Source organism: Plecotus auritus (assembly GCF_963455305.1).
Source record: "Plecotus auritus genome assembly, chromosome: X".
Taxonomy (NCBI): Eukaryota; Metazoa; Chordata; class Mammalia; order Chiroptera; family Vespertilionidae; genus Plecotus; species Plecotus auritus.
In genome coordinates, this window is record NC_137784.1 from 83,435,063 (window position 1) to 83,579,241 (window position 144,179).

The window sequence follows — 144,179 nt, forward strand, 5'->3', positions numbered from 1 at the left end:
GAAGCAAAGAGAGAGGACCCAAATAAACAAAATCAGAAATGAAAGAGGAGAAATAACAACAGACCCCACCGAAATACAAAGGATTGTTAAAAAATACTATGAACAGCTCTATTCCAACAAACTGGACAACCTGGAGGAAATGGACATATTCCTAGAAAAATATAACCTTCCAAAACTCAATCAAGAAGAATCTAAGCATCTCAATAGGCCGATAACTATGGAAGAAATTGAAGCAGTCATCAAAAAGCTTCCAGGAAACAAAAGCCCGGGGCCAGATGGCTTCACAGGGGAGTTTTACCAAACATTCAAGGAAGAACTAAAACCTGTCCTCCTCAGACTATTCCAGAAAATTCAAGAGGAAGGAACACTTCCAAGCTCCTTCTATGAAGCCAGCATCACCCTAATACCAAAACCAGATAAAGATAACACAATGAAAGAGAATTTTAGGCCAATATCCCTCATGAATATAGATGCCAAAATCCTCAACAAAATTCTAGCAAATCGAATCCAGCAGTACATCAGAAAGATCATACACCACGACCAAGTAGGATTTATCCCGGGGATGCAAGGATGGTACAATATTCGCAAATCAATAAACGTGATACATCACATAAACAAATTGAGAGATAAAAACCACATAGTCATATCAATTGATGCAGAAAAAGCATTTGACAAAATCCAACACCCTTTCTTGATAAAAACTCTCAGCAAGGTGGGAATAGAAGGATCATACCTGAACATAATAAAAGCCATATATGACAAACCAACAGCCAACATCATACTCAATGGGCAAAAACTAAAACCATTTCCCCTAAGAACAGGAACAAGACAGGGATGCCCACTCTCACCACTCCTGTTCAATATAGTGCTGGAAGTATTAGCCATTGCGATCAGACAAGAAGAAGAAATAAAAGGCATCCAAATTGGAAAAGAAGAAGTAAAACTGTCCTTATTCGCAGATGACATGATATTGTACATAGAAAACCCTAAAGACTCCATCAAAAAATTACTAGACTTAATAAATGAATTCGGCAATGTAGCAGGATACAAAATTAATGCCAAGAAATCTATGGCATTCCTATACACTAATAGTGAACTTACAGAAAAAGAGACTAAAAAAGCAATTCCATTTACCATCGCACCAAAAAAATTAAGATACCTAGGAATAAACTTAACTAAGGAGGTAAAAGACCTATACGTGGAAAACTACACGACATTGAAAAAAGAGATAGAGGAAGACATAAACAGATGGAAGAACATACCATGTTCATGGATTGGTAGAATCAACATCATTAAAATGTCCATACTACCCAAAGCAATCTATAAATTCAATGCACTTCCCATTAAAATACCAACGACATATTTCACAGACCTAGAACGAACTTTCCAAAAATTTATCTGGAATAAAAAAAGACCCCGAATAGCTGCAGCAATCCTGAGAAAGAAGAACAAAGTAGGTGGGATCTCAATACCGGATATCAAGCTATATTACAAAGCCACTGTTCTTAAAACAGCCTGGTACTGGCACAAGAACAGACATATTGATCAATGGAATAGAATAGAGAACCCAGAAATTGACCCAAATAACTATGCTCAATTAATATTTGACAAAGGAGGCACGAACATACAATGGAGTCAAGACAGTCTCTTCAACAAATGGTGTTGGGAAAATTGGACAGATACATGCAAAAAAATGAAGCTAGATCACCAACTTACACCATACACAAAAATAAACTCAAAATGGATAAAGGACTTAAACATAAGACGGGAAACCATAAAAATACTAGAGGAATCCACAGGCAGAAAAATCTCAGACATATGCCGAAGGAACTTCTTCACTGATACTGCTCCTAGGGCAATGGAAACTAAAGAGAAAATAAACAAATGGGACTACATCAAATTAAAAAGCTTTTGCACAGCAAAGGAAACCATTAATAAAACAACAAGAAAGCCCACTGCATGGGAGAACATATTTGCCAATGATATCAACGATAAGGGTTTAATCTCCAACATTTACAGGGAACTCATGCAGCTTAACAAAAAGAAGATAAACAACCCAATCAAAAAATGGGCATCTGATCTAAATAGACACTTTTCGAAAGAAGACAGAAAGAAGGCCAAGAGACATATGAAAACCTGCTCAAAGTCACTCATCATCAGAGAGATGCAAATCAAAACAACAATGCGGTACCATCTCACACCTGTCAGAATGGCTTTTATCAACAAATCAACAAATGACCAGTGCTGGCGAGGATGTGGAGAAAAAGGAACCCTCGTGCACTGCTGGTGGGAATGCAGACTGGTGCAGCCACTGTGGAGAACAGTATGGAGTTTCCTCAAAAAACTAAAAATGGAACTCCCATTTGACCCAGTGATCCCACTTCTAGGAATATATCCCAAGAAACTAGAATCACGAATCAGAAAGGATATATGCACCCCTATGTTCATAGCAGCACAATTCACCATAGCTAAGATTTGGAAACAGCCTAAATGCCCATCAGCAGATGAGTGGATTAAAAAACTGTGGTATATCTACACAATGGAATACTACGCGGCGGTAAAAAAGAAGGAGTTCCTAGCATTTGCAACAACATGGATGGATATGGAGAGTATTATGTTAAGTGAAATAAGCTAGGCAGAGAAAGATAAATATCACATGATCTCACTCATTTGTGGAATATAATGAATGGCATAGTCTGATGAACAAGAACAGATCCAGAGACTAAAAAGTCTCCTATTTTTACCAGGGATTGTCAATTTCTCTTTATAATCCAATTGCTTTTGGCTTTATATATTTCAAGGCTATGTTGTTAGGACATGAATTCATGTTTGATAGTCTCTTGGCAGATTTTCTTCCTTTCATCAGTGTGAAATGTCACTTTTTTACTAAATTTCCTTAAATCACATTTTGTTTGACATTAATATTGCTTCAGCATTTTTCTTTTAGTTGATATGTGCCTTGTGTATTGTTTTCCATCCCTTTGTTTTCAACCTTTCTGTGTCATTTTATGTATGGTTTTGGTAAATAGCAAAGCTGAAAATTTTTAAATGCAATCTAAGATTCTTTTAATGAGTGAGTTTAATTTATTCACATTTATAGTGACTACTTGGTACAATAAGACTTATTTCTTTCATTTTATTGTTTTTAATTTGCCGTGTTGCATGTATATCTTTTATCTTTTTCCGCATATTTGGATTGCTGGAATTTATTCTCCTTAGTTTTTCAACGCTTTAAAACTACATATTCTAATTATATTAATTGATATGAGTTTCTCTTGAACTCTTTCTTTTAAAATAGGAACAAATTCGGAGGAGAAAAATGGCGGCGGAATAGACAGCCCTGTTCCGAGCCTTGTCCCGGAGCAGAAAGAAAGAACAGCTGAGGGTCGCACTAGGAGTGTTTGTTGGCAAGTTGGGGGACAGCTGAACTCCAGAAGAAGGTGGGAGACCGCTAGACGGGGTTCCCCTGACCTAGCAGCTCCCACTGCGGCTGGGTCCCCTCCCAGAGCTGCGGGCTTGGACGCTGAGTCTCCGCCATCTGGAACCGGAAAGTGGAGCTTATGGGAAGCATGAGAATCCACAACTGCGGCACCCACGGAACAGATGCGAGCCCCAGAACAACGCTCCCCAATTGGCGCAAACACATGGGTTCAGAGGAGCTCTACACTCCACCACAGAAAGGTCAGATTTCGCCTAGGATAAGGTGAGGTCTCTGGTCCCAGCGCGAGAGAAGAACGCGCTTTTTGCGGGAGCTGGAGGACCAGGGAAGTCTGTGCCTAGAAAAATCCGTGGCTGTTGGGGCTGGCGTGATCTGTGAATGTGGAAGGGGGTCCTCAGAGCTGCTAACAGAAGGGCTCTCTAAAAAGCAACCCATTTTGATCTGACGTGCAGGGACACCCTAAGAATTTCAGGGGTGTGCTAGACTTACGCGCAGCCACGGAGTGCGCACACTTGGGCTTTTTCCTCTTGAAATTCTTGCTTCTGATTACTAAGCCCAATACATAGGATCACCCAGTTGGGGACACCCTGGGAGACTGCATGGGAAAGTTGTTTTTCTTGAACCTGGGGATCAGAGCAGGGAGTGACCATCGGAGAGCCAGCTCTGAGGCAGCCCACTCCCACAAACCAGTAGTGAGTGCCACAGGGAAAGAAGGCTCTAACACTCCCTAGAGAGGCCTTATATAGACCCAGAAGTCAATCCAGAAACACTGCCACCCAGGGGCTGAATCACAAATTGACTCTTGTATAATCAAAAATAAAGGAATACGAATTAAGACACACTGCCTGCTTAAAATCAGGACTGGCTTACATCACTGAAGAGCAGTGGAACGCAGGGAACTGCAATACTGTCCGGACTGAAAAACAGGCATGCCAAACAGAACAACAGAGGAAGTGAATGACCTTCACTACTCCACATTTTATTTTTATTTTTTATTTTTTTATTTTTTTATTTTCATTTTTTGCATCTTTTACTCAAGAAACTAATTCTTTTTTCCTCACTTGATTTTACCTTTTTAATTGTTACATTTTTATTTTCAATCCGTATTATTACTACTGCTATTTTATCTTTTTTTTTTTAAGTGTCATTTTATTTTCTCTTCATTTTGTTTTGGGATTAATGTTCTACATTCTATTTTTATCTTTCCTTTAGCATCATTTTACTCTATCTCAAATCTACCTTTATTCCATCACTCTCTTCCTCACTTTTCCCTTTTCGGTGTCCTGTTTATCTTACCCCTTTCCTGCTTTAGATTTTCCCTATTCTTTCTGTTTACCCCCTGTTAAAATTTCACCCTACTTATATATCTAATCTCCAATCCCCTGCTCCAAGTCGATACACACCTCTCTCTTTGCTGTCTTAAATATCCAAAAAATTGTTTTTCTCTCTGTCCTTTTGTTGTTGTTCGCTTGAATGTAGATTATATCGAATTTTTATGCTTTTTTGTGAGATTGTTTTGCTTATTCTTCTTTTGTTTATTTTTTTGTTTGTTTAGTGGTTCTGTTTTCCCTTGCCTCACTCAATATTAGTTGGTGTTGTAGTTTGTATTAATCCCCAGGTACTTGTTGCTGGCATTTGCTGGGATAAGTGATTGTTCTATTGGAGTTTTATCCCCAATATATATAGGCTGTTTCCCTTTCTCTCTTAGTCTCTTTCTTGTCTCTCTTAATTTTTTTTCTTCTTTTTTTCCCTTTTCCCAATTTCATTTTGACACCCCCTTTTTTTTCTTCTTTCTTTCTTTTTCCTCTTCTTCTTTCTCTCCTATCCCCTAATTTGCCTTTCTCTGGTGGTCACCTTTATTGGAGGTTATTAATATCGTGAATACATTTCTGTTCAGTGCCTTGTGTGTTGTACCTGGTAGTGCTGTATTTTGTGCCTTTAAATCGATGCAGGAGAGAGAGAATTACATAACCAGACACCCAGAGAAGAGAGACCATGGGGAGACAAATACACAGCCCGCATATGAAAGAAAAGCAGGCATCACCAGAAAAGGAAGTAAACGAAATGGAAGCAAGCAACCTTCCAGAAAAAGAATTCAGAGAAATGGTCATAAGGTGGCTGAAAAGCATGGAAGACAAATTCGACAATATGAGCAAGAACCAAGAGGAAATGAAGAAGAACCAAGAAGAAATGAAAAATGACATCGCTGCTGTAAAGAACTCAATAGAAAGCATCAAGAGTAGACTAGAAGAAGAAGCAGAGGACCGCATCAGTGAGCTAGAAGACAAAATGGGAAAAAATAGCCAAGTAGAGCAACTTCTAGAAAAAAAAATTAAAAGGCAGGAGGAGAGCCTAAGGGAAATTTGGGACAACACAAAACAAAACAACATCCGCATAATAGGGGTTCCAGAAGGAAAGAAAGCTGAGCAAGGAATAGAAAACCTCTTTGAAGAAATAATGACAGAAAATTTCCCTGATATAGAGAAGAAAAAACCCACACAAATCCAAGAAGCTCACAGAGTCCCAAGCAAAATGAACCCCAAAACACCGACGCCAAGGCACATTATAATTAAATTGGCAAACACCAACGACAAAGTAAGAATCTTAAAAGCGGCCAGAGAGAGACAGAAAGTTACATACAAAGGAACCCCCATCAGACTAGCAACTGATTTCTCAACAGAAACTCATCAGGCCAGAAGGGAATGGAATGAAATATACAAAGTCATGCAAAGGAAGGGTCTGAATCCAAGAATACTGTACCCAGCAAGGCTGTCAATCAAAATTGAAGGTGAAATCAGGAGCTTCACAGACAAAAAAGGACTAAGGGAATTTATTACCACCAAACCAGCAATGCAAGAAATGCTAAAGGGTCTGCTGTAAAAAAAAAAAAAAAAAAAGGAAGCGAAGAAGGAACACAGGTGTAAAGAATAGGAATGGCGACAAATAAGTACCTATCAATAATAACTTTAAATGTAAACGGATTAAATGCCCCAATCAAAAGACATAGGGTAATGGATTGGATAAGAAAACATGACCCATATATCTGCTGTCTACAAGAAACCCACCTCAGAAAAAAAGACGCACACAGACTGAGGGTGAAGGGATGGAAAAAGGTTTTACAGGCAAATGGAACTGAAAAAAAAGCTGGGGTAGCAATACTTATATCTGACAAATTAGATCTCAAACTGAAGGACATAACAAGAGATAAGGAAGGCCACTTCATAATACTAAAGGGAGCAATCCAACAAGAAGAAATAACTCTGGTAAACATATATGCACCCAATACAGGAGCACCCAAATACATAAAAAACTCCTGGAGGATATCAAGGGAGAGATTGACAGCAATACAATCATAGTAGGAGACTTTAATACCCCACTATCACCATTGGACAAATCCTCTAAACAAAACATCAGCAAAGAAACATCAATCCTAAATGACTCACTAGACCAGATGGAATTAATTGACATCTTCAGAACATTTCACCCCAAAGCCACAGAATATACATTATTCTCAAGTGCACATGGGTCATTTTCAAAGATAGACCATATGTTGGGACATAGGCAAAGTCTCTTCAAATTCAAGAAGATAGAAATCATATCAAGCATCTTCTCAGACCACAGTGGCATAAAACTGGAAATCAACTACAATAAAAACAACCCAAAGAAATCAAACACATGGAGGCTAAACAGCATGCTATTAAACCATGACTGGGTTTCCAGAGAGATCAAAGAAGAAATAAAAAACATCATGGCAACAAATGACAATGAAAACACTACAATCCAAAATCTATGGGACACAGCAAAAGCAGTCTTGAGAGGGAAGTTCATAGCTCTACAAGCCTACTGCAAAAAACAAGAAACAATGGTAATAAATTACCTAACCCAACAACTCAAAGAGTTAGAAAAAGAGCAACAAGAAAAGCCCAGTGTAAGCAGAAGAAAGGAAATAATAAAGATCAGAGCAGAGATAAATGACATAGAGACCAAAGAAACAATACAAAAGATCAACAAAACCAAGAGCTGGTTCTTTGAAAGGATAAACAAGATTGATGAAACTCTAGCCAGGCTCACCAAGAAGCAAAGAGAGAGGACCCAAATAAACACAATCAGAAATGAAAGAGGTGAAATAACAACAGATCACGCCGAAATACAAAGGATGGTTAAAAAATACTACGAACAACTCTATTCCAACAAACAGGACAACCTGGAGGAAATGGACATATTCCTAGAAAAATATAACCTTCCAAAACTCAATCAGGAAGAATCGAAACAGCTCAATATGCCAGTAACTATGGAAGAAATTGAAGCAGTCATCAAAGAGCTTCCGGCAAACAAAAGCCTGGGGCCAGACGGCTTCACCGGAGAGTTTCACCAAACATTCAAGGAAGAACTAAAACCTATCCTCCTCAGACTATTCCAAAAAATTCAAGAGGAAGGAACACTTCCAAGCTCCTTCTATGAAGCCAGCATCACCCTAATACCAAAACCAGATAAAGACAACACAATGAAGGAGAATTACAGGCCAATATCCCTCATGAATGTAGATGCCAAAATCCTCAACAAAATTCTAGCAAATCGGATCCAGCAGTACATCAGAAAGATCATACACCATGAACAAGTAGGGTTTATCCCAGGAATGCAAGGATGGTACAATATCCGCAAATCAATAAATGTGATACATCACATAAACAAATTGAAAGATAAAAATCACATAGTCATATCAATTGATGCAGAAAAAGCATTTGACAAAATCCAACACCCTTTCTTGATAAAAACTCTCAACAAGGTGGGAATAGAAGGATCATACCTCAACATAATAAAAGCTATATATGATAAATCCACAGCTTACATCATACTCAATGGGCAAAAACCCATTTCCCCTAAGAACAGGAACAAGACAAGGATGCCCACTCTCACCACTCCTGTTTGACATAATACTGGAAGTATTAGCCATTGCAATTAGACAAGAAGAAGAAATAAAAGGCATCCAAATTGGAAAAGAAGAAGTAAAGCTGTCCTTATTTGCAGATGACGATATTGTACATAAAAAACCCAAAAGACTCCATCAAAAAACTAACAGACTTAATAAATGAATTCAGCAATGTAGCAGGATACAAAATTAACGCCAAGAAATCTATGGCATTTCTATACACCAACAGTGAACTTACAGAAAGAGAGACTAAAAAAGCAATCCCATTTTCCATCGCACCAAAAAAATTAAGATACTTAGGAATAAACCTAACCAAGGAGGTAAAAGACCTATATGCGGAAAACTACAGGACACTGAAAAAAGAGATAGAGGAAGATGTAAACAGATGGAAGAACATACCATGTTCATGGATTGGTAGAATGAACATCATCAAAATGTCCATACTACCCAAAGCAATCTATAGATTCAATGCACTCCCCATTAAAATACCAACAGCATATTTCACAGACCTAGAAAGAACTCTCCAAAACTTCATCTGGAATAAAAAAAGACCCCGAATAACCACAGCAATCCTGAGAAAGAAGAATAAAGTAGGAGGGATCTCAATACCAGATTTCAAGCTGTATTACAAAGCCACTGTTCTCAAAACAGCCTGGTACTGGCACAAGAACAGACATATAGATCAATGGAATAGAATAGAGAATCCAGATATCGACCCAAACCAATATGCGCAATTAATATTTGACAAAGGAGGCATGAGCATACAATGGAGTCAAGACAGTCTCTTCAATAAATGGTGATGGGAAAATTGGACAGATACATGCAAAAAAATGAAACTAGATCACCAACTTACACCATACACAAAAATAAACTCAAAATGGATACAGGACTTAAATATAAGACGGGAAACCATAAAAATACTAGAGGAATCCACAGGCAGCAAAATCTCAGACATATGCCAAAAGAACTTTTTCACTGATACTGCCCCTAGGGCAATGGAAGCCAAAGAGAAAATAAACAAATGGGACTACATCAAAATAAAAAGCTTTTGCACAGCAAAAGAAACCAACAACAAGAAACCCCACTGTATGGGAGAACATATTTGCAAATGGTATCACTGATAAAGGTTTAATCTCCAACATCTACAGGCAGCTTATACAACTTAATAAAATGAAGATAAATGAACCAATAAAAAAATGGGCAACGGTCCTAAATAGAATCTTTTCGAAAGAAGACAGAAGGAAGGCCAAGAGACACATGAAAACATGCTCAAAGTCACTAATTATCCGAGAGATGCAAATCAAAACGACAATGCGATACCATCTCACTCCTGTCAGAATGGCTATCATCAACAAATCAACAAACGACAAGTGTTGGCGAGGATGCGGAGAAAAAGGAACCCTCGTGCACTGCTGGTGGGAATGCAGACTGGTGCAGCCACTGTGGAGAACAGTATGGAGTTTCCTCAAAAAACTGAAAATGGAACTCCCATTTGACCCAGTTATCCCACTCCTAGGAATATATCCTAAGAAACCAGAAACACCAATCAGAAAGGATATATGCACCCCTATGTTCATAGCAGCACAATTTACAATAGCTAAGATTTGGAAACAGCCTAGGTGCCCGTCAGCAGATGACTGGATCAGAAAACTATGGTACATCTACACAATGGAATACTATGCTGCCATAAAAAAGAAGGAATTACTACCATTTGTAGGCACCTGGATGGAATTAGAGAACATTATGCTAAGTGAAATAAGCCAGTCAATGAAAGAAAAATACCACATGATCTCACTCATTGGGGGATAATGAAAAACATTATATACTGATAAACAAAAAGATAGTTACAGAGGCAGTAAAGCATCAAACAGACTGTCTAATTACAGCGGTAAGGTTAGGGAGAGGTGGGGGAAATAAGAGATCAACTGAAGGACTTGTATGCATGCATATAAGAGTAACCAACGGATGCAAAACATTGGGGGGTGAGGGCATGTATGGGAGTGGGGTGGGGAGGGGCAATGGTAAGATATGTACACATATAATACCTTAATAAAAATTTGAAAAAAAAAATAGGAACAAATTCATGTTTTTCTAACAAAGCCTAAAATTAATCAGCATTCCCCTTCTTTTTTTAATAAATCTTTATGTTCAGATTATTACAGGTGTTCCTCTTTTGTTTCCCCCATAGCTCCCCTCCACCTGATTCCCCACTCCACACCATGCCCTTACCCCCCAACACTGTCTTCATCCACAGGTGTAAGATTTTTGTCCAATCTCTTTCTGCACCCCTCACACCCCCTTCCCCCTGAGAATTGTCAGTCCACTCCCTTTCTATGTCCCTGATTCTATTATATTTACCAGTCCATTTTGTTTTTCAGATTTTTTATTCACTTGATTTTTAGCTTCACTTGTTGGTAGGTATCTATTTGATGTCATTTTGTTGTTCATAACTTTTATCTTTACCTTTTTCTTCTTCTTCCTCTTCTTAAAGAATACCCTTCAGCATTTCATGTAATCCTGGTTTGGTGGTGATGAACTCCTTTAACTTTTTCTTGTCTGTGAAGCTCTTTATCTGACCTTCAACTCTGAATGATAGCTTTGCTGGGTAGAATAATCTTGGTTGTAGGTTCTTGCTGTTCATCACTTTGAATATTTCTTGCCACTCCCTTCTGGCCTGCATAGTTTCTGCTGAGAAGTCAGCTGACAGTTGTATGGGTACTCCCTTGTAGGTAACTAACCATTTTTCTCTTGCTGCTTTCAAGGTTCTCTCTTTGTCTTTTGCCCTTGGCATTTTAATTATGATGTGTCTGGGTGTGGTCCTCTTTGGATTCCTCTTGTATGGGGTTCTGTGCGCTTCCTGAACTTGTAAGTCTATTTCTTTCACCAGGTAGGGAAAGTTTTCTGTCATTATTTCTTCTAATAGGTTTTCAATATTTTGCTCTCTCTTTTCTTCTGGCACCCCAAAAATTCGGATGTTGGTACACTTAAAGTTGTCCCAGAGGCTCCTTACACTATCTTCATATTTTTGGATTCTTTTTTCTTTTTGTTTTTCTGGTTGGGTGTTTTTTGTTTCCTCATATTTCAGATCTTTGGTTTGATTCTTGGGGTACGTTGATCTATAGTTGAGTTTCTGTATATTCTTTATTTTAGACAGTGTATGCTTAATTTCTGACTGGTCCTTTTCCATTTTTTTTGGCATTCTCATTAAGATCCTTAAAGGTCTCACTAAGTTCCTCAGCAGTTTTTAGAAGATTCTTGAGTAACCTTATAAATGTGGTTCTGAACTCTATGTCGTCCAGTAGTTTGCTTTCCTCCATTTCATTCATTCCTGACATGTTTCTTTGTATCTGCATTTTGCTGCTTCCCCGTGTTGATGGAGTGGCTTTGTGTGGTAGGTGACCTATAGGGGCCAGTAGCTCAGCCGCCCCAATCACCTGAGTGGACGCCTTTGGTACACCCCTTTGTGGGCTGAGTGCAAAGTCTTGGTGTAGTTAAGCCTTGATTGCTGTTGGTACACTGGGAGGAATTGACCTCCAGGCCAATTGGCTGTGAGGACCCGCTGTGTCTATAATGGAAGAACTGTTGCGCTGGAGACACGCTTATGGTGCAGTACCTGTTTCAAGAGGGGCTTTGGTGCTCACTGAGTCTGCCTCTTGAATGTGTCACTTATGGATGTGAGGAGTCGAAATCTGGTGTCTCACACTGACTACTAGGTACACTGGCTTCTCGATCTTCAATGGGGTGCAGGTCAGCTACTGTCTGAGGCCACCCAGCAGGAGCTACAGCGAGAACTACAGTTTTCTCCTCTTTGCTTGGGGTTTGGAGGTTTTGGAGCTGTCTGACACCGGCTGCAAGTTTGCTAGGTTAAGCTTCAATACGGCAGGCCATTCATCTCCTAAAGCCACTGTGTGGAGCTTGGGTGGGTTTGTAGGTTGTGAAGGGCGGGGTCTCAGGGTGTCACTAGGCTCGGTCGTGGCAAACAGCGATGGCTGCCAGTTAGCTGGCTCTGAGTCTCCGACCGCATCCCTGCATCCCGCGCCCCAGCGCAGTAAACAATTATTCCTGCACGCAGCTCTTCAAACAAGCCTCCCTCACTTTCTGACCCGATGGCAGACAGTCCAGTTTCTCCCTGTAGGAGTTTGGGTCCCCTGCGTCTCCCCAGAAACTGGATTTCAGAGTAATCGGGGGCTTGTCTCCCTTCAGGTTGAAAAAAGCAACACCTGCCACCAGCCCGGATCGCGCGCCTCCGTACCTCAGCTTTTCAGCGCTTGTGCACATCTCAATGCTCTTTTCTCTTTCCTTCTAGTTGTAGAACTTCCACTCAGCCAGGTTTTCCGTGGTTCTGGGTGATAGACGTTTTGTCTTTTACTTGTAGTTTTGAAATTGTTGTGTGAGGCAGCAGTTTAGGTGTTTACCTACCCCGCCATCTTGGATCCCTCCCCTTCTTTTTTAACAAACAGGACCTTAGCACACTCTAACTCCCTATGCAGACATAGCATTACTTTATTAAAAATGGAAAACAAACCTATAAACAAATAAAATAAATTTATACTCCCTTTACGTGGCTATGAATAGGAATAACTGTCTCTATGTTTGTTGAGTTCCTCCAGGTAATCTCTATTTCTTTTCAAAGTGATCTTTCCTTATCCAAGCTGTCTGACTATAGGAGCTTAAAGTTGACAAAACTACAGATTTTTAAGTTGATCCCAGCATACAGTTCTATCTTGGATGCCTTAATGCAAGCATGTTGGAAGCCGCCCATTGTCTTCACTAGCAGAGAGGTGTTGACAAGGAACCCAGAAGGCTGGAGACCTTGAGCTCTGAAAGGTCAGAGCTTGGCACTCACTGTTTAGTTGAGACAATGGTAGCTGAAGCAACTTCCACCTTTTAGTTTTATGTAAATCCTTGCTGATTGGTATCATTGGAATTGCCTGCCTAAGGGCTATGGGTGTATCCCAAAACCTGAATTAAAGGGATAGCAAGGCCAGAGCAAAGCGGTGTCCTTCCTCTCGAGCTGGGCTCCCGCCTGGCCCCCAATTCCAAAATTTATATTTTCTTGTCTAGTCTCTTTCATTTGTGTGTGGCCTCCTCCAGAACCCGAACCCTGAACCTGAATGCTGAACCACGAGGGACATGGGGGGTCACTCACACAAGCACACATGTTCAAAGAAAGAAATACTAGATGGTAAAAAGCTTCTGCAGAAAACCCACTACATCCAAAGAAATCATCAGAGCTCACTGAAAAGGCTCCTGGGAACGGGCAGATAGTTGTTCCCTGCCTGCTTATCCAATCTAAATGTGCCTTATTGAATTAGCTAAACAACTGTATAGAAAGAAAATAATCTTTTTAAGAAAGAAAACAATTGAATGAGTACCACTGCCATTAATGCTGCTTCACCATTTTTCTTTTGGTGATCAGACTGTGCTAGTCACTTAAATAAATTGGAGTTTCGGTTTCCTCACCTCTAAAATTGTTGCAGTTCAATTAAATAACTAAAATATTTTTTAAATAAGTTTACAAAGGGCTCTTCACATATATTACTTTGTCTAATTTAATTTAATGTAAAACAGTGTATGAAAACTTTCCAAAATATAAAGTCGGCATTCTTCTTGCTGTCAATGGAAGATCAACAAATCAGGGATAGATATTTATGTAGCACTCTCTTAGCTGGCCCAGAGAGTGAACATAAAATGGATTTCAAATTACAATTTAAAAAAATTACTACATATCTCATCAGCATGCAAATTATCTTATCTGTGTACTACCTATCGTAATTTATTATTCCAAGGAGTATTCTGAGTAGTAGGAAATCTGACCTAAATTCAATAAATGATGGCAGGTCATTTCAGTACATACCACTTTACCACTTAAATTCTTGAATCTCTTACATAATATAAAGAAAGATAAAATGTAACACTTACTAAATCAGAATTTCCTTATTTACCTTCAACAAATCAAAACTGCTTTTTGATCTTCATTCTATAGTTGAGGAAACTATAGAATGCTCTGAAACACTAAATAACTTTCCTAAGGACAAGCAAGTAGTTAAGTGAAGGAACATGACACAATACTTCCATTTTAATATTTGCTTAAGCAACACATTATGAGGAAGATAAATCTGCATCTCAAAAAGCAGAAACAAGGTAACTTCAAGACAGGATCCTTATTCTAAACCATTTCAACATAAATGTTTAGGGGCTTCTGTCTCACACAATATAAATGATTTGGGGGAATCACTTTGTTACTATTCCTCTACAGATGCAAGCAGTGACTAGCATAGAAGCTCAGCTATATAATTTATTAAATTTTTTCCCTATCTTCTTGGAATCAAGTAGATTTTCCTTAGAGGTAACATTCTCCCTAACCTGCCCAGTTACTTGACAACCATCAAGTTCCATGAATTAACTTCAACTCCTCAAGAACATAATTACTAACTGATTTGGCCTAAAAATTCATGCAATCTGATTAGTCGTGTTATAGAACCATTCTGATAAATAACAACTTCTGATAACACATATAATTCTTTGATATATTATTAATTATCCAAACTAAGGAGAGAGAAGAGAAGCAAAGGAAAAGTATAAATTCATTGAACAAAAACCCTTGTTCCATCAAGAAAGCCTTCTAGAATGTAACTCAAGAAGAAAGTATTAACCTCAAAATACAGTAGGATCCTTATTTGCCCTGATAGTTACAAATGCCAGCTCTGGAATTGAAACTGAATTACTAATGTTTTATTCTAAATGTTTGAGCCCCTAGAGACATATTGACAGAGAGAGGTGAAATTAGCATAGCCATTTTTAAGGAAATTGAAAGGGATCAAACTTAACCATTTTATTTTATGCCAAAATAAAATATAAGGTTACTGAAAATGGTGCATCAGTTTGAGTTCATATTAAATATCTTAAGCAGTATAACTTACTGATTACCTTTCACATTAAGTGCCTTTATCCCCCTTTGTATTATAACATGTCAAAGCCATAAGGTCAGAATCTTATTTTAAGGGCTAGAAAAAAAATTTAAGATCCAAAATTAAGACCGACTTTCTAAATATTAGAAGTGTGACATTGCAGAAGACTGTAAATTGCCATGAAACAGGTCTCATTCTCAGTGAATGCCTTTAGCAGTTACAAAATTGGAAATACCAAGGGTGGGACCAAAGGAGAGGGTGGGTAGAAGTACTCAAGAGAGGAGAATTTCATAGATAGAGAGAACAAACTGTTGGTTGCCAAATGGGAGGGGGTTGGGAACTGGTTGAAAAAAGTGAAATGATTAAGAAATACAAATTGGCAGTTACAAAATAGTCATGAAGATGTAAAGTATACCATAGGGAATCAATCTATATAAAAGCCTAAGTGACCATCACAACTGAACGGACGACCAAACAGGCTGCATAGGGCAACCAGGCCGGCAGGGGGGTTAGTGAGGGGCAACCAGGCCAGCAGGGGGGGCAGTGAGGGGCAACCAGGCTGGCAGGGAGCAGGGGGGTTAGTGAGGGGCAACCAGGCCAGCAGGGGGGGCAGTGAGGGGCAACCAGGCCGGCAGAGGGAGGCAGTGAGGGGTGACCAGGGCCGCGGGGGGGGGGGGGGAAGTTGGGGGAGACCAGGCTGGCAGGGGTGGCAGTAAGGGGTGACCAGGCCAGTGGGGGGGGGGCAGTTAGGGGCAACCAGGCTGGCAGGGGGGGGCAGTTGGGGGCAACTAGGCCAGCAGGGGGAGCAATTGGGGGTGACCAGGCTGGTGGGGGGCAGTTGGGGGTGATCAGGCAGGAAGGCAGGTGAGCAGTTAGTCCCAGATTGTGAGAGGGATGTCTGACTGCTGATTTAGGCCTGATCCCCAGGATCGGGCTTAAACCGGCAGTGAGACATCCCCTGAGGGGTCCCAGATTAGAGAAGGTGCAGGCTGGGCTGAGGGGACCTCCCCCTCTCCCGTGCATGAATTTCATGCACCGGGCCTCTAGTATAATCAATAATATTGTAATAATTATGCATGGTGAAGGTGGTTACTAGATTTATGGGGGGATTGTTTTGAAAGTTATATAAATGTCTATACCAGTATGCTGTATATCTGAATATAATATAATATTTAATGTCAACTGTAATTGAAAAATAAAATAATTTTTAAATCTAAATTTAAAAAAACAACAAAAAAAAATAACAAGTGTAAGCAAGGATATGGAGAAATAGGAATCCTCATACATTTCTGGTGAAAATATGAAATGGAAAAAAAGGAGGGAGAATCTTGGAGGAGCAGAGATGGTGTGTGAGAGAAAAGGAGACTCAAGAGAGAATGGGTGTGGAGGACAGAGAGGCCCAAAGAGAAAGCATGGCTATGTGGAAAGCGGGTAGAGGGACCCAAGACAGCAGAGGGGTAGAGAACAGTTAAGTTGAGGGGCAAGTAGAAAGAGAAGAGAGGAAAACTCTAGAGCAGGGGTGGGCAAACTTTTTGACTCGAGGGCCACAATGGGTTCTTAAACTGGACTGGAGGGCCGGAACAAAAGCATGGATGGAGTGTTTGTGTGAACTAATATAAATTCAAAGTAAAGGAGCGGAGGGGAGAGCAAGAGAACCGGATAGAACAGCCGGATCCGGCCAGTGGGCAGTAGTTTGCCCACGGCTGCTCTAGAGAGAACTAGTCAAAGAAACAACAAACAAAAAGAATAGCATTCAAATGCAAATGACAGCCTCAAAGACAAATCCACCTTTAGAAGAATCTTTACCAAAATGTTGGAGAAGTAGAGCAAACAAACAAAACTCTGGGAATTATGAAGTATAGTATTCATAAAAGCTTTATACAAGCATACATTGCTTGTAATACATTGGTCTGGGCAACAATTTTTAGGATATAACACCAAAAGCAAATGCAACAAAATAAAACAAGGGGGACTATATCAAACCCAAACTCCTTTGCATAGCAAAGGAAACCACCAACAAAATAAAAAGGCAACCTACAAAATTGGAGAAAATATTTGCAAACCAAATATCTGATAAGGAGTTAATATCCAAAAATATAAGGAACTCAATAGCAAAAAAGCAAATAATCAAATTAAAAAATGGACAGAAGATCTGAATGGACATTTTTTTCAAAGAAGATATACAAAAGGCCAACAGATACATATAGAAAGATGCTCAGCATCACTAATCACCAGGGAAATGCAAATCAAAACCATAAGGATATATCACCTCAGGCCTGATAAAATTGCTATTATCCAAAAGAAAGAAATGATAAGTGTTGGCAAGGATGTGGAGAAAAGGGAGCCCTTGTGCACTGTTTGGTAAAAATGAAAATCAGTAAAGCCACTATAGAAAATAGTATGGAGATTCCTAAAAAAAATTAAAAATATAACTACCTTTGACCCAGCAGTCCCACATTGGATATTTATCTGAAATGAAATCACTATCCCAAAGAAATAGCTGTAACCCATATTCATTGCAGCATTATTCACAATTGTCAGGACGTGGAAACAACCTGAGTGTAAAAATGTGGCATATATAGTAGAGACATTATTCAGGCATCAAAATACAGGAAATCTTGTCATTTGCAACAACATGAATGGACTTTGAAGACATTATGTGAATGTACTTTGAGGGCATTATGGGTGAAAGAAGTCAGAGGAAGACAACTATGTTCTTGCTTTATTATTTTTGTTAACAAGACCCCTTTATTTTCATTTATTTATTTTTTAATCCTCACCCAAGTATATTTTCCCATTGATTTTGAGAGAGTGGAAGAGAGAGGGAAAGACAGAGAGAAATATCAATGTAAGAGAAACACATCAATTGGTTGCTTCCTGCAGGAGCCCGACCAGGGCCCAGGCTGGAGAGGAGCCTGCAACCGAGGTACGCGCCCTTGACCAGAATCGAACCCGGGACCCTTTGGTCTGCAGGCTGACGCTCTATCCACTGAGCCAAACTGGCTAGGGCTATATTCTTGCTTTCATGTGGAACCTAAAATACCTAAATCACAGAAACAAAGAGTAGAATGGTGGCTTCCAGGGGCTGGAGGAATGGAAAAATGTTGATCAAAGAGTGCAAACATCTCTTTGAGGTGAGAATTAAATGAGATAAATTTGCCATGGTATCTGGCACATAATAAACCTTTATTAAACAATAACTATTATTTATAAATAATAGATAATAAATAGCTAATTTTATAATAATATAATTACATAATATTAAAATAATACAATTCGCTAAATAAGACAAGTTCTGGGGATCTAATGTACAGTAGGTGATTATAGTTAACAATACTGTATTATATACTTGAAAGTTGCTAAGAGATTCAATCTTAAATGTTATCACCACACACAAAAAATGTGATGAATGTGTTAGAGTGGTACTTGAATCTGCTATGACTCATATTTTTAAAAGAAATCATTTTGAAAATGTTTATACTTATTAGTTAAAAACATACATTCAACCTAAGTCTCATATGTATAATGAATATTGTGGTTGATCACTGTTGCTCTAGCATATACGAACCTACATGGGCAAATTCATATATTCAAGGGTGGCAAAAACTCATAGCTCATGTCAACATCCTTGGCTTTCCTGTTAGGATTCCTCTTGAGTTTTATGGAAGGCAAAAGTTATATAAATGATTTTAAATAGCCAAGACTTCACAGTGTTAATGATAGCATGGAATAACTGGAAATAAATCTTCTATTGTTGGTTTAGTTAGGCCAAGTAAATTATGGTCATCCCACTCTATGAAATATTAGGCTGCTATTAATAAAAAATATGAAGACTATCAACATAGAAAAATTCCTGGAATAGAATCAAATAAAAGGAATAAAATTGTATAAACAAAAAGGAAGATTACGTAAAAATAGGGTACATATAGATAAAATCAGAGAACAGAAATATCAGTTACTAGAGTCCTGGTGCATGACATTTGTGCACTGGGGGGTTGTCCCTCAGCCTGGCCTGCACTGGGCCTAAGCTGTGTCAGTCAGACATCCCCTGAGGGCTCCTGGACTGCGAGAGGGACAAGGCCGGGCTGAGGGACCCGCCCCCCCCCCCAGCACACAAATTTCATGCACCGGGCTTCTAGTATATTATAAAATAACTAGTAGCCCTGAACACGAATCTGTGCACCAGTAGCTCGCCAGTAGCTCACTGCCACCCTCCAGTAGCTCTCCGCCCGCTGCCCCGCCCTCCTGTAGCTCCCCTGCCCCCCCTCATAGTTTGCTGCCCAGCCCCCTCCTGTAGCTCTCTGCCGCCCACTTGTAGCTCGCTGCCCCACACTCCTGCTGATTCGTGATCTGGTCGTTAATGTATATCTGAATATAATATAATATTTAATGTCAACTGTAATTGCTTCATGGCATAACGACCATTTGCATATTACATCTTTATTATATAGGATTAGCTAAACTATATTCCTTTTTCATAACTATATCCCATGGAAACTTTTAGGTGTATTTTACCTTTTAAATCTTTCAAGTTTCATTACTCTAAAGCCAACCTAGCCGTCAAAAGCCAGAAAATCTTTAGCCTCTGCTTCTGGGATAGGCAAAACAGGAAAGCCCTTTTCCTGTTTCAACTCCTGCCCCTAGATCTGACCTGCTAGTCAGAATGGACAAGAATATTAGACTCAATCAAGTGAGATCTATCTTACTGAACCTCTCTAATCTTTGTGTTCCTCAAGCTGTAAGTTTCTGTATTTATGAAATTCTCCAAGGAGGTAAAATGCTTGAAGATTTCTCAGATCCAGGACTCATCCCCTACCTTCCTACCTCCTCAACCCTGGAGAATACAGTGCTTAACAATGGTCTCTACCTTGCCAGGGGCAGGCCAAACCTTGAAGAGGTGATTATATCCCTAAAGATAAAAAGCATGTGTTCCCTAAGAAGAAAACTACTATGTATTGAATACTTGTGCACCTGACACTGTACCAAGCACTTTATATATGCTATATGAAAACACCGCAGACCCACCAAACCAGTTGCTGGAGTTAGTCAAGGAAATCTGCATTTATAACATATGTACTAAGTGATTGAGAAAACACACACAAGTTTGAAAACCAATGGTCTAAGGTCAGTGTTTTTTCAAACTGTGAATGACAATTTATTAGTGGAAAGAGAGTACATTGCATGTAGTTACGTACTTACTCTGCAAAACAGTTATCAGTTATATATCTGTATTATGTACTGGGTCATAATAAAATTTATTTCTTAACTGTGAGTCACAGCCAAAAGGTCTGAAAAGCACTATCTAGACATTATGGACTTAGAATTATGCAAATTGGGGTAGAATAGAAACCAAAAAAAAAAAAGCAAGCAAGAAGGAAACAGCATAACATACATAATTTAAGCTCCATAAATATCATGTAAAACAAAACTGAAGAAACTTAAATTCTGATCATCTCGCAAGGGTTCTCAAACTACGGCCCGCGGGCCACATGCACCTGCCACAGGACAATTATCCGACCCTGCCTGTCCTGCTTAGCAGCCGACTCGTCCAGGGCCCACAGTGAGCATAGGAATTTGTTCATAGTTTTTTTTTTTAAACTATAGTCCGGCCCTCCAATGGTCTGAGGGACAGTGAACTGACCCCCTGTTTAAAAAGTTTGAGGACCCCTGTAGGAATAAGGGACAAGAAACAAAAAAAAAAAAAAAAAAAGGAGGAAAGCATAAGGGGTATTAAGGAAAAGCCAATAACTTAACTTTAGCGAATAACAAATATTCTACCTCTGTTTGTTGTTTGCTGCTGCTGTTGTTGTTTACCGTAGTAATAACAAGTAGAATAGGCAAATTACGTAAATGTCACTATCCCCTTCGCCAGATAGTGTAAATTAGAAAAGCAATAGCAGAAAGGAGAGCACTTTATTTAATTCATTATCTAATTCCAAACCCTGGATAACCAAAAGTAGCCATCTGTCAAAACCTTTCTATCTCTCCCTGTTTACAAAACTCAAATGAATGCATGGTCCCTCCAAGGAACACAGCTAATCAGTTCCGATTAATGCTAACATTTACTGAGCCATCTCTTTTTTTCTCTTTGTTTAAAACCAAACCACGGAATCTGTGGGAACCTAGGGTCACAACCTGTACCTCTAAGTGAAGTGAAGACTCAAATTGTCAAGCCGGCGAGGCATGTGCGTTATTTCAACTGCAAGGCGGGGAAAGCTGGGCACCAGGTCCTGCGATGTCCCCGGGAGTGGGAGCCACCGGGAGCTCCAGCTGGTGCCTAAAAGGACTCACGTGGCGGCCGATGGGGTGCTCCCCCTTCGGCTGCAGACAGAACTCATCTCTGTTGTCGGGCAGTGAGGGGGCGTGGGAAGCGCGTATAGGCCGCAGCAAAACCTCCAACCCCCGCACCACTGAACCCACACTTCCGCTCCCACTGCTCCGGAGTTGTCAGATCTGGAATTCATGTAAGGGGAAAGCTTAATGAAGAGCGAGCCTGCAGCAGGATGACCAGGACAAACGAAAACCCCGCAAACAAAGTTAATGGCTAGAGCGGCTGCCGATCACTATCAGGGCCCCACAGTAACTAGGTAACGGACAGAGAGGCGGGCTGGGACCTACTTGGGCAGGAAAGAGCCGGACCGCACAGTGGACAAACTCCCGCTGGCGTGAAGCTGACAGGGCTGGAGCTAACTCCTGGACCTAGTTAGTGAAAAGGGCAGCCATTGAACCTGACTGGTTCGCGCTCGGATTGGTTGATTTTGGTATTGTTTCTAAGAAGATGTTTCTATGATTGGTCAGGAAAGTCAAGCGGGAACCCGGAGGTGAGAGGTGGAAAGGGGGGTGGGAACAAAGTTGTTACCCAGGCAACAGAGGTACACAGAGCTCTGAGCGATTTTCGGAGCCTAGCCAGCGACCCGAAAACTGACCCAGGTGAGGAACCCATACATTACGTGGGGGAAATAAGGGATCCTCAGATTCCGTAGCTACCAGAGAAAGTAGGGAGGACTCTAGATACTTACAACGCTGAGAAATAATAACAAAAAAACACCCACAAGTCGCAGATAGAAAAGAACCTAAATTCCCCTGCCCAAGACACTCTAAGCAAGAAGCTTTAACAAAACTCAGTTGATCAGGGTGTGAGTTAGAGTTTTATCATACAGAGGATGGGTGCTGATCGAATATCAGAAAGCCAAAATGAACAAGTGTAGGTTGCCCAACGGCTTTTACTCCACTCCAACACTCCGATGATTGTTAACACGAATTTGAGAGTGAAAACTACCTTTCCTTATGGATAGATTTGGGTGCTCCAAGTGAAAGTAGCCGTTGTACCTTGTTTTACACGGATAAACATGATTTATCCTGGACCAGCACGCTTTGGTTGGGATATATTTTTAGGGGGTATAACGCTGTTCAGACTGAAAAAATATTGGCCTGTACCACTTGTTACTTGGACAATGTCCTGTGCGCTAGAACGTGAACGCTGTGGGCCTGAGGGTTCCAACGGACCTTGGTCAGATAAGATCCCTTGAAGAATGAGAAACAGTCAGTCCACACTTAGTGGACTGGAGCGTAGCGTATAAAGACAATTTGTACCTACCAAACCTGCTACTCAACAAGGGGTAATTGGGAAAGTACGTCGCTGTCATCAGGTGAGAAAACTTATCAAAAAATGAAATTTGAGTGAGGGGAGAGAACGGAATTTGACCAGAGGTAAGGGTCATTTCTCCTAAGAGTTTTCTGTTGTGAAAAGGATTCAGGACAGAGACTTTTTCCTAAACAAACGAAGAAAACAGGCCTCTTGACTTGAGGGAAAATTTTCCAAGTACTGAAGGTAAACTTTCTGTCTCAGTTCTTTTTTTAGGTAGAGGTAGAGTATGAGAATGAGACAGAAAGACAGGAAAAAGTTACTGACAAGTGTGTTAAGTTTAGCTAAAATAAAGAATAAATAGGGGAAATATTAAATTAAAAGAGGCTCATTAGTTTACTTTTAGGTTTATGAAAAATTCCATATACTTTCAAAAATCATCTCCCATTAAATATATTTTAAATTTGTAATGAAACTATGTTAAGCTCCCACAGTTCTTCATGACTTGGTACATCATTGGATGGCAATGAAAGTTAGAGACCTAAAAAAAAAATCATTCTTGGTTTTGTAAAAATAAAGTAAAAATGAATTATTTTTAATGAGCATGGAATTATTGATGTGTATAGTTGTCAAAAATGTAAAAAAGGGGGAAACAATTAGCCCATACATTATAATTTAATTTAGACATAGGCAGAGATTGTTTACTTTTGAGTTTTCAGAAGAATTTTAATACAGGTATTGCTAAATAAGGCAGTATGGAAATAAAGTTGCAAAAGGAATGCCAAATTTATTTAGGAGACTAAATGGATTTTGACTACTTTGAAATCATTCAGCTATAAATAGTATTTTATTAAGGGGTATGGGTTTACCTATTAAACAAGTTCCCAAAGAATACTATTTGGTGATTCTTTATTATTCTGATTTTATTTACTATATATAGTTAAATTAATAAAATACCATTACTTTCTGAATAGTCTAAAAATCACAGTTTTCACTAATTTTATCTAGACTTCTCTCCAATTAGTTCAAGTAAAAAAGCCACCCCTATTGACAATTTGAATGGAGGCAAATAAAATAGAAAACAAGACCCCAGCCCTCACAAGCAGGTTATTGATATTGCTTCAATACCATGGGTCTGGAGCTATCCTGGTTGATCTTGTTTAGTCCCTAGGTTTTGGTAATGTCCTGGTTTTCTCTTTAGTTCATTGTGACTAGTACAAAGAGAGGTCCCCCAATCATATCTCTATCTATGAAGGCCATAAGGGCTCAGGTTGGCGTGGGAAAATCAAAGATTTTGTCTAGAATATGCTGCCATGGAATTGGCCTAGCAAAGGAAAGTGAGAGAAATAAAAATAAAGGGCTTAGAAATGTATTTTATCAATAACCAAATCTCAAATAAAAGATTTAACAATATATTTTGTTTTCAATGAAACTCCTACTTAAGTTTTTCTTAAATTTATTCTTAGACTATTTCAATGGCAATGCCAGATTCCCAAACATAAGCATTGTGGCTCTAGAATACATTTTTATCCCTACACTATAGTACCTGAGTAGTCTAGGAAAAAGGAAGAATGTATTTCAAGGTACAAGAGCAGAAGATTATAGGGTATATTTAATGAGAAGTTCAGTTTTTAACAGAATACAAATTACATGTAGGAGAATTATAGGAGGGAAGGGCAGAAAATTAGGTTGGGGTTATATCCTGAAGGACTTTGATTTCCAGGCTCAAGATGAACTTAATGTGTATCAAATTTACAAATAACAGATAGCCCTACAAATAACACTGCATAGTTAATAAAAAGACATCTTGCTTTAGTTTTTTCCAATGTTATCTGTTTGTGTCAAATGAACTTTAACATATTTTTAATAACTGTTAGTAAATTATTCATAATTTGTTAGACTTCTACAAAAGCTGGTACAATCTTTATTTACTTCTTTATTCTTTATTGTTTAAAGTATTACATATAGTATTACATATGTATCCTTTTTCCCCATTGGCCACCCTACCCCCCAGCACATGCCCCCAACCCCCTAGTGTCTGAGTACATTGGTTATACTTATACTAGTATGCATGCATACAAGTCCTTTGGTTGATCTCTTACTCCCCACCCCACCCTCTTCTACCTTCCCTCTGAAGTTTGAAGGTCTGTTGGATACTTCTCTGTCTCTGGATCTATTTTTGTTCATCAGTTTATGTAGTTCATTATATTCCACAAATGAGTGAGATCATGTGATATTTATATTTCTCTGACTGACTTATTTTGCTTAGCATAATGCTCTCCAGGTCCATCCATGCTGTTTCAAATGATAGGAGTTCTTCCTTTTTACAGCAGCATGGTATTCCATTGTGTAGATATACCACTGTTTTTTTAATCTACTCATCTGCTGATGGGCACTTAGGTTGTTTCCAAATCTTGGCTATTGTAAATTGTGCTGCTATGAACATAGGGGTGCTTATGTCCTTTCTGACTGGTGTTTCTGATTTCTTGGGATATATTCCTATTAGAGGGATCACTGGGTCAAATGGGAGTTCCATTTTTAATATTTTGAGGAGACTCCATACTGTTTTTCACAGTGGCTGCATCAGTCTGCATTTCCACCAGCAGTGCACGAAAGTTCCTTTTTCTCCAAATCCTTGGCATTTGTTGATTTGTTGATGATAGCCATTCTGACAGGTGTGATATGGTATCTCATTGTCGTTTTGATTTGCATCTCTCGGATGATTAGTGACTTTGAGCATGTTTTCATATGTCTCTTGGCTTTCTGAATGTCCACTTTCAAAAAGTGTCTATTTAGGTCCTTTGCCCATTTTTTTATTGGATTGTTTATCTTCCTTTTGTTAAGATGTATGAGTTCCCTATAAATTTTGGAGATTAGACCCTTGTTGGATATAACATTAGCAAATACGTTCTCCCATGCAGTGGGCTTTCTTGTTGTTTTGTTCATGGTTTCTTTTGCTGTGCAGAAGCTTTTTATTTTGATGTAGTACCATTTGTTTATTTTCTCCTTAGTTACCATTGCCCTAGGAGCTGTATTAGTAAAGATATTAGTACGACATATGTCTGATATTTTGCTGCCTATGGATTCTTCTAAGATTTTTATGGTTTCCCACCTTATGTTTAAGTCCTTTACCCACTTTGAGTTTATTTTTGTGTATGGTGTAAGTTGGTGGTCCAGTTTCATTTTTTTGCATGTAACTGTCCAATTTTCCCTCCACCAGTTATTGAAGAGACTGTCTTGACTCCATTGTATGCTCTTGTCTCCTTTGTCAAATATTAATTGAGCATAATGGCTTGGGTTGATTTCTGGGTTCTCTGTTCTGTTCCATTGGTCTATATGTCTGTTCTTGTGCCAGTCCCAGGCAGTTTTGAGAACAGTGGCTTTGTAATATAGCTTGATATCTAGTATTTTGATCCCTCCAACTTTGTTCTTCTTTCTTAAGGTTGCTGTGGCTATTTGACGTCTTTTTTTATTCCATATGAATTTTTGGAGAGTTTTTTTCTAGGTCTGTGAAATATGCTGTTGGTATTTTAATGGGGATTCCATTAAATCTATAGATTGCTTTGGGTAGTATGGATATTTTAATGATGTTGATTCTACCAATCCATGAACACGTATATTCTTCCATTTGTTTGTCTTCCTCCATCTCATTTTTCAACGTCCTGTAGTTTTCCGGGTCCAGATCTTTTACCTCCTTACTTAAGTTTATTCCTAGGTATCTTAAGTTTTTTTTTTTGTACAATGGAAAATGGGAGTGTTTCTGTTTTTTCTCTTCCTGTAACTTCATTATTGGTGTATAAAAAGGCCATAGATTTATGGGTGTTAATTTTGTATCTTGCTACATTGTTGAATTCATTTATTAAATCTATTGGTTTTTTGATTGAGTGTTTAGGTTTCCAATGTATATAATCATGTCATCTACGAATAGTGACAGTTTTACTTCTTCTTTTCCAATTTGGATGCTTTTTATTTCTTCTTGTTGTCTGATCGCTATGGCTAGCACTTCCAGTACTATGTCGAAGAGGAGTGGTGAAAGTGGCCATGCCTGTCTTGTTCCTGTCTTAGGGGAAATGATTCTAGTTTTTGCACATTGAGAATGATGTTGGCTGTAGGTTTGTCATACAATCTTTATTTCCATTTAATTTAGAATATTTTTTCAAAAATTCACATTATTTTTCTCTTTTAATGTTTAGAAGTATTTAGTTATTGACAAAATATTGGTGATTCTTTTGTTTCTCAAAATACAATATCAACAAACTTGTCATGATTTATTATTTTGTGTTTACAGATTATTATTACAGTTGATTTAATACAATTTTTTTTGCTAAAGTGCCAATTATACTTTTACTCCAATTTAGCTTAGTATGAATCTATACTATTTTATGCCAGCATAACTTGGATTTGAAGAAGTCCAATTTATAATATGCTTCAGATGTATAGTGTGTTACTATAAAATTATTGTGATTTGTTTAACAAATACACTCAAACATATACATCCCAAGGAGTGGCATCACTTTTGAAGCAGTCACTTTGGAAAGCTATCCACTTATTCCAATGCTCTTGTTATTGCTCAAATTACTTTGGAAACTACTCTTTTAGAATTGCCTTGGGGCCTGTAGCACATTCTTTTGAATATCCTCATAGTAAAAATTTTCATATTTTGAAAGTAGATGTGATATATAGATGTATCTAGAAATTACTTGGAGACAAATCTGATTTGTAATCAGGCTGAGTGAAACCATAATGATACCCATTTTTTTTTGGTGGTACATCCAAAGGCAATTCCAAGATATTTTGAGCATTGATAGCATAATTTACATCAATGTATATAACCTTCCAAGGTGACTACTTTTTAATATAACATTTGTATGAATTAAATCATGCTTCATTTAGTATTCATTGACTCTTGACTACATGCCAGCTCCAGTTATTGAAGATATTTAGCCTACAGGTATAGCTTCCCCCTGCCCATGCTGCCCTGCCTCTCACAAATGAGAGGCCAGAGCTCCTTTCAGCATGGGGATTTAGAATTAATCTGCTTTCCCTAAATCCAGTATCCAGTGTGTCCACTGAAGCACAGGCTTTTTTTTTTATTACCTGTACTGTGACTGTCCAGGTGACATGAGAAAGCCTCTGATACAGTGCCTGGTTCATTTTCTCTTTTCCAGCTGTGACTTTGAGCCCTATCGTATTCTAAACCCTCATCTAGCTGCCAACTCCCCCACAGTCCTCAAGAACTGGACCCTGCCTCCTATATCCCCACCTATGGGCTAGGGTCCTAATACACCCTAAGTGGGTCTCCCTTTCACCTCTAGTATTCAATCTTCCTACTGTGAAACACTGCTCACATCCCATAACTCTCCCTGACCATGTTCCTGCCTAACGGATGAGGATGCATGAATAGCAGTTCTGATTGCTATCTCAGACACTATGTTTGGGAATTCTGAATACCCTTCTTCCAGGTTAGCTCTACTGGTTTCAGTTTATTCCCCTCTCACCAGCCCACTATTGAGCTCTCACAAGCCTCATCATCAAGTATCTGTGGGTGCTGGCACCATGTGCCACACAATAATATTTTTACATAACTTTTCATAATTTAGCAAACTCACATATGTTGCAGAAAATGGCATCACAACAATTTTATAAGGTAAGTAATACTGAAATAATGAAACAATTTCTGCTATATTTGTTTTTTAAAGTCTCACTGTACAATCTCAACTCAAAATACTAATTATATTATTGCATCTGATATTGGATCCATTTTCCCCTTTCATTGTCAAAGGTAGAAAATATTTCAAACTTTTTGCTTGTAATGTTAAGTAAATATTTAATGAACAAATCATCAACTAGGACTTTTATTTTATTTTATTTTTTTAATAAATTTTTATTGTTCAGATTATTACAGGTGTTCCTCTTTTTTTTCCCCCATAGCTCCCCTCCACCTGATTCCCCACCCCACCCCATGCCCTTACCCCCCGCCACTGTCTTCATCCATAGGTGTAAGATTTTTGTCCATTCTCTTTCCACACCCCTCACACTCCCTCCCCCCTGAGAATTGTCAGTCCACTCCCTTTCTATGTCCCTGATTCTATTATATTCACCAGTCCATTCTGTTCTTCAGATTTTTTATTCACTTGATTTTTAGATTCACTTGTTGGTAGGTATGTATTTGATGTCATTTTGTTGTTCATAATTTTTATCTTTACCTTTTTCTTCTTCTTCCTCTTCTTAAAGAAAACCCTTCAGCATTTCATGTAATCCTGGTTTGGTGGTGATGAACTCCTTTAGCTTTTTCTTGTCTGTGAAGCTCTTTATCTGACCTTCAACTCTGAATGATAGCTTTGCTGGGTAGAATAATCTTGGTTGTAGGTTCTTGCTGTTCATCACTTTGAATATTTCTTGCCACTCCCTTCTGGCCTGCATAGTTTCTGCCGAGAAATCAGCTGACAGTCGTATGGGTGCTCCCTTGTAGGTAACTAACCATTTTTCTCTTGCTGCTTTCAAGATTCTCTCTTTGTCTTTTGCCCTTGGCATTTTAATTATGATGTGTCTTGGTGTGGTCCTCTTTAGATTCCTCTTGTATGGGGTTCTGTGTGCTTCCTGAACTTGTAAGTCTATTTCTTTCACCAGGTTGGGAAAGTTTTCTGTCATTATTTCTTCTAATAGGTTTTCAATATTTTGCTCTCTCTCTTCTTCTGGCACCCCAAAAATTCGGATGTTGGTACGCTTAAAGTTGTCCCAGAGGCTCCTTACACTATCTTCATATTTTTGGATTTTTTCTTTTTGTTTTTCTGGTTGGGTGTTTTTTGTTTCCTCATATTTCAGATCTTTGGTTTGATTCTTGGGGTACGTTGATCTACAGTTGAGTTTCTGTATATTCTTTATTTCAGACAGTGTATGCTTAATTTCTGACTGGTCCTTTTCCATTTTTTTGGCATTCTCATTAAGGTCCTTGAAGGTCTCACTAAGCTCCTCGGAGGTCTCATCAAGTTTCTCAGCGGTTTTTAGAAGATTCTTGAGTAACCTTATAAATGTGGTTCTGAGCTCTATGTCGTCCATTAGTTTGCTTTCCTCCATTTCTCTCATTCATGACATGTTTCTTTGTCTCTGCATTTTGTTGCTTCCTTGTGTTGATGGAGTGGCTTAGTGTGGTAGGTGACCTATAGGGGCCAGTAGCTCAGCCTCCCCAATCACCTGAGGTGGACGCCTTTGGTACACCCCTTTGTGGGCTGAGTGCAAAGTCTTGGTGTAGTTAAGCCTTGATTGCTGTTGGTACACTGGGAGGAATTGACCTCCAGGCCAATTGGCTGTGAGGACCTGCTGTGTCTATAATGGAAGAACTGCTGCACTGGAGACACGCTTATGGTGTAGGACTTGTTTCAGTGGGGCTTTGGTGCTCACTGAGTCTGCCTCTTGAATGTGTCACTTATGGATGTGAGTAGTTGAAATCTGGTGTCTCACACTGACCACTAGGTACACTGGCTTCTGGATCTCCAATGGGGTGCAGGTCAGCTACTGTATGAGGCCACCCAGCAGGAGCTACAGCAAGAACTACAGTTTTCTCCTCTTTGCTTGGGGTTTGGAGGTTTTGGAGCTGTCTGACCTGGGCTGCAAGTTTGCTAGGTTAAACTGCGATAGGGCAGGCCATTCATATGCTAAAGCCGCTGCTTGGAGCTTGGGTGGGTTCGTAGATTGTGCAGGGCAGGGTCTCAGGGCGTGACTAGGCTAGGGCGTGGCAAACAGCGATGGCTGCCAGTAAGCGGGCTCTGTGTCTCCGACCCTGTCCCCGTGTCCGGTGCCCCAGCACAATAAACAATTGTTCCTGGGCGCAGCCCTGCAAGCAAGCCTCCCTCACTTTCCAACCCCACGGCAGACAGTCCAGCTTCTCCCTGTAGGAGTTTGGGTCCCCCGCGTCTCCCAGAAACTGGAGTTCGGAGTAATCGGGAGCTTATCTCCCTTCAGGTTGAAATCAGCAGTGCTCCTAGTCACCCGTCGCCAGCCCTATTCCTGCGTCTCCGTACCTCAGCTTTTCAGCACTTGCGCACCCCTCAATGCTGTTTGCTCTTTCCTTCTAGTTGTAGAACTTCCATTCAGCCAGCTTTCCCGTGGTTCTGGGTGATAGACGTTTTGTCTTTTAGTTGTAGTTTTGAAATTGTTGTGCGAGGCAGCAGTTTAGGTGTTTACCTACACCGCCATCTTGGATCTCTCTCTCAACTAGGACTTTTAAAATATAAACAGGAGCCTCTTCGTTCAATTTGTGTCAATTATTCATTTCTATAGCAGACTACCAGACCATACTGTGAGAGAAGATAGTTTTATCACCACTTATTCCACCTTTTCCAAATTAATTAGTTTCCAATGTAGTAAGTTTTATTAGTAACTTATTCAACATTGTTATTAGAAGTGATATTCATGCCTAGAAAAATTAAAATTTTAAAGGACCAATAATAACTAACATATGTTGAGTGCTTAATAAGTGCCAGGCACTGTTCCAAGCTCTTTTACATGTATTAAGCTACTTAATCCTTGTAACAACCTAATGAGGTAGCATTATTATTACTCTCATTTTAAAGATAAGGAAAATGAGGTATTGAGAGTTTAAATGATATGCCAGAAGCCACAGAGTTAGAAAGTAAATGATAGATAACAAGTCTAGGCAGCGTAACTGCAGAGCCCTTACTCTTTTTATTTTTTATTTTTTTATTTTTATTTTTATTTATTTTTTTTATTAAGGTATTATATGTGTACATATCTTACCATTGCCCCCCCACCCCACTTCCATACATGCCCTCACCCCCCAATGTTTTGCATCCGTTGGTTACTCTTATATGCATGCATATAAGTCCTTCAGTTGATCTCTTATTTTCCCCTCCTCTCCCTAACCTTACCGCTGTAATTTGACAGTCTGTTTGATGCTTTACTGCCTCTGTATCTATCTTTTTGTTCATCAGTTTATAATGTTTTTCATTATCCCCAAATGAGTGAGATCATGTGGTATTTTTCTTTCATTGACTGGCTTATTTCACTTAGCATAATGTTCTCTAATTCCATCCAGGTGCCTTCAAATGGTAGTAATTCCTTCTTTTTTATGGCAGCATAGTATTCCATTGTGTAGATGTACCATAGTTTTCTGATCCAGTCATCTGCTGATGGGCACCTAGGTTGTTTCCAAATCTTAGCTATTGTAAATTGTGCTGCTATGAACATAGGGGTGCATATATCCTTTCTGATTGGTGTTTCTAGTTTCTTGGGATATATTCCTAGGAGTGGGATTACTGGGTCAAATGGGAGTTCCATTTTCAGTTTTTTGAGGAAACTCCATACTGTTCTCCACAGTGGCTGCACCAGTCTGCATTCCCACCAGTAGTGCACGAGGGTTCCTTTTTCTCTGCATCCTCGCCAACACTTGTCGTTTGTTGATTTGTTGATGATAGCCATTCTGACAGGAGTGAGATGGTATCGCATTGTCCTTTTGATTTGCATCTCTCGGATAATTAGTGACTTTGAGCATGTTTTCATGTGTCTCTTGGCCTTCCTTCTGTCTTCTTTCGAAAAGATTCTATTTACGTCCGTTGCCCATATTTTTTATTGGATCATTTATCTTCCTTTTATTAAGTTGTATAAGCTGCCTGTAGATGTTGGAGATTAAACCTTTATCAGTGATACCATTTGCAAATATGTTCTCCCATACAGTGGAGTTTCTTGTTGTTTTGTTGATGGTTTCTTTTACTGTGCAAAAGCTTTTTATTTTGATGTAGTCCCATTTGTTTATTTTCTCTTTGGCTTCCATTGCCCTAGGGGCAGTATCAGTGAAAAAGTTCTTTTGGCATACGTCTGAGATTTTGCTGCCTGTGGATTCCTCTAGTATTTTTATGGTTTCCCGTCTTATATTTAAGTCCTGTATCCATTTTGAGTTTATTTTTGTGTATGGTGTAAGTTGGTGATCTAGTTTCATTTTTTTGCATGTATCTGTCCAATTTTCCCAACACCATTTATTGAAGAGACTGTCTTGACTCCATTGTATGCTCATGCCTCCTTTGTCAAATATTAATTGCGCATATTGGGTTGGGTCGATACCTGGATTCTCTATTCTATTCCATTGATCTATATGTCTGTTCTTGTGCCAGTACCAGGCTGTTTTGAGGACAGTGGCTTTGTAATACAGCTTGAAATCTGGTATTGAGATCCCTCCTACTTTATTCTTCTTTCTCAGGATTGCTGTGGCTATTCGGGGTCTTTTAACAGAGCCCTTACTCTTTTTTTTTTTTTAATATATTTTATTGATTTTTTACAGAGAGGAAGGGAGAGGGATAGAGAGTTAGAAACATCGATGAGAGAGAAACATCGATCGGCTGCCTCTTGCATACCCCCTACTGGGGACATGCCCGCAACCAAGGTACATGCCCTTGACCGGAATCGAACCCGGGACCTTTCAGTCCGCAGGCCGACGCTCTATCCACTGAGCCAAACCGGTTTCGGCCAGAGCCCTTACTCTTAACCACTATGATATACTGTCTCTATGCTGGATCTACAGGGCAATTTAACATTTGTTTCATATCCTTGACATCTCCTATAATCATTAAAATCAGTTTTCTATTTAAAAAATAAAATTAAAATAATGTTAAAAATAATAAGACAGAAGGTTTGAAAACACCATCTGCATGCACATTGATTTTGACAGGTACACATTTGTGAATCCCTTTTGTATTCCTATTCTAGGCACAATGCAAATATTTTAGTTGGTAATTTAGTAAAAGCACTAAAGTAATGTTTTCTGTGAATTAATTTTAATAAAATAATGTTTAAAAATATCAGCAGAAGTATAGAAAAGATTACTATTATATTTATGCCTAAGTCACTAACAATAGGACTAATTCTACAGTCTTTATTCATTAAAGTCTGACACTTCCAAGATTTTTAAAGATCCTAACATCCTACTCCAAACATAACTATAGAGATTATTTAAGAGACTGATGTCTGGTTGGTAGGATTATAGGTATTTGTGATTTACTTATTTATACTTTTAATGTATTATTTCCTAAATTTTTCACAATAGACAGTATCATTATTATAATCAGAAAAACTATTTTGTGTGAACTTTTACTAAAGTCACTGAACCAAGCCATTTGAGTTCTCCAATGGCAATATAATGCTAGGTATCATATACGGTTAATTAAAAATTAAAGCAGAAAGTAAAGAAATATCTGAGTTAAAAGTTTGAAATAAGTTCCTTAAGTCATACCCTGTGGAAAACATTGTTTTCAGTTCCCTAAGTGGAATATACAGCCTAGACAGCATACGTGAGACAGATAAAAAGGTAGCTTACACAACTATATTTCTAAATAATGACATACATTCTATATGACACTGACTTCACTTTGTCTGGAGGTAGGACTAAAAAATTCTGTTTTTTTTTTTTTTAACCAACTCCACAAGTAATTCTTTTTTAAAAAATTTTATTGGGGTGACATTAGTCTACATGAACATATAGGTTTCATGTGTGGATTACTAATTTACAAAATCTGTATATAGAACCATGTGCCCACCACCCAAAGTCAAATCTCCTGTCACCTCATATTAAGACCCTTTTCTTCCCCCACCCCCCTCCCTCTGGCAACCACCACACTGCTGTTTGGGTACATAAATTTCCATTTTATATCCCACATATGAGTGAAATCATATAGTTCTTGGCTTTTTCTGTCTTATTTCACTTCACATAATGTTCTCAAGGTCCATCCATGTTGTTGTAAATGACGCTCTTACATCCTTTCTTATGGCTGTGTAGTATTCCATTGTGTATATATACCACATCTTCTTTATCCAGTCCTCTATTGCAGGGCACTTTGGCTGTTTCCAACTCTTGGCCACCATGAATAATGCTGCATTGAGCATAGGGGTGCATATATCTTTGCGTATAAATGATTTCGAGTTTTTTGGGTATATACCCAGGAGTGGGGTTGTTGGGTCGTATGGTAGCTCTATTTTTAATTTTTTGAGGAATCACAAGATTGCTTTCCATAGTGGTTGTACCAGTCTACATTCCCACCATCAGTGAATGAGGGTTCCCTTTTTTCCACAACCTCTCCAACACTTGTTGCTTGTCTTGTTGATAATGGCCACTCTAACTGGTCTAAGGTGGTATCTCATTGTAGTTTTAATTTGCATTTCCCTGATTGCCGGTGAGGTTGAACATCTTTTTCATATATTTCTTGGCTGTTTGTATGTCTTCTTGGGAGAGGTGTATTTTCAGGTCCTCTGCCCACTTTTTGATTGGATTGTTTATTTGTTTGGTGTTGAGTTTTATGAGTTCTTTATATAGTTTGGAAGTTAAACCTTTGTCGTAGCTACTGTTTGCAAATATCATCTCCCATCTGGTTGGCTGCCTGTTTGTTTTGTTGTCCGTTTCTTTTGCTGTGCAGAAGCTCTTCAGTTTGATATAGTCCCATTCATTTATTTTTGCCTTTACATCCCTTGCCTTTGGGGTCAAGTCCATAAAATGTTCTCTACCACCCAGGTCCATAAGTTTGGTACCTATATTTTTTTCTATGTGACTTATAGTTTCAGGTCTTATGTCTAAGTCTTTGATACATTTTGAATTAATTTTTGTACCTGGGGACAAACTGCAATCCAGTTTTATTTGTTTGCATGTGGCTTTCCAGTTTTCCCAGCACCATTTATTGAAGAGACTATCTTTACTCCAATGTTCATTTCTGGCTCCTCTGTGGAAAATTATCTGTCCATATATGTGTGGTTTTATAGCTGGGCTCTTTATTCTGTTCCGTTGATCTGTGTGTCTGTTTCTCTGCCAATACCATGCTGTTTTGATTATTGTAGCTCTGTAGTATATTTTGAAGTCAGGTAGTGTGATACCTCCAGCCTTGTTCTTTTTTTTTCAGGATTGCTTTGGCTATTCTGGGTCTTTTGTGGTTCCATACGAATCTGATGATTTCTTGTTCTATTTATTTAAAAACTGACATTGGAATTTTGATGGGGATTGCATTAAATCTGTATATTGTTTTGGGTAAAATGGCCATTTTGACTATGTTGATTCTTCCAATCCATTAACATGGGATATTTTTCCATTTTGTTCCATCTTTTTTCAATCTCTTTTAATAATGTTTGTAATTTTCAGTATATAGGTCTTCCACATTCTTTGTTAAGTTTAGTCCTAGGTATTTTATTCTTTTGGTTGCAATTGCAAAAGGAATTGTTTTCTCCATTTCTTTTTCTGAAGTTTTGTTGGTATATAGGAAGGCAATGGATTTTTGTACATTTATTTTGTATCCTGCAACTTGACCGTATTTGTTTATTGTTTCCAGTAGTTTTTTTGTAGAGTCTTTAGGGTTTTCTATATACAGCATCATGTCATCCACAAAAAGTGACAGTTTGACTTCTTCCTTCCCTATTTGGATTCCTTTTATTTCTTTCTCTTGCTTTATTGCTCTGGCTAGTACTTCCAGTACTATCTATATATATAAAAAGCCAGTGACTGAAGAGATCAACCGAAGGACTTGTATGCATGCATATAAGCATAAGCAATGGACGCAAGACACTGGAGGATGAGGGAAAGTATGGGAGTGGGGTGGGGGGGCAATGGGGGATATGGACACATATGTAATACCTTATTCAATAAAAAAATTGAAAAAATAAATAAATAAAAGGAGTTTGTAGCCCTTGGGCGGGGTGGGGAAGGGGGAGAGAAAGCCAGTGACCATAATGGCCATAATGACCATAACGACTGGTTGCTATGATGCCCACTGTGGCCAACAAACCAGCCAATCAGGGGGTGGGGCCAGCCGGCCATTTTCACGGCCCCTCCCGCCTGCTGGCCTGCCCCTGATCAGACTCTCCCACTCTGATTAAGAGCTGGCTGTCAGCCAAATGTCCCCTCCCTTCCCTCCAGCCAGCCTTGCCCCCGATCAGCCTGCCCCACCACAATAGGCCCACAGCCCCTCCCCCAGGCCTGCCTGCCCCTGATTGCACCCCCTACATCCCAATAGGGGGCGGACTGGGCAGCCAACCTCCTGCAGCCCCTCCCCCTGGCCTCTCCACCCCTGATCATACCCCTCCACCCCAATAGGGGGTGGGACTGGCCAGCCAACCTCTTGCAGCCCCTCCCCCCACCTGGTCCCACCCCAGATTGGCCCCCCACCCCATCAGGGGCAGGGCTGGCCAGCCAACCAACCACAGCCCCTCCCCCAGGCCGCTGGCCCCCGATCAGCACCCCTCACCCCATTCGGGGGTGGAGCCGGCCAGCTCACCACCCACAGCCCCTCCCCATGGCCAGCCCCACTCCCAATTGGCCCCTCAACCCCAATCGGGGGTGGGGCCTGCCAGTCAATCACCTGCGGCCCCTTCCCCCAGCTGGCCTGGCTCTGATCGGACTGTTTGGGGTGGGACAGCTGGCCAACCTCCACCATCTCCTCCTCCCGACTGGGGCCAGGCTGGTTGGACCTCACCCATGCGTGAATTCGTGCACTGGGCCTCTAGTGTTGAATAAAAGTGGTGAGAGTGGATATCCTTGTCTTGTTCCTGATCTTAGGGGAAAGGAAAAGCTTTCAGTTTTTCACCATTGAGTATGATATTGGCTGAGGGTTTATCATATATGGCCTTTACTAAGTTGAGGTACTTTCCTTCTATTCCTATTTGACAAGATCATATGATTTTTATCCTTTCTTTTGTTAATGTGATGTATTACTTGATTGATTTGCTAATGTTGAACTATCCTTGTGCCCCTGGAATGAATCCCACTTGATCGTGATGTATTATTTTTTGGACGTACTGTTGTATTCGATTAGCTAGTATTTTCATTAGGATTTTTGCGTCTGTATTTATCAGGGATATTGGTTTGTAGTTTTCTTTTTTTGTGTTACCTTTGCCAGGTTTTGGTATTAGGGTTATATTGGCCTCGTAGAATGTGTTAGGAATTATTGCCTCTTCAATTTTTTGGAAGAGTTTGCAAAGAATAGGCTTTAATTCTTCCTCAAACATTTGGTAGAATTCACTTGTGAAGCCATCTGGTCCTGGACTTTTGTTTTTTGGGAGGTTTTTGATGATTGTTTCAATTTACTCACTGCTGATCTGTCTATTTAAATTTTCCAATTCTTCATGACTTAGTCTAGGAAGGTTATATATTTCTAGGAACTTATCCATTTCTTCTAGATTATTGAATTTGATGGCATAAAGGTTTTCATAATATTCTAGTATGATCCTTTGTATATACGTGATGTCTGTGGTGATTTCTCCTCTCTTATTTCTGATTTTGTTTATATGGGTCTTTTTGCTTTTTTCGTTAGTGAGTCTAGCCAGGGGTTTGTCAATTGTAGTAATCTTTTCAAAGAAACAGCTCTTTGTTTTATTAATTTTTTCTACAGTCTTTTTGCTATTTCATTTAATTCTGCTCTGATTTTTGTTATTTCCTTTCTTCTGCTAACTTTGGGTTGCTTTTGTTCTTCTTTCTCTAGTCTTTTTAGGTGTGATGATAGGTTGTTTACTTGGAATTTCTCATTTCTTGAGATAGGCCTGTAGTGATATAAACTTCCCTCTTATTACAGCTTTACACTGCATCCCAGAGGTTTTTATATGTTATCATTCTCATTTGTCTCTATATATCTTTTGATCTCATCTTTTATTTCTTCTTTGACCCAATAATTTTTAGTAGCAGGTTGTTTAATCTCCATGTATTTGTAGTTTTAAATTTTTTTTACCTCCTTTTTTACAGTTGATTTATAATTTCATGGCATCATGGTCAGAAAATATACTTGGAATAATTTCAATCTTTTTTAATTTGTTGATGCTTGTTCTGTGACCCAACATATGGTCTATCCTTGAGAATGTTCCATGTGCACTGGAGAAGAATGTACAGTCTGATATTCTGGGATGAAATGTTCTGTAAATGTCGATTATATCCATTGGTTTAGTGTATCATTTAAGGTTGCTAGTTCTTTATTGACTTTTTGTTTGGTTGATCTGTCTAGAGCTGTCAATAGAGTATTAAGGTCTCCAACTATAATTGTGTTTTGATCTGTTTCTCCCTTTAGTTCTGTGAGTAGCTGTTTAATATATTTCGGTGCTCCCTGGTTGGGCACATATATATTAAGAAGTGTTATGTTTTCTTGATGTAGTGTTCCCTTTATCATTATAAAGTGTCCATCTTTGGCTCTTGTTATCTTGAGATTTATTTTATCAGATATAAGTATGGCTACACCTGCTTTTTTGGGGATGTTATTTGCTTGGAGAATCATTTTCCACCATTTTACTTTGAATCTACCTTTGTCTCTGCTGTTTAGATGTGTCTCTTGTAGGCAGCATATGGTTGGGTTTTGTTTTTTTATCCAATCTGCTACTCTGTGCCTCTTTATTGGTGAATTTAGACCATTTACATTTAGGGTAATTATTGATGTATGAGGATTTCCTATAGCCAATTTAACTTTTGTTTTCTGGTAACTCTATGCCTCCATTGGTTCTCTTCCTTTATGCTTCTACCTGTTGTTTTTGTTTGGTGGTATTCCATACATCTTTCCTCTTTTTTTAAAACTATATATCTTATTTGGGGAATTTCTGTGCGTGGTTGCCATTAGTTTTATAAAAAGTGAAGTTGCACATATAACATAGTTTTTTTTCCCTTTTGAGTACATCTGAGCTTCTTCTTCCTTTGCCTGTCCATACCTGTCCCTCTTCCCCTTGTATGTTTTTATTGTCACAAATTATTCCTGTTTATGCTGCAAGTTTTTGGCAATCCCACTGGTAGTGTTATGATCTTATGTTCTTTGTTTCAGGTAAGTAACTCCCTTGAGTATTTCCTGCAATGGAGGTTTTCTAGTGATAAAATCCCTCAGTTTCTGTATGTCTGGGTATGTTCTTATTTCTCCTTCATATTTAAAGGATAATTTTGCTGGATATAATATGAGCGGTGGTAATTTCTCTCTTTCGGGCATTTGAATATTTGGTTCCACTCTTTTTTTGCTTGTAGAGTTTCTGCTGAGAAGTTGGGTGAAATTATGATGAGTTTTCCTTTGTAGGTCACTTTCTTCTTTTCCCTGGATGCTTTGAGGATTTTTTCTTTGTCACTAATTTTTGACAGCTTCATTACCAAGTGCCTTGGAGAGGGCCTCTTTGAATTGAGGTAACTAGGTGTTCTGTTTGTTTCTTGGATTCAAGGATCTAGTTCTATACATAGATTTGGGAAGTTCTCATCCACTATTTGTTTTAATAGACTCTCCATTCCATACTCTTTCTCTTCCTCCTCTGTTATACCTATGATTCTGATGTTATTTTTTGTAAATTGAATCAGAGGGGTCTCATAGGGCTATTTCGTATTTCTTTATTCTCAGGTCTTTCTCTTCTTCCCTCTGCATCATTTCTTGACTCCTATCTTCTATATCACTAGTTCTTTCCTCTAACTGGTTGGTTCTGTTTTCTATGTTCATCAGTTCACTCTTAATTTCTTTAATTGCCTGCTTCATTTCCAGGATTTCTGCTTGATTTTGTTAAAATTTCAATTTCTTTGGAGAAATACTCATTTTGTTCATTAATTTGTTTTCTGAGTGCGCTGAATTGCCTGTCAGTATTTTCTTGCATCTCATTGAGTATTTTCGGAACTGCAATCTTGAAATCTCTGTCATTCAACTCACATAATTCCATGTGTTCCAGCCTGTTTTCTGGGGGTTTTTCATTTTCTTTCTGGTCATTATTGTTGTTGTGGTTGTTCATGGCTTTTGTTGTTCATTGTTTTCCCATTTATCTCTGAGGAGGTCTTTCTACTCTGTTCCAGTAGATGGCGCTGAATTGCAAGATTTTTTTTTTTTTTTCCTTCCCTCTGTGGTCTCACAGTTTTGAGCCTCTGCGGCTTCTGTAGGGTTGTACTGCCTCTGCTGTTTGAGGGTGAGGTTTGTTTTTCCCTCACAGTAAGGGCAGTCCCTGACCTCTAAGGGTCTCTAGCCTAAGCACCCCTCCTGGGGTTCAGTCACAGAGGGAAACTGTGTTTCTACTGCAACAGCTCTTGGCCTACAGACAATGCACTCCTGGAAACAATCCAAGGGCAGCAGGAGGCGAGACCTGGAAGTCTAATCTGTGGCAGGGCTCTGCTATCTACTTTCTTTGCCTGAAAGCCGCAGCCAGGCCCTGCCGTGGGGAGCGACTCTGTAGGGAGGGAGTCTGCTGACTCTCATAGCTTAAGCATGCAACTCAGATCCCATTCACAACGTGCCCCCAAGGTTCAGACATTCTCTCTTACTGTTTGTGTGCGCGACCACACAATGCCACCAGTCCAGTGGCTATTCCAACAGTCAGCCACTTGTTGGGTTAGCTCTGTTGGTCCAGACCAGCTGAGGAAAATGCCTGCGACTGCTGCCTCCAGTTCCCAGCTGTGCTGCAGATATGCTGCTGTGCTGTAGCGTGGTGTTTGGCTTCCCCCCCTTCTCTTGCCTCCCCACTTATTCCAAGGAGCCCACCTTAGTTGTTCCAGTGTACAGGCCTCTCAGGTGTGCATCTGTGTTGAGCAGGGACTTATTTGTTGAATTATAGGTGGTTGTTTTGTTGAAATGTTAGGGGGAGAGGATAGACGCGCCCTTACATCGCCATTCCTCTGACATCACTTCTGCAAGTAATTCTTAAGCACACTAAAACCAGAGAACCACTCTACTGGTGCTCAATAAATGCTTGTTAAATTGAGCATGAAGTTTTAGTAAAGTTTTACTTGCCACCCCCGGTCTGAAGGAGTTTACAAGGATTTTCAAGGAAGAATAAGAAGTAATGGAGTGATCCAGGGAAAGAAGGAAGATGTGACAGTAAAAAAAAACTTCATCTATAATAATCCTATCTAATAAAGAGGGAATATGCTAATTGACCCTCACGCCATCACAAAGATGGTGGTGCCCACAGCCAATAAGGAGGGAATATGCTAATTGACTGCCCCGTCCTCAAAGATGGTAGTGTCCAGTCTCCCCATCCACCCAGGGCCGGCCCAAGGCACAGGCAAGCCTTGGGTGGCGGCTGCCCAGCCGCCCAGGGCTGGCCCGAGGTGCAGGCAAGCCTCGGATAGTGGCTGTCCAGATGCCCAGGGCCGCAGGTAACAAGGGCCAGCCAAGGCTTGCACTGCCGGCAGTGGCAGCAGCAGAGGTGTGATGGGGGCGTCGCCTTCCCCTGATCACTGGGTCACCTCCCACCCCTGAGGTCTCCTGGACTGTGAGAGGGGGCAGACCGGGCTGAGGGACCCTCCCTTCAGTGCATGAATTTTCATGCACCGGGCCTCTAGTAAAAGCATAATATGCAAATTGACCGAATGACCAAACAGCAGAATGACTGTCCTGACAACCTTCCAGATGACCATGCTATGACACACACTGGCTCCAGGCCAGCCATGGTGGGTGAGATGCAATTGGTTGGGTGGCCCTGCCTTCACCCCATGATTGCCCCGCAGAAGGAGGCCCAGGCAACCCTCTGTGGGGTGAATGATGGGGGGACTTTGCGATTGATCGCCCCATAGAGGGAGGCACAGACCACTGGCCAGCAGGGAGATCAATGGGGGTGGGGGGCTTCCTTGATCACCCCAAAGAGGGAGGCCAGGCCACCCTCTGTGTGGCCCCGGCAGGGTGGACAGGGCCTCCCTCTGCTGGGTGATCCATCATGGAGCCCTGCGGATGGATCACCCAAAAGAGGGAGGCCCAGGCTACCCGGCTGGTGGTGCTGTGGTGGGTGGGCGGGGCTTCTGATCTATCCACCCACAAAGGGAGGCCCAGGCCACTGGCCATTGATGCTGTTGCAGGTGTGCAGGGCCAGCCAACAGAGGGAGGCCCAGGCCAGCCAAGGGATCGCACCCCAGGCCTGTTGCCCACAGAGGGAGGCGACTGGTGGTGGGGAAGGGGAGGGGCAGCATAGCACAGATGGCAAGCAGTGGCGGGGGCAGGGCCAGAGGAGTGGCAGTGGCAGAGGCAGGGCCAGCTGCTGGCAGCCGGGGGAAGGAGAGCCCCGATAGGCCCTGATCACTGGCCAGGCCTAGGGACCCTACTTGAGGGGTTCCAGATTCTGAGAGGGCACAGGTTGGGCTGAGGAACACCCCCGCCCCTGCAAGAATTTTGTGCACCAGGCCTCTAGTTTCTTAAATAAAATAGAAAACTAAAATACCTCTTTCTGATTATTTTCTTCTTCAGAATATGGAATTGGACAATATGGAACCTGAATATGTAGAAACTGAAAATATGGAAACGGAAACTATGGAATCAGAAAATATGGAAACTGAAACTATTTCTTCAGTTTCAACTCTGCAAGCCCTCTCTAAACTACTTTATCCTGAAGAAGAGGATGATTTTGAGTCTGAACAGGTGGTTGTATACTTACAGATGAATTCGTTTTGTTCACAATATGCTGTGAAACTGTATTTGAACAACTTGTTCTAACCTTGCTGTGGGAGTAAGGCTAAGTCATCTGATACATTTGCAGGAAGTTGCAGGGTTGATTATGTATGAGAGTAAAACCTCTAGTACATTTCTAGCAAACATAATTACATTTTTTCTAAGCTACCTGAATGCTAAATAGGAAAATTGTTCAGTAACTATGGTAGCAATAGCTACATTTCAAAATGTTTGTCATTTATATTTATGGCCAAAGAATGCTTGACAACCATTATACAGTGTGATAGTTAGGATTTTTAAGCCTAGACAGTATTTCTATAAAATAAATAATTTCAACTATACAGTATTAATTATTCCACCCAAATCCAATCCACTTATTCTTTTCAATTTGTCTATAGATGAAAGGAGAACAGAAAATATTTTGAGCCAAATAAGGGGACGAACTAGCTGCAGCCTACTAAAATTGGCTTCTGGGTACATGCTCATATAAAGCAGTGGAATGTAATTAGGTAGTTGAATAGAATTTGGGGTCAGGACAGGTGACCCCAGGGAAGCTTGCAGCAACAAAATGGGCTTTATTTTGGATAGGAAATTTCCATGAGCTGACCTTTAGCCATACCACAGTCAATGCCAATATTCCCAGTATAATAAAAATAGTTTGTGTATTCCCCCTTTTCCTACTCCTTAGATATCAGCAAACCTTGGCAATCAGACTGCCTAAGCCAAACAACATTTTGGGCAGAAACCTCATACTATAGCAGAATATATCACTTTGCTTTCACTTATTTTAATAAAGTTTTTCATTATTATAACCAGTTTACCATGAGCAACCCATCTCCCATAAAAATGCATATCAATTTGCTCCTCCAAAAATTATTTTTTGCCATAGTGTAGAGAAACAAGTATAACCTGAAGAGACAGCAAATTTAGTGGATTTAGCTTCCACTCTTCAGAAAGAGCTTAGGTGGAACACAGCAGAATAATATAAGGCATGCAAAGGAACCAAGATATTTGAGTAAGGGAAAAGTCTTAGTTGAGGCCAAAAATAAAGAAAAATAGGGATGTTAATAACACCTTGAATATATGCAATAAATAATACATAGGAGAAAAAGTTAGGAGCATGTGTCAATTAAGTTGGGAAGGCAAGCTCATTTTTGCTACCTTAATTGAAATAGAATAATACATGCTGGGAAAGGTGGGGTTATGTCAGATACAAAAGTATACTAAGTATTTTAGAAAGAGTACTCTTACATAAAAGGAAGTGGGACTTGTATTTGGAACAGATTCAGAGATGAGGAATTACCCTGGTAGCAAAGCCCCCTTTGACGTTTAAGTATGGACATGTTTATCTAGAGGTGTTTCTCAAGTAAAGATGAGAGCTTATGAGAATAGAGAAATTAAGACCATTTTACCAAATTGTACAATTTATAGGAGAAAATTACTATAATAATGTATGAGTCTGTATATCTGGGTTATAAGCAATTCTGAGATAATTGGTCATTCAGACACTTCTGTACAGATATCAGAGGATATAGATTGGATTATCAGAACAATGGGAGAATAATGAATGTTTTTAATGAACTATTAAATTTTGCAGGAGAGAAATGGTTTTTTATTTTTCACATGTATTAATCTCAGGAACTGTGGAATGATGACAAGAGTGATGTGTTTTTGAAAATACACTCTCTGAAAACAGCATTAAAACTGTTGCATACACATTGTTTCATTTATACTACCCCCCACTAGAAGAATCTGGGAGATTGGAAAGAGACTACGACTGTTGTTTGTTTTTAAACTTACAAGGGGACCATAAAACCTGTGGGAAATACTGTTCACTATTCTTAACAAACATTATAACAAAAATGTTCTAACTCTCTAACATATTGCAAAGTGGAATTAATTGCAATGATAAAATTGCTCAGATAATTGGATATGGATTTACAGTGAAGGCTGAAATGATATTCTTATAGAAAAGAGTTGCCAGATGGTTTTTAATGTTTTTATTACCCTGATATATCTTTTCACTTGAAATTTTTATTTTTAATCATTTATTTTCATTAAGTTAATAAACTGAAACTCCCCCTATGTTCTAGTATACTGACCCGATCATCACTCTCCATGGACAGCATACCAATTTTTGTCAGAAATGTTCAAGTTTTTATTTCTACAGATTTTAATTTTTCATGGAAGGAGGCACTCAACAAAACAAGAGGTCCTCATGTTCCAAGAAATGCTTTAACCTGATTGACTATTAGTATTCCAGTGATTAATAATTTATGAAAAGCACTACAAGTCTATATGACCTTAGTGCTTAAAAAGAAAAAAAAAGTACAGAATATTGTCTTGGGATTTTCATATTAAAATGCCTGTAACACTTAACCACATACTTAGCACTAATTTAGCATAAAAAGACCCAGGTGAGCTTTTCCACCGGCTTTCAAGGACAGACTTTATTTATCTTGTCCAAACAGCACATTTTAACTTTCATACATGCCTTAAATCTTGGGATATTAGTATGGCGACCTGAGAAAGAAGAGCTAGAGATGCTTGTTTGCCAAGATCCAAGAAGATAAGAATTTTTTTACTGGAGTGAATTGGAACGCGGAATCTGACATCAACAAGAATAATTAGTGAGAAAAAAAAGTGTGTGTGTGTGTGGGGGGGTAGTTTCTTGAAATATCAGAGAACCCCTGAGAGGGACAAATGAAGTGGTTGCCACTATAATGATGGCATAGTATGTGTTATACTTATTTAAAAAAGGAAAGCTGTTCTTATACTGGTGCATCAGAGGCAGTCCTATTGGAGTATGTATACTTGGGTAGAATATGGCAAAATAAACTTGAACTTGTATGAAGACTGTAATGGTTCAGCATATAATTGACCCTATTAATTTGGGATTGCTATTTAAATCCACTAGTTCCGCATCATGAAGTGGTGGGATGAAGTAGTGTTTCATACCCACAGTGGAGAGAAGAAAAAGCTGAAATCAGGACTTTTGAATGAGTCATTTGATGTCTATATACTTAGACTCTATTTAGTGGTTTGTTTTTATTTCTATAAAACTTTCCCAGCCCTGGTCAGGTTGTTCAGTTGGTTTGAACATCGTTCCATGCAACAAAAGGTTGCGGGTGCGATTCCTGGTCAGGACATATGTATACCTAGGTTTTAGGTTCCATCCCTGTTCAGGGCCTGTACGGGAGACAGCCAATTGATGCTTCTCTCTCACATCGATGTCTCTCTCTCTCTCTCTCTCTCTCTTTCTCTCTCTCCCCTTCCTCCCTCCCTCCCTCCTTCTTTCCTTCCCTCCCTTCCTCCCTCCCTTCTTCCATCCCTCTCTTTCTAAAATCAATAAACATACCCTGCGGTGAGTATTAAAAAAAACATTTTCCCATACTTCTATCCCCCATCTAACTGTGATCAGACACTGTCAAAATCCAAAAGTGTCGATGCTCTTATACTAACACTTGGTTCTAACCTTCAAAGAGATGACTGTGGCTCATTCCGCTGTCCCCAGGAATCCATAATTCACTGGGCTGGAACTAGGGATTTAGTCTAATCAAAGATCAATTCTGCCTTAGAGTCTATTAAACCAAATGCTTTTTGAAAGAAAAGGAAAACACATTCAAAAAAATACTTGACATCTGGCTCTCTGCTGTATAACAACTATGGGTAATTAAACTGGAAAGATCTATGAAATTTTAGGTGGGAAGCTTATCAATTTAAAGTATTACTGGTCACATATGTTAGACAAGTAGTACAAAAAGTTGGGCTTTTTCATCTCTCACAGTCTAATTGTTTATCTGCGATTGGAGCCATGGGTCCTGGGGATATTGGACCACCAAAAACAGAAGTGCATAAAGGTAAGTTATTTAATAAAGTATATAGGCCAAAATAATTAGTACAATCTTTTCTTTGGGGACAAAAGTATAGGGGGAGTAATACTAACACTAGCACTTATTAATGATGACCTCAAATAATTATAGAAATGATGAAGTCATTTACATATAAAGATGCTGATTATTTTACTATTGCAGGTAAGTTGTTTTTATAGTTATGGAAATTAATTTGCCTTGAATTATTCACATGTTTTGACATATTTCCTGAGATAGAAAACCTCAAAGTGATGTATGGTTAAATAACTTATAACTTAGGATCTAGTTACCAAGATGCTTAGCTTTTTCACCTTCTATCCTGCTATATTCTGGCAATGTCACAGAATTTATTCATTATTTTATTCAATAAATATTTATTGAGTCTCTATTATGTACCAGGCAGTATGATCATCTCTGATACTACAATAGAAATCAAAATAGAAAAGATCTCTGCCCCCATTAAGCTGATAGTCTTTTGCAAAACAATAAAACAAAAAACTACACAATTTTATCTTATATTTAAATGTTTATAAATTAAACCCATATGGTAACTTATATAGTCACAGGTCCAATAAACTGGAATAAATATTGTTGGATATATTCCCAGCATTTTAGACTATACATTTTCACAGAGCTGAACATTTTATAAATCTTAAAAACTATAGAAAGCTTTAATTTAGCTAAAACTATAGAAAGCTCTCACCAATTTAGCTAATTGTAAATGATTTTATCTGAAAAAAAATTATTTAAAATAATGGATAAAAATGAAGTCTGAGGAGATGATTTTAAAATTTCAGTTATTTTTGCTCAATGTACTCAGGAGTCTATTTACCTCACTATATATATTAAATTAGGCTTTCAAAGCCCATGCTAGACAGAAACAGATAATTCAATAAATTAGCAGAATTAAAAACCTGACAATCAGGTGCATTTGGGGGAGATGCTTAAAAGGACTCCAAATAATGTTGTGTTCCAAACCTGGCTCTCTATTTCTGCCCTAATAGTTGGAAAAAACATAAGCTGGATTTTGTGTGCCTATTTACTTTTAAACTTTTAAAGATATGTAGAAACTCATGTACATTCTCAGTTCTACTTAAGGATAACTGATAGAGATTTTCTTTACAGCCCATGTCTACATGAGGAAAATACTGGATTAAAAATGAACACTTTAAGTTTTTTTAACGGATGGTATATTTAAAAAATTATGTCAAATTTGAATGAAATATGTATCAAAGGGCTTTTATACTAGTATAGTAAAACACAATGCATGATAAGACATTTGTATCTAAATCAAAGTGATTGTTTGATTTGTTCTTTTATATAAAAATATTTTACATGTGATTCTATTTATGTTTCAGGAAAAATATATAGTATTTATATATTTGTTGTTATTCATTTAGTTTTTTTAACCAAAATAGAAAATGTTTTACTTCAATGATCCCAAACTAAGTGTAAAGAACAGGAGTGATTTTGAGGGGAAAATGAGCAACAGCTTCAGCTTTATCTTCTCTTTTTTTACAGTCATCCCTCAAACCAGTGATGAAACTAACGAGGCCATCTGGAATCCAGAAGAAGTTCCAGAAGGAGCAGAGCATGCTGACATGTGGGATGTTAGAGAAATACCAGAGTAAGTCAAATGAAGCCAGGAATGTGTTCAAGGGTTTAAACTAGATGTGTCATCTGATATCATTCTATTTTTGACAAGATTCATAAAGTGACTTCTACCACATAAAAGATAAAACTACAGTGACACACAGAAGGCATGTGTAATTGGTTATTTTTCCTTCTAAAGCAGAAAAAAACACAATAAAACATAAGACCTTCCTCTTGCTTCTTATTTAACAAAAAATGAGAAACCCAGTCATTTCCATTATAAATGTATATTAAATGTCCATTATTTGTATAATGTAGAATTAAGAAAATAGTGTATTCAATTACAAGCATTCATAAAAACTAAAATATTATACCATGTTTATATGTGAAAGACCTGCTTTTAGTTACTAGGTGTTCCACATTGACTATGACTATAAAACTGTGTCCAATGCTTCAAAAAATCCTGTGCTTCTGTCTTTTAAGTCAGTTCTGAAAATAGAATCAGTAGGAGACTGCAGATAATTAACTGGAAAAAAGTACCCAGCTTTTAAATAAACAATGTCAAAAATTTGTAAACCTCATAAAAAAAACAACAACAACAAACAGAAAAACCCCCTTCAGTCTGCATCTTAAGAATGAAGAGAGTAGCCCTAGCCAGTTTGGCTTAGTGGATAGAGCATCAGCCTGAGGACCAAAGGATCCCGGGTTCAATTCTGGTCAAGGCAGGCAACCAATCGATGTTTTTCTCACATCGGTATTTCTCTCTGTCTTTCCCTCTCTCTTCCACTCTTTCTGAAAATCAATGGAAAAATACCCTCCAGTGAGGATTAAAAAAAAAAAAAAGTAAAGAATGAAGAGAGTAAATCTCATGTTTATACAGAATACACACACATCCATATGAAAGTTAAGAATTAAGTCACTCATTTGTTATATTGTCTAATAAATGTCAATTGTCCATATGTGGCAAGCTCCAAATTAGAGTAAACTCTCACTTTCCCTGATGTTTGGTGTTCTGTAGAAAGAACATCCATGAAAGCTTTACGGGAATACTGGTAAGTAACTCATTCAAGATATGAAGAAAATGGCTTTTAATATTTTTAAAAAGTATGCATTTTCAATCTTATGCAATTATATTTCAAATGTCCCTATGGGTAAAGAGGAAAATGAGTAAAGAACGTGGACAGGTGGTTCACAAAAGAAGAATGACTAGTAGCCAAATAAAAAATTATAAGGGCCTGATCTAAGTCACTGGCCTCAGGGAAAAGCATTAGGGTCTTTATTTGAGAGATTTTTAAAGGCAGATTTGATATTTTGATTAGATATAATGGATGAGAGGAAAGTGTAAAAAATGATGCTAAGGTTACTATCTTGGGTGACTGGGTTATGAATAGTGGGCCCATTAAATGTAATTGGGAATGTATGTGGAAGGGAAGCAATGAGTTTGTTTTTGGATGTGTGAACAGGGAGGTACCTTTGAGACATCCAGGCAAATACATATAGTAAGAAGTTGGAAAACTGCTTCTGGAGATGAGAAGAGCAGCAGCTAGAGCAAATTTATCTGGGAATCATGGACATATGGGTCAATACTTTTCTATTTAGTTTATCCTGGCCTAATCTTTGTAAATACCTGATAGATGTTATAGTCTATTAAGAAAAAAAATGACCCATATCAAATGGCTACTTATTGTCACTCCTGTTTCAACTCAGAGAAATCCCTTTTTTATTCCTGGGCATCAAAAGTTCAATGTAATCTTTTACTCTTCCTGTCCAGAGATTTACCGTTTCTTCATTAGGATAGAATTAAATACAAAAGATCATTTGTAAATGTTTGCTTACTTCATTCCATCTAAAATGATAGGGTACATTATGCCTGGGTGCTTCTATAAAACATCCTACCTCTAAGGGCCCAAGTTTGGGCCCAAGGAAAAATTTGTGAATTGTCATGCGTGAGTTGAAATACAGGAAAATTTTTCATTGAACTAAGAATTCTATATGACTTGATTCAAAACATCATAGTGTAGATGTGTTGACTACATTACCAGTGTTTCTATTGTAGAATTTTAGAGGTGGAAAAGATAGAAATCATTTAATTCAAATCCACCCCTTCTATAAATTGTAAAAATGTAGAAGCAGAGACTCCATGAGTTTGTGACTTTACCAAGGTCACACAGTTAATGACAGAAATGGTATTAAACCTGGATTGTTGAACTCTACTTTGTGGCTTATATTTAGCAGAGGGAAGTTTCTGTCTATCCATCAAACTGGGTTATGGGCCCACTATTTTTCTGAGCCACTGTTTTCCTGGAAAGAACCTTCCTTTTTTTCTTCTACATTGAATTTTATTAGACTCTTATTAGAAATTCCCTCAATCCATTTTATATGTATAGATCTAAAACAGTTAAGCTTTATTTTAGAAAAGAAGTATATATGATATAAATTCTGTTTTCCAGTGTTAGGCATTTTTAACGGAATTTCTAGACTTCTATTCCTTTATGTTCTGCTATATGCCTGAAAAACTGCAAGCATTTTATTTAGTCCTTTTATTTTTTTTTGTAATGGCATGTTCTCATAAGTTTCTAGTTTTCTGCTCTATGACAGGAAATTTCTCTTTCATTTGAACCTCTGTATCAATGACTTTTTTTCAGGTATGATATTATATACAAACAGCAGGTGGGAACTGAGGATGTATTCCTAGGACTTATGAAAAAAGACTCTTCAACAGCATGTTGTGAGGATCTAGTGGTAAGCTTTTCCGCACTTCCCCATTTTCCTTATGATCTTTATAGCTAAATTGACTGCTTGTTGCATACATAACACTGTAGGCAAGGCTGTAAACTCTTTAAAAATAGTGGTTGCTATACTTCAAGTACTAAGGGAGTAATGGGATAGACAGTTTAAATTCGGTAAACATGTTCAAAATAAACTAACCTTACACATGTGGGTAAGATTTACAAATAAACATAATATAATCATGACATAATACACTATTTCTAGTTCTATTAAAACTGCCCAATCTGATTGAACTGAATTTCTTTAATCTTTCTTCTATCTCATGTATGCCATCTGATTGGTTAATAATGTCTCATGAGTTGACAGGCAATGAGAATGAAATATTTCCTTTCCTGAATCTGTCTTCTCTCTTATGTCTGTGTTTCTTTTAATGACTCAGCTTGCATTGGGAAATTTAAAAAGGGATTTTTTTTCTTAATATTTGGAACTTCTGATTTAAAATTTTAAAAAGACATCTAAAGTGTAACTTGGCTTTCTATTCTGAATGACACTACACCATATTGGAGAGCATCTTTTGCCAAGCCACTGTTCTCATGTAATTACAATAACAACGCCAACAATATGAATTAAAACCACCTTATTTTTGTTTATTTGAGCCTCATAATGATCTTGTTGAAAAGTCTGGGTATAACTAAGAGTGCAGAATGCAACTCATTTTAACAATATACACTAGTAATTTTGGTGCTGAGAATGTATTTTTTGAGATCTGGGGCTGTGCATCTTTTTCTCTCCTCTTACAATACTGTATAGGATAGAGTACTGAGGTGCCCATAGGAAATGCTTAATATTTTTCCCCTTAACCAAATGATAAATGGAATCTTTCTTTTGCACAAACTTCAGGTTTTCTCTTATTAGTAAGATCAAGTAACAAAATGTGAATAGTGATTTTAAGTACCTCAGATTTTTCAAACTTGAATGAGTTAAGGTTTCAAGTGATCTTGAAGTAAATAGCCCCCAGAGTTTGTTTGTTTGTTAATCCTCCCATGAGGATATTTTTCCCCATTGATTTTTTTAAAAGAAAGAGTGGAAAGGAGAGGGAAGAGACAAAGAGAGAGAAACATCGATGTGAGAGAGAAACATCGATATGAGAGAGACCAACCACATCAATTGGTTGCCACCAGCATGCGCCCTGACCAGGGCCAGAGATGGAGCCTGCAACCAAGGCACTTGCCCTTGACTGGAATCTGTGACCCTTCAGTCCACCGGCCTAAGCTCTTACCACTGAACCAAATCGTCTAGGGCTAGCTCCCAGGATTTTAGCAGTAATATTCAAACTCTTCTCCTTAAATTATTATACAATTATGTTTTTTATTTCTAGTATTAAGGATTGATTTAAACTCTGGAGAAATTCTAGGCCCTAAATAAATAAAACTGTTGTGGGCCTTTTAATTTCTCTCATGCAAATTGCTACTAGTATTAATGATAAAGGTATACTGAATGACAAATCTTGGAAACTAAATCACACCTCCTATTTAAAAATTCCTATTTTAGAATAGGAATATACAGTTTATCTAAAACACAAGTATATACAAAAAAACTACTTGATCCCTCCCTCTAATAAATTTATAATGTCTCATTTTATTATTAACAATTAAACTCAGTGTTGACAATTGTATGTCTACTGGAAGTTAAAGGGTTTGGGTAAGGAATGAACACCACTGAATGACAGCAGCAAATGAAACATTTGTTGGTGCTATGGCACTTTACCACATTATACTATTCTGTTACTCCTTTCTTTTTAATCATATATTCAATCTTTGAATACTGCTATATACCAGGCACTATCCTTTGTACTAGGGATACAGAGATAAGTAAGAAACAGTTAATTACCCTCAAGGAATTTCCAGTAAAGGATATGGATACCTAATAAATCATTGCAACAGTACATATTTAGAGGCATATATTAGGCACATGATGACATAAAGCAGAAAGAGAACAATTCTCTTTAGGCAGATAGGATTTCTATGGACAACATTCCAAGAAGGATCTTCCAAACAGAGGTAAGAGCACATGGAATGGTAACCAGGCATGAAATAGCATGGCCTATTTGAGTAAGCAGTGAATATAAAAAAGAAAAGCCCTCATTTATAGCTTTAATTTTGAATTTTATCCTGTAGGCATATCAATTATGACATCCACCATCATTGCTTAACCCCACTGGTAAGACTCAGACTAAAGAGGTTGTTGACCCCATCTCAAGTATTTCTTGCTCAGATTTATAAGCTTATTATTTCTGTTGATAATATGGCATTTTCTCAAATCTAAGACATCATCAAATTGTAACTGTGCCATTTATTTAATAACAAAGGAAAATAGATATGCTATATTTAATGTATGCATTGATTATGCGATGCATCCTAATATCAGAAACATTAAAATGTAGGGAAATTTGCAACTTAGAATTGACTAAATATGTTACTTAGATCCTGGACCTGATTTATATGTACAAGGAGTGATTTGGTGGTTAAAAATTCACAAGGACCACCCTGTCCTTTACCCTCCCCAAATTCCAAATAAGAAAGTAAGATTTATGAGTCCTAAATCAAAGCAATTGTCTTAAACAAAATTCTGCATTAGTAATATGTATGTCTTCAGCAAACCTTCCATTCTTGTCTTCTAACTCCAATCCAAAGAACTCCATTATACAAATGTTGCCTCTTGCTCCACTCCCGTTTGTAGCTATCAAACTTCCCACACCTTAATCTATATTTAGGCATTTTATTTTTAAATAAAAATTATATATATTTGAAGTGTACGATATGATGATTTAATATACATATACATAGTGAAATGATTACTACAGTCAAGCTAATTAATGTGTCATCTCACATAGTTAACATTTGTGTGTGTGTGTATGTGTGTGTGTGTGTGTGTGTGTGTGTGTGTGTAGTGAGACCACATGAAATCTACTCTATTAGCAAATTTCCAGTATTCAATATAGTATTATTAACTCCAGTCATCATGCTGTACATTAATTTTAGAGCTAGAGCTAAGCCAGTTTTTGTTTTGCCTTGTTATTAGCTGCTAACCCTTTTCTTCAAGTAAAATTCAATGAGTCCAACATATAAAACACATAAAAGCATCCTCACCTTGGTTAAAAGGATACTATTATCCATGAGGCAGCTCTTAGGAGAAAAAAACTGGGGCTCCTTGGAACACGAAAGATGAGAACCTAACCTTTCTTTCATATATTACAGTTCATTTGAGAAAATAAGGACAAGCTTACAAGGTATCAAATATTCATATAAATTAATGGAAAAACAAGCAAGCTAGAAGGCTTTTTACTCCTAAGTGACATGTCTATGTTTTTCTTTAAACCTTATGAGTAGAATGCCTCTGTCTTGTTTTATTTTATTTTATATTTTCTTTTCTTTTGTCTTCTATACTCTCCGTCCCTCTCTACAAGGTTCTGATTAAATGGGTTTGATATTTATCCTTGACTATATATCCTTGCATACATATTCATCATTGTTTGCTATATTTTTAAAAATTCTACAAATACTTATTGAGCACTTACTATAGGCTAGATACTCAATAGATAGAGTTGAAAAAAATCAGTGTTTCTACTTCTCTCAAGGAGCTTTCTCTCAATAGATCAAACAGTCCATAAGCAGCAGCACAGACATTCATAAATCCATCCAATAAGGAAACAATAAGATCAAATGGATATAGATTACTTACACAGACAGCATAAGTAAGATCAGCATGGTGTCAGCTCCTCATATTCCTTTGCCCCACAGGACAAAATCAAATTAAAGGGGCCTGTGGGTACTCTATTGCTGAAGAGTTCACTCTAGACTGCAGCTAAGCTGTTTTATAGCCTGCATCTATACCCAAGGGGAAGGAGATAGAAAGTCCTATGCCTTACTGGAACCAGGAAATAGGGTGAGAATCTGCCTTGTATTAGCCTTCTGCAAGATAGGAAGCCTCCCACAAGGTAGAAAGACAGATAAGAAAAACAGCCTTGAGGCAACTCCTCACAAGACTGCCTATCTTCCCACAGTCTGTGAGGATCACAAGATGTTCTGCCAAGACCTGGGGCAGACCACAATTGAGCCTTGCCTACATGACCTAAGTAAATAGTGCAACGTCACCAGAATATCAGAGTGGAGACATTTTTGTGCATTTACAGTCTATGAATAAAAGTTTTTTTTTCCTGGTTGTTTTCACATAATATAATAACAATAGCAAATAATTTATATAATGCTTACTAAGTGCCAGACATTTCTCTAAGAACTCCGTGCATAGTAACTCACTAATCCCCACACCAAAACTCTATAAAATCATTGCTAGTATCCCCATTTTACTAATGAGGTTACTGAAGCACAAAGAAGTAACTTGCTTAAGGTCACACATTTAGAATCTGGCAGAACTACAAGTTGAACCCAGACAATTTGAATTTGATAGAAGTATGTGCAAAGTGATATGAGCACAAGGGAGAAGAAGAGCAAGCTCACTTCATAATACAGATGGCATTTGACCTGGACATTTGAAGGACATAACAGTTTGTCTTCCACATAACAGAGTGGAAAAGTTGTCTAAGCAGAGTGAGCAGCATGAGCAAAGTATAGTTCTATGAAAGTATATGATGTTTTTTGAGAGCTATTTGTGGTGTTTTGGAACCTTAGAATGCATGGAGTAATAAAGTATAAAACTGAAAAGGCCACTTAAAGTTAGCTATAAAAGCCCTTGAATATCATACCATGTGCTGTGAACTGAACTGTGCCCCTCCCCGACCATTCACTAACCCCTGGTGTGATGGTATTCTGAAATAGCCTTTGGGAGGTAATTAGATTTAGATAAGGTCACAAGGGTGGAGCTTTCATCATTATATCAATGCCTTTATATGAAGAGACACCAGAGAGCTTGCTCTGCTTGCTCTCTCTCCCTGTCTCGTGAGCACACAGTGAGAAGGTGGCCATCTACATGCCAAGGAGAGAGCTCTCACCAGAAACCACCATGCTGGCATATGCTCAGACTTCCAGTCTATAGTATTTTGTTATGGTAGCCTGAGCATACTAAGACACCATGAAATTTGGACTTTATCTTGTGGACATTAGAATTACTAAATGTTTTAAAGGAGACAAGTTGAATGATTAGATGCACATTTCAGAACAACTCTAGTGGCAGATTATGGTTAAGAATTTGGTGGAGATTATTGTGAGAGATGAGTGTGAGTTTGGAAGACTGATGGTAGGAAAACAAGTTGATAGACAATTGCAATAGTTCAGGTGAGAGAAGTAAGAGAAGTAAGACTATGGCAATGGGGATAGAAAAGAATGGCTTCAGTAGAAATTTTGGAGGTAGTATTGATATGATTTAGAAAGTGGTGAAATGTGATTTGTAAAGGAGAAGCAGGAGTTAGATTTCTAGCTTTAGTGACTAGGTGAATGGTGATGGCATTAATCAACATATGGGAATGATAAAGTGTTTTATCTTTGGGTGGTAATCTTAAAGATGGTTTTTATTTCCTTTAGTTCATCTGAGTTTTCCACATATTTTACAATTACCATCAATTACTTTTGAAATGAGAGTAAACAAAGGGTGTTTTTGTTTGTGTTGTGGAGATCAGTTATGCAATGCAAAAGAAAGAAGACAAAGTTCTAGGAGAAAATATTAAGCTTGAGTTATATTGAGTTTCAACTGCCTGTAGGAAATCTTGTTGAAAGTATGTAGTAGTCTGTTAGTATTATAAATCTATGAGGAACTCAAAGACAGGAACTGGAGATACTGACTTTCAGAGTGTGTTTGCTCTCTCCAGAGGTTGGAATATATCCACAGAGTGATGGCTTTGCATTGGGCTTGGAATGAAGTATAACTTATTTTAGGTAGTGTGTGTATGCTTGGAGAGGGGGAGTTGTTGATAGGGATACTAGGGAACTTTCAGAAATGGGACTGACTTGAAACAGAATATGTGGCCCTTGGGAAGGGGTCAACAATCAGAGACAGACTTCAAACAGAGGCATTGTAAATTCTCCAGGCCGGGAATTGAAAACCAAGGGAATTGAATAAATGAAGTGAGGTTGGGATTGTGACATGGCTTTACAGATACACTAGGGGAAGCAAAAAAACTGTCATAGAAACAAGTTAGGGAAACAAAGAATGGGAAACTGCCTACCTCTGAGAAAGAGGGTTGCCAGTTGGAGATTGTGGAAAAAGGAGCTTTAGATATCAAAGATATGTAGGGAGATAGCCTGACTTCCCCATAGGACTATTTTTTGACAGGAAAGGGGATGGGTGCAATGGGGAAGTAGGTCAGTGGATTCCAATTTTTATCCATGGGTACTGAACATCAGACTATCTCTAAAATAAAATAAAAATGAATGGGGCTAGGGTTATTGATATTCTGCCAAATGACCCATTATTTGTTCTAGGAGAGGGGAAAAGCTGCCTGCAGGTAGTTTGATACTCTTTTTGAGCTGCAATGGATACATGATATTTTGGTGCTTCTAGTTTAATTGATAGGGGACAATTTGATGTATCCTAAGAAATAAGACATTAAGCTGTGTGGTTTTTTGTTTTTTGTTTTTTCATCATCACCTCCTCACTGGGATATAATCCTTACTCCATCTCTAAATCTCACTAAGAATAGGGTGAAAGTCAAGGATGGATTAGGAGTCTGTCACCATCTGCCAGACACAATTAAAAGTCACATGTTTATCACACATACTCATCTCAGAAAGGGCTATCAATCATTCTGAGCAAAGTGTCAGCCCATCCTCTGAGAACTCACTTGCTTCTTGAATGATATCCTCATCAAATTCTAGTTAAAGCAGTCATATTCATTTATTTTTAATGAATAATTAGATTTGGCATCTTGATAATAGAATGGATTTCTTTCCTAAAGAATGAACACTTTTTTTGGAGGCTTTCTGATACTGAATTTTGGGTTGCGTGTTAAGGAACTATTTATCTATTCTGATTTTATTAAGAGTCATAAGCAAGAATGGATGATGAATTTGATAAAATGCCTTCTTTTTATTTATTTTATCTTTATTGTTGAAAGTATTACAGATGGCCCCTTTTTGCCCATTGAACCCTTATAGTCCCCCCTTCCCCCCAACGGATCAAATGCCTTCTCAACATTTGTGGAGATCATATGATTATTTAGTTTTGATATATTGGTAAGTTATGTTACATTTTTTAATATTAAAGAATTCCTGCATTTACCCATTTATTCGTTTATTCAACAAATATTTATTGAGTGCCTACAATGTGGCAGGTATTGTTCTAAGCACTGAAGATACTGTAGTAAACAAAAGACAAGTATTACTGCCCTCACAGAGCATAACTTCTAGTGGGAGAGATAAATGAACAAAATAAATGCATAAATTTTATTGTACTTTGGAAGGCGATAAATGCTATGAAGAAGGAGAGAGCCAGGGGAATTAAAAAGGAGTATTAGGGTTGGTAGTGGCAGCAATTTTAAATAGTGTGGTCAGGGACAGTCTCACTGAGAAGACAATATTTGTGCAAAGACTTGAAGAAGATGAAGAAGTAAGGCTAAGATGTTGGAAAGGTTATCTAAGTGGATATTTAAATCATAGAGATTTAAGATGGAACTAAATGTTAAAAATATCAATGAAGAACAAAACTATTAGAAAAATTAGGGTAAGTGTGTGATCTAGGAATTGTAGATAATTGCACAAAGAAAGGTGATTGATGGTATGGTGTGAAGACATGAGATTTATTTTAAAAAGCTGGAGGGAAGGGTCAGGCCCAGTGATATAAAGGGAATGGGAGGAAAAATACAGGCACCAATTGAGAAGACTATAAGGGAATCAGTGTCACTAGAGGAGATCTAGATTTCATTTAGACTAAGAAGTTGAAGAGAATATTCAAGGAAGGCTTATGAGATAAGGGATAATGTACCATGTGTTCCAGAGTACTTAATTCAAGGGGTAGGAAATGGAAACAAAATAAGAGATATGAAGATCCAGATGGTAATTATTAAGTGATAAGGAGGGACATGGGAATCTGAGGCTTCTTGTGTTTATTGATAAACAGAGGTAAAAATATAACTTTAGTTCTGGTAGTCTGAAGTTAGTGGTGATGAGGTTGTGAATGGTTGGGGGTGAACTATCTAGAGTATGAGGTTATGAGTGCTTAAAAGTGAACTATCTAGAGCAGTGGTCGGCAAACTCATTAGTCAACAGAGCAGCAAACTGCGGCTTGCGAGCCGCAGTTTGCCAACCACTGATCTAGCGTCATTAAATCAAATAAGAATATCTGCCAAATTGTCAGCCCTAACCCTTCTGTATTCCTTAAGCTTCACTTAAATTTCAGTACATAGCATAGACTGGCCAAGTTACATATAAGATATGTTTAATTTATTCTTCTGCCCTGGTAGTCAGGAAGTGACAGTTCAAAAGGAAACCTAGAATTGATGACCTCTTCAGAACACCTGCTATTTGACCTTATCATTTCAATTTTTACATATATTATAATATGATCACAGACACTTATCTGAGGAACTGGGAAGCCTGTTTTAATCTCTTTCAGATTATAGGAATATGATATCTTCAGGAAACATTCTGTCATATAAATCTATCATAAAAATAAGACAAGAAAGAGAGAATTTGAAATTCAAAATGATAATCCCACATTAAATGACCACCCCTCCCAAAGGCTTTGTTATATTAAGCCACCTCTGTTATAACACATAGAGGAGAATAAATGAAGGCCCATGAAAACAACTTGTAAGCAATTTGACCTACCTTCACCTATCTCTAGGAAAGCCCCAAAGTGAATTTCCAGAGAGAGAGATAGAGACTAAGTGAGTAGTTTTGACTGAAGATAAACTGAAAATGGGAAAAGGAACCTCACAAGCCTTAAATTGGTAGACCTTTTTCCTGTCACTTGTTATTCACAAGGCCAGAAGACAGAGGTTTGAACTAGTTAGTGATGGATACTGTGGTAGCCTGCCTTCAAGATGGCCCTCAAAGCTTATCGACTCCTGCTCTAGCCGGTTTGGCTCAGTGGATAGAGTGTTGGCCTGCAGACTTAAGGGTTGCGGGTTGGATTCCGCTCAAGGGCATGATGTGTCTCTCTCACATCGATGTTTCTCTCTGTGTGTCTCTCCCCTTCCTTTCCACTCTCTCTAAAAGTCAATGGAAAAATATCCTCTGGTGAAGATTAACAACAAAGAAGATTCTCAACTCCCAATATTCTTCCCTTTGTGTAGTCCCTTTCACATCAGATAGGGCTGCCCTTTATAATTAACTAGAGGCCCGGTCCACAAAATTCGTGCACGGGGAGGGGGGAGCGGTGTCCCTCAGCCCAGCTTGCACCCTCTCCAATCTGGGACCCCTTGAGCGATGTCCAACTGCTCATTTAGGCCTGATCCCACCCACCGGGATCAGGCCTAAATGGACAGTCGGACATCCCTCTCACAATCCAGGACTGCTGGCTCCCAACCACTCGCCTGCCTCTGCCTGATTGCCCCTAACTGCTTCTGCCTGCCAGCCTAATCACCCACTAATCATTCCTCTGCCAGCCTGATCGACGCCTAACTGCTCCCCGGCTGGCCCAGTTGCCCCTAACTGCCCTCCCCTGCCGTCCTGGTGACCCCTAACTGCCCTCTTCTGCTGGCCTGGTCACCCCTAACTGCCCTCCCCTGCCAGCCTGGTCACCCCCAAGTGCCCTCCCTTGCAGGCCTAGTCCCCTCCAACGGCCCTCCCCTACAAGCCTGGCCACCCCCCTAACTGCCCTCCCCTGCAGGCCTGGTCCCCCACAACTGCCCTCCCCTGCAGGCCTGGTCTCCCCCCAACTGCCCCCCATTGCAGGCCTGGTCCCCCACCCAACAGCCCTCCCCTGCAGGCCTGGTCCCCCCAACTGCTCTCCCCTAAGGCCTGCCCCCCCCCCTCAACTGTCCTCCCCTGAAGTCCTGGTCCCCCCCAACTGCCCTCCCCTGCTAGCCTGGTCCCCCCCAACTGCCCTCCCCTATAGACCTGGTCCCCCCAACTGTCCTCCACTGCAGGCCTGTTTCCGCCCCCCACAACTGCCCTCCCTTGCTGGCTTGATCTCCCCCAACTGCCCTCCTCTGCTGGCCTGGTCACCCCTAACTGCCCACAACTGCCCTCCCCTGCAGGCCATCTTGTGGCAGCCATCTTGTGTCTACATTGGGGGCAGCCCATCTTTGACCACATGGGGCGGCCATCTTATGTATTGGAGTGACGGTCAATTTGCATGTTACTCTTTTATTAGATAGGATGGGATATTACAGAAATAAAAGAATGTAAGTTATGAGGCTATGTTTAAAAAGGCATTGCTTCTGCTTTGCTTTTTTTTGTATCATTCACTCTGGGGGAAAAAACAGTTTTTGTGTCATAAGGACATTCAAGCAGCCCTAAGTCTTATGCAGAAGTCCAGGTGATGAATAACTGATGCCTCCTACCAACAGCCATGTAAGTAAGCTATTTTGGATGCAGAACCTCTAGCCCTAATAAAGCCTTCAAATGTCTATAGCAGTAGCCAATATCTTGACTACAACCTCATAATAGACCATAAGTCAGAACTACCTAGCTATGCCATCCCCAAATTCCTAACCCATGGAGAGTGTGAGAGACAATAAATGTTTACTGCTGTTTTGAGTCATAAATTGGGTGTGAGGGTGGAATTTGTTTTGATTATGTAACAATAAATAACTAATAAACAATAAATAACTTATAGGTGACAGAATAAAAAACCAAATTTGACTCCAAATGTTGAGCTCCAAAAAGGTTGCAAGTTTCCCAATGAAATTTTTATCAGTTTTTCTTAGCTTACCTATTAAAATAAATTCTTTGAAATTAATTCAATTTATATACTATCTAAAGAGAGAAACATTAATACCTTTAATTGCTAGGTCAGTGACATACTGTACTTACTAATGTTGAAAAAGTTTAGTCATGGGTATAATCAGAAGTCAATAAATAATCATGTCTATTTTTAAGGTGTTCATTAAAAATATCTCTAAAATAGTCTGATTCAAGTTTCAAGAGGAGTTTTTCTATTAAGATTCTTCATTCTTATGAGATATTAATATGTACCATTCCATTTAATTTGTTCCCTCTCCTGTCCTGCATCTGAAGCCATTTTAGTGTACAATTTGTATTTAAGAGGAAAAATTAGTTGTTTCTGAATAAACCTTCACTAGAGTTGAAATGATTTCAAGAACCACTTTGAAGCTCTACCCAAAAGCTGAATCTCAATTTCACAGAAGTCATAATTTTTTTCCTCCTTCAAATGTCATTTCAACCTGAGCAAATAATATTTTCCCTTGAAAGATCTAAACATTTCATAATAAAGAAACAGATATTTGTATCTCTTGTTCCAGGGGACATGAGTCATCCTGCAACTAAAGAGCATCTCAACTTGACTATCAGATCTGAATGTTATTGCAATAAAAATGTGTCTTTGTCCAATAGAATACTCATTTATTTTGAGGTAGAGTGCCTATATTTACCTCTTTGAGAAATGTTTCATTTCTCTCAATTAAAGCATATCTAATTATGAAGATTTGAATTTTCAAAATATAAAGTAGAGGTAATTCTTTGTTTAATGAAAATATTAACCATAGAGGATATATATATATATATATATATATATATATATATATATATATATAATGTTGGCCATAGGTTTGTCATATATGGCCTTTATTAAGTTGAGGAATGGTGCCTCTATTCCCACTTTGCTGAGACTTTTTTTTTTTTATCATAAATGGGTGCTGGGTTTTGTCAAATGCTTTTTCTGCATCTATTGGTATGATTATGTGGTTTTTATTCTTCATTTTGTTTATATGATGTATCACGTTTATTGATTTGTGGATATTGTACCACTTTGCATCACCAAAATAAATCCCACTTGATCATGGTATATGATCTTTTCAATGTATTACTGGATTCGGTTTGCTAATATTTTGTTGAGGATTTTAGCATCTACGTTCATCAGGATATTGGCCTAAAATGTTCTTTCTTTATAGTGTCTTTATCTGATTTTGGAATTAGGGTAATGCTAACCTTGTAAAAGGAGCTTGAAAGTCTTACCTCCTCTTGAATTTTTTTGAATAGTTTGAGAAGGATAGGTGTTAGTTTTTTGAATGTTTGGTAAAATTCAGCTGTGAAGCCATCCTGTCCAGGACGTTTGTTTGCTGAGAGCTTTTAAGATTGTATGTTTCTAGGAATTTATCCATTTTGTCCATATTGTTTAATTTGTTGGCACATAGTTGTTCGTAATATTTTCTTACATGCCCTTGTATTTCTTTTGAGTCAGTTTTTACTTCTCTTTCATTTCTGATATTATTTATTTTGGTCTTCTCTCTTTTTTTCTTGATATGTCTCGTTAAAGGTTTGTCAATCGTGTTTACCTTTAAAAAGAACCATCTCTTGGTTCCAATGATCTTTTGTATTGTTTTTTTAGACTCTGTTTTATTTATTTCTGCTATGATCTTTATTATTTCATTTCTTCTACTCTCCTTGGGCTTTGTTTATTGTTCTTTTTCTAGTTCCTTTAAGTGTAAATTTAGATTGTTTGAGATTTTTCTTATTTCTTGAGGTAGACCTGTAATGCTATGTATTTCCCTCTCATGACTACTTTCACTGTGTTAGCATCTATGTTTTCAACCATAGATTTTGGGTTGTTGTGTTCTCATTTTCATTTGTTTCAAGGTATTATTTGATTTCTTCCTTGATCTCATTATTAACCCATTCATTCTTTTTTATTTTATTTTTTAATCTTTACTGTTGAGAGTATTACAGATGTCCCCCCTTTTTACCCATATAGCCCCCCTCCACCCAGTTCCCACCCCACTTCACCCCAAGCCTTCACCACTATATTATCTATGTCCATAGCTAATGCACATATGCATGTAAATTATTTGGTTAATCTCTTCTTACCCCCTCATCCCCTTCCCTCTGAGATTCGTCAGTCTGTTCTATGTTTCCATGCCTATGATTCTATTTTATTCACCAGTTTATTTTGTTCATTATATTGTTTGCTTATTTTGATTTTTAGATTAAATTGTTGACAGATATGTATTTACTGCCATTTTATTGTTCATATTGTTTTATCTTTTTTCTTCTTCATTTTCCTCTTCTTAAAGAATACCCTTCAGAATTTCATGTAATACTGGTTTGGTGGTGATGAACTCCTTCAGCTTTTTCTTGTCTGTGAAGCTCTCCATCTGACCTTCAATTCTAAATGAGAGCTTTGCTGGGTAGAATAATCTTGGCTGTAGGTCCTTGCTATTCATCATTTTGAACATTTCTTGCCACTCCTGTCTGGCCTGCATAGTTTCTGTTGATAAATCAGCTGACAGTCATATGGGTGCTCTCTTGTAGGTAACTGACTATTTTCTCTTGCTGCTTTTAATATTCTCTTTTTGTCTTTAATTTTTGGCATTCTAATTATGATGTATTTTGGTGTGGGCCTTTTTGGGTTCCTTTTTTGGGGGGTGAGGGATCTTCTTGTTTTGGACTCTCTGTGCTTCCTGGACTTGTAAGCCTATTTCTTTCAACAGGTAGGGGAAGTTTTCTGTCATTATTTCTTCAAGTAGGTTTTCGATATCTTGCTCTGTCTCTTCTCCTTCCCCCATAATGCGAATGTTGGTATGCTTGAAGTTGTCCAAGAGACTCCTTACACTATCTTCATATTTCTGGATTCTTTTTTCTCTTTTTCTCTTCTGATTGGGTGTTTTTTGCTTCCTTATATTCCAAATTTGCTTCTCAGAATCTTCTACTCTACTGTTGAATTCCTGTAAATTATTCTTTATTTCCATTAGTGTATGTTTAATTTCTGACTGGTCCTTTTTCATGTCTTTGACATTCTCAAGAAGATCCTTGAAAGTCTCACTAAGTCCCTTGAAACTCTCATGAAGATCCTTGAGTAACCTTATAACCATGGTTTTGAACTCTGTATCCCATAATTTGCTTGCTTCCATTTCTTTCATTTGTGACATGTTTCTTTGTCTCCACATTTTGGCTGCTTCCCTGTATTTGTTTCTATGTATTAGGTAGAGCTCCTATGTCTCCTGGAATTGGTAGAGTGGCCTTGGGTAGTAAGTATCCTGTAGGGCTCAGTGGCTCAGCCTCTCCAGTCACCTGAGTGGGGCACTCTAGGTGTGCCCCTGTTTGGGCCATGTGCATAGTCTTATTGTAGTTGCCTTGATTGCTGTTGGTGTCACTGGGAGGAATTGACCTCCAGGTCAATTGGCTGTGAGTACCAGCTGCAACTACAGTTGGAGAGCTGCTGTTAAGGAAACACCCCTGTGGAGCAGGACTTGCTTCAGTGGGGCTTTAGTGCTCACTGAGTTTGCCTCTTGAGTGTATCCCTTGTGGATGTGTAGAGTTGTAATCTGGTATGGTATGAAACTGTCCACTGGATGCACTGGCTCTAGGGCCTCCAGGGAGGTGTGAAGTCAGCCACTGCCTGGGGTCACCCAGCAGGAGCTACAGAGAGATCTGCAGATGGCTGCTATTTGTATTGGGCTTAGAAGTGCCCAGGTGAGGCCCAACTGTGAAGCAATGCAGCCTGGTGCTAGTGCTGGGTCTTGAGTCTTTTATTGATAGGTTTGGGGAATGCTGACACCAGCTGTAGCTTGTTTGAGAGATTTTAGGAAAGTCTGAAGCCTGAGTTAGGACAGGTCATTCATATGAAAAAGCTGATACAAACAGCTTGGGTAGGGCTGAAAAATGGATGGGGTGGGGTCTCAGGGAATCACCAGGGTGGAGCAAACAGTGTGAGACAGGCTGATGGAGACTCAGATATGGTTGGTTACAAGGGAGGTCCCAGTATAGGAACAATGACCCCTGCAAGCACCCCGTCTGGGAGAACTCTGGCCCTGACTTCCTGCCCTGAAGCCAGACAATACAGTTCCTCCCCATATGTATCTGGGTCCCTCAGAAGGATAGAATCTGAGTAAATTTGTGCACTGGCCCTTTAAAAGGAACACCTGGGTCTCCAGCTGCCTCCATGTCACTCAACCACAATCCCTGCTGGATTTTACAGCCTGAAGTTATGGGGACTTTCCTTCCCAGCTCTGGAATCCTTGGCTTGGGGTCTGGTGTGGGGCTTGGACCCCTTGATCTTCAGGGCAGCTTCTGCAGAGACAATCTCCCTCCTGATAAAAAACAAAAAACAAAAAACCAGCACACATGGGTGTTGGACCAGCCCATTCTGTGCCTCCACCCCTCCTACCAGTCTCAGTGTGCTTTCTTCTTTACTTCTCTAGTTGTAGGACTTCCATTCAGTCAGCTTTCAGGTGGTTCTGAATGATGATTGTTCTGTATTTTTTTAAATTTCTTTATGGATTAAGGTATTACATATGTGTCCTCATACCCCCATTAACCCCCCAACACCCCCCCAATCATGCCCTCACCCCCCTGGTATCCGTGTCCATTGGTTAGACTTATATGCATGCATACAAGTCCTTCGGTTGATCTCTCCCCCTTACCCCCACCCTCTCCTACATTCCCTCTGAGGTTTGACAGTCTGATCGATGCTTCTCTGTCTCTGGATCTGTCCCTGTTCATCAGTTTATGTTGTTCATTATATTCCATAAATGAGTGAGGTCATGTGGTATTTTTCTTCCACCCACTGGCTTATTTCACTTAGCATAATGCTGTTGTAATTCTAAAATATCAAGAGATGTGTTACCTTTGTCTCCAAGCACCAAAAAGAAGATTTTTAATTGATTCCCAAGGGTGCGAGGTACTATTATAGGTAATGGGGATAATACAAATCTGGGAAAAATTATAATGACATTGTAGAATAATATCATGTAAGGATATTCTTTGCTCTAGGCCATGGCAATTCCATTTCAAACTGGTTGTCAATTTCTTTTTGTATAGACAAGGTCTTAATTACATTTTCTGCACCTCTTCCAGGAGCAAGTAGTGATAGACCCTTCCTTTGGTGTCCACGCAAGCCAGAAACCTCAATTTAATTTTACACACAAAGGAGCAGTGGTTTGATTTTGTGTCATACAAAAGGGAAGATGGGTGGCGACCCCTGTGTAATTACACTTCCTTGCCCCACCCATGGTCCTCCTGGATGACCAAGGTGTTTGGAATTATTGGTGACTACATTAGGTGGGGCATCAGCCCACGTAAGGGCTCTTACCCATGAAGGGTCAGGAACGTAAGTCCAAAATACTTCCCCATTTTCCCTAGGTAATATTAGCATACAGCTAATGACTGCTAGCATGGCAAGAAAGACATTCTCAGGCGTCCTTGGGGTTGTGGTTACCTCACAATTTCTTTTCTATTTTTTTATTTTTATTTTTTTATTATTTTTATTATTATTATTTTACATATGTGTCCTTATTACCCAATAACCCCCCACCCCCACTCATGCCCCACCCCCCTGTTGTCTGTGTCCATTGATTAGGCTCATATGCATGCACACAAGTCCCTTGGTTGATCTCTCCCCCTTGCTCCCACCGACCCCCTCCTTCCCTGAGGTTTGAGGTTCTGATCAACGTTTCTCAGTATCTGGATCTGTTCTTGTTCATCAGTCTATGCCATTCATTATATTCCACAAATGAGTGAGATCATGTGATATTTATCTTTCCCTGCCTGGCTTATTTCATGTAGCATAATGCCCTCCATCTCCATCCATGTTGTTGCAAATGGTAGGAACTCCTTTTTTACCGTAGCGTAGTATTCCATTGTGTAGATGTACCACAGTTTTTTAATCCACTCATCTGCTGATGGGCATTTAGGCTGTTTCCAAATCTTAGCTATGGTGAATTGTGCTGCTATGAACATAGGGGTGCATATATCCTTTCTGATTGGTGTTTCTAGTTTCTTGGGATATATTCCTAGAAGTGGGATCACTGGGTCAAATGGGAGTTCCATTTTTAGTTTTTTGAGGAAACTCCATACTGTTCTCCACAGTGGCTGCACCAGTCTGCATTCCCACCAACAGTGCAAAAGAGTTCCTTTTTCTCCGCATCCTCGCCAACACTTGTCGTTTGTTGATTTGATGATGATAGCCATTCTGACAGGTGTGAGATGGTACTGCACTGTTGTTTTGATTTTCATCTCTCCGATGATTAGTGACTTTGAGCAGGTTTTCATATGTCTCTTGGCCTTCCTTCTGTCTTCTTTCAAAAAGTGTTTTTTTAGATCAGTTGCCCATTTTTTGATTGGGTTGTTTATCTTCTTTTTGTTAAGTTGTATGAGTTCTCTGTAAATGTTGGAGATTAAACCCTTATCGTTGATATCATTGGCAAATATGTTCTCCCATGCAGTGGGCTTTCTTGTTGTTTTATTGATGGTTTCCTTTGCTGTGCAAAAGCTTTTTATTTTGATGTAGTCCCATTTGTTTATTTTCTCTTTAGTTTCCATTGCCCTAGGAGAGTATCAGTGAAGAAATTGCTTCGGCATATGTCTGAGATTTTGCTGCCTGTGGATTCCTCTAGTATTTTTATGGTTTCCCATCTTATGTTTAAGTCCTTTATCCATTTTGAGTTTATTTTTGTGTATGGTGAAAGTTGGTGATTTAGTTTCATTTTTTTTGCATGTATCTGTCCAATTTTCCCAACACCAATTGTTCAAGAGACTGTCTTGACTCCATTGTATGTTCATGCCTCCTTGGTCAAATATTAATTGAGCATAATGGCTTGGGTTGATTTCTGGGTTCTCTGTTCTGTTCCATTGGTCTATATGTCTGTTCTTATGCCAGTACCAGGCTATTTTGAGAACAGTGGCTTTGTAATACAGCTTGATATCTGGAATTGAGATCCCACCTACTTTGTTCTTCTTTCTCAGGATTGCTGTGGCTATTTGGGGTCTTTATTTATTCCAAATGAATTTTTGGATAGTTCGTTCTAGGTCTGTGAAATATGCCATTTGTATTTTAATGGGGAGTGCATTGAATCTATAGATTGCTTTGGGTAGTATGGACATTTTGATGATGTTGTTTCTACCAATCCATGAACACGGTATGTTCTTCCATCTGTTTATGTCTTCCTCTATTTCTTTTTTCAGTGTCCTGTAGTTTTCCGTATATAGGTCTTTTACCTCCTTAGTTAAGTTTATTCCTAGGTATCTTAATTTTTTTGATGCGATGGTAAATGGAATTGCTTTTTTAGTCTCTCTTTCTGTAAGTTCATTATTGGTGTATAGAAATGCCATAGATTTCTTGGCATTAATTTTGTATCTGGCTACATTGCCGAATTCATTTATTAAGTCTAATAGTTTTTTGATGGAGTCTTTAGGGTTTTTTTGTGTACAATATCATGTCATCTGTGAATAAGGACAGTTTTACTTCTTCTTTTCCAATTTGGATGCCTTTTATTTCTTCTTGTCTGATCACAATGGCTAGTACTTCCAGCACTATGTTGAACAGGAGTGGTGAGAATGGGCATCCCTGTCTTGTTCCTGTTCTTAGGGAAAATGGTTTTAGTTTTTGCCCATTGAGTATGATGTTGGCTGTACGTTTGTCATATATGGCTTTTATTATGTTGAGGTATGATCCTTCTATTCCCACCTTGCTGAGAGTTTTTATCAAGAAAGGGTGTTGGATTTTGTCAAATGCTTTTTCTGCATCAATTGATATGACTATATGATTTTTATCTCTCAATTTGTTTATGAGATGTATCACATTTATTGATTTGCAAATATTGTACCATCCTTGCATGGTACAATATTTGTACCATGCATGGACTGCTTTCATTGTGTCCCATAGGATTTGCAATGTTGTGTTTTTATTGTCATTAGTCTCCAGGATGGTTTTAATTTCTTCTTTGATCTCATTGATAACCCAATCATTGTTTAGTAGCATGGTATTCAGCTTCCAAGTGTTTGAATTTTTTGGAATGTTTTTATTGTAGTTTATTTCTAATATTATACCATTGTGGTCTGAGAAAATGCTTGGTATGATTTCAATCTTTATGAATTTGTTGAGACTTTGCTTGTGACCCAATATGTGGTCAATTTTTGAAAATATCCCATGTGCACTTGAGAAGAACGTATATTCCGTGGCTTTGGGGTGAAATGCTCTGAAGATGTCAATTAGGACCATCTGATCTAGTGTGTCATTTAGAATTGCTGTTTTTTTGCTGATTTTTTGTCTAGAGGATTTATCCAATGATGTCAGTGGTGTATTAAAGTCTCCTACTATGATGGTATTGTTGTCGATCTCTCCCTTGATATCTTCCAGGTGATTTTTTTATGTATTTGGGTGCTTCTGCATTGGGTGCATATATGTTTACCAGAGTTTTATCTTCTTGTTGAATTGCTCCATTTAGTATTATGTAGTGGCCTTCCTTATCTCTTATTATGGCCTTTACTTTGAGGTCTATTTTATCAGATATAAGTATCGCAACCCCAGCTTTTTTCTCATTTCCATTTGCCTGAAAAATGTTTTTCCATCCCTTCACTCTCAGTCTGTGTGAATCCTTTGCTCTGAGGTGGGTCTCTTGTAGACAGCAAATATATAGGTCATGATTTCTTATCCATTCAGCTACCCTCTGTCTTTTGATTGGTGCATTTAATCCATTTACGTTTAATGTTATTATTGACAAGTACATATTTGTTGTCATATTTTTCCTTAGTGTTTGTGTTTCTTCTTGCCTTTCTGTTTCTTCTTTTTACAGTATTCCCTTTAGCATTTCTTGCATTGCTGGCTTGGTAGTGATAAACTCTCTTAGCCCTTTTTTGTCTGTGAAGCTCCTGATTCCACCTTCAATTTTGAATGATAGCCTTGCCGGGTATAGTATTCTTGGATTCAGTCCCTTGCTTTGCATCACTTTGTATATTTCATTCCATTCCCTTCTGGCCTGGTGTGTTTCTCTTGAGAAATCAGTTGATATTCTGATAGGAGATCCCTTGTAAGTAACTTTCTGTCTCTGTCTCTCTCTGGCAGCCTTTAAGATTCTTACTTTGTTGTTGGTATTTGCCAATGAATTATGATGTGTCTTGGTGTCGGTCTTTTGGGGTTCATCTTCTTTGGGACTCTATGTACTTCTTGGACTTGCATAGTTTTTTTCTTGCCAATATCAGGGAAGTTTTCTGTCATTATTTCTTCAAACAGGTTTTCTATTCCTTGCTTCTCTTCCTCTCCTTCTGGTATCCCTATTAAGCGAATGTTGTTTTGTTTTGTGTTGTCCCAAAGCTCCCTTAGGCTCTCCTCTTGCTTTTTAAGTCTTCTTTCCAGCTGCTGCTGTGTTTGTGTGTTTTTTCCTACCTTGTCGTCTAATTCGCTGATGTGGGCCTCATCCTCTTCTAGTCTACTGTTTAGGCCTTCCATTGTGTTCTTTATTGCAGCTATTTCGTTCTTCATCTCCTCTTGGTTTCTTTTCATGTTGGTGACATTCTCATTCAGCTCCTTATAATTCTCATTGAGTTGTGTGTACTTGTCATTGAGTTGTGTGTATTTGTCATCCAGCTGTTTGAGCATCCTTATAACCATTACTCTTAATTCTTTCTCTGCTATGTTGCTAGTTTCAATTTCATTTAATTCCCTTTCTGGTGATTCCTCTTTTTCTTTCCTTTGGAGATTGCTTTTTTTTGTCTTCCCATGTTTTGCTGTAACGTTTTAATTTTAGATCCGATTGCTTTGCTACCCAGGTTATTTTGGGGATGGTGCTACTGGTGTGCTCGCTCAGTTCTCCTGGGCTTGATAATCTAGCGTAGCTCCCCTACTTGAGCTATTGGAGTTCTCTTGATATAGGCCTGTGAGCTGGAAAGGCGCAACTGCGGTGTCTAGAAGTCAGAAGCCGTGGAGGGGGGTGTCCCAATTTTTGCTGTCTTGTGCCCTTGGTTGAAATCACACGTGCCCAAGAGGGACACACAGTGGCACCCAGGAACCATCTGTTGGGGTGATGGGGCTCAGGAGGCCTGTGCTTTTGAAAGGTGTGACTGTGGTGTCCAGAGTTCCGTAGTTGTGGGGTGGACAGGCTCAGCTTTTGCTGTTGCTCCCCTGGTTGGATACACGTGCCCCCAGTGGCGGCTCACAGGGGCACACATGGTGCATTTGCCAGCAGGGTGTACTGATGCACTCTGAATGGCCCTGGCACTGAAGCCATGGGATTGCAGTGTCTGTGGGCAGGTATCCTAGAAGAGGGAATTCAGCATTTCTACAGCCCAGCAGTGCATCCCTGTATAAGTGGGTGCCCAGCAGAGGCTCACAGAGGCGCCCAAGCCCTGCCTGTGGAGTGGTGGACTTAGGAGGCCTGTGCGCTGGACAAGTGTACAACTGTAGTGTCCAGAGTTCTGCAGCTGTGAGATGGGAAGACTCAGTTTTTGCTGCTGCACCTGTAGTGGATAGGTGCACGCTTCCAGTGGCAGCTCACAGGGGCACCCGCGTCGCATTTGCCAATGAGGCTCACTGAAGCACTCTGAAGGGCCCTGGCACTGAAGCTGCATAATTAAGGCATATGTGGGCAGGTATCCAAGATGAGTGAATTCAGAATTTCTACTGCTGGGGGATTGTGTCCCTGTTTGTTCAAGATCGCACCCAGGGAGGGCTCACAGCGGCTCCCATGAGCGCCCTGTGGATAGATGGGCTCAGGGTGCCTGCCCATTGGAAATGCACGACTCTGGCAGTGCCTTTGCCAGCACAGAGCTCTGATGCACTTGAAGGGGCCCTGGTGCTGAAGTTGCGCAGCTGGGGTATGGAGGTCCACAGGGTCCGCAGGTCTGTGGGTGGGGCAGTAGGATTTTGGCTGGAGTGGCTGCTGGGTCACTGGCAGTGTCCAAGGCCTGTCTGGATGGTGATGCTGATGAGTTCCTAGAAAAGGCCACTCTCCAAAAACACATAATCTTGAGATTCTTGAGGCCTCTGAGAGGTTCAGTTTTATGTCAGTTTGATGGCACCACAGAATGCCCACACTCTACCACAGATTTTTTTATCCATTCATCTATTGATGGGCACTTGGGCTGTTTCCAGATCTTAGCTATTATAAATTGTGCTTCTATGTACACAGGGCTACATATGTTCTTTCTGATTGGTGTTTCAGGCTTATTAGGATAGGTTGGTAGAAGTGGGATCACTGGGTCAAATGCAAGTTCTATTTTTAATTTTTTGAGGAAACTCCACACTGGTTTCCACAGTGGCTGTACCAGTCTACATTCCCACCAACAGTCTACCGGGGTTCCTTTTCCTCCACATCTTTGCCAGCACTTGTTATTTGTTGATTTATTGGTAGCAGCCATTCTGATAGGTGTGAGGTGGTACTTCGTTGTCATTTTAATTTGCATTTCTCTGATGATTAGTGATGTTGAGCATTTTTCCATATGTCTCTTGGCCATCTGTATGTCACTTTGGAGAAGTGTCTATTTACGTCATCTGCCCATTGTTTGATTGTGTTGTTTGTTTTCCTTTTGTAGATTTGTATGAGTACATTATATATTTTGGATATTAACCCCTTATCAGATGTATCAAATTGGCAAATATTTTCTCCCATACAGTGTATTCCCTTTTCATTTTTATGCTGACTTCTTTTCTGTGCAGAAGCTTTTTATTTTGACGTAGTCCCATTTGTTTATTTTTTCCTTTGTTTCTCTTATGCCAGGCATTGTGTCAGTGAAAAATTTGCTACATGAGATATCTGACACTTTGCTGCCTATGTTTTCTTCAAGGTTTTTTATGGTTTCACGAGTTACATTTAAATCTTTTATCCATTTTGAGTTTATTCTTGTGTACAGTATGAGTTGGTGAAATCCAACACCTATTTTTAATAAAAACCCTCAACAAAGTGGGAATAGAGGGATCATACCTCAACATAATAAAGGCCATATATGACAAACCTACAGTCAACATCATACTCAATGGGCAAAAACTAAAACCATTTTCCCTAAAAACTGGAATAAGACAGGGTTGTCCACTTTCACCACTTTTATTTGACTTAGTACTGGATGTCCTAGCAACAGCAATCAGAAGAAAAATTAATAAAAGACATCCAAATTGGAAAGGAGGTTGTAAAACTATCAGTATTCGCTGATGACAAGATATTGTACCGCCCTGACCGGTTTGGCTCAATGGATAGAGCGTCGGCCTGCGGACTGAAGGGTCCCGGGTTCGATTCCGGTCAAGGGCATGTACCTGGGTTGCAGGCACATCCCCAGTGGGAGGTGTGCAGGAGGCAGCTGATCAATGTTTCTCTCTCATCGATGTTTCTAATATCTATCCTCTCCCTTTCCTCTCTGTAAGAAATCAATAAAATATATTTTTTAAAAAAAGATATTGTACCTAGAAAACCCTAAAGACTCCAGCAAAAAACTACTAGATTTAATAAAGGATTTTGGCAATGTAGCAGGATACAAAATTAACACCTAGAAATCGATGACATTTTTATTCACCAATAATAAACTTTCAGAAAGATAAACTAAAAAATAAGCCCATTTACCATTGCAACAAAAAATTAAGATACTTAAGAATTAACTTAACCAATGAGGCAAAAGGCCTATATTCAGAAAGCTATAGAACATTGAAAAAGGTAATCATCAAACCAAAGGTAATCTGTACTCATTTAACAGTCACTTCTCTTTTCTCTCTTTGTTTATAGAAGAGGATATAAACAAGTGGGAGAATATGCCATGTTCATGAATTGGTAGAACCCACATAATTAAAATATCCATACTACCCAAAGCAATATAAAGATTCAATGCAATCCCTATTAAAATACCAATGGCATACTTCACAGATCTAGAACAAACTGTCCAAAATTTATATGGAACCTAAAAAGACCCTGAATAGCTGCAGCAATCCTAAGAAAGAAGAACGAAGTTGGAGGGATCACAAGGCCAGATATCAAGCTATACTACAAAGCCACGGTTCTCAAAACTGCCTGGTACTGGCACAAGAACAGACATATAGACGAGTGAAACTGAACAGAGAACCCAGAATTCTACCCAAGCCATTATGCTCAATTAATATTTGACAAAGGAGGCAAGAGCATACAATGGAGTCAAGACAGTCTCTTCAATAAATGGTGCTGGGATAATTGGACAGCTATATGTAAAACCTACAGCTTTTATCCTTTCAATTCCAGCTCTGAAATCACCAGATGTCCAGTATTTCAAGTCTTTTAGCTCATTTTAGATAAGGCTTCATAATTTACCTAAAACTTAGGTTGTTTTTTTTTCTTTGTCTTTGGAAACCATATCCCATGTCATCTCAAATAGATGATAGATGATAGTTAGATAGATAGATAGATAGATAGATAGATACGTAGATAGATAATCAACATCTATCAAAAGGAGAGTAAGTTAGAGAGATGAGACTTTTATTGTGATAAAATACACAAAATATAAAATTTGCCATTAGTGACATTTAGTACATTAACAGTGTTGTGCAACCATCACCAATATATAATTCGAGAAAATATTCATCAACACAAAGGTAATCCATACTCATTTAGCAGTCACTTCTCTTTGCTCCCTCTCCAGGCTCCCACAAATACTCGTCTGGTTTCAGTCTCTATGGATATTCTGGATATTTCACATAAAATTTCCTATAATAAGTAGCTTTTTGTGCCTGAATTCTTTCACTTAGCTTAATATTCTTAACGTTCATCCATGTAATAGTACTTTGTTCCTTTTTTAAAATACATTTTATTGATTTCTGATAGGAAGGGAGAGGAAGAGAGAGATAGAAACATCAATGATGAGTGAGAATAATTGATTGGCTGCCTCCTGCACCCCCCCTACTGGGGGTTGAGCCCACAACTCAGGCATGTGCCTTTGATTGGAATCGAACCCGAGATGCTTCAGTCTGCAGGCCAACACTCTATCCACTGAGCCAAACTGACTATGGCAGTACTTCATTCCTTTTTATGACTGAACTAGAGGCCTGGTGCATGAAATTCATGCTTGGGGGGTGTCCCTCAGCCCAGCCTGCACATTCTCCAATCTGGGACTTCTCGAGGGATGTCCGACTGCCCTTTTAGGCCCTATCCTGGTGGCTCACCTGCCTGCCTGCCTGATTGCCCCTAACCGCTTCTGCCTGCCAACCTGATCAGCCCCTAACCACTCCCCTGCCAGCCTGATCAATGCCTAACTGCTCCCCTGCCAGCCCGATAGCCCCTAACTGCCTCCACTGCTGGCCTGGTCGCCCCTAACTGTCCTTCCCTGCAGGCCTGGTCGCCCCCAGCTACCCTCCCCTGTAGGCCCAGTCACCTCTCACTGCCCTCCCTTGCAAGCCTGGTCCCTCCCAACTGCCCTCCCCTGCCGGCCTGGTCACCCCTAGCTTCCCTCCCCTGCCGGCCTGGTCCCCCCCAACTGCCCTCCCCTGCAGGCCTGGTCCCTCCCAACTGCCCTTCCCTGCAGGCCTGGTCCCCCCAACTGCCCTCCCCTGCAGGCCTGGTCACCCCCAACTGCCCTCCCCTGCAGGCCTGGTTGCCCCTAGCTCCCCTCCCCTGCCGGCCTAGTCCCCCCCAACTGCCCTCCCCTGCTGGCCTGATCACCCACAACTGCCCTCCCTGCTGGCCTGGTCCCTCCCAACTGCCCTCCCCTGCTGGCCATCTTGTGGTGGCCATCTTGTGTCCACATGGGGGCGGCCATCTTTGACCACATGGGGGTAGCCATCTTGTGTGTTGGAGTGACGGTCAATTTGCATATTAGGCTTTTATTATATAGGATAATATTCCATTCTTTGTATATACCACATTTGGGTTTTCCATTCATCAGTTGATATTTATTTGGTTGGTTTTCGTCTTTTGGCTATTGTGAATACTGCTTCTATGAACAAAAAAGTTATGTACATGTTTTTGTGTGAGCTCCTGTTTTTAATGCTCTTGGGTATATACTTAGGAGTGGAATTGCTGGGTCATGTGATAAGTGAGATGAGATATTTTTAAGTAAAATCTTACTAAACTAATAAATATTCTCATTTTATGGGTAGGGGACATATTATTATTTCTCTTTTGTTATGCTAACAACTTCTCTGGATTCATACACTTCTCTAGGAAATGTGGTATGGAAGTTTATACCAAGAAATTACCAGAGGGCATCATCAACCTATACCTAACACAAGAAATAACCACTTTTTAATACAAAGGGCCCACTGATACAAAGGCAGTTGAAGGTCTCTAACTTTAGCAGGTGCACTGCAATGCAACTTCAGACAATGAAGGTTACAGGCAAGTAACCAAAGTGTTCCCATATAGGTTTGGAGTCAGATAGACCTTAATCAAATTACAAACCCTTGCCCTTGGGCCACTCATTAAACTTCACTTTATTCCAGTTTCTCCATCTGTAAAATAGGGGTAATAAACACTGTTTTTCAAGATTGTTATGAGGAAATGGCATAACTTGGCATATACTAGTAGTTGACACTTAATATTAGTTCTTATTTCCCTACATTTTCTTATACTCTTCAAATTAACTGATTTTCAAGACAACAATATTTTTCTTCTCATTTTTCCTTTCAGGTTAAAATTAAACTGCCAAATACAAACTCTTCTGAAATTAAAATTAATGTCCAGGAAATGATCCTTGACCTTCGTACTCCTGATAAGTGAGTAAAACTTAGAACTACAGTAACTTATTATAATATGAATGAATCCTCAGTCAATATTTTTAAATGTACAAAGCAATTTTGTATCATTCCTAAAGTCTGAAGAAAAGTTAAAAAGCCAGCCAATCATTCAGATCTTTGATCTACATAATATAGATATAACTGTATTTAGAAATACCTAGATTTTTTTCTACCATGCATTTGTACATTTGGAGTAGGTTGATATCACTAAAATACAGTCTTTGACATTCAGATACAATCTGTTAGGAAAAATAGCTAGAGGTGAAAATGCCTTAAGTTGTAAATCTTGCATGTGTTGTGTGGTATTTTTTGTACAGTGATAGCATAAGAGAAGCAAAATCTTTTAACTTTTTGGATATGGTGGGGGCTCTAAAATTAAATTTTATTATATTCATCTAAAATCAATAAAAATTCCTTTAAAAATTCTTACCAGAGGATATGTTTAGAGAGAGGAAGAGGAGAGAGAGAGAGAAACATTGATCAGTTGCCTCCAATGCACACCCTGACCAGGGAATTGAACCTGCAACCTGGGTGTATGCCCTGACAGGGAACTGAAACCACAACCTTTTGGTGTATCAGATGTCACTCCAACCAACTGAGAGCTACCTGGCCAAGGCAACACAAATTCTTGTCATCAATTAATTAAAACAAAAATTCCAACAGCTAATTTATTACTAGATCCTCAAATTATGTGAATACATTTAAAAATAATACAGGTGATAATGGGATGATTCAATTAAATACTTTGACATTTTCTTTTTTGTTGTTTTTTGTTCTTTTAAATATACTAGTATTTGTTATTGTTGATAGTATTACAGATATCCCCCATTTTGCCTCCCCTTTCCCCTCTGATATTTTCAAAGATAGTCTTGTTATTACACTCTAGAGGCCCAGTGTACGACATTCGTGCATTTGGGGAGGGGGGTCCCTCAGCCTGGCCTGCGCCCTCTCACAGTCTGGGAGCCCTCGGGGGATGTCCGACTGACAGCTTAGGCCTGCTCCCCATGAGAGGCTCCCACCACCACCTCTGCATTCACCAGCCATGAGCACAGATTGTGGCTGAGTGGCACTCCCCCTGTGGGAACGCACTGACCAACAAGGGGCAGCTCCTGCATTGAGTGTCTGCCCCTTGGTGCTCAGGGCGTGTTATAGCAACCAGTCATTCCACCATTCAGTCAATTTGCATATTACCCTTTTATTATATAGGATGTTCAAATCATGCTCCCAAAATTGAGTACAAACAGTAAAAATGACATAAAATGCTTATCCTGAGACCTGTATGAATCAGTCCTATTTCTCAAAATTAGCTCTATAAAGAAAGAGTCTATGGAACTTGGTGTGTGCTAGATAACATGTCTAAATATCTCACTGCTTTGTTCATTTTTCATCTGGATGTGAGCACACTTTGGTTGATTGCAGTGGTTCTTTCACTATAACTCATCAACATTTCAAATTGTGCATGAGGAGCAATCAGATTCTGGAATATTCTCTTCCTTCCATTATCAGTACCTATAATTCTTCTTTGCTGATCTTAGAGCTTCAAAAATATATAAAGTAGATCCCTCATACAAAGGACACACACACACACACACACACACACACACACACATATCACAATGAATATACATAACCTTGATTTCTTTTTTTTATTGTTTGAAGTATTACAAATAATAGTACATATGTCTCCTTTTTTATTCCCCCATTGACTCCCCCCCGGCCTCCCCTACCCCCCAGTACATGCCTTTACCTGCCCCCCGCCAGTGTCTTGTACCCGTTAGTTATGCTTATATGCAATGCATGCGTACAAGTCCTTTGGTTGATCTCTTACAGCCCCCCACCGCAACCTCCCCTGCCTTCCCACTGTAGTTTGACAGTCTGTTTAATGCTTCTTTGCCTCAACCTTGATTTCTATAGTAGATTCAGATGCATTTAACACAAAATGATCTAGAGATGAATACATATCAAATATTTTCTCATTACTTATATAGTAATTTAAAAAATGTATCCTCATGCTCATTTCATGTTATAAAAATTACATTCACTATCCCTACCATTACTTCAGGAAGAATAGTAATTTTTTCATTGCATATTATACACACATTTATTCTGGCACCCAACCTTTCCAAGGAAAGTTAGTTAAATGGACAATCAATCTTCCATGATATTTGCATGCTTGTTAAAAGCACACACACATCTGCACACCATTGAGTTAATTTCCATTCCCCTAGCAGTTCTTACTGTCTCCATCAACCTTTAGGCAGCTTCTCTGGTTATGCTGTCATTCCAGATATCTGTCAGAGCCCACTAAATGAAAAAGTATCTCTATATGGGCTCTGACAGATATCTGTCATTCCAGATATCTGTCAGAGCCCATATAGAGATACTTTTCCACATAGAATATGGGCTGCATTAGGTCATTTGGATCATGCTATATTTATATATTAAGCTAGAGACCCGATGCACGAAATTCGTGCAAGGGGCTTGGCCCCCATTGCTGTGGTAGCTGCCTCAGCCCCGCCACCATGGCAGCCACCTCTGCCTTGGGCCCCACCCACCTCGGCGGCCTGGGCCTCTGCCACCTTTGCATCAACCCCCGCCGACGCGGCTTCATCTGGAAGGTCATCCAGAAGGACATCCGGAAGGACGTCTGGTCTAATTAGCATATTGCGCTTTTATTATTATAGATGATCAGTGCAGAGAGGTACTGTCTCATAAGGAAAAAAATCATTATGGTAGAAGACAAAAGATAGAATTAAGGTTTTTATCTCTTAAACACTGGAGTTTTCTTTGGAGCTATGCTATTATCTAAATTTGTATTATTGGAAATGTGTCTTATTTTATAGTTTATTTATATTCACATATACTTTCTTTAGTTTCTGAGTTTGACACCCTGTAAAACTATGTTTACTTGCTTCAAGAAAGATAAGAGAGGACATTCAGAATTGTTCATATATCTATAAGACAGAGAACAATTGAATTCATTTTCACTGAACTGACTGCTAATATCTGTCAGATGATAATCAATTACATTGAAATTATTAATAATACCCAGATATTTAGCATTATACAACCAAAAGAAATAATGCAGTTTACTGAATTGTTCATTAAAAAAACACCTGGTTGTTTTGGCATATAGATTCTCAACATGAAATAGATGGAAAGGAGTAAAGATAGGGGAATTGGATAATTTCCCAGGATCTCCTGACTTTGTCTACATATGGGGTTTCATTATTAATTAATTAATTAATTTATTTATTTTTAATTTAAATTCTTTATTGTTTAAAGTATTACATGAGTCTCCTTTTTCCTCCATTGACCTCTCCCCAGCCATTCCCACCCCCCAGCACATGTCCTCACCCCCCTACTGCCTGTGTCCATTGGTTATGCTCATATGAATGCGTACAAATCCTTTGGTTGATCTCTTACTTTCTCACCCCCCACCTTCCCTCATAGGTTGGACAGTCTGTTCGATTCTTCTATGTCTCTTGATCTATTTTTGTTCATTAGTTTATGTTGTTCATTATATTCCACAAATGAGTGAGACCATGTAATATTTATCTTTCTCTGACTGGCTTATTTCACTTAGCATAATGCTCTCCAGATCCATCCATGCCGTTGCAAATGGTAGGAATTCCTTCTTTTTTAAAGCAGTGTAGTATTCCATTATGTAGATATACTATAGTTTTTTTAATCCACACATCTGCTGATGGCACTTAGGCTATTTCCATATCTTAGCCATTGTAAATTGTGCTGCTATGAACATAGGGGTGCATATATCCTTTCTGACTGGTGTTTCTAATTTCGTGGGATATATTTCCTAGAAGTGGGATTACTGGGTCAAATGCAAGTTCCATTTTTAATTTTTTGAGAAAACTCCATACTGTTTTCCACAGTGGCTGCACCAGTCTGCAGTCCCACCAGTAGTGCACTAGGGTTCCTTTTTTTTTCCGCATCCTCGCCTGCACTTGTTTGTTGATTTGTTGATGATAGCCATTCTGACAGGTGTGAGATGGTACCACATTGTCATTTTGATTTGCATTTCTCGGATGATTAGTGACTTTGAGCATGTTTTCATATGTCTCTTGGCCTTCTGTATGTCTTCTTTTGAAAAGTATCTATTTAGGTCCATTGCCCATTTTTTGATTGGGTTTTTCTTCCTTTTGTTAAGTTGTATAAATTCACTGTAAATTTTGGAGATTAAACGCTTATTAGAGATAACATTGGCAAATATGTTCTCCCATGCAGTGGGCTTTCTTGTTGTTTTGTTGATGGTTTCTTTTGCTGTGCCCAAGCTTTTTATTTTGATGTAGTCCCATTTGTTAATTTTCTCTTCAGTTTCCATTGCACTAGGAGCTGTATCGGTGAAGATATTGCTTCGGCATATGTCTGAGATTTTGCTGCCTGTGGATCCACTAATATTTTTATGGTTTCCCATCTTACATTTAAGTCCTTTATCCATTTTGAGTTTATTTTTGTGTATGGTATAGTTTCATTTTTTTCCCCTTGTGTCTGTCCAATTTTCCCAGCACCATTTATTGAAGAGATTGTCTTGACTCCATTGTATGCTCTTGCCTCCTTTGTCAAATATTAGTTGAGCATAATGGCTTGGGTTGATATCTGGGTTCTATCTTCTGTTCCATTGGTCTATATGTCTGTTCTTGTGCCAGTCCCAGGCAGTTTTGAGAACAGTGGCTTTGCAATACAGCTTGATATCTGGTATTTGATCCCTCCTACTTTTTTCTTCTTTCTCAGGATTGCTGCAGCTATTCGGGATCTTTTTTTAACTAGTATTCCAGATGAATTTTTGGAGAGTTTGTTCTAGGTCTTTGAAATATGCCATTTGTATTTTAATGGGGAGTGCATTGAATCTATAGATTGCTTTGGGTAGTATGGACATTTTAATGATGTTGATTCTACCAGTCCATGAACACAGTATATTCTTCCATTTCTTTATGTCTTCCTCTATCACTTTTTTCAGTGTCCTGTAATTTTCAGAGTACAGGTCCTTTACCTTCTTGGTTAAGTTTATTCCTAGGTATCTTAATTTTTTTTTGTTGCAGTGATTAATAGGATTGTTTTCTTAGTTTCTCTTTCTGTGAGTTCATTATTGGTGTATAAAAAAGCCATAGATTTCTGGGTGCTAATTTTGTATCCTGCTACATTGCCAAATTCATTTATTAGGCCTAGTAGTTTTTTGGTTGAGTCTTTAGGGTTTTCTATGTACAATATCATGTCATTTGAAACTAGTGCCAATTTTATTTCTTCTTTTCCAATTTGGATGTCTTTTATTTCTTCTTCTTGTCCCATCATTATGGCCAGCACTTCCAGTACTATGTTGAACAGGAGTGGTGAAAATGGGCATCCCTGTCTTATTCCTGTTCTTAGGGGAAATGGTTTTAGTTTTTGCCCATTGAGTATGATGTTGGCTGTAAGTTTGTCATATAAGTCTTTTATTATGTTGAGGTATCATCCCTTTATTCCCACTTTGCTAAGAGTTTTTATCAGGAAAGGGTGTTAAATTTTGTCAAATGCCTTTTCTGAATCAAATGATATGATTATGTGATTTTTGCATCTCAATTTGTTTATGTGATGTATCACGTTTACTGAATTGTGGATATTGTACCAGCCTTGCATCCCTGGAATAAATCCTACTTGGTCATGGTGTATGATCTTTCTGATGTACTGCTGGATCCGATTTGCTAGAATTTTATTGAGGATTTTAGCATCTATGTTCATCAGGGATATTGGCCTGTAATTCTCTTTCTTATCTGGTTTTGGGATTAGGGTAATGCTAGCTTCATAGAAAGAGCTTGGAAGTGTGCCTTCCTCTTGAATATTTTGGAATAGTCTGAGAAGGATAGGTTTTAGTTCTTCTTTGAATGTTTAGTAAAACTCCCCTTTGAAGCTGTCCAGTCCAGGGCTTTTGTTTGCTGGAAGATTTTTGATTACTGTTTCAATTTCATCAGTAGTTATCAGCCTATTCAGGTTTTTTTATTCTTCCTGATTGAGTTTTAGAAGCTGTATTTTTCTAGGAATATGTCCATTTCATCAAGGTTGTTCAGTTTTTTGGAGCAGAGTTGTTCATTATATTTTTTTCACAATCCTTTTTATATCTGTGGGGTCAGTTGTTACTTCACCTCTTTCATTTGAGATTTTTTTTATTTGGGTCCTCTCTCTTTGTTTCTTGGTGAGCCTGGCTAGAGATTCATTAATCTTGTTTATCCTTTCAAAGAACCAGCTCTTGGTTTTATTGATCTTTTGTATTGTTTTTGTTTGTTTGTTTTTGTGGGTTTTTTTGTGTTTTTTTGTGTGTTTTTGTTTGTTTGTTTGTTTGTTTGTTTTTGTCTCTGTGTCGTTTATTTCTGCTCTGACCTTTATTATTTCCTTGCTTACTCTGGGATTTTCTTACTGCTCTCTTTCTAATTCTTTAAGTTGCAGAGTTAGATAATTTGTTGCCATTTTTTCTTGATTTTTGAGGTAGGCCTGTAGAGCTATGAACTTCCTTCTCAGGACTGTTTTCACTGTACCTAATTTTGGATTGTTGTGTTTTCATTGTCATTTGTTTCCAGGATGCTTTTTATTTTTTCTTAGATCTCTTTGGTAACCCAATCATTGTTTAATAGCATGCTATTTAGCCTCCAAGTGTTTGACTTTTTTGTTGTTGTTTTTATTGTCGTTGATTTCTAATTTTATGCCATTGTGATCTGAGAAGATGCTTGACATGATTTCAGTCTTCTTGAATTTGAAGAGACTTTTTCTGTGTCCTAATATGTGATCTATCTTTTAAAATGTCCTGTGTTCACTTGAGAAGAATGTATATTCCGTAGCTTTGGGGTGAAATGTTCTGTAGATGTCAATTAAGTCCATCTGATCTAGTGAGTCATTTAGGATTGCTGTTTCTTTGCTGATTTTTTTTGTTTAGAGGATTTATCCTGTGTTGTGAATGGGGTATTAAATTCCCCTACTATAATTGTATTGCTGTCAATCTCTCCCTTGATATCTTCCAGACTTTTTTTTAAAAATGTATTTGGGTGCTCCTGTATTGGGTGCATATATGTTTAACAGAGTTATATCCTCTTGTTGAATTGCTTCCTTTAGTAGTATGAAGTGGGCCTCCTTATGTCTTGTTACAGCCTTCACTTTGAGGTCTTTTTTGTCAGATGGCTACCACTCATTATTTTTTTAAGTGAATTCTAAGAATATCATAATCGAATTCCTTGAACATGATAATAAAGACACATTCTAAAAACAAGTATAAGTTAATTTTAGTTGAGTGCTGCTTTAGATTATTTTCGCCTTTGCTGTGCTCCTTTAATTCAGCTTGATAGTTGATGTTCCATGGCATCAATACCTAAAAAGTTTTTTAAATAGAATAGTGAATTGCAGCTCAGTAGCTATTTCTGCACTTTCTTTGAAAATTGTTATGTCTTATCTCCAATAGGAAACCTTAAAAAGGCCATGTCTTGCCCTAGCGGGTTTGGCTCAGTGGATAGAGCATCGGCCTGTGGACTGAAGGGTCCTGGGTTCTATTCCAGTCAAGGGCATGTACCTCAGTTGCAGGCTCCTCCTCAGCCCAAGGCCCTTGTCAGGGCGCATGCAGGAGGCAACCAATGGATGTATTTCTCTCACCTCTCACATCGATATTTCTCTCTGTCTTTCCCTCTCTCTTCCACTCTCTCTAAAAACCAATGGAAAAATATCCTTGGGTGAGGATTAAAAATAAAAAATAAAAAAGCCATTTCTGTGTTTTACACAGATATGTAAATCAAAGCATTTATTAACTACATAAAATAAAAATTGCATTATGTATGTATGCACAGAGCAAGATTGTCCTTTATGTATATCTCTTGCAAGCAACATCATCTTGAATTCTCCATTATAAATGTGAGCATGCAAGTCTCTAATGTTCACTGTATAGATAATTTTTTTATTTTCATATATTATTGCCTGCCTTTAAATAATTCCTAATGAAAATTGGCACTGGATAAATATTTGATCAGTGTCTAAACTTTAGCTTCTTAAAATACAAATATATTATCAATGTAAAGGCAGAGGGATTTGCATTTAAATGTTTGTTCACATTTTATAGTACTAATCTATAGTAGTTATTCAAATGTCACTTTGTGGTGACCAGTTTGCTTTTCACTCATTTATTCACTCAACAAATATTTATAAACTCTTCTGCTAGACACTGGGGGGACACCAAGATAAGATACATTCCTATCCTTCAATGGTTAAGTATTTGGAAAAATTTTGCTTTGTTTAAATATAAATCTCAGTTCAGATATCAGACAGTAAAACAGATTATATAAAAATTTTTTAATTCTCCTAAGAGTCTATATAAGTTACATAGTTTGTATTATTCAAAATTGTAGTATGTAAAGCCATACTACTAAGGACTAGACAGAAATGCAGGGATAGATGGATCATTCCAATGGCCACTAACTGTCTTTTTAAAATTTATTTCTCTCTGGAGAGAGAAGTGCATATTGTCATTGGAACTCATTCTTCAGCTGATTTATAGTTGTCTTTTAGTGCAGTGAAGCTACTACCACTGAACTTTGCTTTCTTTTTAAAGTGAATATGTTATACTTTGTAGAATAAGGGATAAAGCAAATCTAACTGTAGCACAACTTACATAGTTAACAACTTTAAAAAGATGGACTCTAAATGTTTCTGCACCTACTTTTTTGAGATATCAAATATTAAAGGCTACAGTAAAATACCTCATGATTTCATTAGTTAAGGTGAAAGGAGGTGGTTCTCCTATCCCAGGTATCTGGAATAAAATAAAAGTCACATAATTTTTTTTCTTCAGCTTCTGTAGATGTGTCATAAATACTTTTAATGAGTCCAGTGTCCTGAATTTAGGTCTGCAAATTAGTAAAGAAGCAATTGATTTTCAAGGTTTTTGTTTTCAAATACTAGTTCTTTTCTTTTTTTTAAATCCTCACCTGAGGATATTTTCCCATTGATTTTTAGAGAGAGTGGAAGAGCGAGGGAAAGATAGAAATATCAATGTAAGAGAAACACAGAAATTGGTTGTCTCCTGCATGCGCCCCAACCAGGGCCCGGGCCGGGGAGGAGCCTGCAACTGAGGTATTTGCCCTGGACCAGAATCGAACCTGGGACCTTTCGATCCACAGGCTGACACTCTAACCACTGAGCAAAACCAGATAGGGCCAAATACTAGTTCTTTATACAAGTATTCAATAAATACCAAGATTCCTACTGTTTTAGATCTTATACCTTGTGAAAGAGCTTTTCTGTCCACTGTTTTATAGAGATACTTAATCCTACTCTATTGAGAATGTGAGGTAAAGTGTTTCATGCATTTAATTTTCTTCAGATACCAGCATGTACCAACCCCATGCATAATTTACATTCATATCACTATGGCAGAATTATGGATGTCATATCCCAGCAATGCATCTAAAGCATGAAGCTGCCAAAACCGGTTTGGCTCAGTGGATAGAGCGTCAGCCTGCGGACTGAAAGGTCCCAGGTTCGATTCCGGTCAAGGGCATGTAACTTGGTTGCGGGCACATCCCCAGTAGGAGGTGTGCAAGAGGCAGCTGATCGATGTTTCTCTCTCATCGATGTTTCTGACTATCTATCCCTCTTCCTTCCTCTCTGTAAAAAATCAATAAAATATATTAAAAAAAAAAAAAAAAGCATGAAGCTATCCAGCAACAAGCCACACACTGCAAAATAAACCCAGCAATCCCTCACTGGGACTTTTTGTTAATGCATAGTAGAAAGAACCAGAAACAAGCAGAGAGAAGCACTCTCATTGATCTGGTATTGAAATCATCCCAGGCCTTAGAGACTCAGCCTAAAGTTGTGTTAGCAGAATTCTTGAGGAACCATTCCAATTTTCAGATTTGTGTCAGCTAGCCACATTCCATGCACACACAAGTATGGCTGTCAACAAATCTATCCAACCAACTTAAAGGTGGCAATGGTTCTATTTTTATGTCTATAAACATAGCCTGAGACTATGTTTATATCATACAAAATGAGGTCAATTTAGAAAAAAAGGGGGGGAATCAAAACCACTTCTTGGGTTTTTGAGGCCAAAAAACTGTCATACTATTTGTCTTATTTAGGCATACTTTTGATTCAGTACTTGTACTGTCTAAATATTAGTGTGTGTTTTTTGTTTGTTTGTTTCTAATGTTCTAATGGTATAACTTGCTTTCCTCATTGCCTTCTTAAAAGTGATGTCTTCTTTATATCACTTTAGGAAGCTGATTCTATGTTTTTGTTTTGTTTTGTTTAGGAAATTGTTGCTGAACTTTCCCCATCCTGTGGATTGCAACAGTGCCAAAGCTTTCTATATCATGGAAACTGAAACTCTGGAAGTCACTGTAACTTTGAAAAGAGAGTTGGATTTTGTTAATTTCTTCTGAAACTGCATGAGTAAGGGAGAAACATGACAAAATAGTCCTGATTTAAAAAAAAAATTAAAAAATGGTTAATGTTTCCTCTTTTCTCTTTATTATTCCAACATACTTCAGGAAGGACCTTAATACAATTATACTAATACTAGAGGCCCAGTGCACAAAATTTGTACACTGGTAGGGTCCCTAGCAGCTGGTGGTAACCAGCCGGGTACTCCCTCCCTTCCCCAGCCACCTGCCGCTGGCCAGGTCCTCCCTCCCTTCCCCTGGCCGGCCCGGCCCCCTGGTGGAACTCCCAGAAGAACTCCAGGTCGAGGGGACAATTTCCATACTACACTTTTATTATATAGGATTCTGATCATTTATACTCATTTCTGCTACTCTGATAGAAAATATAGCTTTCTCATACTAATAAGCTATTCCATTTTTATACTTATAGCTGGAGAGAATTTCTAGGTTAACCATTAGACTACTACATGGTCAATTAAATAATTGAGCTAATACCATGAAATGTATGGTCTACTTATTTCACTAGTCTTTTTTTTTCATTTTTTTTATTAAGGTATTATATGTGTACATATTTTACCATTGCCCCCCCACCCCACTCCCATACATGCCCTCACCACCAATGTTTTGCATCCGTTGGTTACTTTTATATGCATGCATATAAGTCCTTCAGTTGATCTCTTATTTTCCCCTCCTCTCCCTAACCTTACCGCTGTAATTTGACAGTCTGTTTGATGCTTTACTGCCTCTGTATCTATCTTTTTGTTCATGAGTTTATAATGTTTTTCATTATCCCCATATGAGTGAGATCATGTGGTATTTTTCTTTCATTGACTGGCTTATTTCACTTAGCATAATGTTCTCTAATTCCATCCAGGTGCCTACAAATGGTAGTAATTCCTTCTTTTTTATGGCAGCATAGTATTCCATTGTGTAGATGTGCCATAGTTTTCTGATCCAGTCATCTGCTGACGGGCACCTAGGCTGTTTCCAAATCTTAGCTATTGTAAATTGTGCTGCTATGAACATAGGGGTGCATATATCCTTTCTGATTGGTGTTTCTGGTTTCTTAGGATATATTCCTAGGAGTGGGATTACTGGGTCAAATGGGAGTTCCATTTTCAGTTTTTTGAGGAAACTCCATACTGTTCTCCACAGTGGCTGCACCAGTCTGCATTCCCACCAGCAGTGCACGAGGGTTCCTTTTTCTCCGCATCCTCGCCAACACTTGTCGTTTGTTGAATTGTTGATGATAGCCATTCTGACAGGTGTGAGATGGTATCGCACTGTCGTTTTGATTTGCATCTCTCGGATAATTAGTGACTTTGAGCATGTTTTCATGCGTCTCTTGGCCTTCCTTCTGTCTTCTTTCGAAAAGATTCTATTTAGGTCTGTTGCCCATTTTTTTTATTGGATCATTTATCTTCCTTTTATTAAGTTGTATAAGCTGCCTGTAGATGTTGGAAATTAAACCTTTATCAGTGATACCATTTGCAAATATGTTCTCCCATACAGTGGGGTTTCTTGTTGTTTTGTTGATGGTTTATTTTGCTGTGCAAAAGCTTTTTATTTTGAAGTAGTCCCATTTGTTTATTTTCTCTTTGGCTTCCATTGCCCTAGGGGCAGTATCACTGAAAAAGTTCTTTTGGCATATGTCTGAGATTTTGCTGCCTGTGGATTCCTCTAGTATTTTTATGGTTTCCCGTCTTATATTTAAGTCCTGTATCCATTTTGAGTTTATTTTTGTGTATGGTGTAAGTTGGTGATCTAGTTTCATTTTTTTGCATGTATCTGTCCAATTTTCCCAACACCATTTATTGAAGAGACTGTCTTGACTCCATTGTATGCTCATGCCTCCTTTGTCAAATATTAATTGCGCATATTGGTTTGGATCGATATCTGGATTCTCTATTCTATTCCATTGATCTATATGTCTGTTCTTGTGCCAGTACCAGGCTGTTTTGAGAACAGTGGCTTTGTAATACAGCTTGAAATCTGGTATTGAGATCCCTCCTACTTTATTCTTCTTTCTCAGGATTGCTGTGGCTATTCGGGGTCTTTTTTTATTCCAGATGAATTTTTGGAGAGTTCTTTCTAGGTCTGTGAAATATGCTGTTGGTATTTTAATGGGGAGTGAATTGAATCTATAGATTGCTTTGGGTAGTATGGACATTTTGATGATGTTGATTCTACCAATCCATGAACATGGTATGTTCTTCCATCTGTTTACATCTTCCTCTATCCCTTTTTTCAGTGTCCTGTAGTTTTCCGCATATAGGTCTTTTACCTCCTTGGTTAGGTTTATTCCTAAGTATCTTAATTTTTTTGGTGCGATGGAAAATGGGATTGCTTTTTTAGTCTCTCTTTCTGTAAGTTCACTGTTGGTGTATAGAAATGCCATAGATTTCTTGGCGTTAATTTTGTATCCTGCTACATTGCCGAATTCATTTATTAAGTCTGTTAGTTTTTTGATGGAGTCTTTCGGGTTTTTTATGTACAATATCATGTCATCTGCAAATAAGGACAGATTTACTTCTTCTTTTCCAATTTGGATGCCTTTTATTTCTTCTTCTTGTCTAATTGCAATGGCTAATACTTCCAGTACTATGTCAAACAGGAGTGGTGAGAGTGGGCATCCTTGTCTTGTTCCTGTTCTTAGTGGAAATGGTTTTAGATTTTGCCCATTGAGTATAATGTTAGCTGTGGGTTTATCATATATAGCTTTTATTATGTTGAGGTATGATCCTTCTATTCCCACCTTGTTGAGAGTTTTTATCAAGAAAGGGTGTTGGATTTTGTCAAATGCTTTTTCTGCATCAATTGATATGACTATGTGATTTTTATCTTTCAATTTGTTTATGTGATGTATCACATTTATTGATTTGCGGATATTGTACCATCCTTGCATTCCTGGGATAAACCCTACTTGGTCATGGTGTATGATCTTTCTGATGTACTACTGGATCCGATTTGCTAAAATTTTGTTGAGGATTTTGGCATCTACATTCATGAGGGATATTGGCCTGTAATTCTCCTTCATTGTGTTGTCTTTATCTGGTTTTGGTATTAGGGTGATGCTGGCTTCATAGAAGGAGCTTGGAAGTATTCCTTCCTCTTGAATTTTTTGGAATAGTCTGAGGAGGATAGGTTTTAGTTCTTCCTTGAATGTTTGGTAAAACTCTCCTGTGAAGCCGTCTGGCCCCGGGCTTTTGTTTGCCGGAAGCTCTTTGATGACTGCTTCAATTTCTTCCATAGTTACTGGCATATTGAGCTGTTTTGATTCTTCCTGATTGAGTTTTGGAAGGTTATATTTTTCTAGGAATCTGTCCATTTCCTCCAGGTTGTCCAGTTTGTTGGAATAGAGTTGTTCGTAGTATTTTTTAACAATCCTTTGTATTTCGGTGGCATCTGTTGTTATTTCACCTCTTTCATTTCTGATTTTGTTTATTTGGGTCCTTTCTCTTTGTTTCTTGGTGAGACTGGCTAGAGGTTCATCAATCTTGTTTATCCTTTCAAAGAACCAGCTCTTGGTTTTGTTGATCTTTTGTATTGTTTCATTGGTCTCTATGTCGTTTATCTCTGCTCTGATCTTTATTATTTCCTTCCTTCTGCTTACACTGGGCTTTTCTTGTTGCTCTTTTTCTAACTCTTTGAGTTGTTGGGTTAGGTAATTTATTACCATTGTTTCTTGTTTTTTGCAGTAGGCTTGTAGAGCTATGAACTTCCCTCTCAAGACTGCTTTCGCTGTGTCCCATGGATTTTGGATTGTAGTGTTTTCATTGTCATTTGTTGCCATGATGTTTTTTATTTCTTCTTTGATCTCTCTGGTAACCCAGTCATGGTTTAATAGCATGCTGTTTAGCCTCCATGTATTTGATTTCTTTGGGTTGTTTTTATTGTAGTTGATTTCCAGTTTTATGCCACTGTGGTCTGAGAAGATGCTTGATATGATTTCTATCTTCTTGAATTTGAAGAGACTTTGCCTATGTCCCAACATATGGTCTATCTTTGAAAATGACCCATGTGCACTTGAGAAGAATGTATGTTCTGTGGCTTTGGGGTGAAATGTTCTGAAGATGTCAATTAATTCCATCTGGTCTAGTGAGTCATTTAGGATTGATGTTTCTTTGCTGATTTTTTTGTTTAGAGGATTTGTCCAATGGTGATAGTGGGGTATTAAAGTCTCCTACTATGATTGTATTGCTGTCAATCTCTCCCTTGATATCCTCCAGGAGTTTTTTTATGTATTTGGGTGCTCCTGTATTGGGTGCATATATGTTTACCAGAGTTATTTCTTCTTGTTGGATTGCTCCCTGTAGTATTATGAAGTGGCCTTCCTTATCTCTTGTTATGTCCTTCAGTTTGAGATCTAATTTGTCAGATATAAGTATTGCTACCCCAGCTTTTTTTTCAGTTCCATTTGCCTGGAAAACCTTTTTCCATCCCTTCACCCTCAGTCTGTGTGCGTCTTTTTTTCTGAGGTGGGTTTCTTGTAGACAGCAGATATATGGGTCATGTTTTCTTATCCAATCCATTACCCTATGTCTTTTGATTGGGGCATTTAATCCGTTTACATTTAAAGTTATTATTGATAGGTACTTATTTGTCGCCATTCCTATTCTTTACCCCTGTGTTCCTTCTTGGCTTCCTATTTCTTTTTTTTTTTTTTTTTTTTACAGCAGACCCTTTAGCATTTCTTGCATTGCTGGTTTAGTGGTAATAAATTCCCTTAGTCCTTTTTTGTCTGTGAAGCTCCTGATTTCACCTTCAATTTTGATTGATAGCCTTGCTGGGTACAGTATTCTTGGATTCAGACCCTTCCTTTGCGTGACTTTGTATATTTCATTCCATTCCCTTCTGGCCTGATGAGTTTCTGTTGAGAAATCAGTTGCTAGTCTGTTGGGGGTTCCTTTGTAAGTAACTTTCTGTCTCTCTCTGGCCGCTTTTAAGATTCTTACTTTGTCGTTGGTGTTTGCCAATTTAATTATAATGTGCCTTGGCGTCGGTCTTTTGGGGTTCATTTTGCTTGGGACTCTGTGAGCTTCTTGGATTTGTGTGGGTTTTTTCTTCTCTATATCAGGGAAATTTTCTGTCATTATTTCTTCAAAGAGGTTTTCTATTTCTTGCTCAGCTTCCTTTCCTTCTGGAACCCCTATTATGCGGATGTTGTTTTGTTTCATGTTGTCCCAATGTTCCCTTAGGCTCTCCTCCTGCCTTTTAATTTTTTTTTCTAGAAGTTGCTCTACTTGGGTATTTTTTCCCATCTTGTCTTCTAGCTCACTGATGCGGTCCTCTGCTTCTTCTAGTCTACTGTTGATGCTTTCTATTGAGTTCTTTACAGCAGCGATGTCATTTTTCATTTTTTCTTGGTTCTTCTTCATTTCCTCTTGGTTCTTGCTCATATTGTTGAATTTGTCTTCCATGCTTTTCAGCCACCTTATGACCATTTCTCTGAATTCTTTTTCTGGAAGGTTGCTTGCTTCCATTTCGTTTACTTCCTTTTCTGGTGATGCCTGCTTTTCTTTCATATGCGGGCTGTGTCTTTGTCTCCCCATGGTCTCTCTTCTCTGGGTGTCTGGTTATGTAGTTCTCTCTCTCCTGCGTCGATGTAAAGGCACAAAATACAGCACTACCAGGTACAACACACAAGGCACTTATCCCAGGCGAAATCTGACCTTTCCGTGGTGGAGTGTATAGCTCCTCTGAACCCGTGTGTTTGCGCCAATTGGGGAGCGTTGTTCTGGGGCTCGCAGCTGTTCCGTGGGTGCCGCAGTTGTGGATTCTCAGGCTTCCGATAAGCTCCACTTTCCGGTTCAAGATGGCTCAGATTTCGCGTCCAAGCCTGCAGCTCCTGGAGGGGACCCAGCCACAGTGGGAGCTGCCAGGTCAGGGGAACCCCATCTAGCAGTCTCCCACCTTCTTCTGGAGTTCAGCTGTCCCCCAACTTTCCAACAAACACTCCTCATGGGACCCTCAGCTGTTCTTTCTTTCTGCTCCGGGACAAGGCTCGGAACACGTCTGTCTATTCCGCCGCCATTTTTCTCCTCCTTCTCTAGTCTACTCTTGATGCTTTCTATTGAGTTCTTTACAGCAGCGATGTCATTTTTCATTTCTTCTTGGTTCTTCTTCATTTCCTCTTGGTTCTTGCTCATATTGTCGAATTTGTCTTCCATTCTTTTCAGCCACCTTATGACCATTTCTCTGAATTCTTTCTCTGGAAGGTTGCTTGCCTCCATTTTGTTTACTTCCCTTTCTGGTGATGCCTGCTTTTCTTTCATATGCGGGCTGTGTCTTTGTCTCCCCATGGTCTCTCTTCTCTGGGTGTCTGGTTATGTAGTTCTCTCTCTCCTGCGTTGATTTAAAGGCACAAAATACAGCACTACCAGGTACAACACACAAGGCACTGAACAGAAATGTATTCACGATATTAATAACCTCCAATAAAGGTGACCACCAGAGAAAGGCAAATTAGGGGGTAGGAGAGAAAGAAGAAGAGGAAAAAGAAAGAAAGAAGAAAAAAAAAAGGAGTGTCAAAATGAAATTTGTAAAAGGGGAAAAAAAAGTAAGAGAGACAAGAAAGAGACTAAGAGAGAAAGGGGAACAGACTATATATATTGGGGATAAAACTCCAATAGAACAATCACTAATCCCAGCAAATGCCACAACAAGTACCTGGGGATTAATACAAACTACAACACCAACTAATATTGAGTGAGGCAAGGGAAAACAGAAGCACAAAACAAACAAAAAAATAAACAAAAGAAGAATAAGCAAAACAATCTCACAAAGAAGCATAAAAATTCGATATAATCTACATTCAAGCGAACAACAACAAAAGGACAGAGAGAAAAACAATTTTTTGGATAGTTAAGACAGCGAAGAGAGAGGTGTATATGGACTTGGAGCAGGGGATTGGAGATTAGATATGTAAGTAGGGTGAAATTTTAACAAGGGGTAAACAGAAAGAATAGGTAAAATCTAAAGCAGGAAAGGGGTAAGATAAACAGGACACCGAAAAGGGGAAAGTTAGGAAGAGAGTGATGGCATAAAGGTAGAGTTGAGATAGAGTAAAACGATGCTAAAGGAAAGATAAAAATAGAATGTAGAACACTAATCCCAAAATAAAATGAAGAGAAAATAAAATGACACTTTAAAAAAAAAAGATAAAATAGCAGTAGTAATAATACTGATTGAAAATAAAAATGTAATAATTAAAAAGGTAAAATCAAGTGAGGAAAAAAGAAAAAAATTAGTTTCTTGAGTAAAAGATGCAAAAAATGAAAATAAAAAAATAAAAAATAAAAATAAAATGTGTAGTAGTGAAGGTCATTCACTTCCTCTGTTGTTCTCTTTGGCACGCCTGTTTCTCAGTCTGGACAGTATTGCAGTTCCCTGCGTTCCACTGCTCTTCAGTGTTGTAAGCCAGTCCTGATTTTAAGCAGGCAGTGTGTCTTAATTTCTCGTATTCCTTTATTTTTGATTACACAAGAGTCAATTTGTGATTCAGCCCCTGGGTGGCAGTGTTTCTGGATTGACTTCCGGGTCTATCTATGGCCTCTCTAGGCAGTGTTAGAGCCTTCTTTCCCTGTGGCACTCACTACCGGTTTGTGGGAGTGGGCTGCCTCAGAGTTGGCCCTCTGATGGTCACTCCCCGCTCCGATCCCCAGGCTCCAGAAAAACACTTTCCCCTGCAGTCTCCCAGGGTGTCCCCAACTGGGTGATCCTATGTATTGGGCTTAGTAATCAGAAGCAAGGATCTGAAGAAGAAAAAGCCGAAGTGTGCTAACTCCGGGGCTGCGCGTAAGTCTAGGTAGCGGGCACAACCCTGAAATTCTTAGGGTGTTTCTGCACATCATATCAAAATGGGTTGCTAAAGAGAGCCCTTCTGTTAGCAGCTCTGAGGACCCCCTTCCACATTCACAGATCACGCCAGCCCCAACGGCCACGGATTTTTCTAGGCACAGACTTCCCTGGTCCTCCAGCTCCCGCAAAACGCGAGTTCCTCTCTCCTGCCGGGGCCAGAGACCTCACCTTGTCCCAGGCGAAATCTGACCTTTCCGTGGTGGAGTGTAGAGCTCCCCTGAACCCGTGTGTTTGCGCCACTTGGGGAGCCATGTTCTGGGGCTCGCAGCTGTTCCGTGGGTGCCGCAGTTGTGGATTCTCATGCTTCTGATAAGCTCCACTTTCCAGTCCAAGATGGCGCAGACTCCGCGTCCAAGCCCGCAGCTCCAGGAGGGGACCCAGCTGCAGTGGGGGCTGCCAGGTCAGGGGAACCCCATCTAGCAGTCCCCCACCTTCTTCTGGAGTTCAGCTGTCCCCCAACTTGCCAACAAACACTCCTCGTGCAACCCTCAGCTGTTCTTTCTTTCTGCTCCGGGACAAGGCTCAGAACACGTCTGTCTATTCAACCGCCATTTTCCCCTCCCTGTTATAGAATTTTGCATCAAAAGGGTTTTTAGTTAATTTAGTTGGGCGTATTACTAGAAATTGGTAGAAACTTTGCTTTCTTCACTTCGCAAAAAATATTTTTAATATCTTTGCAATTCAACATAATTGCTGTAAATTGAATTTCATAGAAATCATATTCCAGGTCAGGGAAAAGTGTATTGGAGAGTGCCCTTGAAATCAACAACTGTGAGAGGAAGGAAAGGAAACAAGAGTGGAGGAAGGGAAAAGCTGAGCTGTAATGCAGTCACAAGACCGTAGTAGACCATACAGGAAATTCTGACTCTGTAATAACTTCCAAGAATTTTCCCCAGTTGGAGCAAAGGGACTGAATCTTTCCCCTGCATTGACTGCATATTGAATGCAAGCTGCACCTTGGAATGGTATGTAACCCTTGATATTTGTCACTCTCTTTAGCAGAGGGCAGTTCCCAGAGGCAGCTGACAGCTGAGGGCTATCTGCCAATGGCCCTCCCAACAGCTGGAGGAATAACTTCTTATGTCTTGATATGGATGTACATAATCGTGTCCATTACAATAATTTTTAATGTTTTCAGGGAATCTCATTTTATATATAATTTACTAACTCTATATAATAATAATGTACTGGCTAGTTCTAATTTTTTTTCTTTGCTAATAATACTGATAAGGGCATTATTGTTGTTCACATCTCATATTTTTTCCTTAGGTTAAATTTCTAGAAGGGAAATTGCTAGGTATACACATTTTAAATATTTTGATTAAGTCTAGCCAATTTGCCTATTAAAAACTTGTAGAAGTGTATAGTTCCTTTTCTTTTTTAATCCTCACCCGAGAATATTTTTCCATTGATTTTTAGAGAGTGGAAGAGAGAGGAAAAGACAGAGAGAAATATTGATGTGAGAGAAACACATCGTTTGGTTGCCTCCTGCACGAGCCCTGACCAGGGCCTGGGCTGGGGAGGAGCCTGCAACCAAGCGATGTGCCCTTGATCGGCATTGAACCCGGGACCCTTCAGTCCTCAGACCAATGCTCCATCCACTAAGCCAAACTGGCTGGGGCTAGTATAGATACACTAGTGAGGTTGAACAATTGTTCTTACATGTATTGGCCACTTGTGTTAATTTTTTGAAGATTTTTTTCTTTTGATCATTTTCTTTTAAAATATTTAATATTTTCATATTGACTTATAAAAGTTTCTTATATATTAAGAATATCAAATTTTGTTAACTGTAATGTATTTTACAAATATTTCCCCTAGGATGTACTTTTTCTTTTCATTTTGTTTATAGTATTCATTCAGATATTAGAAAACAACCAAAACTGTGTTACTTCTATTTATCAAGGGATTCTCCCCTGTCTTTTATGTATTTATTTTCTTAAATCGTTATTGTTGAAAATATTACATATGGCCTCTTTCCCTCCCATCAAACTCTTCTAACCTGCCTCTACCTTCCACCCCAGGGCTTAACCCTACTGTCTGTGTCTATGGGTTATGCATATATGCATGCAAATTCTTTGGTTGATCTCTTCCCACCCATCTACCTCCCCTGTCTTCCCTCTGAGATTCCACAGTCTTTTCCATGTTTCTATGTCTCTGGATCTATTTTGTCCATCAGTTTATTTTGTTCATTAGACTATACATATGAGTAAAATCATGTGATGCTTGTCTTTCTCTGACTGGCTTATTTCACTTAGCATAATACTCTCCAGATCCCTCCTTGTTGTCTAAAATGGTAAGAGATCCTTGTTTTTTAAGGCTGCATAGTATTCCGTGGTGTAAATTTACCCCAATACTTTTATCCACTCATCTACTGATGGGCACTTGGGCTGTTTCTAAATCTTAGCTGTTGTAAATTGTGCTGCTATGAACATAGGGGTACATATATTCTTTCTGACTGGTGTTTCTGGTGGGATATATATATATATATATATATATATATATATATATATATATACTAGAGGCCTTGTGCACAAAATTCGTGCATGGGGAAGGAGGGTCCCTCAGCCCGGCCTGCACCCTCTTGCAATCCGGGACCCCTCGGGATGTCCAACTGCCCACAGGGATCGGGCCTAAACTGGCAGTTGTAAATCCCTTTCAGAATCCAGGACCGCTGGCTCCTAACCACTTGCCTGCCTGCCTCATCGCCCCTAACCCCTCTGCCTGTGTGCCTGATCACCCCTAACCACCTCTGCCTGCCTGCCTGATCTCCCCTAACCACTGGCCTCCCTGCCTGATCGCCCCTAACTGTTCGCCTGCCTGCCAGATCACCCTTAACCACTCTGCCTCCCTGCCTGATCACCCCTAACTGCTCACCTGGCTGCCTGATCGCCCCTAACCACCTCTGCCTCGGCCCCTGCTGCAGCAGCTTCATCCTGAAGGACGTCTAGAAGGTCATCTGACTGTCTGGACTAATTAGCATATTATGCTTTTATTATTATAGATTTTTCTTTATTGATTAAGGTATTACATATGTGTCCTTATCCCCCCATTAATCCCCACCACACACACACACACATGCCCTCACCCCCCTGGTGTCTGGGTCCATAGGTTAGGCTTATATGCATGCATACAAGTCCTTTGGTTGATCTCTCCCCCTTACCCCCACCCTCCCCTACCTTCCCTCTGAGGTTTGAGCTTCTGATCGATGTTTCTCTGTCTCTGGATCTGTTTTTGTTCATCAATTTATGTTATTCATTATATTCTACAAATGAGTGAGATCATGTGATATTTATCTTTCTCTGACTGGCTTATTTCGCTTAGCATAATGCTCTCCAGTTCCATCCATGCCGTTGCAAATGGTAAGAATTCCTTCTTTTTTAAAGCAGTGTAGTATTCCATTGTGTAGATGTACTATAGTTTTTTAATCCACACATCTGCCGATGGGCACTCAGGCTGTTTCCAGATCTTAGCTAAGGTAAATTGTGCTGCTATGAACATAGGGGTGCATATATCTTTTCTGATTGGTGTTTCTATTTTCTTGGGATATATTCCTAGAAGTGGGATCACTGGATCAAATGGGAGTTCCGTTTTTAGTTTTTTTGTTTTTTTAAAATATATTTTATTGATTTTTTACAGAGAGGAAGGGAGAGGGATAGAGAGTTAGAAACATCGATGAGAGAGAAACATCGATCAGCTGCCTCCTGCACACCCCCCACTGGGGATGTGCCCGCAACCCAGGTAGATGCCCTTGACCGGAATCGAACCCAGGACCCTTCAGTCCGCAGGCTGATGCTCTATCCACTGAGCCAAACCGGTTTCGGCCATTTTTAGTTTTTTGAAGAAACTCCATACTGTTCTGCACAGTGGCTGCACCAGTCTGCATTCCCACGAGCACTGCACGAGGGTTCCTTTTTCTCTGCATCCTCACCAGCACTTGTCATTTGTTTATTTGTTGATGATAGTCATTCTGACAGGTGTGAGATGGTACCACATGGTCGTTTTGATTTGCATCTCTCAGATGATTAGTGACTTTGCGCATGTTTTCATATGTCTCTTGGCCTTTCTTATGTGTTCTTTTGAAAAGTGTCTATTTAGGTCTGATGCCAATTTTTTTATTAGGTTGTTCATCTTCCTTTTGTTAAGTGTGTGAGTTCCCTGTAAATGTTGGAGATTAAACACTTACCAGTGATAACATTGGCAAATATGTTCTCCCACATAATGGGCTTTCTTGTTATTTAGTGGATGGTTTCTTTTGCTGTACAGAAGCTTTTCATTTTGATGTAGTCTCATTTGTTTATTTTTCTCTAGTTTCCATTGCCCTAGGAGCTGTGTCAGTGAAGATATTGCTTCAGCATTTATCTGAAATTTTGCTGCCTGTGGATTCCTCAAAAATTTTTATAGTTCCCTTCTTATGTCTAAGTCCTTTATCCATTTTGAGTTTATTTGTATTTATGGTGTAAGTTGGTGGTCTAGTTTCATTTTTTTCATTATATCTGTCCAATTTCCCCAGCACCATTTATTGAAGAGAATGTCTTGACTCCATTGCATGTTCTTGACTCCTTTGTCAAATATTAATTGAGCAATGTCTGGGTTCTCTATTCTATTCCATTGATCTCTATATCTGTTCTTGTGCCAGTACCAGACACTTTTGAGAACAGTGGCTTTCTAATACAGCTTGATATCTGGTATTGAGATCCCACCTACTTTTTTCTACTTTCTCAGGATTGCTGCGGCTATTTGGGGTCTTTTTTTTATTCCAGATGAATTTTTGGAGAGTTCATTCTAGGTCTGTGAAATATGCCATTGGTATTTTAATGGGGAGTGCATTGAATTTATAGATTACTCTGGGTAGTATGGACATTTTAATTATGTTGATTCTACCAATCCATGAACACATTATGTTCTTCCATCTGTTTATGTCTTCCTCTATCTCTTATTTCGGTGTCATGTAGTTTTCTGAGTACAGGTCTTTTACCTCCTTAGCTAAGTTTATTCCTAGGTATCTTAATTTTTTTGGTGCGATGGTAAATGGGATTGCTTTTTTAGTCTTTCTTTCTGTAAGTTCACTATTGGTCTATAAACATGTCATAGATTTCTGGGCATTAATTTTTTATCCTGATACATTGCTGAATTCATTTATTAAGTCTATTAGTTTTTTGATGGAGTCTTTCGGGTTTTTTATGTACAGTATCATGTCATCTGCGAATAATGACAGTTTTAGGTCTTGTTTGCCTATTTGAATACCTTTTATTTCTTCTTCTTGTCTTATTGCTATGGCTAGCACTTCCAGTACTATGTTGAACAGGATTGGTGAAAGTGGGCATCTCTGTCTCATTCCTGTTCTTAGGGGAAATGGTTTTAGTTTTTGCCCATTGAGTATGATGTTGGCTGTAGGTTTGTCATATAAAGCTTTCATTATGTTGAGGTATGATTTCTCTATTCCCACTTTGCTCAGGGTTTTTATCAATAAAGGGCATTGGATTTTGTCAAATGCTTTTTCTGCATCAATTGATATGACTATGTGATTTTTGTCTCTCATTTTGTTTATGTGATGTATTATGTTTATTGATTTGAGGATATTGTGCCATGCTTGCATTCCTGGGATAAATCCCACTTGGTCATGGTGTATGATCTTTCTGATGTAATGCTGTATCGGATTTGCTAGAATTGTGTTGAGTATTTTGGCATCTATGTTCATGAGGGATATTGGCCTGTAATTCTCTTTCATTGAGTTGTCTTTATCTGGTCTTGGTATTAGGGTGATGCTGGCTTCATAGAAGGAGAGTGGAAGTGTTCCTTCCTCTAGAATTTTTTGGAATAGTCTGAGGAGAATAGGTTTTAATTCTTCCTTGAATTTTTGGTAAAACTCCCCTGTGAAGCCATCTGGCCCCATGCTTTTGTTCGCTGGAAGCATTTTGATGGCTGCTTCAATTTCCTCCATAGTTATTGGCCTATTGAGATTTCTAGATTCTTCCTAATTGAGTTTTGGAAGGTCGTATTTTTCTAAGAATATGTCCATTTTCTCTAGGTTGTCTAGTTTGTTGGAATAGAATTGTTCATAGTATTTTTTAACAATCCTTTGTATTTCTGTGGGGGTCTGTTGTTATTTCTCCTCTTTCATTTCTGATTTTGTTTATTTGTGTCCTCTCTCTTTGCTTTTTGGTGAGCCTGGCTAGAGGTTCATCAATCTTGTTTATCCTTTCAAAGAACCAGCTCTTGATTTCATTGATCATATATATATGGTCTCTATGTCATTTATTTCCACCCTGATCTTTATTATATCCTTCCTTCTGCTCACACTGGGCTTTTCTTTTTGCTCTCTTTCTAATTCTTTAAATTGTAGAGTTAGATGATTTATTACCATTTTTCTTGTTTTCTGAAGTAGGCCTGTAGAGCTATAAACTTCCCTCTCAGGACTGCTTTCACTGTGTCCTATAGATTTGGATTGTTGTGTTTTCATTGTCATTCATTTTCAGGGTGTTTTTCATTTCTTCTTTGATCTCTTTGCTAACCCAATCATTGTTTAATAATATGCTATTCAGCTTCCAAGTGTTTAAATTTTTTTATTGTTTTTATTGTAGTTTTTTTCTAATATTATGGCATTGTGGTCTGAGAAGATGCTTGATATAATTTAAATCTTCTTGAATTTGGAGAGAGTTTTTCTGTGACCCAATATGTGGTCTATCTTTGAAAATGTCCGATGTGCCCTTGAGAAGAATGTATATTCTGTAGCTTTGGGGTGAAATGTTCTAAAGATGTCAATTAAATCCATCTGATCTAGTGAGTCATTTAGAATTGCTGTTTCTTTGCTGATTTTTTGTCTAGAGGATATATTCAGTGATGTCAGTGGGTATTAAAGTCCCCTATTATGATTGTATTGTTGTTGATCTCTCCCTTGATATCTTCCAGAAGTTATTTTATGTATTTGAGTGCTCCTGCATTGGGTGCATATATGTTTACTAGGGATGTATCCTCTTGTTGTTTCAATCTCTTTAGTATTATGAAGTTGCCTTCCTTATATCTTGTTATGGCCTTCACTTTGAGGTCTATTTTGTCAGATATAAGTATTGCTACCTCAGCTTTTTTTTTCATATCCATTTTCCTGAAAGGTATTTTTCCATCTCTTCACTATCAATCTGTGTGAGTCCCTTGTTCTGAGATGGGTCTCTTATAGACAATATATATATATATGTTATGTTTTTTTATCCATTCAGCCACTCAATGTCTTTTGATTGGAGCACTTAGTCCGTTTACATTTAAAGTTATTATTTATAAGTACTTGTTTGTAGCCATCTTCTTTTTACACCAGTCCTTTTAGCATTTCTTGCATTGCTGCCTTGGTGGTGAAAAACTCCCTTTGTTTTTTTTTTAATTTTATTGTTTATGGTATTACAAATAGTAGTACATATGTCTTATCCCCCCCCCCCACTGACCTCCCCCAGCCTCCCCTACCCCCAGCACTTGCCCTCGTCCCCCCACCTCCAGTGTCTTGAGTCTGTTGGTTGTGCTTATATGCATGCATACAACTCCTTTGCTTGATCTCTTACCCCGCCAACCCTCCCCAACCTTCTTGCTGTAGTTTGACAGTCTGTTCGATGTTTCTTTGCCTCTATTTTTGTTCAACAGTTTGTAATGTTCTGTATTATCCATAAATGAGTGAGAGCATGTGGTATTTATCTTTCACTGACTGGCTTATTTCACTTAGCATAATGCTCTCCAGTTCCATTCATGCCATTGCAAATGGTAAGAATTCCTTCTTTTTTACAGCAGCATAGTATTCCATTGTGTAGATGTACCACAGTTTTCTAATCCATTCATCTGCTGATGGGCATTTAGGCTGTTTCCAAATCTTAGCTATTGTAAATTGCACTGCTATGAACATAGGGGTGCATATACCCTTTCTGATTGGTGTTTCTGGTTTCTCGGGATATATTCCTAGAAGTGGGGTTACTGGGTCAAATGGCAGTTCCATTTTTAATTTTTTGAGGAAATGCCATACTGTTCTCCACAGTGGCTGCACCAGTCTGCATTCCCACCAGCAGTGCACGAGGGTTTCTTTTCCTCCGCAACCTCTCCAGCACTTGTCATTTATGATTTGTTGATGATAGCCATTCTGACAGGTGTGAGATGGTACCTCATTGTTGTTTTGATTTGCATCTCTCGGGTGATTAGTGACTTCGAGCATGTTTTCATATGTCTCTTGGCTTTCTGAATGTCCTCTTTCAAAAAGTGTCTATTTAGGTCCTTTGCCCATTTTTTTGATTGGATTGTTTATCTTTTTTTGTTAAGTTGTATGATTTCCTTGTAAATGTTGGAGATTTAACCCTTATCGGAAATAACATTGGCAAATATGTTCTCCCATGCAATGGGTTTTCTTGTTTTTTTTGTTCATGGTTTCTTTTGCTGTGCAGAAGCTTTTTATTTTGATGTAGTCCCATTTGTTTATTTTCTCCTTAGTTTCCATTGTCCTAGGAGCTGTATTGGTAAAGATATTGTTTTGGCATATGTCTGAGATTTCGCTGCCTGTGGATTCCTCTAATATTTTTATGGTTTCCCATCTTACATTTAAGTCCTTTATCCATTTTGAGTTTATTTTTGTGTATGGTGTAAGTTGGTGGTCTAGTTTCATTTTTTTCCCAAGTATCTGTCCAGTTTTCCCAACACCATTTATTGAAGAGACTGTCTTGTGTCCATTGTATGCTCTTACCTCCTTTGTCAAATATTAATTGAGCATACTGGCTTGTGTCGATCTCTGGATTCTCTGTTCTGTTCCACTGGTCTAAATGTCTGTTCTTGTGCCAGTACCAGGCATTTTGAGAACAGTGGCTTTGTAGTATAGCTTGATATCCGTATTGTGATCCTTCCAACATTGTTATTCTTTCTCAATACTGCTGCAGCTATTCGGGGTCTTTTTTTATTCCAGGTGAATTTTTGGAGAAGTTGTTCTAGGTCTTTGAAGTATGCCGTTGGTATTTTAATGGGGATTGCATGGAATTTATAGATTGCTTTGGGTAGTATGGACATTTTAATGATGTTGATTTTACCAATCCATGAACATTGTTTATTCTTCTATTTGTTGATGTCTTCCTCTATCTCTTTTTTTAGCATCCTGAAATTTTCTGAGTGTAGATCCTTTGTCTCCTTGGTTAAGTTTATTCCTATGTTTCTTAATTTTTTGTTGCAATTGTAAATGGGATTGCTTTTTAAATTTCTCTTTCTGTGAGTTCATTATTGATGTATAGTAAAGTCATAGACTTCTTGGCGTTAATTTTGTATCCTGCTACATTGCCGAATTCATTTATTAAGCCTAGTACTTTTTGATGTAGTCTTTAGCGTTTTCTATGTACAATATTATGTTATCTGCAAATAAGGACAGTTTTATTTCTTCTTTTCCAATTTGGGTACATTTTATTTCTTCTTGTTTTCTGATGGCAATGGCTAGTACTTCCAGTACTATGTCTAAGAGGAGTGGTGAGAGTGGGCATCCTTATCTTGTTCCTGTTCTTAGGGGAAATGGTTTTAGTTTTTGCCCATTGAGTATGATGTTGGCTGTTGTTTTGTCATATATGGCTTTTATTATTTTGAGGTATGATCCTTCTATTCCCACCTTGCTGAAAGTTTTTATCAAGAAACAGTGTTAGATTTTGTCAAGTGCTTTTTCTGCATCAATGGATATGATTACATGGTTTTTATCTCTCAGTTTGTTTATGTGATGCATCACATTTATTGATTTTCGGATGTTGTACCATCCTTGCATCCCTGGGATAAATCCCACTTGGTCGTGATATATGATCTTTCTAATGTAATGCTGGATTCGATTTGTTTTAGAATTTTGTTGAGGATTTTGGCGTCTATGTTCATGAGGGATATTGGCCTGTAATTCTCTTTCTTTGTATTGTCTTTATCTGGTTTTGGGATTAGGGTAATCCTGGCTTTATAGAAAGAGCTTGGAAGTGCTCCTTCTTCTTGAATTTTTTGGAATAGTCTGAGGAAGATATGTTTTATTTTGTCTTTGAATGTTTGGTAAAACTCCCCTGTGAAGCCATCTAGTCCAGGGCTTTTGTTTGTTGGAAGTTTTTTTTTTTGTTATTATTACTGCTTCAATTTCCTCCATAGTTATTGGCCTATTCATATTTTTTTATTCCTCCTGGTTGAGTTTTGGAAAGTCGTATTTTTCTAGGAATATGTCCATTTCTTCTAGGTTGACCAGTTTGTTGGAGTAGAGTTGCTCATAGTATTTTTTTATGATTTTTCATATTTCTGTGCTATCTGTTGTTATTTCACCTCTTTCGTTTCTGATTTTGTTTATTTGGGTCCTCTCTCTTTGCTTGTTGGTGAGCCTGGCTAGAGGTTCATCAATCTTGTTTATCCTTTCAAAGAACCAGCTCTTGGTTTCATTGATCTTTTGTATTTTTTTTTGTCTCTATGTCATTTATTTCTGCTCTGATCTTTATTATTTCCTTCCTTCCTATCACACTGGCCCTTTCTTGTTGCTCTCTTTCTAATTCTTCAAGTTGCAGAGTTAGATGGTTTATTACCAGTTTTTCTTGTTTTTTTTTTTGAGGTAAACCTGTAATGCTATGAACTTCCCTCTCAGGACTGCTCTCACTGTGTCCCAAAGATTTTGGATTGTTGTGTTTTCGTTGTCATTTGTTTCCAGTATGTGTTTTATTTCTTCTTTGATCACTTTGGTAACCCACTCATTGTTTAATAGTGTGCTATTCAGCCTCCAAGTGTTTGAATTTTTGTGTTTGTTTTTACTGTATTTGAGTTCTAATTTTATGCCATTGTGACCTGAGAAGATGCTTGATATGATTTCAATCCTCTTGAATTTTTAGAGACTTTGCCTTTGTCCCAATATGTGGTCTATCTTTGAAAACGTCCCATGTGCACATGAGAAGAATGTATATTCTGTAGTTTTGGGTGGAATGTTCTAAAGATGTCAATTAAGTCCATCTGATCTAGTGAGTCATTTAAGATTGATGTTTCTTTGCTAATTTTTTGTCTAGAGGATTTATTCAGTGATGTAATGGGGTATTATAGTCTCCTACTATGATTGTGTTTCTGTTAATCTCTCCCCGATATCTTCCAGAAGTTTTTTTTTATGTATTTGGGTGCTCCTGCATTGGGTGCATAAATGTTTACCAGAGTTATATCCTCTTGTTGTATCGATCCCTTTAGAATTATGAAGTAGCCTTTATTGTGTCTTGTTATGGTCTTTACTTTGTCAGATATAAGTTTTGCTACCCCAGGTTTTTTTTTTCATTTACATTTGCCTGATAGATATTTTTCCATCCCTTCACTTTCAGTCTGTGTGAGTCCCTTGTTCTGAGGTGGGTCTCCTGTAGACATCCTATTTATGGGTCATGTTTTCTTATCCATTCACTCACTTGATGTATTTTGATTGGAGCATTTAAACCATTTACATTTAATGTTATTATTGATAGATATTTGTTTATAGCCATTTCTGTATTTTATGCCTGTGTTCCTTCCTCCCTTTCTATTTCTTCTTTTTACAGCATTCCCTTTAACATTTCTTGCATTGCTGGCTTGGTAGTGATAAACTCTCTTAGCCTTTTTTTTTTTTTTTTTTTTGTCTGTGAAGCTCCTGATTTCCCCTTGAATTTTGATTGATAGTTTTGATGGATAGAGTATTCTTGGATTCAGTCCTTTGCTTTGCATCACTTTCTATACCTCCTTCCATTCCCTTCCATCTTGGTGTGTTTCTGTTAAGAAATCATTTGATAATCGGATGGGGTATCCTTTGTAGGTAACTCTCTATCTCTTGCAGCCTTTAAAATTCTCTCTTTGTTGTTAACATTTGCCATTATAATTATGACATGTCTTGGTGTGGGTCTTTTGGGATTCATCTTGCTTGGGACTCTCTGTACTTGTGTAACTTTTTCTTCCCCATATTCAGGAAGTTTTCTATCATTAACTCTTCAAATAGATTTTATAATCCTTGCCGCTCTTCTTGTCCTTCTGGCAGCCCTATTATATGTATGTTACTTCATTTCACGTTGTTCCAAAGCTCCCTTAGGCTCTCCTCCTCCTTTTTATTTTTTTTCTCCAGTTGTTGTTCAGATTGAGCTTGTTTCTCTACCTTATCTTCTAACTCACTAATTCGGTCCTCTTCTTCTTCTAGTCTACTGCTGAAACTTTCCATGGTGTTTTTGATTGTAGCTATATCACTTTTTATTTTTTCCTGATTTTTGCATAGGTTGTTGATTTTCTCATCCATCCGGTGTATGAACTGTATGGCCATTACTCTGAATTCTTTTTCTGTCATGTTGCATGCTTCCATTTCACTAGTTTTCTTACTTGGTGACTCTTCATTTTCTTTCCTCTGGGGATTGTGTCATCTCCCAATTCTGACTATCACCAGAAGGTTCAAACGTTGAGTTACATGGGCCTGGGCTGTGTGCAGTGGGAGCTTCACACCACCTGAGTGTCACTGAAGAGCTCCAGCACCAAGGCGTGTGGCTCCTGTGGGTGAGTGGGAATCGCACTTGCCCAGGATCAGAGTCACCTGTGCTCAGTGTGGCCTTGTGAATGCACCTAGAATCAGGGACTCTGCCTGTGCCACGTGGTACAAGAGACCCCACTGGCATGTGCCAAAAATCAGAGTCCCCTAGTGTGTGCCACAAGTCAGAGTTCCCCTGTGCCTGCACAAATAATCGAGTATCAGAGTCTCTGTTGCTTTGTGCGGCCTCATGCTGAGAATCAGGGTCCCTGTGTGTGCATGCACCAAGAATTGGTGTCACTGGCTGTTAGTGTGAATGCACTGGGAATCAGGGATCCCAGGCACACCCAATGAGAAACAGAGTCAAGTCACTGGTGCCCAGTGCTGCCTCTCACCTGGAGAATCAGGGTCCTGGTCAGTTTGGGGACTGGGTTGCACAGTAGCACTGTGTTGGCAGGAGGTCCACTCCTGTGCTGCGAAAAACAGCCTTCTGTGTGCACTTACCCAGAATTGAAGTCAGGTGGCAATGCCTCCCTGCGTGGGTGTAGGGCTTGGTCACCCCATTGCATTGTAGGGAACAGATTCCCAGTGTCTGTGCGCTGCCAGACTCAAATTCCTGTAGCAGCGCTGCGGCCCTGTGTGAGGGGCGAGTCTAGCAGCTCCTATGGCACTGCCACAAGCCTGCAGGGAGGGGGATGGGCTCTGTGACTCACAGAAATCTGCAGCTCCCTTAGCCTTTTTTTGTCTCTGAAGCTCCTTATTTCCCCTTCAATATTGAACAATAGCCTTGTTGGATAGAGTATTTTTGGATTCAGTCCCTTGCTTTGCATCACTTTGTGTAAACTGCATCCATTCCTTCTGGTCTGATGTGTTTCTGTTGAGAAATAATTTGATAATCTAATGGGATATCCCTTGTATGTAACTTTCTGTCTCTCTCTTGCAGTCTTTAAGATTCTTTGTCCTGAACATTTGCCATCATAATTAGGACGTGTCTTGGTGTGGGTCATTTCGGGTTCATCTTCCTTGGGACTCTCATGCTTTTGTGACTTTTTTCTTCCCCACATCAGGGAAGTTTTCTAACATTATTTATTTAAATAGGTTTTCTAACCTTTGTCCCTCTTCCTGTCGTTCTGGCACCCCTATTATTCGTATGTTCCTTCATTTCATTTTGTCCCAAAGCTCCCTTAGGTTCTCCTCCTGTGTTTTAATTTTTTTATCCAATTGCAGTTCAGTTTAGGTGTGTTTTTCTTCCCTGTCTTCTAATTTGCTTATTCAGTCCTCCGTGTCTCCTAGTCTACTGTTGAAACTTTCCATGGTGTTTTTTATTGCAGCTATATCATTCATTATTTCTTGATTCTTACATAAGTTGTTGATTTTCTCATCCATCCAGTTTTTGAACTATATGACCCTTATTCTGAATTCTTTTTCTAACATATTGCATGCCTCTGTTTCACTTAGCTGCTTTTCTGGTGATTTCTCCTTTTCTTTCCTTTGGGGGTTTCTTTGTATCCCCATTTTTGCTCTCACCAAAGGATCTAGGTGTCGAGTCATGCAGGGGCTGCTCCTCGGGCAACAGTGACTCCTCAGGCGGTGGCTGCTCCTTGGGTGATAGCAGCATCTGCTGCTTCTCAGTTGGCAGTGGCTCCTCTGGTGGGCACTGCTCACACCAGTGGTGGCTCCTCTGGCTGGTAGGGGCAGGCTGCTCACGAAGCTGCTGCTCCTTGGATGGGTGCAGGCTGCATGCGGGTGCTTCTCTTCAGGTGGGGGCGGACTGTGCAGGGCTGCTGCTCCATGGATGTGGACATGCTGCTCGTCCAGCTACTGCTCCTCAGGCTGGGGTGGGCTACTTGGGGCTGCCACTCCTCAGACGTGGGCAGGCCACTCTCAGGGCTGCTGCTCCTCAGATGGGGTCAGGCCCCATGAGGCTGCCGTTCCTTGGCCTGGGGTGGGCTGCTTGTGGAACTGCTGCTTCTTGGACGGTGGTGGACTGCTCATGTGGCTGCTGCTTGAATGGTCGTGGTGCCCTGAGCTAAAGCGTTGGGCCAGTCACAGGGGAGCATGCCTTATTTCTCATGAGCCCACCCCCAGGATGCCTGGAGTTTTGGTAACCATGGGACCTCAGTCAAGGCAGCAGGTCCCTGGCTGGGGTGGCTGTAGAGTCCCGGGTGTTATCTGAAGGCACCCTGGGTGGAGGTGAGGCTGGGCTCCGAGTCACCTTCAGAAAGGTGCAGCCTCTGTAGAAGAGCCAGCCACTCCAGGATTGTTTGCAACCGTAGCAGAGGCTGCCTGGTTAGGCAAGCCCAGTCAGCCTGCCCCCAAAGGTCCTGCAGGATCTAACTGTGCCTCACTCACACACCCACACACCCCACATGTCCACACACTCCTCTTTTGCTCCCTCAATTACTCACGCTCTCTCCCTCACTGCCACCTTCTTCCTGCCTCTGTAGTTGGGTCTGGAGTGTTATTCACCCATTTGTGGATGGAGTCTCCTCTCTGGGTGTCTGGTTATGTGGCTTGCTCTCTACCACATTGGGTAAACAGGATAATATTCACCTCAACAAGACATGACACAAAAGTAACCAAAGAAGAATGTACTCACAACACCAATAACCCCAATGAAAGTGACCACCAGAGAAAAATGTATTAGGGGAGAGAAAAGAGAGCACAAATGATATTGAAGAGAGAAAAAATGGTATGAGAGAAAAGAAAAGGAAGAAAAATGAATATGTGTGTGTGTGTGTGTGTGTATATATATATATATATATATATATATATTAGAGGCCCGGTGCATGAAATTCGTGCACGGGGGGGGGGGGGGGCGGTGGTCCCTCAGCCCAGCCTGAACCCTCTCCAATCTGGGACCCATCGAGGGCTGTCTGACTGCCCGTTTAAGCCCCTACGGGCAGTCGGACATCCCTCTCACAATCCAGGACTGCTGGCTCCCAACTGCTCACCTGCCTGCCTTCCAGATTGCCCCTAACCGCTTCTGCCTGCCAGCCTGATCACCCCCTAACCACTCCCCTGCCAGTCTGATTGATGCCTAACTGCTCCCCTGCCAGCCTGTTTGCCACTAACTGCCCTCCCCTGCAGGCCTGGAAACCCCTAACTGCCCTCCCCTGCAGGCCTGGTCACCCCTAACTGCCCTCCCCTGCAGGACTGGTACCCCCCAACTGCTCTCCCCTGCAGGCCTGGGTCCCTCCCAACTGCCTTTCCCTGCAGGCCTGGTCGCCCCCAACTTCCCTCCTCTGCTGGCTTGGTCACCCCTAACTGCCCTCCCCTGCAGGCTTGATCGCCCCCAACTGCCCTCCCTTGCAGGCCTGGTCCCTCCCAACTGCTCTCTCTTGCTGACCATCTTGTGGTGGCCATCTTGTGTCCACATGGGGGCAGGATCTTTGACCACATGGGGGCAGCCATCTTGTGTGTTGGAGTGATGGTCAATCTGCATATTACTCTTTTATTAGATAGGATAGAGGCCTGGTGCACGGGTTGGGGCCAGCTGGTTTGCCCTGAAGGGTGTCCCCGATCAGGTTGGGGGTTCCCTTGGGGCATGGGGCGGCCTGGGTGAGGGGCCTGTAGTGGTTTTCAGGCCGGCCACACCCCCTGGTGACCCAAGCGGAGGCCCTGGTATCTGGGATTTATTTATCTTCTACAATTGAAACTTTGTAGCCTGGAGCAGAGCCAAGCCTTCTACTTGCTCCGTGGTGGCAACCATTTCTGTTGGAATTTATGTATCTTCTATAATTGAAACTTTGTAGCCTTAAGCGGAGGCCTGGGCCAGCCCAGGTGTATGGAAAGCTTGGCTTCCTCCATCGCCGCGGGCAACCCCAGCCTCCTGCTCTTTCCAGCTCTGTGGCTGCTACCATTGCTGTTTGGATTTATGTATCTTTTATCACTGAAACTTTGTAGCCTTGAGTGGAGGCCTAGGCCGGCAAGGGCAGGTGGAAAGCTTGGCTTCCTCCATTGCCGGGGAAACCCAAGCCTCCCTCCTGCTCTCTGTGGCTGTAGCCATCTTGGTTGGGTTTATTTGCATATTTGCTCCTGATTGGCTGGTGGGCGTGGCTGGTGGGCATGGCTGGTGGGCGTGGCTTGTGGGTGTAGCAGAGTGATGGTTAATTTGCATATTACTCTTTTATTAGATAGGATATATGGAGAAAACACCAGAGAACAAATAGGTAAACCAAAACATACAAACAGCAAATACCCAGTAAAGAGGGTGGGGGTAGAATCTTATATACAGAAAGTAAGGTTAAGAATTGGATGAATATTGGGAAGATCTCAGTTCAGTATAGAGGAAGTAGAAGTATAGAGGCCCAGTGCATGAAAGTGGATAAGAAGAAAGAGAAATTGATGAAAAAAATAATAACAAAAAATTTTAAAAATATTTTAAAAATAGGATAAAATAAAAGAAATTAGAATGATGAAAAAATAATGCAAAAAGAAATAGAAAATAAAGAAACAAATGAAAAAGGGAAACAAAGAAAAAAGAGATAACAATAATAAAATAAAATAAAAATGAAAAAGTGAAGTGTCATTCCTTTCCACCGATTAAGATCCCACTCTTCTGTACTGTCTGCAGCTTCTTAGTTTCCTGTTGCTGGGACTGAAGGCCTCTCTTTAGGCCAGTCCCTGAGGGCTCTTAGGGACTATTCAGATTTTTTTGTATCCTTTTTTGCCACTCAGAGTGTAGTCTTGGTGTGGTTGTATTGGTTGCCTGGAGACTGCAGGGAGGGACTATCTCTTCAGGAGAAAATGGCTGCCTAGGTCCAGCACATCAGGTATGACTCAGCGCCAGACTTGTGTGGCCACCTCTCCCAGACCCTCTCCTCTCCCCAGCCTTTCCCCAGTCTCCACAAGTCCGCACCTCCACCTGCACCTCAGCCACGGGTGAGTGTCTGTATTTGAAAGGTCCTATGAACTAGGTTCAGTGAAGAAAAGCAAAGACCACAAAGAGGGGAAAGAGTTGCGCCTCTGTGATTCCCTCTTCTCCTGGCACGGCGCTGCCTGGGCAGCCTCTCTGGTGACTGTGGACCCAGATCTAGAATCCCCTACTGCCAACAGTCTTGTGGACCTCTTTTCCCCAGTCAGAGGCTATGCTATGCCTGTCCCAAGGGGCACGGCCTTGGTGCCGTGTGGTTTCACTCTGACACTCTGGGCTTGGAGGTCTCACAGTTCTCTCCAGCCCAGATCCCTGATTTTACCATTCTCCAGGCGTCCTCTGCCCTTCCTGGCTGCGAATTGTCTCACCAGCTTTGTCTACTTCACCAATTTGGGATGGATGTTATTCGATTTAGTTGCTCATTCTATCTGCTCTGGGACAAGGCTCGGGACATGTCCTTCTATTCCGCCTCCATTTTGTCTCCTCTCTCTGGTGGTTTTAAGGTTTTATTTTCTACTCTTAATTATATCCATCCATCTGGAATTTATTTTAGAACAATTAATTTTCAGCCCCCTAATACTAGACTTCAGCATTATAAATATGTCTAAAAAAGCCACTGTCACACTGACTTCTTCCATTTAATTTTATGATGAAATCATCCATAAATTATGCTGTTAGAAGAGCAGTTGATTATTTATAATATAAAGTAACAGAATTTGAGAGTAATGCACTTTTAGTCAAGTCTTCTGACAAGATAATTTTAAATGTTTCTATTTGACTTTAATATACATTTTGCATATGTGAATATGTCTTACACTGAATTTATACCAATACAAATTTAAGAAGCCTCATTATGAACATTCTACTACAAAGAAACTAGACAGCAACCTGTTTTCCTCATTCTGCCAATCTATTTCATTTTTTGTTTATTTCTTAATCTATGCAGTAGAAGACTATATCACCTTTCAACCTAAGCAGTGTTTTTATTTTAATATACTGTCTGAATATTCTCACATTCAGGAGTGCAGATAGGGGGAGCAGATAGGTAGCAATGATGAAAGTAATTTTTTTGTTTACAAACTTAACTTTGTGGACAACTCAGAATATACTGAAAGGCAAGGCCAAGGTTAGCATAGATTCTTAATGCAAATAAGGACAAGGCACCCTCCACAAACAGACTAATTACAAAAAGACATACCCTATAAAGGCTAATTAAAAGAGGCACTAAAACAGCACCTATACTGAATTTTGGCCTCAACTTGCTCCCACTTGCCATTGGCCCTACACAACTTCAGGTCGTTCCCTGCATCCTTTTTTTGTTTGTTTGTTTTGTTTTTTTTTTTTTACAATCTATACTGCACGGCAGACTTTAAAAGTCAGTTGAGGAATATGAGTAAAGTCTGTAGTGTATTTAATAGTATTGTACCTATGGTAATTTTTCAGTTTTGATAATTGGATTATGGTTGTGCAAGATATTAATATTAGGGAAAGCTAGTTGAACCATGAGAACTCTCTGAACAATTTTTGCCACTTCTTGTGAGTCTAAAATTATTTCAAAATAAAATGTTTGTTTGTAAAAGTCAGTAGAGGAGAAAGTCAGCTACAGGATTATGATTATAGCAATACTGCTCTGTCTTCCTTTACAGCTTGGAACTCTATTTTTTGGTATCCTCACCTATGGTGTGTTTCAAATTTGCTGCACCAAGGAGGGAATCTGTTAATGACAACTGGTTTGATTTCCCAAATACAACCTGTTTAACATAAATATGAAAAGAAACAATGAACTCAATCTCAATTTCAATAAGGTTGAAAAATGAACTTCTATGCTAGACACTGTAGAGGTAGTTTACAGATGTATGCAGCAAAAGAACCTACAGTTTATTGAAAAAAAAAATGAGTAGCATACAAAACAAAAAGAAAACAAATAGGACAATATGTAAATGTTAAATTGTATATGCAGGGTGTTAGAGAAAATGGAGGAGTAAAGACCACTGAAAAATCTCTTCTCCATAAAAACAATGAGAAAAATAGCAAAAACTCTTATGAATTAACTTTCTGAGAACTCTGGAAATTAGCCTAAAGCTTGCAACAATCCAGAGAGTGTTTATTCAAGAAAAATGGCTGAATCTGAATAAAAAGGTTTGTGGGATTTTAACTTACCCTGTTTTCACCTCTACCCTCTCCTAAACTCTACAGTAAATTTGAAAACCAGTGGGTCGCAACCATTGGAGGGAATAAAATGAGGTTTGAGATTGTGATGGTTAATTTTATATGTCAAACTGACTGGATCACAGGGTATCCAGACATTTGGCTAAGCATTATTTCTGAGTGTGTTTTGGGATGAAATTACCATTTGAGTCTCTGGGCTTAGGTTTGCCCTCTCCAATGTTGGAGGGAATTATCTAATCTATTGAGGGCCTACATAGGAAAAAAGTGAAGGAAGAGCAGGCAATCAAAATATGATTGTATTTCTTCGTGTATATACTAAAACTGCTGAATTGTACACTGTAAAAAGGTAAATTTTACAGTATGTAAATTATAACAATTATAAATCATTTAAAAATAAACCAGATAAAAAGTTTATGTGCTACAGATGCTAAATTCTATAAGCTTTTTTAAAACCTATAGAGCAGGGGTGGGGGATATCCCACCACCGGGCCTGATATAGTCTGCGAAGTCATTTGGTCTGGCCCTGCCAATGCATTAGGGCTAAGTTAATTAAATGTTTGACCAAATACAGCAGGCTAATTTTTAAGTTGATAATTTTGTTTGGCCCGTGAATGATGTTATAAATATCCAAATGGCCCTTGGCAGGAAAAAGGTTCCCCACCTCTGCTATAGAGGAATAAGAATCAAAGAAAGCTTCCTACAGATGTGTCTTGATCTGATTTTGGGGCACTCCAGGTAAGTGAAGGCCCAGAATGAGAAATTAATACGACAAATTTTAATGAATAACAGTATGGAAACTGATCTGACTAAATTGGATGATTGCTTTAGGGGTTAACAGAGAATAAATCTAGCTAGGTAGGTGAAGAAAAAATTAAAAAGGAGCTGAAAGTCAGCAGAGGAGTTTACTTTTGATCCAGTAAATGCAGATTCTTATCAGATAATTGACTTGAGAGGAGAGATTATATGTAACCTAGTAATTAAATAGCATTAAGCTCTACATTTAGATAGACCTAGGGCTGAATTGTGGCACAGACTATTTTCATCACAACTATTATACCTTTACTATTTCACACATTTGAAGTTATTTAATACCTTTGAGTCTTGATATGGCAAGGCATCATTGCCATTTTCATTAACTGTGCTAGCATTCTCCCACCTACTGCTTGTTCTAAATTTTCTTTTTTTAAGCCTAGAATGAGTTAGCAACAAGACCCTGGCAAAGCTTGGTAACCTGATTCTCAGTTACATTTAAAGTGCTTAGAAAATTGTATTGTTTTGAAATAGTTTGACTTGAACTGAACTAAATTTAAAAAAATGAACTAAACGTGAATTTAACTGTCATTGATTTTCTAGGAAATAATGTAAGCAAAATGATGTTACTTCACAGTATTGAGAAATTAACTTTGTGAATATTTTAGCAAGTGTTTTAATGGCAAAAAAGTAATACAAACATAGTTATCATGATACTATTGACTACTAGTATATTCCCTATGCTGTAATCTACATCTCTGTGACTATTCTGTAACTGCCAATTTGTATTGCTTAATCCAGCCGTGGGCAAACTACGGCCCGCGGGCCGGATCCAGCTGTTCTATCCGGTTCTCTTGCTCTCCACTCCGCTCCTTTACTTTGAATTTATATTAGTTCACACAAACACTCCATCCATGCTTTTGTTCTGGCCCTCCGGTCCAGTTTAAGAACCCATTGTGGCCCTCGAGTCAAAAAGTTTGCCCACCCCTGGCTTAATCCCTTCACCCAGACACCCAAACCCCCTCCCCTCTGACAACTGTCAGCCTGTTCTTTGTATCTATGAGTCTGTTTATATTTTGTGTGTTTATTTTGTTCTTTAAATTCCATATGTGCTGGAGGCTAATTCCAGCATCCTATCTAATAAAAGAGAAACATGCAAATTGACCGTACCTCCACTACACCCATAAGCCACGCCCACCAGCCAATCAGGAGCAAGAATGACTGAGGTAATGCATAATAGTTGAAACAAACAATAAATTACCCATAAAGCTTAAAAGGAAAATCTGAAAAATCAGTTGTTCAAAGGGACTTTGAAGAGCTACTACATATTCCTTGTAATCTAGAAGACCAGGCACATGTGTAGGGCCATGCACATACTCAGGAATGACCTGAGAAAGTCATAAGCTTTCACCTGTGACTGACTTTGCGATTCTGTGCAAGCAGGAAGTGTAGTTTAACACAGAGTTGTAAACTGCCTAACTGAGAGTCCAAAGTGTACACAACATGCTTACATAGCCCATTGGCAAGGACAGGAAGATTTTTAGTTCCAGGCATTCAAAGAAATATCAATCTAATTATTAACTGCCCTCTAAGTTAACTGATCAGAGACTTCACTGGCCACATATGACAAAGAATACTGAATTAGTTAAAAAAATTCACTGAATAAACAAAAAGCAATAAAACCCAGCAAAAACAGCAAGCCCTGAGGAAAGGAAAAAACAATTTCCAGGGTTGTCAAATTTTTTATTTAAAATACCTGGTATTTGATGAAAAATTATGAGACATTAAAAAAAATATTATGGCCATAACACAGAAAAAAAGTAATACAAATGTCCATGAAGCAACACAAACATTGGAATTACTACATATAGACCTTTGTTGAATTTTTAAAAATATTATTTTAATGTATAATAACATTTTTAATACCAGCCTTATAAGAGGCATGCAAGTTTCATATATTTTTTGTTTCAAGTAACCTTTTTTATCATTTAATTACAGTTTGCATTCAATATTATTCTGTGTTAGTTTCAGATGTACAGCAAAGTGGTTAGAAAATCAAGTACTTTACAGAGTGGTTCCCTCGATGCTTCAAGTACTCACCTGACTCTATACATAGTTATCATGATACTATTGACTACTAGTATATTTCCTATGCTGTAATCTACATCTCTGTGACTATTCTGTAACTACCAATTTGTATTGCTTAATCCCTTCACCCAGACACCCAAACCCCCTCCTCTCTGACAACTGTCAGTCTGTTCTTTGTATCTATGAGTCTGTTTATATTTTGTGTGTTTATTTTGTTCTTTAAATTCCATATATGCTGGAGGCTAATTCCAGCATCCTATCTAATAAAAGAGAAACATGCAAATTGACCGTACCTCCACTACACCCACAAGCCACGCCCACCAGCCAATCAGGAGTGAGTATACAAATTAACCCAACCATGATGGCAGTGGCCACGGAGCTGGAGAGAGCAGGAGGCTTGAGTTGCCCCTGGTGATGGAGGAAGCCAAGCTTCCCGCCCGCCCTGGCTGGCCCTGGCCTCTGCTCAAGGCTACAAAGTTTCAATTATAGAAGATAAATAAATCCCAGATACTTCTTCCAGCAGGCCCTGGCCTCCGCTCAAGGAGGTGCTGAAAAACAAAAAAGCAAAAAAGGAGGGGCTGGGAGCTTGGGTTGCTGGGGACTGTGGCCAGCCTGCAAACAGCCATCAGCCCCTCACGCAGGCTGGTCAGGCACCCCAGCGGGACCTCCCACCCTGAAGGGGGTGTGGCCAGCCTGAAAATGGCCCTCAACCCCTCACCCAGGCTGGCCAGGCACCCCAGCGGGACCCCCACCCTGATCTGGGACACCCTTCAGGGCAAACCAGCCAGCCCCCACCCATGCACCAGGCCTCTATCTATGCTAATAAAAGGGTATTATGCTAATTAGTTTGGGAGACCTTCCAGGAGACCTTCCAGATGTTCTTCTGGACAAAGCCATGGTGGCGGGGCCGAAGTAGAGGCGGTTAGAGGCCAAGAGGGGAGCACAGTTGTGGGTGATCAGGCCAGGATAGGATGGCAGTTGTGGGTGATCAGGCTGGTGGGGGGCAGGGCCATTGGGGGTAAGCAGACCAGCAGGGGGGCCAGTTGGGGGTGAGCAGGCTTCAATGGGGGTCAGTTGGAGGTGATCAGGACAGCATGGGGGGCAGTTTGGAGTGAGCAGGACAGCAGGGGGGCAGTTGGGGGTGAGCAGGCTAGTGGGGAGGGAAGGTGGGGGCAAGCAGGCCAGCGGGGGGGGGGGGCAGTTGGGAGTGAGCAGGTTGGCAGGGGAGGCAGTTGGAGGCAAGCACACTGGCACAGGGGGCAGTTGGGGGTGATCAGACTGGTGGGGGAGCATTTGGGGGTGAGCAGGCTGGCGGCGGGGGGCAGTTGGGGGCGAGCAGGCCAGCAGGCAGAGTGGTTAGGGGCAATCAGGCAGGCAGGTGAGCGGTTAGGAGCCAGCAGTCTCGGATTGCAAGAGGGATGTCCAACTGCTGGTTTAGACCTGATCCCTGTAAACCAGCAGTAGGACATCCTTCGAGGGGTCCCAGATTGGAGAGGGTGCAGGCCAGGCTGAGGAACACCACCACCACCCCGCCCCCCCATGCATGAATTTCATGCACCGGGCCACTAGTGTCATAATAAATGAAGGAAGTCCTCAAAAGGTTGTTGAGCTTCTATATTCAGAAGGGCTGAATCATATTATTGCCTGCTGGAATAGCCAAAAGCATTTCCCCAAACCTGAAAATCTGCATATATTATTGCCTGCTACTGGAACAGCCAAGTGCAGTTCCTCCAACCTGACAATGCCTACTGTATACCAAACCTTGCCTTTGATATGTATATCTGCTTTGCTTTGGGGAAATTTGTGTTAATAAAAAGCTAGGGGTCCAGAGATTCAGGGAACTTGGTTACTGAAGCTAGGTCTCCTCTGGCTCCCCAAAATGCCTTCCAAATTTATATTTCATGTCTAGTCTCTTTATTAATTTACACACAGCCCCTTCTCCAGATTCCTGAACCCTTCTAGATGCTGGAGAAACACCCAGGCACATATATAAATGAAATTATATGGTATTTTCTTTCTCTGATCAGACATAGACTTTTAATCAGCTATTTAAAATATGTTCAAAGTCCTAAAGGAAACTATGTCTAAAAAAGTAAAGTATATTATGACAACAATGTCTCATTAAACCGACAATATGGAAGAGATAGAAAGTATAAAAATAAACTAAATGGAAATATTGGAGTTTAAAAGTACATTAACTGAAATGAAAATTTCACTAGATGTTGTCAGCAGCATATTTGAACAGAAGAGTCAATGAACATGATAATAAATCAATTGAAATTATCAAGTCTGAGGAACAGCAAGAAAAAAGATCATAACCTTAAGGACCTGTAGGATATCATGAAGTATACCAACATAAATATACTGTGAGCCCCCGAAGAAAAAGAATGATAAAAAGAGGCAGAAAGAATATTTGAAAAAATATGACTGAAAACTTCCAAATTTGATGAAAACATTATACATAAAAGAGGTTTAATAAAATCAAAATAGGACAGACTAAGAGATCCACAGAGAGAGAGAGAGAGAGAGACATCGATTGGCTGTCTCCTGCATGCCCCCCAGTGGGGATTGAGCTGGCAACAGGGCATGTACTCTGACCTGCAATTGAACTGTTACCCCTTGGCTCATAGGTCGATGCTCAACCACTGAACCACACCAGTTGACCATCAACCTATAAAATTTCCAAAACAGGCAAATCCATAGACACAGAAAGCAGAATAGTGGTTGACAGGAGCTCGGAAAAAGTGGAATGAGCAGTGACTGCTTAATGGATATACGGTGTGTGTGTGTGTGTGTGTGTGTGTGTGTGATGAAAATGTTCTATAATTAGATATTAGTGATGGTTGCACAATATTGTGAATGTTCTAAAAAGCCATTGATTTATACACTTAACATGGTTATTTTATGTTTCTATGAATTTGCTTATTCTAGATATTGCATATAAGTGAAATCATACCATATCTGTCCTTTTGTGTCTGAATTATTTCACTTAGCATGATGTCTTCAAGGTTTGTTCATGTTGTAGCATGTATCTAATCTCCATTCTGGATGAAAGGATTTCATTCCTTTTTATGGTTGAATAATATTCTACTGTATGTATAAACCACAATTTATTCATTTATTGATGTACATTTGAGTTGTTTCTACCCTTTGGCTATTGCAAATAGTGCTGCTATGAACATTTGCATGCAAGTATTTGAGTTTCTGTTTTCAGTTGTTTGGGGCATATACCTAGGAGTAGAATTGCAGAGTTATATGACAATTCTATGTTGAAGTGTTTGAAAAACTGCTAAACTATTTTCTACAACAGCTACACCATTTTACATTCCCATCAACAATGTATGAAGGTTCCAATTTCTCCACATCACTGTCCAAATATACCACAAATCATTAATAGTGTCTATATAGAAAATATGCCTTCATGTAAGTAGTTGGCTGTCTTCACCCCAGCTTATTTGTACACACTTCAACTATGAAGTGTAAGGTGAAGAAACTGAAATGTATTTCAAGTAGCAGTGACAACTGAGCAGAAAATCTTTGCAAGAATTGGAGATGATTGAGGAAAGAGAGATTGGTGTCCTTTGACACCATTTCATTGACTGAATTCAGATTTATTCTGGTGACAGCATGTGCAGCAGTGATAGAAAGGTTAACATTTCATAGATCTCTTAACAACTTTGCCCATAGCCATTGAAGTGAAGAGGTCAGCACAGTGGAAAGAAATGACACTATACCTCTCACATTCTGAGTGGTTCCTTTTATGTTATTTTTTATTTTATTTTTTTAGTTGATCATTTTGGAACTTTCTGGGTGTTACAATTCGGCCATTGCTCCCTGTTTTTAAAGTACTCAGGCAATTTAGGCATTTAAATGTTCTTCCATTTGTAAGAGGTTTAATCACTCAGTGCTGAAATTTCAATCTTATTGAATCAATTGAAGCCTTGCAAAGTGTTCCTTTTAGCTAAGGTTGGAAAAAGAATGACAGCAGCTGAGCTAACCCTACTAATTGCTATCAGAGTGAAGATCAGAGTTAGTGAGATAAGTTCAGCTATGACTAAGACTTTTACTCATATTTCTGTGTCTCCAAATGTGGCCTGGGGACCATCTACAACAGAAACACCTGGGGTGTTGTTTTAATATAATTCACTCTGAACTAGGGTGACCACTCATCTGGGGTTTCCCCAGACTGAGGGCTTTCCCCAGACACTGGACTTTCAGTACTAAAACTGGGAAAGTCTCAAACAGACCCCAGTGAATCAGAATCACTGCTGTCTTATAAATAAACTAGAGGCCCAGTGCATGAAATTCATGCATGGGTAGGGTCCCTAGGCCTGGACGGCAATCAGGGCCGATCTGTGGGGTGACCTTCAGGGCAATCGGGGCCCCTGCTCACACCCGCCTTGGCCTGGCACCGTCCGCTCACCTGCTCCACCATCCCACTGTGGTCCCACTCTTGTCAGGGCCCATCGGGGCCGGCAGTGCCTCCTGACAGCACTGCGTAACCAATGCCCGCCATGTTCCATGCCGCCCCCTGGTGGTCAGTGCACATCTAACTCCCTGTTGATCAAGCTCCCCGCCATGGGGACAATTTGCATATTAGCCTTTTATTATATAGGATATGTGCTGGAGTTTGAGATACAAACTAAGGACCACCACCCAGCCTGAAGCAGACTTACTCTGGAACTAGCTTTCCTAATTGCTTTAACTGTTACTTCCTTCCATTATTACATGAAGGTAGCTCTCTTTCTTCATTTGGAGGACAGTGCTTTCAGGGCAATATAATTGATAAGCAAATATCAGGATCATCACTGTTGATCGGTGAAACAGAGAAAAGGTTGTAGAAGTTCATTCCTTTATTTAGTCATTCCATGAACATTTATCAAGCACATTTCTGATATATATATCTATATATCTATATCTATCTATATCTATCTATAGATAGATAGATATATACTAGAGGCCCAGTGCATGAAATTTGTGCAGAGGTAGGATCCCTAGGCCTGGCCGGCGATCAGGACCGATCTGTGGGGTGACCAGCAAGGTAATCGGGGGGGGCCCCTGCTGGCACCCGCCTTGGCCGGCCTGCCACTGCCTACTCACCAGCCCCACCCCCGTTGCTGCTGATGGTTGCCTCCCTCTGTGGAGCAACCAGCAGGGTGATTGGGGGCCCCCGCTGGCACCCGCCTTGGCTGGCCTGGGGCCTGCAGGCTGGGGCAGCTCCTGCATTGAGCATCTGCCCCCTGGTGGTCAGTACACGTCATAGCGAGCAGTTGAGCAGCCTTAGCATATCATCAGCATATTATGATTTGATTAGTTGACCGGACAACTGGATGACCGGACACTTAGCATATTAGGCTTTTATTATATAGGATATACCATCTATATATATATATATATATATATATATATATATATATATATATATATATATATATGTTGCTCAGAGGAAAAAAATCTAAGATTAAGTATGAATATAGGTATGCATGTAGGAACATATGTCTGGCATATTTCAGCATCTAGATGAGAAATACCCATTTTATAAGAACTACAACTATCCTACCTATATAATAAGGAGGTAATATGCAAATTGACCCTCACTCCAACAAACAAGATGGCTGCCCCATGTAGCCAAAGATGGCCGCCACAAATGGCCAGCAGGGGAGGGCAGTTGGGAGGGACCAGACCTGCAAGGGAGGGCAGTTGGGGGCTATCAGGCCTGCAGGGGAGGGCAGTTAGGGGTGACCGGGCCAGCAGGGGAGGGCAGTTGGGGGAACCAGGCCTGTAGAGGAGGGCAGTTGGGGGCAACCAGGCCTGCAGGGGAGGACAGTTGGGGGGGACCCAGGCCTGCAGAGGAGGGCAGTTGGGGGTGACCAAGCCTGCAGGGGAGGATAGTTGGGGGGGACCAGGACTGCAGGGGAGGGCAGTTAGGGGCAGTCAGGTTGGCAGGGGAGGGCAGTTAGGGGCTACCAGGCTGGCAAGGGAGGGAAGTTAGGGGTGACCAGGCCAGCAGGGGAGGGCAGATGGGAGTGACCAGGCCAGCAGGGGAGGGCAGTTAGGGGTGACCAGGCCAGCAGGGAAGGGCAGTTAGGGGCAAGTGGGCTGGCAGGGGAGCAGTTAGGTGTTGATCAGGCTGGCAGGGGAGTCGTTAGAGGGTGATCAGGCTGGCAGGCAGAAATGGTTAGGGGAAATCAGGCAGGCAGGCAGGTGAGCGGTTGGGAGCCAGCAGTCCTGGATTGTGAGAGGGATGTCCGACTGCCTGTTTAGGCCCCACCAGGATTGGGCCTAAACGGGCAGTCGGGCATCCCTCGAGGGATCCCAGATTGGAGAGGGTGCAGGCTGGGCTGAGGGACACCTCCTCCCCCAGTGCACGAATTTTGTGCACCAGGCCTCTAGTTTGAGAATATTCATTAATTCAGAAAATATATGCTAAGGCAGTGGTTCTCAACCTTTCTAATGCTGTGACCCTTTAATATAGTTCCTCATGTCGTGGTGACCCCCAACCATAAAATTATTTTCGTTGCTACTTCATAACTGTAATTTTGCTACTGTTATGAATCGTAATGTAAATATCTGTGTTTTCTGATAAAAACACAGATATTTCCGATGGTCTTAGGCGACCCTGCTAGCGGTTCTCAACCTGTGGGTCGCGACCCACAGGTTGAGAACTGCTGCTGTAGAGCCTAAGACCATCGGAAAACACAGATATTTACATTACGATTCATTAACAGTAGCAAAATTACAGTTATGAAGTAGCAACGAAAATAATTTTATGGTTGGGGGTCACCACAACATGAGGAACTGTATTAAAGGGTCGCGGCATTAGAAAGGTTGAGAACCACTGTGCTAAGGACCTTTTACGTGCTAGCACAGCACTGTGTATACTGGAATACAACAGTGAACAGTATAGACAGGTCCCTGCTCTCATGGAGCTTACATTCCAGTGCAGAGAAACACATAATGACAGATGCTTTAATAAGTGCTATGAACAAAATAAAAACAGGGTGAAGTGATTGAGGTGGAGGGTCTACTTTTGACTGGTTAGTAAGGGAATGGCTCTCTGAGGAGGTGACATTTGAGCTAAGATCAAAATCATAAAAAGCCAGCCATTTGCAGACCTGGGGGAGAAATGAGCATGGGAACTTGATGACAGGAAGGAGTTTGACATGTTGGAGAAATACAGAGAAAGATGGTGTGACAGGAGTGTCAGGAAAAATGGGGAGAATCATATGAGAGGAGGTTGTAGAAGCAGGCAGGATTTAGATCATGGGGGCCTTATGGTCCTGGGTCAGGGCCTTAGATTTCATTCTTGTTCTGAATAATTGTTCAGAGAAGATATTGGAAGGTCTAAAGCAGAAAAATGAGTTGATCAGGTTCACATTTTTAAAGATCTCCCTGACACTTTTGGAAAATAAACCAAGGAGTGAGAGTGGAAGCAGAGAAATGAGTAGGAGACTACTGCAAGTAATCAACATAAGAGATGGTGGTGGCTGGAAGTAAGGTAGTGGGGAGCAGAGAAAAGGACAATTCTGTATGAATTTTTGGAGTTAGAGACAGGTTTTGGTGATGGTCTGGATGGTTTGGTGTAAAAGGAAAGAGAAGACTCAAAGGAATTTCCAGGTTTCTTCTCTTTTTTTTCCCCACTGTGCAAACCACTTCAATCCCTGCAGCCAATGGACAGAGAGGCCAGGCAATGGTTCAAGTCCACAGTTTGCTCTGGCATGGGTCACAATGAGAGACCAAGGGGGATGGACCTGCCATAAACCCAAACCCGTACATTATATCCCGGATTTTTGACTTGGGTAAATGCTGGGATCCTTTACTAAACTGTGGAAGACTCAAGAATAAGGATTGATCAGGTATCAAAAGTTCAGTTTTGGATATGTGAAGGTCCAGACGCCTAATAAAATAAAATTCCAAATTGAGGTGTCAAATAGTCAGATGGACATGTCTCAAGTTCTGGTTGATGTCAATATAAATTAATTTGGGGACAACAGCACATGGATAATATTTAAAGCCTTGGGATTGTATGACATTATCTAGGGAGATAATGGAACAGAAAAGAGGAATAGTTTCCTAGATTGAGCCCTGGGGTCTCCAACATTTAGAGGTCAAGCAAAGGACAAGGAACTAGGAAAATAGGCTGAGGGGCCAGTGAGGAATAAGATAAAACAGGAAAATGTAGTGTTGCTAAAGGCAAGAGGGAAAAAAATGTAGGAGTTTCAAGAAGAGAACTATTATTCCCATTTTACAGATAAGAAAACTGAGGTGTGGGAGTATAAATAACTTGCCCAAAGTCACACAACTAGTAATGGAGCTAAACCCAAGCAATGTGACTTCGAAGTCTGTGCTCCTAACCACTCACCAGCGGCTCTCAGACTTTAGTGTTTATCTGAGTCACATGGAGAGGTTGTTAATAGAAAGATTGCTAGGCCTTACCTCCAGAGATCCTGATTCAGAAGTTTTGCAATGTGACCCAAGATTTTGCATCTCTAATAAATTCCCAGGTGATGCTAATGCTGCTGGTCCAGAGAGCACACTTTGAGAACCACTGCCCTAGTGTATGTTACCTTTCATGTGGAAAGAAAGACTTGTGATAATGTTGTTGGTATTGTTTGCTTTCTCCAACTAGCTTTGAAAAATTCTGCCTTAGGATTGGGGTAAAATTATACCACCACCTTGTTTAGAATTATCTGAGTAAAGCAACTATATTTCTGATTAACGCAGGAGAGATCAATTGAGCTCTAGGGCCTGAGGGATATGGTTGGATTGGGGAAAAGGATAAGCCTACCAGTTCATTGATGTTTACCCCATACTTATGGTGGCCTAGATGAGACATTGCTAAACCCACTCAAGGTCTGAGTAGGCAAGAAAAGACTGAAGGACTGTCTAGGATTATGACTCTAACAAAGGAGGGAATGAACCTTCTGCTATCCCTGGTCATTAGCCACATTCTTCCAGTATGATGCCCAGTTATCTCTTTTAGCTTTATAAAGGCACGAGGTAGCAAAAGCATGTAAAATATTGGGAGGCAAAATACTAGAAAAATGGATCCTAGCTGTGGGTACCCCCAAAAAAGCCTGTTGGTGCAAAGCTGGAATGCTGTGAGGTCTAAGGGTATAAAGAGCAAGAATAATGGAAGAATGACAAATGAGAATTTACTGTATGCTAAGTATTTGACATATATTATCTCATTTCATCCTTACAAGAGCCCAATAAGGTAGATATTATTATCCTCATTTTACAGAAGAGGATATAGACTCAGTAGCCTCGGGTTATAGCTAGTAAGTAGCAAACCCTTGGTTCAAACTTAGGTCTGCCTAATTCCAAAGCTCTTGTTCTTAACTAGCACACTCTAAAATGACTAAAATAGAGGACTTTTCTAGACTATCTTCCTAGAGATAAGATGAAGGAAAATGGAATGGCTTAAGGGACTGGCCTGAAGACTACTAGTAAATGAGGCTGCCAGATCAGATCAAGATAGACTGGCAGTGCAATGCCCTGGGCCAGTGTCTTTGACATTGTTATTGTTTTTAAAAGTAATCAGATATGTCTGGCTGGTGTGGCTCAGTGGTTGAGCATCAACCTATGAGCCAAGAGGTCCCCGGTTAGATTCCCAGTCGGGCACATGCCTGGGTTATGGGCTTGATCCCCAGTAGGGGCCGTGCAGGAGGCAGCTGATCAATGATTTTCTCTTTCATCGATGTTTCTATCTCCCTATCCTTCTCCCTTTCTCTTTCTCTAAAATCAATAAAAAACATATTTAAAAAAATAAAAGTCACTAGACTTACTAGTATAAAAACACAAATGGTTCACCAATAAGAATACTATATGTGAGAAGAAGTGTATGAGACGAGACAGGAGAAGATGACCAAGAAACACTGTGTGTGATGCTCACAACACACAGTAACAACTTGGGGGCAAGTGAAAAAGTATAGGCATTTAAATGGAGACATTAAAGGAGAAAAAGTTTAGTGCTAACGGTTGCGACATCTGGCAGAAGCAAATAGATTAAAGCTTTACTCACATTGGAGCACTCTGGGGTTGAGGATCTTTTTAGGTCTTAATTTTTTTAAGCTTTTCTCTGCCTTTTTAAAAAAATATACTTTTCTTGATTTCAGAGAGTAAGGGAGAGGGAGCGAGAGATAGAAACATCAATGATGAGAGAAAACCATTGATCGGCTGCTTCCTGTACGCCCGCACCCCCACTGAGGATCAAGCCCACAACCCGGGCATGTGCCCTGACTGGGAATCGAATCATGACCTCCTGGTTCATAGGTTGATGCTCAACCACTGAGCCACACGAGTCAGGCTCTCTGACTTCTTTTTAATTGAATTTTTATTCAGAATTGTAGATTCAACATGCAGTTGTAAGAAATAATACAGAGAGAGTCCTTGTATACTTTTCTCAGTTTCTTTGAATATGCACTCCAAATAAGTAACATCTTGCAAAATTTTAGTATATCACAACCAGGATGTTGACATTGATATAACCTGCAATCTTACTCAGATTTTCCTAATTTTGCTTGTACTCATTGTGTATGTATGTGTGCGTGTGTGTACAATACAATTTTATCACTTGAGTAGGTTCATGTGTTCACCACCACAGTCAAGATACTGATCAGTTCCAACACCACAGAGATCCCTCATGTTGCAGATTATAACCAAGTTCACCTTCACTTCCCACCATATCCTCATCCCTGACCTCTGGCAACCATTAATCTCTTCTCCACTCTTATAATTTTGTTGTTTCAAGAATATTATATAAATGAAATCACACAGTGTGCAAATTTTTGTGATTGGCTTTTTTTTCACTCAGCATAATTTCCCCTAGAGATTCATTCAAGTTACTGCATGTATCAATAGTTTGTTTATTTTTATTGTTGAGTAGTATTCTATGCTATGGACATAGCACAGTTTATTTAACCATTCATCTGTTGAAGGACATCTGGGTTTCCAATTCTTGGCCATTGTAAAAAAAAAAAAAAGCTGATGGACATTTGTGCACAGGTTTGTGTGTGAACATAAATTTTCATTTATATGGGACAAATGTCCATAAGTACAATTGCTGAGCAATTTAGTAGTGGCATGTTTAATTTTTTTAAAGAAAGTGCCAAAACATTTTCCAGAGTAGTTGGAAATAAATGAGTTTCTCTACATCCTCACCAGCATTTGGTGGTGTCATTACTTTTTAGTTAGTCATTCTGGTGGTATGTAGTGATATCAATCTTTTATTTTTAAAAGAGGCAAACTAGTGCTCACTTCAGCAGCACATATACTAAAATTGGAACAATACAGAGATGATTAGTATGGCCCCTGAGCAAGGATGACATGCAAATTCGTGAAGTGTTCCATACTTACAAAACAAAAAAAGATGCAAACTGGAGGGGAAAACTTTTAATATTCCTTAGAGATGAGATCTCTTGCTGTTTCAATTTAAACTCCTCCTGACTGGTTTTGCCTAGAAATCACAGGGCTCTGGTAGAAGCTGGAAGAAAAGATGCTCTTTCCTGATTATGTTACTTACCTAGGGCATTGTGAGTCTGGGGCTAAAATAGCATCATCAGAATTTTGCCTGTCTTGACTATGTTGTCTTCATATGGTGGATGAGATGGCCTAAGGCAGTCCCAAATATATTTTGTAGACTTCTTAGTTAATTGAGCCAATAAAGTATCACCCAATATTTGTGTGTGTGGTGTATGTATTTAAGCTGTCTGTGTTGAGTTTTCATCATTTGTAACAGAGTCCCATCTCCTCTGTGACAACTCCAGCTCATTAGTCTTTTTTTAAAATTCTCACAACACTTAATTATCTATAGCAACTCTGTTCAATAGAAAGACCATGTGAGACCTATATATATATATATAATTTTAATTTTTCTAGTGGTCACATTTAAAAAAATAAATTTATAACTATTTTATTTAACCCAATATACTAAAAATATTGTAATTTAACATATAATCAATACAAACATTCTTAATGAGATATTTTACATATTTTTCTTTGTCCGAAGGTTTTGAAATCTCATATGTATTTTGCATTTATAGCATACCTCAATTCTGACTAGTCATATTTCAGTTGCTTGATAGCCACAAGTGGCTAGTATTGAACAACACAGATTTATAGTATACATATTGACACCTAATCATACATAATATATTGCTTGAATGTTTCATATGTAAATATCTAATCTTTCCACCTAACATCTATACCCCTTGAGAACAGAAATCTCCGCTTAAAATTCTCCTTTAGCTCTCAAGTTCTAGTATGGTGTTATGCTAATAGTAAGTAATAGTATGAATAAGTAATTTCAGTTAATCATTCAATGAGCAGAGAGTTGTAATTCATACCTAAGTAAAGAAATGGGACTGAGAAACATATTGCAAGTCCACTGGAGATATGTCAGTTATCTGCAAATGACTGTAGTAAATGTTTGTCTGATAGCAAACTATCAGGCCCCAGGCAGAAGAGATAAGGACCAAAGCAATAAGAATGTTTTATGATTTTCAAATGAAAAGTGTTAAACACAAAGTGTAAAATGGGTGTCCTTTTCCAGTACCATTTCATCTTACTAAAGGGCAAGATGAGTGATGTCTACACCTGGTAACATGAAACCAGCAAATTATTAGCATCTGAGCACAAAGAGAGTTCATTTATTTTGCCCGCATATAGCCACTTCTTTTTTTTTTTTTTCAAGGCAGATGGACAGAGAGTGGGTGGTGGAAAGGGGAGCAAGTATGTACAACATGTTATTATGGAATGCTATGCAGCAGTTTCAAGAATGAAGTGTAGCCTGGCTGGTCTGGCTCAGTGGTTGAGTGTCAACCCAGGAACCAGGTCACCAGTTCCATTCTGGTCAGGACACATGCCCGGGTTGTATGCAGGAGGCAGCCAATCGATGATTCTCCCACATTGATGTTTCTACCTCTCTATCCCTTCCTCTTCCTCTCTCTCTAAAATTTAATAAAAACATATTTTTTTAAAAAAGAAAATAATGAAGTGTATTCATGGAAACATCTCTAGACATACTGCTTAAGGCATTGGTTCTTAAAGTGTGGTCCCTGGACCAGAAGTTTTAGCTTATCTGAGGACTTTATAGAAATGAAAATATTTGGGATTCATCCCAGAAACTCTGGAGGTGGGAATCAGAAATCTGTGTTTTAACAACCCCCACCAGGTGCTTCTTTTTTAAAAAATATTTTTTTATTATTGATTTCAGAGAGGAAGGGAGAGAGAGAGAAACATCAATGATGAGAGAGAATCGTTGATCAGCTGCCTCCTGCACGCCCCCTACTGGGGACTGAGCCTGCAACTCCGGCATGTGCACTGACCAGGAATCAAACCATGATCTCCTGGTTCTTATGTCAATGCTCAACCACTGACCCACGCTGGCCGGGCCCCACAGGTGTTTTTGATGCACACTAACATTTGAGAAACACTGATTTAGAAGGGGAAAAAAGTTGCAGGATGCAATATACAGCAATATACTACTTATAACTGTAAAAACGACATGTGTTCTATACATATATATATGTGTGTGTGTGTGTGTGTGTGTGTGTGTGTGTATACACTGAAAGGAGATACATCAAATTGATAACAGGTATTACCTCTGGAGAGGGGATTAGGACTGCTGGGCAAGGAGGTAGGTAAGGGTCTTTATCTTTTTTCTGCATCATTTGAATTCTTTAAAATAAGAATGCATTCATGTATTAATTGAGTAATTAAAAATAAAGTAATTTTCAGTTTTTTTTAAAGTGATCTGAAAACACAACAGAGAGAAGCATTAAATCTTCCTAGAATAGGTAGCCTTTGAACTAGGCTCCAGGGCTGGCCTAGTCTTTGCAGTCCATGCAGCCTTAAGGCTCTCCCATGTTCAGGACATAACTGAAATTTTTATCCTTTCAGATGAAGGAGGCATCCCTGGAGAAGCTACAATCTGGTTTCTGAAATAGTAGGGTAGACCACCCATTATCCCCCAATAGTTCAAAGGCTCAGAGAAAGTACTAAGCTAATATCCCAAGTTAAGATTAAACTGGAAAGAAAATGTGGCTGCCTTTCCAATACAATAAAACTGCCGTCCAGCCCATGTTTTAATAGAGATGTTGCTCTCAGCAGCATGCTAGGGTGGATGAAAAACATCAAGCAAAGATCATTATTGACTCATCCTAGGCCAGGCTCATTCAAATTCAAGATGGAAAAGCCCTAGAAAGACCAAACCAGAGAGGGTCGGACCTGCATTGCCACCATGTGCCCACCATCCAGATATCATTGCTGACATGTACACATAAGGAACTGTTTGACATTGAAACGGGGACTCAGAAATGTTGGACATTGAAATTGGGACTCAAACATTTTTTGTTATTATATGTTTATTTCTAGTCTGCAGAGGCAAGATTTTTTAAAGGAATGAAATGGGGGAAAAAATAGATACAGAGGCAAAGAAGCATTGAACAGACTGTCAAACTACAGTGGGAAGGTAGAGGAGGTTGCAGAGGGGGGGGCTGTAAGAGATCAACTGAAGGACTTGTACACATGCATATAAGCATAACCAATGGATAAAAAACACTGGGGGGAGGAGGCAGGTAAAGGCATGTACTGGGGGGAAGGGGAGGCCGGGGGAAGGTCAATGGGGAAGGAAAAAAAAAAAGGAGACATATGTACTACTATTTGTAATACTTCAAACAATTAAAAAAAAAAAGCCCTAGAAAGCCATCCATGTCCTTGTTTTCCAGTGTCCAATGACAAACCATTGGAGGGTGGGAGGAATCCATGCCCTTCAGAAGGCCAAGCCCTGCATCCCATTAACCTACTCTCTTTCAGTGTGTTTTGGGTCTTTTTAGCTGATGAGACTGGTGGGAGGTGACAGAGGAAAAATAACAATGGTAAGATTCACCCAGAGCCCCTACATGGCCTTTTCAAGTTATAAAGATAAATAACTATCTAAGTAGCATTCTTGGGAGTTTGTTTCCAGTAAAGTGAATCTGAGGAGGAAAAAAGTCACATTAACCTTTGACACAGCTTTCCAGGCAAAAGCTTTCATAACTAAGGGTCAATAATATGATGGCAGGAAGAAGCCCTGTAGAATGAGCCAGGTTGCCCTATATAATCAAGAGGGGTAAGGAAACCAAGAGGCTGGAAAGGAGCCCATATAATTAATGATCACTTTCTGACAGGCTGGATACTAGAGGGATGAGCTGATGCATCCCAGAGGTAACTGACTGGATATACTGTGGAGAACAGGCAAGTGCAAAGTTTCTGTTGTTTCTTAAAAGATCTGAGATGAAGAATCAACACAATGTGCCAGGCAGTTTACTTTGAAACCAGTGTTATTTGGGCTAAAAGTTTCTAGGGCTTTTGATATAGCAGGAAGTACCTCTGGATTAATAGAGAGAAGTAGAACTTGGAGAAGATAGAAGGCTTCTCCTTAAAAGAGTATTTCTTAGGTTTGAGTAAAGAATTGTACTCCATTTTAAGTATTATACATGACCCTTGCCCTCTGTTGAAGCATATTAAACTTGTAGATGAGCTCAAATAACTAGTCCTCACTCAAATGATTTGCCTTGACATGGAGATGCTGAAAGAATTTCATCTATTTTTTGCGATAGAGATTTTTATAATGCTATAAATATTTCAAAAATGTTTATTGGATACTTACGATATGCCTAACACTGTATTGAGTGATATAACAAATACAAATAAATACCTGTTAAAATACAGTTTCAAGGAGATTATAGTACAATAAGGGAGGGGCAGTAGAGGAGGAGCTGACTTGGCATACATGAAAAGTTAACATTGCAATGTTACAAAAGCAATTTATGACTTAATGCCAAAATAGTGATACACACAAAAGTTAGTTTAAATATGGAGAAATATTTGTGAATTGGACTAGTCAGGAAATTTTTGGAGGAAAGGTGGGAAATTAAATGAAGTTTTAATAAGCAAAGGATCTTTTGCTTTTGCTTATTTTGTGTGTTTGAGAAGCTTTTTTTTTGAGGGAGAAATCAACCTTTAATTATGAATTTGACTACTCTGTGGGACTAAGTTATAAGTGGTGGTCACTGGATTAATCTAGGACAAAATTATAAAGTAAAATATTGTCTTTCCTACCTTGTCATTCTACCCCTATCCTTAGGCAGTATTCTAATGCTTCTGAAGTTACCTAGGACATAAGGAGTAGCATCCAAGTTGCTGTCTTCTACTTAATCCAACTTACCTGTCCTATGTCACATTTCTCTCAAGATCCACCTTCTCCTTGGAAACCAATTAAAGCTAACATAGTAATGATCCATAATGGTTTAGTAGGATACTCTTTCCAAATAGTATTTTGAAGAACAAATATTGCTAGGTTACTCTACTAGCTTGTACTTTAATTTTCATAACAACCTAGTAGAGTAAGTTGTATTCGTCCTATTTATCAGATGAGGAAATTGAGGCCAGATAGATGTTTCACATAACAAACAAATAAAAGAACTTGGATTTGAGTCCAGTGTGAGCAGCATAAAGGAAAAACAAAGAAAATGAACAGTGCCTCAGAAACCTGTGGAACACTATCAAGAGTACCATTTTTTCTTTTTCCTTTTTTAAAAAAAATTATTGGTTTTTAGAGAGAGGGAAGGGAGAGAGAGAAAAAAAAAACAATGTGAGAGGGAAACACCAGGCTGCCTCCTGAACACCGCTCCCTGATCAGGGATACAGCCCGCAACCAGGCACATGCCCTGACCAGAAATGAAATGGGCAACCTTTCACTGCACAGGACAACACCCAACCAACTGTGCCACATAGGCCAGAGCTCAAGTGTACCATTATACACACAATGTCCCTGAAGGAGATGAGGGGGTGCACAGAAAGAATATTTGAAGAAATGATGGCCAAAATATCCCCAAAACAATGAAATATATGAATCTACATGTCTAATAAGCTCAAGAACTCCAAGAAGGATAAATTCAGAGATAGAAACGAAGATATGTTATAATCCAACTGTCAAAAGACAAAGATAATTCAGAAAGAAGCAAAAGAAAAGCAACTCACATACAAGGGTCTAGTATTTAGAATACACAAAACTCTTATAACCGAACTAAAAAAATACAAGTAACTAAATTTAAAGGAACTGGGTACACATTTCTTCAAAGAAAATATACTAATGGCCAATAAACACATGACATCATTAGTTATTAGGGAAATGCAAATCAAAAGCAAAACCACAATGCGATACCACTTCACACCCATTAGGGTGGCTATAATTTACAAAACAGATAATAAGTGCTGGTGAAGATGTGGAGAAATTGGAAGCCTCATACATTGCTGGTGGCAATTCAAAATGGGTCAGCCATTGTGGAAACCACATATCAAAAAGTTAAACAGAATTACCATATGACCCAGCAATTCCATTGTTAAAGTATATACCCAAGGGAAATGAAAACATATGTCCACACAGAAACTTGTACATAAGTGTTCATATCAGCATTATTTTAATATCCAAAAGTGTAAACACTCAAATATCCATCAATTATCGCTAAAAAATGTTCATACAGTGGAATATTATTTAGCCATGTAAAGAAATGAAATACTGTTACATGCTACAACATTGATGAACCTTGAAACCATTATGCTAAATGAAAGAAACCAGACACAAAAAAATCATGTATGATTTTATTTATATGCAGTTTCTAGGATGGGCAAATTCATAGAGACTGAAAGCAGATTGTTGGGTGCCAGGGGCTGGGGGGAGGGGGAAAAAGAAACGACTGCTTCATGGTATGGGTTTCTTTGCAGGGTGCTCAGAATGTTCTGTAATTATATAGTGGTGATGGTCACACAACATTGTAAATGTACTAAAAGCCGCTGAAATGTACACTTTAGTATGGTTAAAATGGAGAATTTTATGTTATGTGACTTTTACCTCAATAAAAATGGAAAGGTTCAGATAATACTTATTGTCTTACAGTCAAGATAGTAGATTTACTGCCCTGGCCAGATGGTTCAGTTGGTTGGAGTGTCGTTCTGTACACCAAAAGATTGTGGGTTCAATTCTCAGTCAGGGCAAACCTTCGGTTGCGGGTTTGATCCCTGGTTAGGGCGCACATGGGAAGCAACCGATAGATGTTTCTTTCTCACATCGATGTTTCTCTTTCTCTCTCTCTAAAAATCAGTAAATATGTCTTCGGGCAAGGATAACAAAAAATATTTTTAAAAGATATTAGACTTCTGGGAAACCTTACAAAATAGAGAGAAGGTGGATCATCAGCCCAATGGTATGTTGATAATCTGGGACAGAAGTTGGCAATCTATAATACACAGGTCAAATCTGGGCAGTGGCCTGTTTTGTAAGGCCTATAAACTCGGAATTTTTTTAAAGGTGATTAAAAGCAGCAATAACAATATGCAACAGAGCCTTTTGTGGGCACAAAACCTAAAATATTAACTACCTGCTTCTTTATTTTAAAAAAATTGTTGATCCTGATCTATGGTGATGATAAATGATAATTCCTTACATTTATAAAGTGCATTTCAGTTTACAAGGCACATCCATTTTCTTTCAGCAGAGTTTCAAAACAACTTTGTGAGGCAGATGAGGTGTTTACTCCTTCTGATAGATAGAGTGGTGAAACTGAGACTTGGAGAGGTTAAGCTACCCATTTCCTTGTTCTCTCACTTGATAGAACTCAGGTGGTCGTAATATAATTCAGGGTTCTACCCCTATAACCCACTGTCTCTCTGAACACATTTGAAGAATAACTAAAGGCTTTGTGAAAATACAATACAATTCAGACTTGACAGATCAACCCAAGGTTGAGAAAAAGGCCAACAGAGCTCTAACTGTTTCTAGGCTCTCTCTCTCTCAGCTTTATATCTCTTCTGGCAAGGGTCATATATTTTTCTAAATGAAATGCCACCCGTATTGAAGGGATGAGGAACTGTCAGGCCAAAATCTTTTAAGTGTCATAGTGTTGGACAGTTTGCCATATTTCAAGCACATTAGGTCAAACAACGTAATAAAAATTGACTCCTTTGTGATATGTCCTTTTATAGGAGCTGTGACATTCAGTCCTTTCCCTTACGTTCTGCATCCAACTTGCAGTTTCAGCTATCTACTGGACCACATATCATTCAGTCACTATTCTCTATTTCCATGAACATCAGATGTCATATTTCATAGTCTAAAGGAGCTCTGCAATATGTTGGGAAGAAGGGGTGGACTGCAATTAATATAAATACATCTTAACAGGCCCTTGGCACCTGAGTGGCCAATAAGCAGTTTCAAAGATGGGTTCCCCACCTTGAGGTCACTGTTTTCTCCCTCCAACTTTCATCTCACACATTCCTGGCTTAGTACAATTTCATGCACTTCTCACGTATGAACTGTAATCTCCAGTCAATTTTGGATGATGGTCTCATATGGAACGGGAAGGAGCACTGCATGCACTGTTGATTCAGGTGCTCAAGGGTTATGAAGTAAATGGCTGCCCCTACTGGAATCACTGTAATAGAATTGTGGGGGGGTTATAATTATATGACTCCATACAAGTCAGTTAATTAATCAGCCCTTCCCACACACTTCCATTAGGTTCCTCTCACTAGGTAGGCCATTTTACTCACAGCATGTAGCTCCTTTATACAATCCTCTTTCTGCCCTCTTGTTGGGACTCCTTTGCATAGAGATATCAGCATAACCTCTCACCAGGTACTAATTTTAAAAATTTTAGGTCCTTCCCTTCTTTGGTACCCCTAGATAGATGTTAGATTTCTGGTTAAGGTTTTTGTGTCTTGAATTTAATCTACATAGTCAAACTCCCCTGATGTTTTAGAAGCAATTTCAATTCTATCTGTCATTTCAAATGCATCCATGGCCTGGATGCTACCTTAATTTTTGTATACCCATTAGGGGAAACCATTTTAAACACTTTCCTCACTTTCACTGCTGGTAACAGATCCCATTGCCCGTAACACCCTGGATTCTAAATATCCTTTAGGGACCAAAAATATCAGTAGCCTCCTTCTTCTACCTGGGAAGTCCCAATGCCTTGGACTTTTTTGTTTTCTTCTTTCTCATGCAAAGACCTTGTCTTATCAGCACCACTAGTACATCTGGCTGTCCATTGCCTTAAATTCCTGCCAGTTTTCAGCATCCATCTGAGCCTCCTCCTTGTTATCTTCTAAATCTCCCTTCTCTCTGTGTGCTTAACCCTCCACATGTACAGTGTGAATATATGAGTTCTAGGTTTGCCTTCCTTATCCAATGCTCCTTCCTCTTTGGGGGTGATGACTTGGGATTGAAATGGCCTCCATGTTTCTGCCTTCTCAAAATTCTTCCCTAGTTGGTGATGTTTTGTCTTGCTCAGGCTACCAGAGAAAACAGTCTTCTTGGTTCACTCTAAACAAAAAGTGTAAATTCTGACAGTACTTCAGTGGGTTTCTGTTCCCATATCTCTCCTAAGATTTATTTAAGGGAAGTTCCACATACAGAACTTTACAGGGCACACAGGTTGTGTAATGGGGGAATTATAACTGTGCCTATAGTACTCCAAATCCTATAGCTGGAAGAAAGAAGTTGAAAATAAGACCAAGCTGCTGTGTGGTTTCTCTGCAATGATTTATTAAGAAGGGAAAGTAGCTGCTCTGTGGACAGCTTTCTGCTTAGGCCTTTTCTCTTCTAATACCTAAACTTTAGTTAGGGAGTTGAGCTGGGATTTTCAGCATAGGTTATTGACCACTAGAAGTGGGTGAAAGCTATTTATACCTTAATGATGAAATAGGCCAGTGGACCAAAGAATCTTCTCTCCAGTCTATTCTACCCTATTTTGCTGATTAAGTATCCAGCTAGAAGGGATTCTGCATTCTTTAGTTTCAAAGTCTTTTTTATCAACAGAGTACTGGAAGTCCTAGCCATAGTATACAGACAATAACAAGAAATAGAAGGCATTCTAATTGGAAAGGAAGAAGTGAAACTGTCATTATTTGTAGATGACATGATACGTTATATAGAGAACCCTAAAGATTCCACTAAAAACCTATTGGAACCAATAAATAAATTCAGTAAAGTAGTAGGATACAAATAAATATCCAGAAACCAATTGTATTTTTATACACCAATAATGAACTATCAAAAAGGAAAACTAATAAAATAATCCATTTACTGTTGCAACAAAAAATAAGGTACCTAGAAATAAATTTAACCAAGGAGGTAAAAGACCTGTACTTGAAAATTATAAGACACTGAAGAAAGAAGTTAAAAAGAATATAAATAGGTGGAAGCATATACCATGTTCATGGATAGGGAGAATTACATCATTAAAAGGTCCATGCTAACCCAAAGCAATTTATAGATCCAACACAATTCCTATCAAGATGGCAATGGCATATTTCACAGAACTAGAAAAAATATTTTAAAAATTTATAGGAAACCACAAAAGACCCTGAATAGCAATAGCAAACTTGAGAAAGAAGAGCAAAGTTGAAGGAATCACACTACCTGATATCAAAATATACTACAAGACCATTGTAATCAAAACAGCATAGTACTGGCATAAAAACCAACATATATATCAATGGAACAGAATAGAGAGCACAGAATTGAACCCACACCTTTATGGTCAATTAATATTTGAAAAGGAGGCAAAAAACATACACTGGGGTAAAGATAGTCTATTCAATAAATAGTGTTGGCTACTCAACAAAAGGAAGACAAATAATCTAATAAAATAAAAAATTGGCAGAAAACCTGAATAGACATTTCTCCAAAGAGGACATACAAATGGCCAAGAGACATATGAAAAAATGCTCAGTCACTAATCATCAGAGAAATGCAAATTAAAACCACAATGAGATGTCACCTCACACCTGTCAGAATGGCTATCATAAAAAAATCAACAAACAACAAATGCTGGTGAAGATGTGGAGAAAAGGGAACACTAGTTCACTACTGGTGGGAATTCAGACTGGTGCAGCTACTATGGAAAACAGTATGGAGTTTCCTCAAAAAATTAAAAATGGAACTTCTGTTTGACCCAGCGATCCCACTTCTGGGAATATGTCCCAAAAACCCTAAAACTCCAATCAGAAAGAATATATGCACCTCTATGTTCATAGCAGCATTATTCACAATAGCTTAGATTTGGAAACAGCCCAAGTACCCACCAGTAGATGAATGGATAAAAAAAAAAGCTGTGGGACAGTTACACAATGGAATACTATACAGCTGTAAAAAGGGTGATCTCTTATCCTTTGGGACAGCATGGATGGACCTGGAAAATATTATGCTAAGTGAAATAAGCCAATCTGAGAAAGACAGATATCACATGATCTCACTTATTTGTGGAATCTAATGAACAAAATGAATTGGCCAACAAAATAAGACCCAAAGCAGGGAGGCATGGAACAGACTGACATACTTTGATGTGGGGTTGTGGGGACGAGAAGAGATAAACCAAAGAACTTATATACTTACAGGCATAGCCCATGGACACAGGCAATAGAGTAATTAAGACATGGGGGGGGAGGGGCTGGGAGGATGGGAGTAAAAGGGGGAGAGGAGAGATATTTGTAACACTATCAACAATAAAAAGTTTACTTAAAAACAAAAAGCAAGATAGATATTCCCATTCACTGTGACAGTTTTTAATTTTGTTAATTTTGTACTAAAGCTAGAATTTAATAAATGAAGTCAAAGCTTTGACATAAATAAATAGTGTTAGGAAAATTGAACAGATAGGTTCAAAAAAAATGAAACTAGACCACCTTTTTACACCATATTCAAGAATAAACTCAAAATGGATTAAACACTTAAACATTAGATTCAAAACCATAAAAATCATAGAAGAAATCATAGGCAGTAAAATCTCAGACATTTCTCATAACAGTATTTTTTCTGATATATCCCTTGGGTAATGGAAACAAAAGAAAAAAAATGGGACTACATCAAACTAAAAAGTTTTGCACTGCAAAAGAAGTCATCAACAAAATGAAAAGACAACCTACTGTTTGGTAAAACATATTCACCAATGATACATCTGATAAGGGGTTAATATCCAAAATGTATAAAGAACTTATAAAACACAACACCAAAAAACAATCTGATTGAAAGTGGACACTTCTCCAAAGAGGACAAATGAATGGCCAATAGACATATGAAAAGATGCTCAACTAATCATTAGAGAAATGTAAATTAAAACCACAATGAGATGTTACCTCAAACAGTCAGTATGGCTACATCAATAAATCAAAAAACAGTAAGTGTTAGCAAGGATGTGGAAAAAGAGAACCCTCTTGCACTGTTGATGGGAATATAGACTGGTCCAACCATTGTGGAAAACTATGAAATTACCTCAAAAAATTAAAAATGTAACTACCTGATGACCCAGTGATTCCACTTCTAGGAATTTATCCAAAGAAACCTGGAACTCTAATTTGAAATAATATATGCACCACTATGTTTATTGTAGTGTTATTTATAGTAACCAAGATTTGGAAGCAGCCCAAGTGCCCATCAGTAGATGAGTGGATAAAAAAGTGGTGGTGCATTTACAAAATGGAATACTACTCAGCCATAAAAAGGAAGAAAATATTACCCTTTATGACAGCATGGATGAACCTGGAGATTATTATGCTAAGTGAAATAAGCCAATCAGAGAAAGACAAGTACTATATGATTTTACTCATATGTGGAATCTAATGAACAAAATAAGCCAACAAACAGAAATAAAAACAGACTCATAGGTAGAGAACAGACTGACAGCACTCAGAGGGGAAAGGGAATATGAAGCTGGGTGAAGGGATTAAGCAAAAAAAAACAACAACAAAAAAACACATATTAATAGAAACAGACAACAGCATGGTGATTACCAGAGGGTCAGGGGGTGGGTTGGTAGAAGAGAGTATGGGGGGGCGATAAATGGGAATGGGACACAATACAATATACAGATAATGTATTATAGAAATATATACCTGAAACCTATATAATTTTATTACCCAACTAGAGGCCCAGTACATGAAATTCGTGCACAGGGGTGGGATGTCCCTCAGCCTGGCCTGCACCCTCTCACAATCCGGGACTGCTGGCTCCTAACTGCTCGCCTGCCTGCCAGCCTGATCGCCCACTAACCACTCTCCTGCCGGCCTGATTGATGCCTAACTGCTCCCCTGCCAGCCTGATCACCCCCAATTGCCCTCCCCTGCTGACCTGACCACTCCTAACTGCCCTCCCCTGCTGACCTGATCACCCCCCAACTTCCCTCCCCTGTAGGCCTGGTTGCTCCCAACTGCCCTCCCCTGCAGGCCTGGTCTCGCCCCCAACTGTCCTCCCCTACAGGCCTGGTCACCCCCAACTGCCCTCCCCTACAGGCCTGGTCCCCCCCAACTGCCCAACCATGCAGGCCTGGTCACCCCCAACTGCCCTCCCCTGGTGCCTGATGTTGCCCCCAACTGTCCTCCCCTGCAGGCCTGATCTTGCCCCCAACTGCCCTCCCCTACCAGCCTGATGGCCCCAACTGCCCTCCCCTGCAGGCCTGGTCACCCCCAACTGCCCTCCCCTGGTGCCTGATGTTGCCCCCAACTGCCCTCCCCTGCCGGCCTGATGGCCCCCAACTGCCCTCCCCTGCCAGCCTGGTCTCCCCTAACTGCCCTCCCCTGCCAGCCTGGTTGCACCCAACTGCCCTCCCCTGCTGGCCTAATGGTCTCCAACTGCCCTCCCCTGCAGGCCTGGTTCCCCCAACTGCCCTCCCCTGCTGGCCATCTTGTGATGACGTGAGGGCAGCCATGTTGTGGTGGTCATCTTGTGACAACATCATGGTGGCCATCTTGTGATGATGTTGCGCAATGCCACCTAGGCTTTTATTATATAGGATGTCACCCCAATATATTTAATAAAAACACACTAAGAAACAATTAAATTTTTAAAAAATACAATTGATTTTCATGTATTGATCTTATATCCTGCAACTTTACTGAATTAATTTATTAGCTTTAATAGTGTGTGTGTGTGTGTGTGTGTGTATGTACGTGTGTGTGTATGGATGTGTATGTGTGTGTGTTTAGGGCTTTCTATATGTGAGATCATGCCATCAGAAAATAGAGGTACTTTTTACCTCTTCCTTTCCCATCTGAATACCTTTTATTTCTGTTTCTTGTTTAATTGCCCTGAGCATAACCTCCAATAAAATGTTGAATAGAAGTGATGAGAGGTAGACACCCTTGTCTTGTTCCTCATCTTAGGGGAAAAGCATTAGTCTTTCACCAGTAAGTATGATATTAAACCAACCTTACATTTCTGAAGTAAATCACATGGTATCTAGTTATTTTTAACATTTTACTGGATTTAGTTTGCTGGTACTTCGTTGCATAATTCTTGCATCCATATTTAGGAAGACATATAGACCGCAGTAGTTTTCTTGTTTTTTGTCTGTTTTGATATCACGTATTGCTGGCCTCATAGATGGAGTTGGGTAGTGCTCCCTCCTCTTCTATTTTTGGCAGAGTGTTAATTCTTATGTAAATGTTTGAAAGAATTCACCAGTGAAATGATCTTTTATTGGGCATTCCTTTGTGGGTAGTTTTTGAATTACTAATTCAATCTTTCAAATCACTTCAGTTATTAAAGTCTAGTCAGACTCTTCTTGAGTCACTTGCAACT

The 144,179-nt window shown here is 39.4% G+C and overlaps 1 protein-coding gene across 2 annotated transcripts; it reads left to right on the top strand.

Moving 5' to 3' along the window:
* The first annotated feature begins 21,927 nt into the window (after positions 1-21,927).
* Positions 21,928-88,424, top strand: DNAAF6 (dynein axonemal assembly factor 6). 2 transcript variants are annotated; one of them, XM_080652908.1, is made up of 7 exons: positions 21,928-22,101; positions 43,016-43,186; positions 47,004-47,076; positions 48,610-48,715; positions 51,327-51,423; positions 77,831-77,916; positions 88,220-88,423. In XM_080652908.1, exons 2-7 carry the CDS (start codon positions 43,019-43,021, stop codon positions 88,347-88,349), a joined length of 660 nt encoding a protein of 219 aa, XP_080509034.1. In that variant the 5' UTR covers positions 21,928-22,101; positions 43,016-43,018; the 3' UTR covers positions 88,350-88,423. The 2 variants fall into 2 exon arrangements, with proteins under 2 accessions (XP_080509034.1, XP_080509035.1); XM_080652909.1 differs by having other exon boundaries at positions 22,077-22,210; positions 88,220-88,424.
* Positions 88,425-144,179: the final 55,755 nt, after the last annotated feature.

Bases quoted from the DNA above. Each gene is read 5' to 3' on its own strand.
- DNAAF6 (XM_080652908.1), top strand. From the start codon at position 43,019: ATGGAATTGGACAATATGGAACCTGAATATGTAGAAACTGAAAATATG. The intron at 43,187-47,003 runs GTGGTTGTATAC...CATCTCTCACAG, and splicing joins ATGATTTTGAGTCTGAACAG to TCTAATTGTTTATCTGCGAT. The intron at 47,077-48,609 runs GTAAGTTATTTA...CTTTTTTTACAG, and splicing joins AAAAACAGAAGTGCATAAAG to TCATCCCTCAAACCAGTGAT.